General features: G+C 36.7%; 1 protein-coding gene across 2 annotated transcripts; it reads left to right on the top strand.

Annotated features, from left to right (window-relative positions):
• Positions 1–48,021: 48,021 nt before the first annotated feature.
• Positions 48,022–139,701, top strand: Su(dx) (WW domain containing E3 ubiquitin protein ligase suppressor of deltex). 2 transcript variants are annotated; one of them, XM_081740893.1, is made up of 15 exons: positions 48,022–48,176; positions 56,181–56,319; positions 60,468–60,606; positions 67,054–67,358; positions 91,588–91,740; positions 95,349–95,535; positions 102,264–102,528; positions 105,094–105,242; positions 108,615–108,764; positions 112,133–112,375; positions 117,063–117,222; positions 121,514–121,788; positions 127,742–127,967; positions 132,565–132,661; positions 138,016–139,701. In XM_081740893.1, exons 2-15 carry the CDS (start codon positions 56,274–56,276, stop codon positions 138,186–138,188), a joined length of 2,568 nt encoding a protein of 855 aa, XP_081597019.1. In that variant the 5' UTR covers positions 48,022–48,176; positions 56,181–56,273; the 3' UTR covers positions 138,189–139,701. The 2 variants fall into 2 exon arrangements, with proteins under 2 accessions (XP_081597019.1, XP_081597015.1); XM_081740889.1 differs by lacking the exon at positions 48,022–48,176 and adding an exon at positions 48,269–48,423.
• Positions 139,702–142,085: the final 2,384 nt, after the last annotated feature.

Here is a 142,085-nt window from a genome sequence, read left to right as displayed (position 1 = left end):
ATGTGAATATCTCATAGCAAGAATGCACCCTTTCTGACTTGGAAAGATATTCTTCAGAGAGGAATTGCATTAATTGTTAGATTCATTTCAGGAGAGTTGAGTATGAAATGGAACCAACTTATGATAACTGATATGCCTATTATCACTTATTAAAATGCAGATTTTGCTTTTTGTTGACGCCAAACTTAAGTGAATGGAGCCCCAGGATCAAAGGCGTATTTACGATTTTGTTTCGGGGAGGGCTTTGCCTGATGTGAAAATTCTGCAAGATATTTCATATACTTTACCGTAGTAAGATTTCGGGGGGGCTTAAGCCCGGAAGCCCCCTAAATACGCCACTGCCCAGGATATTCAAATAGCTAGAGCAGCGTTTCCCAACCGGTGTGCCGCGGCACACTGGTGTGCCGCGAATGGGCCGCTGGTGTGCCGCGAGGAAATCGAAACAAATTATTAATTTTATAGGAACCAAATTGCAAGACATAGGGAAAAATGTATATTTGTATTTCACATTACTATGAACCTCTACTATAAATCTACAATTTTAAGTTTCATACAGTGTTACTTTTCTGTACATTTTTAATGTTGAAAAACGTATTTATCATTGTCATCACCACTATTGCTTCTTTATTGTTGCAGACTATTTCGTAACTTGAAATTTTAACATATCATTCAATAAATTCAACAAAGTAAACATGCATACAAATTACCTACATTTGTGTTTTAAAAGTATATTTATTTATTTGTTCGTTATTTAGTGATCTTCCCTTTTAGTTAAAGGTTAGATACAGTTTTCGAAAGAGAAAGTGGATTTTTAAAAACCCGAGTCCTATATTTCATTGCAATTGTTTTCTATTTTAAAATTAGAATGAAAAATAAGCATAATGATTTACCACGGGGAAAAATCAGTGATCGAGCTTTCTTCTTTGTAAGAAGGATATCAGTAATCACATAAAAATACCACGATATTTTATATTTACAAATAATATATATATATATATATATATATATATATATATATATATATATATATATATATATATATATATATATATATATATATATATATATACAGTGGTGTATTTACGATTTTGTTTCGGAGGGGCTTTGCCTGGAAATGTGAAAATTCAGCAAGATATTTCATATACTTTACTATAGTAAGTAAGATTTCGGGGGGGTTACGTCCGGAAGCCCCCCCTAAATACGCCACATATATATATATATGGGTGTGCCGCGAGAATTCAAGTTACACCTTTAGTGTGCCGCAAGTTGAAAAAGGTTGGGAAACGCTGAGCTAGAGTATAGATAATTATGGATTATTAAAGGAAAATACAGTGAAACCTGTCTTTAGCGGAATCGACTGGGACTCGCAAAAATTTCCGTTGAAGTCAGGTTTCCGCTTAATGGAGGTAGACCTTGAAGTTAAAAAAAAAATTAATGCTTGTAACGCACATACTGAGAAAATATATTGCTGTGCGTACCTTGTTTTATTATATACTTCTTTCTTGTACGTGTTAATATATTTTTAAAAAATTAAAATGAATACAAAATATGCTATGCAACGTCTTTTCTATTTTTTCTAATAGTCAAGCAGGGTTTTCTGTATATATTGCTGCTTGGCTGCTCGCTTTCCGCTCACACTTTAGCCTGAGACACTACACCAAGTAAATCAGTCAGTTTTTCGTAAGGCAAATTATTGCAGTTTCTTTAAACTTCTGAGGGCATCTTAATACTTCTTTATTCTACACTATTTTTGGAACATGGTATCATACTCCCCTTCTTCCTCCACCTCGTCTTCTCCTTTGCGACTTTCCGTATGATTGTTGATGAAGATTGGGGGATTAAAGACAAATTGTGGGGGGTGAATATGAGTAGTGGTTGGGAAAGGTCAACACTGTCCAGGAAGATTTAACAAAATAACTAAGGGCCTTATGCAGAGTCGTTTTGAAGTCTGATTAACGCCATACTACGGGTTTGACTAACGGATGGTTATCAAAATTGTATCCAGAAACTCTGATTAGGAAGTAGTATTTGACCAAGTTAATCACATTTAACTAATTAATCTGGAGCAAAGGCTAATCTTTTACACATGGTTTAGCGTGCGACACAACATTTCGTATTTCGTATCTCATATATTTTCATTTGTACAGACTACGCATGCGCTGATCTACTTTTCTGTAGTTGCCACATCTACTTTTCTCACCCGATGCAACGGGGTTAAATTAGTTAATCATATCAAATCATAATTTTAGTTGCACTCAAAATTGACTCTGAATACCAATAAGTGCACCTTCCTTAGTAAAGGTTTAGTATGCTTACTAACTAGACTGTGACTAAACCTCGATTAACGAATTCTCTCTGAATACCGCCCTAAGACTTTATCGCAGACAGTGTAATGCATATGTTTACCCTCTCATAGAATATCTTAACATTTTCTAGTCCGGAACTCAAAATTTTCCGTTAAATGTTTATTTTGCTTTCCGTTGTCCGCTTAATGAAGGGATTTTTTACACGTTTTGTACTGCAAAATTCATGGAACCATGAAATATTTCCGTTTAAGACGGTTTTCCGTTTAACAAAGGGTCCGTTGAAGGCAGGTTTTACTGTACCATACAGTGAGAAAAAAAACACATGACAAAATGTGTGGAGAATATGAACATAATATTATTCCTATTAAAGAATCTTCTATATCAGTGGTCTTTTGAAAATTAATGTGTTGTTAAGGAACGAAGATCAACGCCTGTGTTGAAATTAGAACAAACAGAGGGCAAGAGAGTTCTGCATGCATTGGTGCAAAAAATATTTTGGGTTGTTGACATCGGAATAGCTTAAAGAACGCGAAGACCCTTCCCGGGGCTGATATTTTCTCTGATCATAATCTTGTGCTGGCCGAAATATATATTCAACTGAAAAATGTAGGCAGAAGAAAAGTAGGTAACAAAGTGTTGAATACTGAAAAGTTGAAAAACGAGGAAATAAGAAATCTTTTCGTTAAAAAATTCGAAGAAAAATGTTCAAACGAGGAAAGAATAGGTACAGGTAGTAACGCACGGTGGGAACATATTAAACGTTGCTTACAGCAAGCTGCAGAAGAAGCAGTAGGTTACCACGAACACAAAACTGCTAAGAAGCCATGGGTTACAGAGCAGATGTTACAGAAAATGAGGAAGAGGAAGATGTGGAAACAGGTTGGAACAGAAGAAAGCAGAAAGATGTACAGAAAGTTAAATAATGAATTACGAAGAGAAACAGACAGAGCGAGGGAAGAGTTTTACAAAAGAAAACGCGAGGACATAGAAGAATTAGAAAGAGTTGGGAAATATAAGGAAATGTATAAGGAGGTGAAATCTATGGAATTTCGGAGGAAACAAGGGGGTATCATGATGGCGATAGAAAATAAGAATGGGAAGGTATTCAGCGAGAGAAATGAGGTCATAGGAAGGTGGAAAGAATACGCTGAAGACTTATATGAGAGTAGGGATAGACCGTACAGCCTAAATGTTGAAGTAGAAAATGAAGAAGGCGAGAATGATAAAGGATTCAGTATTCTTCGGAATGAGTTTGAAAAGGCTATATCTGAGATTATAAATGGAAAGGCAATCGGAATAGATAACATACCAATCGAATTCATTAAAAATATAGGAGACAAGGGAAAGGAAGAATTGTTCCGACTATGCAATGAAATATATGAAACAGGAGAATGGCCAAAAGACTTTCTGAAAACGATCATGATACCGATGGCTAAGAAATCGAACCCAAAGAGATGTGAGGATTATAGAACTATTAGTCTCATATCTCATGCAGCTAAAATTCTGCTCCGAATACCGAACAGAAGGTTATATGAAAGAACAAATAAAGAAGTTGAGGAGGAGCAGTTCGGGTACAGAAGAGGCAAGAGCACAAGAGATGCAATTGGATTATTAAGGGCCATCGGTGAAAGATTTATAGAAAAAGGAAAAGAAGTGTATATTATACGTATTTATTGATCTACAAAAGGCTTTTGACCGCGTGAATTGGAAATTGTTGTTGGGAGTTCTAACGAAGATGGTTGGAATGGAAAGATAGAAGACTCATAAGAAACTTATACATGAACCAACAAGTAAGTGTTAGGATAGGGGAAGAACTGACGGAAGAGAGTGCAATTGGAAGGGGAGTTCGACAAGGATGCTGCCTCTCGCAAACACTATTTAATGTCTATCTAGAAGAGATAGTGAAAAAGAGTTTACATGGTGATGATGGCATTTCGGTAGGAGGTAGAATGATTAGATGCATAAGATTTGCAGACGACATGACGCTTGTTGCAGAATCTGAAAAAAAAAATCAATAAAATGTAAGAAAATATGAGAGAGGGCTTTGAAGAATATGGGATGAAAATAAATGTTAGAAAGACAAAAGCCATGGTGATTGGAACGAAGGGGTCGGTGTCAAATATAAAAGTTAGAGGGGAGAAAATAGAACAAGTGAATAGTTTTCGATATCTGGGTAGTACTCTTAGTAATAACATGAAGTGCGAACGTGAAATAAAAGCAAGGATAGAAATGGCGAAAGAAGCCTTTAGGAAGAAGAAAAGTCTGTTTTGTGGGACCTTGAATAAAGAGTTGAGAAAAAGACTCATAAAATGCTTCGTGTGGAGTGTTGTACTGTATGGGGCAGAAACGTGGACATTACGTAAAGTGACGAAAATCGACTGGAAGCCTTCGAAATGTGGGTGTGGAGAAGAATGGAAAGAATTAGTTGGGTCGAGCGGAAAACGAATGAGAGAGTGTTAGAAATGGTGGGTGAGAAAAGAACACTTTTAGATATTATTAGGAAGAGGAAGAGAAACTGGTTGGGACATTGCCTAAGAAGAGATTGTATCATGAGGGACGTCCTAGAGGGTATGGTGGCGGGAAAGAGAGGGGGAGGGCGAAGGAGACTATAATTAATGGATTATATAAAAACAGAAAGATCATACTCGAAGACGAAGAAGTTAGCGGAGAACCGTGGAGCATGGAAGCTTCTCAGCTGCGGCAAGTGACCGGCCAATAATGGCAAAGTACCTATGATGATGACATATAAATAGTAACTTATGAAAAATCGAATGTTTGAAAAATGTTTGACAAATCGAATCGAAATCGAAGGTCTCGAGAGCAACGCTTTATGTAGAAATGAAAGTCGATAAGCGCTGAGGACTGTCTCTTTCGCAGATTGTTACCGATACGTTCTCTCTCAGGATTTTCTGAGTAGCTTGGCAGTAATTCTACTGCCGCCTGAGACTGCTCGGAGAGCCTCACAGCAGTGATGTTAACCTCTATTTCTTTAACAATATTTTTTTCACAACTTACAAAACTATCAGACATTCTGTGCAAAGAAAATAAATTAATTATAAATTATAATTTCTGAAAGTAAATGGGTAGGGCGGGCCTCAGGGCTTCTTACGACCCTTCGCCACTGAATATATGTACCCACCTGTTCACAAAAAGCTGGAAACTCGTTCACAAACTAAATCCGAAAAAGTGAGCCTAGATCCGTCACAATTCCTGCAGTGATACTAACTGCAAACTGTACTGCCATCCGAGCGATGTGAAAATGTAAAAACAAAATCAAACTACTTATTTCTGAGATTAATATTGATTGCACACTTCATGCACAGTTTCAATATGTAAAAACAATCAATATCTTAGGTAGAAATTAATGAAAGAGACCAAAAATGACTATTTAGAACTTCAAGTGTCAACCTGCGCTTGGAGCGATACAATTATCAATATTATAACCCCTTTCCTTCAAAGTGTTTCCGTTGCCAAGCGGGTTTAGTAATGCTGATTAACATTTCTGAAGCGAAGGGCGCCGGTTCGAACCTCCGTGCGGAGAGTACGTTTTTATTTCTTCCTTTTTTTAAATATATGGGAACTGTGAAGTGCAGTCTGTACTCAGTATCTTTTTTATTTTAATATAAAAATTATCCTATTTGCATATCTGTATTTAAATTTGTATGTTTGTTTATTATGTAATCACAGAACAAGTTTAAGGTAATATGTTAATTTTTAATAAATTAAATGTAAAATATTATTCTTGGGAATTATTCCGAATGAAATTAAAGTTGAAACTTGAACGCGACTCCCTACGACAAGAGCGGTTAATCTCGCTATTTCTTCAAAATCTTTATATAGAGCCCATCATGCGAATTTGGCTGAAGGGGGAGCAGATTTTGGTGCAGAAGAAAATCATGTCCTTACCGCACATTGGAAAATTTTAATATTATTGTACAATAAATATTGATGTCAGGTAAATTATCTTATAGGGGCACCATACCTTATACCTAGTATATCATTCTATTTTTCATTTTTATGCTATGTGGTAGGTGTTCACTTTTTATTTAAAAAAACTTTCTTGGTTGAGAGGCGGTTCACTTCACCAGTTTTGAACTTTAAAAAAATAGGGTGAGATCTGGAGAAGGAGAGTCTTCGGAGATGAGAGGTGCTTGAGCCAGAGAATAGTTAACACGTAAAGTAAGATAATTCGTGTGAAAAAAATGTGTTCTGAAATATTAAATCGCCGATTCTGCAAGATAAGAACGATAAACATAAACTAAATACAGTGAACCAGTGCTATATTTTTCACAAGTTTAGTGTGTATTATTGGAGTATTATTGAAGAATTTTTCTTTTTTTCTTTTTTTTTAAAAAAAGTGCTCAACCTTGCGGGCAGTTGGAAGACTAACGCCTACCAGACATTGTCAGGGCAATGCAGCTCCCTTAGTTTTGGGGAGAATAATGTGTTGCTTCACATAACACATCTTTGGCAGATCTCACATAGTGTAAAAAAAATCGTTAACGTCAAGGAGAACGAAGCTGTTACTTGATCACAAACAATTAAAAGTTCTAAAAAAATCTTATATCAAATAGACAGTGTTTGCAGATGACTAAGAACGGACTATAATCCTGACTTTAAGAATATATGTGGTTTTTAGTGAACTTTGACTTATCCTTTTTAAAACAGTGAGATAAAAATATTAAGATTGTGTGCAAATCCTAGTTAATCGAACTCTGTACTAAAATCGCTTAACAAACTAATATCGACATCAACTAGATAAACATTTTATTAAGTAAAACTTCTCTACCTATATATATATGCATAGACATATACAAGGTCGGTAATTATCCCTGTGCACAGTGGAAAAGTGTAAAATGAAATATGTTCAAGTGATCCAGAAAGAATTATACCATTTTTTTTTAAATCTTCAATTATTGCTATTAAATCATATCAAAAAGCAAATGGCTGGTTCATATCTGAATTGTCCCAAGGTTCTGGAACTGGTGAGTACACTAATTTTTAGATGTACGATTTCCTGTTTTCTTTTTTTTTTAGCTGAAATTGTATGAAGGATTTCTTAGTGTTTCCCGTATGTATTGTCACTTCCTAACGGGGCACAGGAAGTAAAATTAGAACCCAAGTATTGACACAGGAGCTATATAGTAAGGGAGATATTAAAAAAAATAGAGAGATTGTGCACCACTTCGGTATCATTAGCAGTAAATTCTTTTATATATTTTTTTTAATTTTATGTGACCATTAACGCTACTCTCTTGGTTTTGATGATCGAATATCAGCTTCATAGCTCCTGCATTCTATCTTTCGATTGGATTCTAACAAGTCAGTACTCAGCCCTGTACTCAATGAAGAAAATATAAACAGTGTATTATTTAAATTGAGCATTGTGTAGTGGCGGCTCTGGAGTACATCCCACTAACACAATAAAGTAGTAGACTAGGTGTAATGCTCTACTCAAGTGAATCCTCTTTAGGGGCTCTTCACATACGGTTTGGCCCTTTACTGCCATAGGGTCATTCACAAAAATTTGGCGCCCAGTGTAAAAGCCAATTCAATAGTCACAAGCTTTTACTTGTTTGACTATTTGAAAATAAAGACAAAATACGGAAACACTTTTCGATTAGTAATTTACGGATTTTGTGCGGTTAAGTCCCAATTTGAAATATAATTCCCACAATAATATGAGTTTCATTGTGTTTGAAATTTGCATTGTATTTATGTGTTTTAGAATTTCAGGAAAATTAGTATATCAGGCATCTTAGTGTCTTAGTGTTTGGGGGGAAGAATACTTTCATTTTCAAGTAGCACTAAAGTAAATGGTCAGAACGCGACTGCAGATAAAGAAAATGGAACAAGAGTTAAGGTCACTTGAACTCGCACAGCGAGGTGATGAGTTATCTGAAGTTGAGACAGGAGATGATAGCCCTCCAGGCATCGATGAAACACCACTAGAGGTTACTCCAAATGCAGAAAACACACAAATTAACAGCACAGTTTTAGAAGTAGGAAATACAGGGAACTTGAATTTAACTATGCTTTTAGAACAAATCTTGAAAGGGCAAAAGCAGTTAGAAGAAAAGCTGGAATCAAGTGCTAAGAAGATGGAGTTAAGCGCTAGAAATTTAGAATCTGGACTCGAGCAGGTGCGAAGGGAGAATAGAGAATGTAACAAAAATTTAGAACAAAAGTTAGAAACCAGCACGAGTAATTTAGAACAAGGTTTAGCCCAGGTAAAAGAACTGCTAGGTCAGAGTGAACGACAACTAGTGGAAAGGATAGAGCAAAATACCAACGAGTTACGAAACAAACTAGAAAGTACCAGGGAAGAGGTGAGTTCTCAGATCAGTGACATTAACTATAAAATAGGACAGTTAGAAGACAATGCCGAAAAGGTTGCAAATACGGTAGATGAAAATTATGTAGAGTTATCAGAAGGTATGGAGCAGGTTTCAAGTCGGGTTGAACAGACTGTTGGTTGCGTCACTGAAAGAGTTATGAACGTTGAAAGTTCGGTGATAAGAGTTCATGAAAAAATGATGCTCGTAGAATTGAACTTTAATTCGGAGATAGCTCGGATCAGGGGTGAAATCCACCAAGACACACCTCTAGGAGAGATTCGCTCTGAGTGCAACAGCAGCATTCAGAGAATGCAAGAGACGGTAAATGGTGTGTACAAGAAACTGGAGGGAAAACTGGCCCAGTGGAAAGAGACAATGCAGCGTGAGACAGCTGAAATAGTGGACGGGAGAATCGCCTCTATGTCAGCTGGCTCACATAGAGCCGACTCGCCGTCCTCTGCACATCACCTCTCTTCTGGACACGATTTGGAGGGTTCTCAACCTGCAAACACCGGAAACTCCCAGAAAGCACTGCGACGCGAGCAACCGTCAACGTAACAGAATTGTCCTAATGATCACTCAAACCGTATGCAGTTGGCAACAGCACTAGGCTTTTTGCATCGGGATCTTACCCTACCCACGTACCACGGAAACGAGAGTGAGACGGTGACTCATAATTTCCTGATTGACTTGGAGAGGTACTTCGAATTAACTGGGGTGCCGAATGAGTTACGTCTCAATCTTGTATCTAAGTGTCTGAGAAATACTGCAGCCCAATGGTTTTCAGTGACAGCTGGGAAGATTCAAACATATGAAGAGTTCGTGAAACACTTCCGTGACTCGTACTTGAGTGAGGAGAGGTTAGCTAACCTCCGTGCCACCATATTAACTTCCCACTACGACCAGCGGATTCACAAACTTCCTTCTGATTATTTGCTGGAACTGCTGCATAAAAATAGCATACTTTCACCTCCTACGTCAGCTGAGACATTATTGAAGGTACTTCCTCGCCAGCTTGCAAACTGGCTTTTCAGATCAATCGTGTCCTCAAGGCCGAAAAGTATAACAGAGCTGTTGAATCTGGTTCAAGAACTTCAAACCTCCATAAAAGATAAAGACTATTATGGAAACAACAGGAAAGGTGTACACATGCTGGAAGTCGAAGTAGATAGCAGACCGGAAGTCTCCACTGGCAAGAGGGGTAGGAATTCTCCTCGACGGAATAACAGGAGATTCCGGAAGAGGGTTCCATACCAGAGACAAGACGATCATGAGAACGGAAGAAATAGTCCTCCTTGCCCTGACGACGCAAACGTGAGTGTACCTCCATCACGTGGTCGAGCAAATGGTTCCCGTAACGACACACCACGAAATAATAGAGGACGGAGAAATGGTACAAGGTCATTTCCCAATACTGCGAGATCAAAATATAGGGGGGAAGAGCAAGTACAAGTACTTGAGGCCTATGATGAGCGAAGAGCAACAGAAAGCAACAATGGAAATAATTTTTATGACACCACAAGTCATGGGAACCCTGCCTCAAGGCAATGATATGTTCCCGCATACGTTTGGGAAGACGGTAGGTGTGTGGAACTAACGAATACTCTGGCTGAAGCTGCGGATACAAAAAAAAACGGGTGTGTGCTTACTGAAGAAGGGGAATTAGACACTGATGATCGAGAAACCATACTTAAAGAAATTGTAATTACTTCAGAACAGGAATCTGGAAATTGTAGTACTTGTGAGAATATTGTTAAGCGGAAATATTTTGATGAAGAAAAGATGTAGAAATATCATTTAGAGATATTAGTGTGGAGACAGATAATTTAGTGTTGCGTACCTTCGAATGGGAATTGGACTGCGAGAATCTCTGGGTTCCTATAGGGGAGTATGAAAATGTATCAATGTCGGATAAAGGACGTAATGCCATGCCAATCTTAGTAGCCAACATGGATGAAAGTAAGACCGTGAGAAATACGGCATCTCCAAGGCTGAGGTTGGATGATGAAAAATACCCAACCACATTTGAGCTGGCAAATCAAATGTATCCCCTTCGGAAAGAGGTAAGAACCCAAGCAACAATTCCATAAATAAAAAAGAATGCAGATAGCAACACTGATCTCTCTCCCACCAACGAATTGAAATTTAAAAAAATCTTTAATAAAGCACCAGGCACTGTTCGATTTCAAGTCTGCTTGCAAAACATAATTTGCACAAAATAGTGATAACGGATGTTCATCCTATGAAAGCAATAAGGTATCTATCCGTTTTTTATATATTATAAAAATTAAGTTGCTAATAATATTAGCCTGTTGTTAGCATGACAAATTCTAACGAAGTAACTCATGTTTATTCAAAATCTCTTTGTGTTACCTCAAAGGCTAAAGAAGTGTTATCTTGCAAAAAGAAAAATACACATACTCGGAAACTAGTTGAAAAGTGATACATGTAATGGACTATACAAGACCGGAAAAGGTCCTAGAAAGGAATTCATTTCTAGACTATTGCCACTAATACTAACGCACCAGTCAGAAATATTCATAAGTTGCGTCCCACCTGCCGATCTACGTAAATAGCAGAAGAATGTATTGAAAAATAATAGATTTATACAAAGAGAAAAATTAGTGGAGTAGTCGTCAGTATGTTATTATATATAATTAGAAAAAACTTATGTAATGTATTTCACAACTAATATTGGAAATTCTTACTTTGAAAATATGAAATGTTGTAGTTACCACATTTCACATTTCCAAGGGGGGAATTGTGAAGTGTAGTCTGCACTCAGTAGCTTTTATATTTTAATATAAAAATTATCCTATTTGCATATCTGTATTTAAATTTGTATGTTTGTTTATTATGTAATCACAGAACAAGTTTAAGGTAATATGTTAATTTTTAATAAATTAAATATAAAATATTATTCTTGGGAATTATTCCGAATGAAATTAAAGTTGAAACTTGAACGCGACTCCCTACGACAAGAGCGGTTAATCTCGCTATTTCTTCAAAATCTTTATATAGAGCCCATCATGCGAATTCGGCTGAAGGGGGAGCAGATTTTGGTGCAGAAGAAAATCATGTCCTTACCGCACATTGGAAAATTTTAATATTATTGTACAATAAATATTGATGTCAGGTAAATTATCTTATAGGGGCACCATACCTTATACCTAGTATATCATTCTATTTTTCATTTTTATGCTATGTGGTAGGTGTTCACTTTTTATTTAAAAAAACTTTCTTGGTTGAGAGGCGGTTCACTTCGCCAGTTTTGAACTTTAAAAAAATAGGGTGAGATCTGGAGAAGGAGAGTCTTCGGAGATGAGAGGTGCTTGAGCCAGAGAATAGTTAACACGTAAAGTAAGATAATTCGTGTGAAAAAAATGTGTTCTGAAATATTAAATCGCCGATTCTGCAAGATAAGAACGATAAACATAAACTAAATACAGTGAACCAGTGCTATATTTTTCACAAGTTTAGTGTGTATTATTGGAGTATTATTGAAGAATTTTTCTTTTTTTCTTTTTTTTTAAAAAAAGTGCTCAACCTTGCGGGCAGTTGGAAGACTAACGCCTACCAGACATTGTCAGGGCAATGCAGCTCCCTTAGTTTTGGGGAGAATAATGTGTTGCTTCACATAACACATCTTTGGCAGATCTCACATAGTGTAAAAAAAATCGTTAACGTCAAGGAGAACGAAGCTGTTACTTGATCACAAACAATTAAATGTTCTAAAAAAATCTTATATCAAATAGACAGTGTTTGCAGATGACTAAGAACGGACTATAATCCTGACTTTAAGAATATATGTGGTTTTTAGTGAACTTTGACTTATCCTTTTTAAAACAGTGAGATAAAAATATTAAGATTGTGTGCAAATCCTAGTTAATCGAACTCTGTACTAAAATCGCTTAACAAACTAATATCGACATCAACTAGATAAACATTTTATTAAGTAAAACTTCTCTAGCTATATATATATGCATAGTTCGAATCCGTAACCCGTTTTTCTTCAGGACGTACCAGTTTTCAGGGTGGAGGGGTGTTTCAATATCCGCCCAAAGATGCTATTCCTCACCCATAATAATTTGCACTTTATAATTTAAATAATAATATAAATTATGAGGATAAAATTGCATAAAAAGTTAAGGTTTAACACTTACGTGTCATTTGGTTTCCCTACTGCTCTTGTAATTACTACATAGTGTCTCCCATGTCATATTCCAACAGAAGTCTACCAACATATTCACACTCCATTTACCACTGTAGCGCCTCTCCATGGTAGCTATTTGCTGGTGAAACCTTTCCTCGTGTTTGTCAGAGACCTCCCCCAAACTGGGAGGGAAGACGTCCAGGTGGCAATGCGGGAAGTGTAACGTTAGGGACATATTACATCCCATGTTACGAAATATCCTGCCCACAATGTCTTTGTAATCAGGTGACTTATGATATCCTAGAAAGTTACTGCACACTACTCGAAAGGCCTCCTAAGCCTCAGTTTCCACTTCATTAAGCTTAGAAGAAAATGTAGTATCCTTAAAAACGTCTTTGATTTGAGGTCCCGTAAAAACACCTTCTTTCACCTTGGCTTCGCTGAGTCTTGGGAATAGTTTTCTGAGATGATTCAATGCTTCACCATCCCGGTTCAGGACCTTGACGAAGACCTTCTTGAGCCCTAATTTGATATGAAGGGTGGTAAGAATATTTTCTTCGGATCCACAAGACGTTCTTTAGCCACTTTCATCTCACATGCGACCAGTTGCTTCTTTGGCGGCCATTTTGTGATGGTGTACTAATATTTGGCTCGAGTATCCCAATGACACAAGAAACAGCAGGGCTTTGTGTAACCTCCTTGTAAACCGGTGAGGATGGCAATAACCTTAAGGTCAGCGCATACAGACCACTGGAACTGTTCGTACTTTATTTTCTGCTATTGGTTTCGCATGTTCCTGTATGTTTCTTTCATATGTACAGCATGAGCAATAGGGATGGCTGGCTTTTCATTGCCATTGTGTAGTAACACTCCCTTGAGACTTATCCTAGAGGAATCTACGAATAGCCTCCAATCTTCAGTGTTGTAGTTCAACTTCAGTTGTCCCATAAGCGATGGAATGTCACTGCGATACACCGAATCACCATCCTTTGTAAAATTAGGAACTAGGCTCACCTCTCTTTTCCTATACATCGATATATTCACATCTTGGTTTAGTAGATTCCATTGTTGAAGTCGTGATGCAAGCAACAGGGCCTTAGACTGGGGAAGGTTTAAGTCTCTGATCAGATCATTCCCCTCTTCCTAACTTATCACATGTGGTTCATTAGTGTCAGGCACTGGAGTGTAATTGGGATCTGACTGTATACTCGAGGATTGTGCAACATCCTCACAAGCAGCAGATTCTTCATTGGATTAAACACTACACAGGGTGTATGAGTGTGGTGGTACGGGTACAGGCAGACAAACATCATGTTTCACAGGTCTCCTTGCGGAATCCAAGTTAGGATACTTTATTTTATGCTTCATGTTTTTTGAGAAACCTTTTATATTAGTCAGTCTGAAGTAACAGTCTGAAACATGATCACGGGGCTCGCGCCAAACCATAGGTACGGCGAACGGCATGGATTTATGTGTACCTTTCAACCATCCCGTGATAGTACGAGCACACGAGTTACAACTTTGTTTCGAAGCCGAAAAGTGATCCTGATCGCCGATTTTACCCCCGAAGAACAGATGGTAGGCTGTCTTCAGGAACGGTGACAATGGCCTACTTTGCCCCTTGAAAATCAATTCCCCACATATGTAGCAGAATGAATCTGTCGAATTGTTGCAAGTTCTCGGCATGTTCTTTTAACACATACGTCAATATTTCACGCAGAAATATTTTCACCTACGGTATATAAAGACACAACGTAATACCACCTTCTAACACGAAGACCAACTCGAAACTGAAATATTTGTTTCACGCGACAACGTGCTGTATGCCCTGGCTCCTTGTTTTCAAAAATTTGTCTGTCTAGACAAAAGGGAGCCGACGAATGATCGCAAGTTGATTACAAAACCTTTGTCCGTCAACAACGCCTAGGTTTTAGTGTATGCAGTGTGGAGCGACAATAAATCATGGCAACCCAAGATGAGGGGGACTTTCCGGGGGGTCGTGAGCTAGAGAAAAGAATGTTCCTGGGATATAGTCTAGTAACAGTTCATGGATTAAGATAAAAATTCACAAGTATGCACTCCAAACACGGAAAAAAATAAATACGAAAAATATGATTTTTCTGTCAATTATGGAAACAGCACCCCGCCAATAGAAAAAGCCTTACGTGCTGGAATTTTCTCGATGAGATATTGGTAATTAGCGTCTCGAAATATATCCGGTACACCCTGTGACCATCGTGGGAGGATTTTCATGCCGACCAGTGTAGTAAGACAGTAATAATGCTATTAATCTGTATCTATCTACATACGATATAAATGAAAGGGACGTCGTCTATCAGAACAAAAAATGGCTTAACCGTTTGAAATGCTTTTTCTTAGTTAACACTTTCACCTACCTCTGACTCATGGGCACCCGAAGAAGGCAAGGTGGGCCTCCCTCTGACTCACGGAATGTATACAAACAGAAATACCAAACATAATATATAGCAACCATGAAGATAGCCCCTCCTAGAACATTTTTGCGTGCCATGCGCGGACTGGCTTGTTGTCACGCCATTTTTATTAAGATAGGTATTCTAACAGAGGAGATGAGGTAAAATTTGTGCCAAAAATAGAATATCTCACATTTGTGAGATGAAATTTGACCCCATGCCGTTAACGTCGTCAATATCTAGTGGCCCACTTGCGGTAAATGTCGATAGTCAATATAGCGACGCATCGAAAGATTGCCGCTAGTGTGTCCCTGGCGGCAGGACTTCGTCGAGTCGAAACAGATATCTAGAGTACGGGTGTTGCAGTTACCACCAAGTAGCGGCGATGACTTCTCGGTCCGTCTTTCGATTCGTCGCGGAGAATCGGTGAAGGGACTGAAACGATTTATCGCCAGTCATGTGCATGCGTTTATTTTTATATATTAGTTTTTCCTGACAAATGTTCCTAAAGTGAGCTCCGGGGTCACGAATTACCCATTATTTTACATCACAAGGTTGCTGTTTCGCGCCATTCCGTGAGAATTTTATATATATATATTGTAAGTGCTTTTTAGACTCATCTCAATGTAAATGAATCATGCATATAGACTATTTAACATATCTTGGTGAAGTAATTTTGTAATTCACTGGCATTTCGTCGCATCTCTGCCATCGGTGGCCCACTGGTGGTATAATTTTTAAAACGGAACTGGGGCCACCGCGGATCGTTGCAGCGGGGCCATCAATTTTTGGCGAGAGGTCGCTAGTTACCTATCGATGGTCCACCGTCTCTTACGGCACGAGGTAACTCTAAATTTAATTAGGGAATCACTTTAGTTGCTATAAGAACTAGTTTTTGAACTTGGACTGTGTAATATTAGTCTTTTGAGGCAAACATTTCCTAAGTTTAACTTCGAGTATGTTCGGGAAACAGTAAACCAAAGATGATAGGTTCGAACCCACAATCCAACGTTCTCAATCGAAAACATTCTGTAAATCTGTATTTTCCTCTTTTAAGTGTAATAGATATGTTGAGCCATTATTAACTGTACTGCAGACACAATTCATCATTGTAATACTTAAGGATAAAGTATTGCGAAATTATGTATACATGGGAGCAGATAGTAGTTGCCTCAATCCAGCTATAATCAATTCCCTCAATTTCCTTCGTGCAGTTCAACCCGATTTTCCTGCAAGATGTTACACAATGGCAATTAGTCTACTTGTCTACGTGTCGAACTGCTGAGCCAAAGGACGAGAGATCGAATCTCGGAGATGGACATGTACCGCCATATGCAGAGTCGTTTCGTCGTTTGATTAGAATCATACTAAAACACTGACTACTACAGGAGACTTATGTTAGTCGAACTCTTTAGTATGGCACTAATCGCGCTTGAAAACGACTCTGCATAAGGCCTGTAAATTTTTAGTACTTGCAGAATTATACATTTCACCGTAATAAAATGAGCATTAAAACAGTTTGTGTTTCCGTGGAAAAGTAATAATTTATTTCAAGTTAAACTTGTGAGCAGTGAAGCAAAACGAATTGGGCTCATGGTTTTCGGAATACATGAGGATTTGAATAAATCATACGACACGCCTTTAGTATGGAGTTAAAGAGCTTTCTGATGCGTATAAAGAAATCTCACTGATCTAAAATCCATTACGGAATAGGACTACCAGAAGCTTCAACACCACGTCTGCGTCACTTCGGTGAACGCTGTATCGAAACTTCCTATATAAATTTCACTCACTTGACGTCTGTCAGTCGACCGTACTTGGTTTGTTAGCTAAATATATTGAAGGGGTATAGACGAACAATATGCAAAATCCATTGTTCAATTTTGTCAGGAAACGAAGAAAATGTGACGCCCTTATGTTTCAGAATTATTGAACTTTTTTGGGCGGGGGTAGATTTCACTCATCTGCTGTAAGTAGTGACTACTGGTGTTAACCATTGCTTTCTTTCATTTTTCATTTACACATCCTATCCTCTTTCAAGTTCGGTTCCACATGCCATTCCATTTAGTTTCATATATTCTGTTCGATTAAATACACATTCCTCAATCTCTTATAATGTGTCCAAATTAACAAAACGGTTCTCTTGCTTTTTTCTAATAATGATGATTTAGATTTGAAGAAAGTTAATTTTAAATAAATTTGCAACCAATTTGTTAATTGCTACGAGCATTGAGTTCTTCCTCATTTTGTGTTAATATATATTCTTCAGTGTTTACATTCTAATAATAATAAATATTTATACCACAATTAGATATAATTGCAGTATACAAAGGTTAAGTGGGTAATAAAGCAGTTCAAGCCAATATCTTACTTCAATCTGTATCATAGATTACAATTATCGTTTAAAGAAATTGAATATTCGCATCCAAAACTCGTTTTATCTAGATAGGATGGATAGGGATGCACACGAGACAAGATTTGAGACCATCTCGTCTCGACAATATGCTGTAAAAGTGATGTCTCGACTCGAAAAATGTATATTTTTCTATTGGAAGAGCTGTGTCTCGACTCGAATAGTGTCAGGAAAATTCTGTCTCGACTCGACGCTGCGGATCCCTAAGGATGGACAGTTTGAAGAGCCCAGTATTCCAAAGCTGGCGGGGTAACCATTTACACCATTACGCAACATCTATTTTAGATACAACCATTATTATACAATTCATTTTCACAAGCTTCTTCTTATAATAACTATATCGATTTCCTATTTAAATTCAATTATAGATAATTGTTTCTTATGTAGCAGCTAATATTCATGCTATACAGTATAAAACAAGTACACATTCAATGTAAATACAAATGTAAGATATTACAGATTACTGGCATTGCGATTTAATCCGATTTTAAGCAGTACGTATTTTCTCAATAATTGTTCAAATTTCTTTATAAGAATCCAGATTATGAGGTACCCTAAGTTTTTGTAATGCAAAAAAATACAAGCATATATATATATATATATATATATATATATATATATATATATATATATATATATATATATATATATATATATATATATATATATGTGTGTGTGTGTGTGTGTGTGTGTGTGTATTTTAAGGGATTTCCGGGCTTGATCTCCCCCGAAATTTTGTTTATTCAAATAAAATATTGTAAAGTGAATGAAATATCTTGTAAAATGCTCATATTTCCATGAATGAAGTTAGCAAAGCCTCCCGATATATATATAGCGTTTTCGTATATGAATTATGGACATGGCGGGCTAGTAAATGTGACAGAGATTTGAAAAGTCGGATAATGTATTTCCAATCACTTCACAGTAGAAATTGATATTTATATATAAAAAAAAAAGTTCTCATATATTTAAACTGAACGAAGAAACACTTCAACTTTCCGCACGGAGGCTCGAATCGTCGCCCTTCGTTTCAGAAATGTCAGTAGCAGTACTAAACCCGCTTGACCACAGACGCAACATATAAGAGATTGTGTTATAATATTGATAATAGAATCGCTCCAAGCACAGGTTCCTACTTGGAGGTTTAAATAGATATCCATTTTCTGTCGTTTTCAGCAATTGCTACTTAAGATAATGGTTGATTTTGCATGTTGGAACTGAGAATGAGGTGTGCAATCAATATTAAACTCAGAAATAAGTAGTTTGATTTTGTTTTTACATTTTCACATCGCTCGGATGACAGTACGGTTTGCAGCTGGTGTCTATATAGAGAACGGCGGGAACATGCAATTCCCTGTGTATAGATCCGCGGGAATTGTGACGGATCTAGGCTGACTTTTTCGGACTGTTTCTGAACGAGTTTCCAGCTTTTTGGGAACAGGTGTGTAGCATGGAATATTGTAGACATTTTTCATTTATTACTATAGGACAGCGATATTACATCTTATGATTATGAAATTAATTACGGTAAATATGACAGTTTTCAGTGGTGACGTTTATTATTTTCTTTAATTCAAATAAATTATATCTAGGATCAGTGGAGTATTTACGATTTTGTTTCGGGGGGGCTTTGCTAACTTTCGGGGGGCTTTGCCTGAAAATGTGAAAATTCTGCAAGTATTTCTAATACTTTACTATAGTAAGATTTCGGGGGGGCTTAAGCCCGAAAGCCCCCCTAAATACGTCACTGTCAAGGATCAATTATGAAAAAAGTGCTCCATAGTAAAACACTGTCCCCTACTGTTTTATCGTAAATTATTAATTATATATAAACTTTGTTATTTCTAAATAACTGAAGTGAGATAATCTTTATATTATCTCAATGTATGTTACACAGTCATCTTTCATATCGACTCACTCATCGTAACCGTAGTATACCACTTGTAAACATGAAATACTGCTTACCTGCATTTTACAAAAGTGCTCCACCAGTGGAAATCAATATCCTATTAGTCTTCTTTAATTTGTAGTCAACTAATTTTAACCATAAAATTGCCATTTTTATGACTGTCTATTGTAAACTTCCACTACGCAATATATTAAGAAATCAGTATATAAATGAAAAATATGTTTTTTTAAACAAAAATAATATCATAAACTAGCAGCGTTCACCCCGCTTCGCTGCGGTCACCCCGGAACGCAATAAACTTTGTTACTTAGATAATTTTTACTTTTTCGCTTTCAAATTGCAGTAAATGTTAAAATTATAGCGCCTGTCATTTATGTTAACCCGCCGAGTCACATGGTCATGCGGGTTGCATATAAATACGTTTATTTTTACCTATGATGAACTAATAACAAAGGATTTGTACGTATGGACACTTGAATGGTCAATTATCTCAAGACACTGGTAATTAAAAATTAAAGTGATATGATAAAAACCATCTAGGGTCCAAATCCTAATAACCCCCCAAAAATGAAAGAAATTGGTTCAGCCGTATTAGCGTGATGAGTTCACAAAGGATTTGTGCGTTCTCTTTTATATATATAGATAAAAAATAATAAAAGAGAACATAAAAGTTTTTTTACTAGTATAATCATTAATAAGTGGAAACCGTGCAGTCTCAGTTTAGGTACACATACTTAAAATCATAATCTATCAATTTCTTTCAATGTCATTTTTACTCTTGCAGAAGGGAGGGCTTGCATTACTGGATGCAAATTTAGTTTAAAAAGGCTTACCTGTTATCGGCACAAATATTCAGAGAGATTGATATTCAGAGAGATTGATTTAATCGTGGGTTGGTCTCTGTCTAGTTAATGGCATACTAGATCTTTACTAAGGAATTTGCACTTTTTTGGTATTCAGTGCCTACTTTGAGTACAACTAAAACGTTGATTTGAATATATTAACTTATACAACCACAATGCATTGGTGAAAAATAAATGTGACAACTACGGAAAACTTGATGAGTGCATGCGTAGTCTTTAAAAATGAAAATAGATGAATTACGAAATCCGAAATGTTGTGTCCCACGCTAAACCGTGGGTAAAAGATTAGCATCTGAACTAGATTAATTAGTCATTTGTGATTAACTTCGTCAAATACGACGTTCTAATCAGAGACTCTGAATACAATTTTCATAACCATACTTTAGTCAACGCCGTAGTATGGTTTTAATCAGACTTTAAAAAAACTCTGCATAAGGCCCAGCATGTTCTAGGTAGCTACTAAATGCGAGAATAGTAGAATTTAGGATTTAGATTTAGCTGAAAAAGATTTTTACACTTTTTCGACCGTGTGCCCCATCGGGAATCGAACCCCAGACCGCTCGCACCGAAGGCAAGGCGAGAATGGTATCTGAACCACACAGGATAAAAACGGCGAAACCTTTGCTTAGCACAAATATTAGCGTATTTTAACAGGTCATATCATAACACATACCATGTTACTAAAGGATGCAGGTGTTGTTTTGGCCATTTTAGAATATTTACATTAAGATTCAATACTTTGCATGAAAAATCATGTTTATAAGGAACAAATTTCTGCAAGCATCAGAATTAAATGCAAGTAATACACATGTATTTTAGGTTTACAAGTGTAGGGTTACTAGTGTAAAATTATTACAAGTTGTTTACAATGAATAAAATAAGTGAGTGCATATGAAAGACGGGTCTACTAGGTGCTATTTTCCACCGACGACATATTTCTGCACAGTGTATAGGACCTATATCTTATGTTTATAAGTGGAGCGTTACTAGTATTTAACCATTACAAGTGCTATTAAAACTCGTGTCATTGCCAAAATCAACTTATTTCCACTACCCTCGATTCCGCGCATACCTACCATCCCTGGAGCGCCTGCTCCCTTTGGTTACTGTTGCCTTGCGCTACCACCAACCTTGCCCTGCTCTGTCTCATTGGTAACATTGTTCTTGTCACCTAGCACAGGTTGGTTTCTGTTTTTCCATTGTAGCTTTTATTCTACATATCCGGAAGCCATATTTATTCGCAAATCGTAAAGTAATTGCAGTTTTTCAGCAATTAGTTGTGGCCTCTTTGAATTTTATCTAAGCCAAGTGAGATATTTTCATGTCGCCCAGTGGAAACCTTTTAGGTAGAGATGCAAGGGCTCGAAAAAACCGGCTTTTTTGAAAAACTCGTTTTTTTCTGCTTCGCTTTTTTGCTTGGGAATTTTTTTTTCAAAATTTTGCTTTAAATTGATAACGCATACTTTGTTTCGCATCTCTAGAGCACAAGAACTCATTTGATTAGTGGTTGATGTACTGCCGTGTCACGACAAAACGCTGTAACTTGAGTTACATTGTTTTGTCGCTATAAGCATTTTTGAATTTCCCGCCACCGATATTTATGTTCACCAGGGCCAGCATTGAGCTGGGTCAAATATTTTTGAAAATATAGCAAAGAAAATTTCGATGTAAGTAGGAAATTAGCCTGTCTGTAGCGACAAAACGATGCAAATCGAGTTACATTGTTTTGTCGCTACTGAACGACTGCGTAACTGAAATTACATTGTTCTGTCAATGTCATTGTAAGTAGCAAATGTGCATTTTGTAGCGACAAAACGATGTAACGCGAATTACATTGTTCTGTTGAAAAATGAATGTAGGATTTTCGGATGTTCTGTTTTTACGCGTGTCTGAGAGTGACGTCACCGTTGTATAACCCAATCAATGGTTGAATCTGAATCAAATTGGCGGGACCAGCGCCCCGAACCATGGAAACAAACCGGCCAAATAGGTTCGGGCGTAAGCCGTATTGCTGGTAATTGTTTGCTAGTAGCGGGCAATTGTTTAGTGGGAGAAAGCACCGCTGAGTCGACCTGACACCGGCTGATGTGTTTGTTTTGTTAGTACGACGGAGGGATGTGATTGATTCGAAGAAGATAACTTCAAGAGGGAAACATATAGTTGAACTGGCGCGGCTGCATTATAATTCCAGCCAAGGTAAGAATAAGATAGCAATACCATTGCAGCATAAATGCATGAATTATGTTAAGTAGTGTGAGAGTTGGTCAGAGATTTAAAGTTGAAACAGGCACGTATTTAAGTGGGAGTCCAGTTGGCTCGAACCCCCTAAAAATTCAGAATTTTCTGGAAAAATAGTATAACTTCAGACCAATTATTATAGACATGGGTTGATAATGCTTCCAATCCCCAGACAAGCCGCTGAGCAACGCATACGGTATAAATCGAGATAGATCCCTAAGTCCCTAATCATGTTGAGCAATGATATATATAAAACTTAAATATGCCTCAGAGTGAGAGTTGCTGCAGCGGGAATATACTCAGTAGGATTGAAGAAAGAGGTATGACTCAGATTGAACTGTGCACCAATGTTATGACTTTATAACCTACATGCAGGACAATTCATTATATTTCAGAACAAACCAAATCCACTCTATGTGAATCTTTGGGCTGGACGGTGGGAATCAACACTCAAAACCAGCCAGAACACGGGAGTTTCTGCAATGTTTCAGACGGCGTGGAAGGATGACGAGACACGGATTATGATGCAGACGCGATCATATTTAGAATATCTTGAAATTGATACTGGAGATGGGTGTGACAAATGAAAGTACAATTAAAATAGGGTAGCGTAAATCTGATTAGTTTGTTTGCCACGTAAATGAGTCGCTGTGATTAATGGTATTTATTCATTTGGATCACTGGATCATTCCGGATTTAGATCATTGTCACGCCAACGTGAACGTGGAGGATACAGAGAAGAACCGACCCGGAGAAAAGAAGAACGCAGTGAAAAATCAACAGGGATAGAATCGTTTGGAAGCTACGAGAGCGAGGCGATTGCAAGATCAGGAAAATAATTCAGTGGCAGATGAAGGGGAAGATCACGAGGGCGATCGAGGGAAAGGTTGAGAAGATAACACTCCGCCTCGAAAGAAGAAAAAGAAAGACGTGAAGTGTCGAGGAGAGAATTGCAAGAGACAGAAAGATCACTCAATCCAACCTGCCTGTAAATGCAAGAAGGGGTGCAGTGAGAAAATCCTGTAGGCAACCCGTGTACAGATCCATGAGGATTACTAGGGTATGGATATCCAAAGAAGACGAGATTACCTGGCAAGGAGTGTGACCAGACAGAAAACTGCAAGCAAGACCATGTTTCCAAAATCGCGCAGGGAATACACGCTGATATAGAGAATGGACAATCACATTGTATGCAAGCAGTTCTTTCTCAACACCCTCGGTTACACAAATGATCAAGGCGTGGTGTCAGCTTGCAAACCTGTAATTGCTGAGGCGGAGGATGGAGCTTCAGCCTCTACGTTACTTGTGAAGGCTGAACCAGACAGGCGTGGGAAGCACAAACCTGCGCATGCACTGTCTGACGGGTATAAGCAGCAGATCAGAGATTTCCTCGAGATGATGAACCCGCTGGTGTTACATTACAATTTAGAGCATGCCCCAAACAGGAGATATCTCCCCTGCGGCTACACTGCGTCGAAAGTGTACGAAAATTACCTCAAAGATCGCAAGGAAAAAGGAAGAAGGAAATGCAGCTGGCCAGGTTTTCCACGCGGCGATGAAAGATCTCCACATCTCCACTTCAAAACCAACCAGGATGCCTGTTCCAGATGCAAGGAGCATCATTTGGCCGTTCACAACGACAATGACGGGCCGCAGCAAGAGCACCCCTGCGAAGCCTGGGAACAGATCTCCCACCTAAAGAACCGTGGTCTGGCCCGGGGGTACATGCACGACTTTCAAAGCAATGAAGAAACTCGTGCGTCAGTCTACACTGTCGATATGCAAAAAGTACTCTCGATGCCAAAACTGTCTACCAAAGACAGCTTCTTCTTGCGAAAACCTGTACTGTTCAATAAGACGTTTCCTCAGGTTGGCCAAGGCGCGGAGGCAGTTTACGTGTTGTGGCACGAAGCGGAAGGCGGGCGAAGGGCAAGCAACATTGCGTCTGCCTACGTGGCTTTCATCCAAGGTCATGCCAGGGATTTGGAAATCATCTACCTGTTTGCAGACAACAGCAGCGCCCAAAATAAGAACCGAATCCTCTTCGGGGTGCTGTTACGAGTCGTCAAGGATTACACTGTATCCTGTTCCAGAATCCGACTGGAATATCTGGAGCCAGGTCACACCTACATAAGTGCGGACAGCGTCCATGCGTGCATCAGCAACAAAATTCGACTAAAAGACCTGTAAGACATGGATGACTTTGTGCCGACGATAGGGGCCAGTCGAAAGAACCTCAAGAGAATAACGCTGTCCCACAGAGAGATGATATTTTCCGGGATGAAACGAAAGCCAAACTCCCGAAAGGATGGTCCTACACCAACATAAAGATTGTGGGATTTCGCAGAGATAGTTTGGCAATCTACGTGAGAAAGGACTACGATGCAGAAGATTTTCATGAGATTTCAGTTCTTAAGAAAGCCACGGAAAGAGTCCTTGCTAAGGAGTTGGAGAAACAGAGCCCAGATCAGCTGTTAGCACTGCCGAGGCAGGGATCTCCAGGAGGTATCAGTGCGGAGAAGAAGGAACATCTCCTCAAGCTCTGCCAGAGTATGCCTCAAACCAGACAAGGGTTTTTTCAGAAGCTTCCTGTCACGAGCGGAGTTTTCGATCTCAACAGGGTCGTTGAAGTCGATTTTTGAAGTGACATTTGACGTTGATACATCAAAGAACTGTCTAGTGTGTAAGTTCTGGTAAATGCGTTTTTCAAAGTACAGACTAATTTGTGACAGATAATTTGGTCCCTTGTATGTCTTTTTCCCTTGATTTCTTTTTCGCTGTTATGAGAAGGAATAGTATGTGATCGATAAGTACATTTTTCAAATAACAGCTTCTGGTTTCGTTTTATATTATCCTTAAGGTTCTTCACTACATCGAAATTTAACTTCCACTAATTTCAGAGTTTTTTTTATAATATCTTCAAAACAAATAACAATACAAAAATGCATCCGCAGTTTGCTCGACAATGTTATTTTGCATGTGATGCCGTTGTCGCGACTTACCTCTCTGCTTCCGTTTTGTAGCTATTAATAGATTTGTCATTTAATTGCGATTTTCTGACTAGCTGCACAGCGAAAGCAGACAGGTGAGCCGCGACAACGATATGACCTGTAAAATAATATTGTCTAGTAAACTGCGGATCCATTTTCCTGTACTGCTATTTGTTATGAAGACATTACAAAAAAAAAATGTGAAATTAGCGGCAGTTAAATTTCGATGTAGCGAAGAATCTTAAATGTTTTCTTTAATAATGTTAAAGAAATGTAACGAAAATATGTTCATACCGGCCTAAATATTAGAAAGGGGTACAAAACTAAATGAACATGCACGGTTGTTCAAATTACGTACTAGCAAATATACCATACTCAATCCTTCAGCAATTTTTATTTTGTGTGTCTATTTGTGGGCTTTCTTTGGTTGTTATCAGTTTTCCCCACAGTTTTGCAATAAACATTCAATTACAATTTAACAGTGAACTTTGTGTATGCCATGAGCTGCCAATAAGTACGAAGGAAAACATATGTGATATTTATGGGTACCTTAAGTTGTTTATAGAAAGCCGCTTTTGTTATACTTGGTGGATGGAACATGACCAACCTATTGAACACAAAATATGTTGTATATATCATAGGCAAATTCGATTAGGCTTATTACAATAGACGAAACAAAGAATCTGTGTGAGCTCGCTATTATTTAACATAGGAATTGCCTCTATACCGAACGACTTTCCAGGCCTGGAAAAGTGGGGTTCTTAACATGTCCCTATGCCTAAATTACAATTACGTACTCCTAACGCCTGGGTATTTCAGTTATTTCATTTAATAAATAGTTACTAGGGAATTCAATTGCTATTAAAGGGAATTCAATTTAAAATAATGCTGCTAAATCGTGTACGCTGTAGCCACAAAATGATGTAACTGCAGATACATAGTAGATGCTGTAGCCACAGACTGATGTAAGTCAAAATACAAGCTCAGCGCTATAGCGACAAAACGATGTAACTAGGCAATAATGGTCAACCAATCAATTTTCACCAAATTTAATCACACAACATGCATTTACGTAACATTATATGTAACCACGTGTTTCCAAAGTCAAGATAAACTGGTTCTACACGATACAAATCACATTTTCGGATGAAAACTTTGCGGCTCTTTTTCTCAAAACTGCTCCGCCAAAGTTACAGCGTTTTGTCGCGACACGGCAGTGTAAATAATAATATAGAACCTCTAAAATAAACCATGAATTTCTAAAAGATTTTGTAAAATTCTTAACATATTTACATTATGAATTCCAAAGGATTAACCAGTATATATATAATAATTTTTTTAACTTCTTATACACAAAAATAAGTACTTTTTTAAAAAAAAAAAAAAAGATACACGAATAACTAGTAAAATTGTATGTGTTATTTTTACTTCAAAATATCACATACTCTCTTTTTGAAACAAAAAATAAAACATGAGAGAAATACATTTATATGATCATCTTAAAAGCTGCACATCAAGAGCTTGGTTTCGGGTGGTTCTGTACATTCTTGAAATTTTTAAGTTTTAACTTTCATATACATTGTATGGATATTTCGAACAAATTTTTCACTCATTGATCACATACGTAATAGTGTTACCACCTATCAGATGCTTGGAATCTGCAAAATCGGTAAAATTCCGAATTCTATAATGCATTGAGTCTTTCTTAATCTTGTTCAGAATCGGGAAAGTACCAAATTTTCTGTTAATGGATCATATGCGTAATAGACTGTTCATCTGATCGTGCGGTTTCCTAGACTTATAACGACCATCATGGTTTACCCAGTCCTGAAGGTTTCTGAATTTTTAACGACAGAAATTCAACATATCAATACGAATTTTTTTTTTTTAAAAAAAAAGAGAAAAACTATGGAATACATTTAAGAAGAGTAGAAGTAATGAATCACTGTTCCAATTCACAAGAAAGGCGACAAAAGTGAATGTAATAATTATCGAGTCATTTCTCTTAATATTCTATTAACAAGATTGATTCCATACAAAGATGAAATTATTGGAGATTATCAGTGTAGACTTAGGGACTGCTTTCTGCGAAAATAATATATAAAACGATAATCATGCCTGTTGTGTTTTATGGTTGTGCAGGGGTGTAGCCAGCAGGTTTATGTAGGAGGAGCCCGTCGTTTTTCAGGAGGGGCCAGCTACAATGCCAAATGAAATTATGTTGCAGCTAGTGTTTTTGAGGCCTGTAAAAAAAGGAAAATTTCGGTTTCCTTCTCGAAACTAAAGAACACTGGTTTCTAGCTTATTATTATTAATATTATTATTATTATTATTATTATTATTATTATTATTATTATTATTATTATTATTATTATTATTATTATTATTATTATTATTATTATTATTATTATTATTATTCGCTTTTTCTCCATAAATTATATTCCAGGTAGTTTTTATTATGTTTAACCAATAATTACTGTCCCGGACCAAACATACCTCTGTGCATAACTATTTTAGTTGAAGCCCTTGTACACAGACCCTCAATCTACATAAAGCTGATTTTCTTTGAAATTTCACCTATTTTCTTTAAGATTTGCTGACAAATATATTTATTTATTATTCGTGACTAAAAGAAGAAACATAATTATTTTATTAACATCTATGTCTCATTTCCTGTTCTAGGGGCCGTCCACATATTACGTAATGCAAGGCCGAACCCCACCCCTTTGTTACGTAACATTTCTTGATTTTTGTTTTTTCATTATTTCGATTATTTTAGGGGTTATTACAATAAAAAAACTATTTTTAATTGTAAAACTTTTTATTACAAAATGCTTATATTATTGTGAATATATTTGTAGCGTTTTTCACCAACAAATCAAAGTATTAGACAATGGTAGACTCGTAATAATATTTTACCCCCGAAAGGTTGTTTGTTGAATTAACGAATCCTAATGCTTCAATACTACTGTCGTTTCCCCAAGGAGATCGCACCTATCATTTTAGGTCACTGGTGATTGGCAAGGAGAAAGTACTACGGAAGATGCAGTTAAAACAGGATTTAAAGAAATAACATCAACCTCTTCTTCCGAGATTCAGGATGCTTCGTGCATTTGAAGTTCGCCAGTGTCAACGATGCAAAGTTCTGTTCCTCCTCGACCATAGATTCGAAGTGGCTGAACACGTGAAGGAGCAGGATATCTCGTTTGTGAACAAGCTTTCGAGCATCTTCTTTGGACTTCTGACTCCAGTTTATCACTTTACAAATTTTTTTTTCCTAAATCAGTCCGAGAATGCGAATAAAGTCGATTTCTTCAGAAATATTCAAATCCAAAAATAATAATAAAAAAGTAGTACGACATTAATATCCGACGAATCAGACTTTTAATATCCTCAGGTCTGCAAATCGTGCATTGTTTCGTCGCGGAAAATATTATTTCACGAAAAAATGTTTCTTCTATTTCATATGCGAAACTTCTTCGAAGAAAAGAGTGGGTAATGATTCGAATCAGAAGTTTTAAATAATATTCTCAGAAATAGCGATACAAGTGGTAAAACGAAGGAATTTTAAAGCGGTGGTGACGATCACTAACAACTAACTCCAGAAAAGCGTGTGGCGTGAATGCAATGCTGCGATAGCCACAAAACGGAGTTTTATTGTATTGTAATACACACAAGGTTCTTCACCAGTCATGCTAGTGTCTAGTGTGTCTTCGAATCCGTTCTGTATGATTCAATTTATATAGGCTATAGTTCGCAACTTTTCAAAATAATATATATATATATATATATATATATATATATATATATATATATATATATATATATATATATACACGATGAACGGTAACTACGTGGACGAACTTGGAAGGGTGATAATACATCTTAAAAAAACAAAAAAGTCCTAGTGAACATGGGGGAAATTCTGTTCCGTTTAGGAATGACAGAGTGTTGAAAGCGTGGGGACATGAACTTCAGAGGCCAACCGCTTAGAAACAACACATCGTAGAGAGTGCGGTTAAAAACGTCACTTAGAAAGTCGTACCTATTCTATTGAAAAATGCATATTTGAAAATTCAGCTACGTGTGTGCACGGGATTAACAACCTGTGACACGTCTTTCCTTCACAGCATGTCCGGGAATCTCTCCATTCCTTTGGGGAATCCCGTGCTCATGCATAGCTATTAGTACTATTGTTTTATGGTAGTATTTAGGCCTATAGTACCTTGTTGAAGCGTTTGTCTTCAAAGTTCAAATATGAATCGCAGTAAATTGTGTAATCTGCTGTAAAAAATAATAATAGTAATAAAATAAAATAAAAAACTAAACCATACTGTTTTCCGATTGGTATAAGGAGGATATACCATACTATTTTTCGATTTGTATGGTAAAATAGTATTTTTCCATGCTATTTTACCGTAAATTATTAATTATATGTAAACTGTTATTTTTAAGTGACTGAAGAGAGGTAATCTTACAATGATGTTTTAAAAGCTGGTCATTTGGGGAGGCCAGGAAATCATTTGGGGGGGCCTGGCCCGATGGGCCCCCGTGGCTATACCCCTGTGGTTGTGAAACATGGTCGCTTGAGGGAAGAACGCAGACTGAAAGTATTTGAAAATATAATCCTGAGACGAATATTCGGACCCATGAGGAACGGGAATGAGGGAAACTTCATAACGAAGAACTGCATAATTTATAATGTTTACCAAACATCGTTATGGCCATCAAGTCTATAAGGCTCAGGTGGGCAGGTAATGCAGCCAAAATGGAAGAAGGTAGGAACGCTTTCAAAGTTTTAACTGGAAATCCAATCGGAAAACGTCCATTAGGAAGATTCGGATTCCATAGGCCATAGAGAGAGAGAATATATTTAAGCACAACTACACAACAAGCATGAGTGCGTGGTTAGCTTTTGCGCTTCTATGGGGAAGTCCGGGATTCAATCCCTTATTCGACCATTTTGACAAAAGTTTTTCTTAATTGTATCTGTGAATGTAGAAATAATGCGTGTACTGTGAGTTTTGGCCGACTTCCTTTCTTATTGTTTTTAAATCGTTGTTATTACTAATTACCAACAATGACGGATTTGTGAAAGGGTTTAGGGTGGGGATGCTTTACGGGTGAAGCTTGTATCTCGAAATTACAGAATTTCTAAAACAAACGAAATATTTGTTATGCCTTTACCCATAAACGTCAAGCTCTTCTCAAATAAAAAATGATATTTTTAGAAAAACTAAACATTAAACAGAAAAACCTCTCCAAAAATACTTTTCTAAATCCGTCATTGATTATCAGTATAAAACGGTCTTCAAGGTTGTATTCGGAAGGTTATTGCTGAATATACAAAAAAACGAAATATTAGTTATGCTTGTACTCATAAACTCCCAAATAAAAATTAGGAAATTTTAGAAAAAACAAACATTAAGTAGAGAAACACCTCCCAAAATACTTTTCTGAATCCGCTACTGATTATTTGTATAAAATGGTATTCAAGTTTGTATCCTGAAGATTATTGCTAAATCATTGTACAGCTACAGTATAACAAGAATGTGGAAGTACGCTTTGACAGATATACTGAGAAACGTATGCACTAACGGATTTATTGAAAATCAAAAGTTTAGGCCTACTAATCTCTGGGATCAAACACGGATGACTAAAAAGAAATGATGTAGAAAAGAAAAAAATGTCTATAACTCAGAAGTTAAAATAAAGTTAAATATCTTATACAGTTGCCCTCAAATAGTACATACTTTATGTTTACTTTAATTCATAAAACATGTGTTCCATACACAATGATGGTGAATTCCAGAGCGAAATATAGCATTTTGGTCATGAAATCTTTTTTAACTGTACAGTATACTATAAGAAAGCTATTTAAATAGAAAAATCATGAAAATGAAAAAAGCCAAAATTTCCAAAATTTTCGTTTTTTCCCAAAGAAAGTCGGCTTTTTATGTGCAAAAAGTCATTGATTCAAAAAAGCCGGCTTTTTCATCTCTACTTTTAGGGGATAATAAGAAGAAAATTAATAAAAGAATTATAATTTTTCAACAATTCTTTCTAGTGGTGCGGCAAAAGCAAACCTGTACATACTAATGGAGATTGAATAATGTAGTGGAAAAGTGATAAACTTCATGTACCCAACCAACCTATCTTTGGTTGGGACATTTCTTCCACATCTGCACCCAAACTTTTCAAAGCATTTTGATATTTTTAATTTTATTCCGTAGATCCTCAGTTGTGATTTTTAAATTCATTTGATGAATAATAATTGCTTCTAGTGCTGTTCCTCTACCAGCAATATTTCTGTAAAGAGCTTTTTTTTTTTATAAGCATTCATTTTTCTCATATAATTATAAAAGTGATATAATCTCAGCTGTATCGAAACGGGCCATTTCCAAGACACCTTTCCTTTCCGCTAAAAACTTTCTGGAATCAGATGTTTACACTCGGCAATCTAGTCGTCTTCACTGGGCGATCTGATTCAATCGACCACAGAAAAACGTCTTTCAATTCAGTTGCCAGTCGATTAGTCGCTTTCGACCAGCAGGCAATTCAGTCGAAATCCTGTTTACACAGTCGACTAAGTCGAAAGTTACATCATTTCAACTGAATCGACCCCAAATCGAGTAAGTGTGTACGTCCCATAAGTTTTACACAAATTAACAGTTTCAAGGAGGAAGTCAAAAATCGAAATTGGAAAGTTCAATTCCAAAATCAACGTGTTAATCACTTGGCTAAGCTAATATTTATTTTCGAGATTAAGGTCACTGATTATTAAGACTATATGGAAGGCGTGCTTATATTCTAAAGAAGGTTTCAAACTTTCACAGTGTATTCAAAGTTGTTTCGAAGGAAAGCGAGCTAATGTGTCACTGACAAGCTTCAAGGTAATCTTATAAAATATGTTAGATTTGACTTCTCGTGCTGCTAGATCAGTTTTTGAATGTTTCATACTTTTATACCATGGACAATGAAGTGAAATAAGTAAAATTATGGGATTGACAGTTCGAAGTGCCCATTGTTCCAAGACTGGCGGGGCAAATAATTACACAATTACACAAAATCTATTTCAAATACTACCATTATTCCATACTTCATTTTCAAACACTTGTTCTTATGGCAACTATATCGACTTCCTAATTAAGTTCAATTTATAGATAATGGTGTCTTACGTAGCAGCTAAAAAGTAAGATATTACAGATTACTGGAATAGCGATTTAATTCGATTTTAAACAGTATATATTTTCTACATGATTGTTCAAATTTCTTTATAACAGTCGAGATTATGCATTGCACAAACTTTTTAAATGAAAAATACAAGCATATATATTTTCTCTCGATATATATTAATATATATATATATATATATATATACTTATGGGTAGACAAGCAAAAAAGTTTATATGACCATATGTCAGGAAATGCATCGTTACATAATTACAGCCATTAAGCCGTCTGATGCTGTGAAATAGCCACATTCTGGTCGCTCCTTAATGGGACTCAATTTAAACCTCAATAGCTCATCCCTGATTAATCTAGGAAGATAATTTTTGTATCAATGTGTTCCTAAAGGATGACACTTTCGACGGATATGTATTTAATGTATGTGGAGGATACCACAGTGGACGGGGGGTAATTACGTGATGCAAAAAAGAAAATAAAAAAAGTAGTTTGCCTCCCCGTCAGCCGTGCTACCCCACATTAATGAAATTCACATCGGCGGAAAGCTTCTTCCTTCAGAAACACATAGATACTAAAATTATCCTCCTAGCTCAATTAAGGGCTGAGCTATTAAGGTTTAAATTAAGTCATATTAAGGGGCGTCCACAATGTCACTATTTCAGAACATCAAACGGCTCAATAGCCGTAACTCTGTAACGATGCATTTTCTGACATATGGTCATATGAACGTTTTTGCTTGTCTACCCATAAGGAATCCATCCCTGAAAGTTTGCCATACCTTTTTGCTACACCCTGTATATTAGCAAAAGGTATCAAGAACATGAATAATTTTCATTTTGGACATGTGATTTCATGCACTCCACTCATAAATGTGTTCTCATTATAAATATTAACGTTCCTCTCATTTTAGCGTTTTCGTATATAAGCGATGGCGAATAAATGCGACTGAGCTTTGAAACATGATAGTTCACCTGGTTTTGTTATTTCAAGCGCTTCAAAGTAGCCATTTATATTTTTAAAAAACGTTTCTCTATATTAAAAGAAAAACTTGCCGTACTCAGGTTCGAATTGCTGCCCTTGGACTGCAGAACTTCAACAGCATTACTAAACCCCCCTTAACCATGGAAGAAACTTACGAGAGAAATGGAGTTTTACGTCCCTCGATTATGCCGGTTAAGCTAAAGGAGACGTTGATGATGAGAAATGAATGAAATGGTGGAATGAAGAAAGTGGAAGGAAACGGAAAAACTCCGAGAAAACCCACGGGCACGGTGTTTGTTCACCACAAAACTTACGAGAGAATGCGTTGTAATATTACATATAGAATCGCTCCAAGCGAAAGTTTACACTTGGACATTTAAATAATCATTTTCTGTCTTTTTCAGTAATTTCAACTGAAGATATAAGTTGACCTTGCATATTGGAAATGTGTATGAAGTGTGAATTGCATATTCAACGCAGAAATACATAGCTTTATCTTCTGAGCTTTACACTTCACATATGTCTCTTTGTGAGTGTTCCTAACACCTGTGCAGTGTGTCCAGTCATTTCCCCCCTTTCCTCCCCTGTAGAGTCATTTTCCCTGTAGTATTCTTCGCGTAATTATTTGGTTGACTAAGGTTTCATACCAATAAAGGTTTTTAGCTTATAATTTTCTTATTTTGCTTTATCTTTTCTGAAAAATCATAAATAATTATAATTATTCATTACTACACTTCTTTGTTAAAACAAGCACAAAGAAGTAATGATATATGGAGAAAACTAAGTCCTTAACGAAAATGTGTAAATTACAGTATATGCGATTTTTTTCTTTTTCTTTTTTTTCGGATGACGATACAAAATTTTAAGCTTCTGTCTTGAATAGTAAGAACGGGGAGAAAATATTTTTCAATGAGCCCCACAATTCTCCAGATTACTCCAAAGACCCGGATGTAAAACAAAAATTTCTTGAGACGTCCTTAATTATGGGGTCATGGTTCGCACATCATTCTCTTCAGAATAAAACAAGACTTTCTAACGGTACCATTCACATGTCTCCACTGTGTATCTGAGGCGGGAAAATCGTTATAGAAGAGCTTTTTGTTTTTAAAATAATCTTTGTTTTTACCTTTTTGTCTCTCTGGACCTCCCTGGTTTAATGCAGAGATCTGAAACAAATCTGGAAAATACCAAGGGGTGCACTGAATGTGTGTGCAAACTTTCAATCTTCTAGCTGCAAAAATAAGCCCGCCAAAAAATAATATCCCCACAAAATCCCAGATTCCCGTACAAAACAGGATCCCAGGTAAAATTTTCCTGAGATATCCCTATTTATCCTAGGATCATGGTTCATGCATCGTTCTCTTCAGAATAGAACCTTCCTTTCAAACGGTGGCATTCACATATCTCCATCATGTATCTGAGTCAGGAAAATCGCAACAAAATTTTTTTCTTAAAAAAGATTCCTTTTTGCCCCTTTTGACATCATGTTTCAACGCAGAGATCTGAAAATTACAGATTTACGCATGTTGTTTGCTTATATTTTGAAAATTTTCTATATATTAAATACTACAATAGCAATTAACAGCGATTTTTTTAAACAAGAGTTTCATTCCCATCCAATGGATGGGCGGGCCGTAGAAGGTAACACCTTCTCTGTGGCCAGAGATATTTTCAACTTTTTTTATTTATAGGACATGGAGAATGATTTCAGGCCATATAATAATGTGGATTGAAGTAAGGAACTAATAGCAAAATCAAGTTGACTAGGATGTGTCAGAGTTGGCCATTGTGTTAAAATGTATCTTGAGTACATGTACGGAGGTTATAGGCAATATATATGTGGATTGCGGTGGTAGATACGGCGGTCAGGATTATACTGATCTATGGCTTCGGTGCATTCGTATATTGGTAAGAGATGATCCAGTGGTGGGTAGGCATAGCGTGGTACAGCAGGAACTTCGTCTAACAGCTCATGTACGATTGGATGTGCCAATTGGATTCGTGTCGCTATGTAGCGTTGACGTAGATGGTAGAGGTGTGGCAAAATATTTGGAAATTGCGCACGACGATATATTTCAGCAGTGGGAGTATCGAAAGCGAGAGAATAGGCCAGACGTAAGGCATGTCTTTCGAGAACTTTCAGATGCTCATAGTAAGTTGGTGCTGCTGATAACCAGGCAAGATGCCCATACGTGAGTGCTGGGCGTACAAAGACTTTATGTGATAGCAGTAGAAGTTTTGTATTAAGACCCCACGTGGTACCTTTAAGGTTTCGTAAAAGGTTCAAACGGCGCCGGATATTAACTTCCAATTGTTTCAGATGAGGCTTCCAAGTAAGATGTTTGTCGAATATTACTCCCAGATATTTGAGACTGTTTTGAATTGGGATTGGAGAGTCAAAAAGGGTTAAATGTAGATGATCCGGATTGCGACTGTTACAGTATTTATTGCGTTTGAGCCCAAAGAGAGTCATTTGAGTCTTAGTTGAATTCATCTTGAGCTTCCATTTCAGGCACCATGTAACTAGTTTGTCCAAAGCTGGTTGTAGGAGTTGATTAATACGATCCACAGAAGATCCCAATGCGACATAAGCGGTATCATCAGCAAATTGTAAGGCATATAGTAGGGGCCGAGGTTGAGGCATGTCGGCTACATAAAAAATATATAATAGAGGAGATAAAACAGATCCTTCTGGCACACCGGCGCGGAGTTGAAAGATGTGGGACTTTGCTCTGTTGATCTGAACGAAAGCCTGGCGCTGATGTAGAAAATTGGCTGTTAATCGGACATAACTGTGAGGAAGCAGACGTTTGAGTTTGTAAATTAACCCCTCATGCCAAACAGTATCAAACGCTCTTTCAATATCAAAGGAGATCAAAACAGATGATAAACGCTTATTAAAATGGTTGACAAGTAGTGTAGAAAGTTTGAGTAATTGATCAGCAGTGCTATAGAGTGGGCGGAATCCAGCTTGAATAGTTGGTAGTTTGTTCGTGATTTGTAGATAGTGATGTAGCCGTTTTACCAGAAGGCGTTCTAGTGTCTTGCTAAACACGTTAGTAAGGCTAATGGGTCTGTAGGATGACACAGCAATTGGATCTTTGCGAGGTTTTAGAAAGGCCACAATTTTAGCAAGTTTCCATGTAGTTGGAAAATAGCCTGTAGATAAAATAGTTGCATACAAAGAAGCAAGTAAGACTAGAAATGCCACAGGTGCCTTAACCAGTTGACGATATGTAATTGTGTCTGCCCCGGAGCTGTGTTGCGACGGCATTTAAGAACAGCTGTAATATCATCTGATGTTATTGGAGCAGTGAGCTGATTTGTGGGATCAAGGTGGTAGTTGAAATCAGGTTGAAATGATGGCTGCACTAGAGAACCAGCGTGTGAGATATGGGTATCTGTAGGACAAGTGAACAAAGATGTAGTGTGTGGAGTGAAGACTCCCTCAAGATATGTAGTGAAAGCAGTTGCCTTTTCTGCATCCGTCGTTGGTACTTGGTCAGCACATATGATGAGGTATTGTGGGCCCTGTTTCTGAAATGTTAGACGTTTAAAGGTATTCCAGAATTTAGCAGGATTTGTTTCTTGGCGCAAAGCATTACAGGAGGCACGTCAGTCTAGTCGTTTGCCGGCTACTATGTAGCTCTGTACCGTTCGTTGGAATTGACGATGGAGAAGAAGAAATCGGCGGTCATGTGTGCGACGAAACTCTGATTAACAGCGTTTTTCCCTCTATGGGAAAGTAGATGTATGGGAACTTATAGGAAGAACAGTGGGAGTTGGTCTATGTGATATTGGAATACTGATATGTGGATGGTTAAGGATAAAGTGAAAGGAAATGGTGAAACAACGAAGGAAGGTTGTGAATTTCTATTTTATTTATTTAGTTATATATTGATTATTCTCACTTTTGGAAGGAACATTGTGATCTTTGGATCACAATCATGAAGTGATGATGAAGGTGATGAACATGATGTGATGAAGTGCGATACACAGCAAACAAAATACAGGGTTATGCTAGTGGACAGATGCATGTTATTCTTCTCGCTTGGGGGCTGCTCCAAGCATTGATGAATAGACAACGGGAGCCCAGATTAGTTACAAAGGAGTTACTGTGCGAATGATGGACATATGAAGGGTGGAATGACGTCGGACTTCAATTTTGCGGCTAAGAGGAGATAGTGGTGATTTGGAGGAAGAGTGTAGTGATAGAGTGTAAAAAGGAGCGCCAATGGTCTATGGAGAGTATGGGCACGAAGTGGAAAGTCGATGTGTGCTGTCTGAGTATCGATGAGGAGTGGGTGGTGATCCTCAAGACGAGTAGTGATGTAATTAAGACGGAGAAACTCAAGATGGAAAAGAATGTGTGGAAAGGTCATGCGTTGATAAAGTTCGTATGTCGGATTGGGTAGTTTGATTCTGTAAGCAATGCGGAGTGCATGTCGTTCCAATATCTTCAGTTTATTGTAAAATGAGAGGGGTGCGGCCATCCAGGCTAGATGAGCATATGTGATGACCGGACGTAGAAAGACTTTATAGGTATTGAGTACAGTAGTTGGACTGAGACCCCAAGTAGTGCCTGTAAGACGTTTAAGTAAATTAAGACGATTGTAAGCTTTGGTGGTGATGTGCTGCAAATGAGCCTTCCAGGTGAGATGTGTGTCTAAAACAAGTCCTAAATATGTTACTGTTTTGCTGAGTGGAAGACGAGTATCGCTGACTGTGAGATGAAGGAGTTTGGGATTCCTCTGTACTTTTGTGCGCTGTTTAGGGTGTAGGAAAACTATAGTTTGTGTTTTGAGAGCGTTGATCTTTAGGCGCCACACTCTACACCATCGGACAAATGAATCTATGGCGGATTGCATAGAAGTATTTAGTTGATGGATGGTTTTGCCCAGCGCTAAAAAAGCGGTGTCATCTGCGTATTGGAAAACTTGTATATTATCGGGCAGAGTTGGAAAGTCAGCTACATAGAGAAGATACAATAGTGGATAAAGAGACGATCCTTACAGTACACCAGAGTGAAGAAATATTGGATGAGAGAAGGTATGATTAACAGCACGGTCACGGTCACTGTCACGGTCACGGTAATGTTGTAGTTTTGTATAGAATATCGGGCCGGAGCCCCTGACTCCATGAGTAGGACTGTATAAAAAAATATATAAAGATGTGTTGATAGTTAGTTGGAAATTACTATTGTTTTGTGATGGATGGAAGTCTACATCTGCAACTGTCGCAGAGTAGCTGGGTTTCATTACGAGCTCTGGAAAGATATTAAAGACGTGGCATGCGATGGACGTTCCGGAGAGTGCATTCAGTGTCGATGTTACCTATGGCTGGATTAATATGTCTGGGTAAAGTACGCCAGAACTTACTGTGCAAATGCCGTAGAATTTCTCTAACAGTGGGTAGCTCTAAATCGTCCAGAATCTGACTGTTTCGTGTGTATCTGTCGTGACCAGTGATTATACGACCAGCTCGAGTTTGTACACTTTCGAGTGTTTGTATATGACTGGGTGAAACATGTTGCCAGGCAGGGCATGCATAAGAGATTGTAGACAGGACTATCATCTTGAAAATGTGAACTCGAACCTCATGGGAAAGTGAACTGCAGCGAAAGATGGGGTATAACGCTGAAATTTTTCGTAAGACCCAAATATTTGGCGTGCATAGCGTGAGGAATACGAGCGTTCTCATAGGTTAAATTTCGTGGAGCACGGATGCGTCTTTTACTGTGAATGACAGCACAGCTTTTGTCTGCATTGATTTTAATCCTCCAACGACTTGCCCATTCCTGAATTTTTTTGCTAGCCAGAGCTAGCTACCCGCTCGAGGGTTACGCCCTCTATAGGGAAGTGGGTAACATTATAATGGGAAGAAATAGGAGTTGTGGTGGTTGGTCTATGGGATGTTTGTCTTACTGAGTTAGAAGAGGGGTATAGGAATGAAGGAAGGTGTTATCGTTATTATACAGAGGATTTTATTTTATTTATTGATTTTTAGTATTGGTAGGTTGAACATTGTGATCTTTAGATCATAATCATGAGGTGAAGATGAGATGGCATGATGTGGTGAAGTGCGAATCACAAACACAATACTGGGTTATGTTAGAAATAAGATTTGAAGTACTGGGTTATGTTAGTTGACTGATGCTGGTTAATCTTCTCGCTTGGGGGCTGCTCCAAGCATTGATGAAAGACAAGGAAAAGCCCAGATTAGTAACAGAGGTATTACAGTGCGTATGATGGACAGATAAGAGGCTGTGGGTCGTCGGTCTTCAATTCTTCTGCTAAGTGGAGGTACCTGTGGTTTGGAGGTAGAGTGTAGTGGTAAATCGTGAAAAGAAGAGATAACGGAGTATGTATAATAGGAGTTGAAATAGGGAAGTCTATATAGGCGTTCATGGTGTCTATGAGAAGCGGGTGGCGTTCATGCAGATGTTTATCGATATATTTGAGACGGAGAGATTCGAGATGGAAGAGAATATGTGGAAAAGGGATTCTTTCGTACAATTCGCATGTTGGACTTGGTAATTTTATCGTATAAGCAATGCGGAGTGCATGGCGTTCTAAGATCTTTAATTTGTTATAGAAGGATGGTGGTGCAGCGTTCCAAGCTAGATCAGCATACGTCAGAACTGGACGCAAAAAGACCTTGTAAGTATTTAACACAGTTGTAGAACTGAGACCCCAGGTAGTGCCCGTGAGACGTTTTAATAAATTGAGCCGGTTTGAAGCTTTTGTAATCACGTCCTGTAAATGTGGTTTCCAAGTGAGATGTGTGTCTAAGGTGAGGCCGAGGTATTTGACAGATTTACTGAGTTGAATACGGGTATCATCAACTGTGAGATGAAGTAGGTTGGGGTTTCGGTGGACCTTTGTGCGTAATTTGGGCGGCAAGAAAACTATAGTCTGGATCTTCAGAGCTTTTATCTTGAGGCGCCACTTTTCACACCAGTTAATAAACGAATCTATGGCGGACTGCATTGAAATATTAAGTTGGTGAACAGTTTTACCAAGTGCTAGGAACGCTGTATCGTCTGCATATTGAAAAACATGAACGTTCGTAGGTAATGGTGGTAAGTCAGCCACATAAAGAAGATAAAGCAGAGGGGAGAGTGAAGATCCTTGGGGTACACCAGAGTAAAGGAATATAGAATGAGAGAATGTGTCGTTAATAGATACGTATGCCAAGCGACAATGCAAAAAGTTATAGATGAATCGAATATAAGCAAGAGGAAGCCAGAAGTTCAAAAGTTTGTACATAAGTCCTGCGTGCCATACTTTATCAAATGCTTTCTCCAAATCAAATAAGGTAAGGCAAGATGGTCGTGATGTATTATAATGGTTGGTGATGTGATTGAGAAGACGGAGTAATTGGTCGTTGATACTAAAATTAGGGCGAAATCCAGCTTGCGATCGTGATAAAAGATTATAATGAGTAAGATGGATATGCAGTCGTTGAAATAAGATATTTTCGAGAATTTTACTGAACACAGGCGTTAATTGAATAGGTCGATATGAAGAAATAGTGTCGGCTGGTTTATTAGGTATGAGAAACATCAGAATTTTAGACGTCTTCCATTGTGATGGTATGAATCCAGAACGTAAGATGAAAGTCTAGATTAGTGAGAGAAGGTAGAGAACTGCATATGAACATTCCTTAATACTGCGATAAGAGATTGAGTCTATACCTGGGGCTGTGTTACGTTTTCTTCTAATAGCTGAAGTAATATTATCAGGAGTGATGGCTGCTGTTAGTGTTTTATGAATATTCAGCTGGTGGCTACTGTTTGGCTGAAGATGAGCAGATGAAAAATCAAATTGATCTACCGGATGATTATGAACAGGACGGTCAGGAATAAGTGGTGTGAAGATATCCTGAAGATATGTGGCAAAGGCATTTGCTTTATCGAGATCAGAGTGAAGTGGTTTGTCGTTAAAAATGAGTGGATATGACGTTCTATTTGATTTGCCAGAAAGAGCGTTGAGACGTTTCCAGTAACGTGACGGGTGGGATGTCTCTGAAAGAGTGTTGCAGGTTTTTACCCACTGACGTAATTTATAGGCTTTAACGTAGTTTTGGACTGTACGTTGAAGAGCTCTGTGATGGCGAAGAGCCTCTCGACTTCCTGTATGAATGTAGTCCCGCAAAAAGTGTCGCGATCGCTGCACCATGGCAAGATATTGCCGCGGAAGTTTAGGCTTATATGGCTTATATTGTGATTGTGGTATATATTGTGCTGAAGCGTGATTGATATGGCGTGTAATAGTGTCCAATAGATGATATAGTTCGTCTTCGGTAGTAGGTGGATCAAGTCCTTCTAGGTGTGTTGAAAGATATAAACGATATTTCTCCCAATCTGCTTTATCATATCTTAAGATCATATGAGGTGGAGTTGCATCAAGAGGTTGAGGAGGAGTGCGATATTGAATGAATAACAGTCGGTACATGATCACTTCCTAATGGGTCTAAGACTTCAAGTGTTGTGCGCTGTGTTAAGGTAGCTGAAGTAATAGCTATGTCAGGGGTCGTATTTGATTCTGGGCGTGTCCGTTTTGGTAGTTGGTGATATGTGCCTGTTGTAGCAGTGGTGATGAAGTTCACAAAATTCGTTTTGTCTCTGATAGAACGACTATGAATATTGATGTGAGCTAAGATGATATAGCGCTGAAACGAGTTTGAAATATACTGAAAGAAGCCCAGAGGGGTTGGGTGGCCTGGTCATACATAGATTGTTGCTATGGTGATGTAATCTGATTTGTACTAAAGGGTGATTATGAGATGTTCTGGTAGATTCTGTGCTGGACATGTATGTATGCGATATGGGGTGAGAAGCCGATAGCAACGCCACCATTCGCACGTCGTGCTGGTAGAATGCTGTCTTTGCGGATTAATGTGTGGCCTGGAATTTTGCATTGCAATTTCGGAGTAAGATGAGTTTCGTTCAGTAGGAAAGCATTTGCTTTTTCTTCGAGAACGAGTTGTTCGAAAACTAGTTTGTGAGTTAAGATTGAACGAATATTTAAAAAGAGAAAGACTAAACCCATAATGCTCATGACAGGATGGAATTTAAAGGCTTTGCTGAGATGGAAAAGTATGAAAGTAGGCCGTAGGTCCATTGTAAGTTGCATGAAATTGAAGGTGAAAGACTGATTGTGCAGCGAATTGAACGTGTTGCGAAACTAGAGGACGTGCGAATGGATGTATGTTTTGAAGCGTGAGAGTGATGAAAGCTAGGAGTTGTTTGATTGTTATAGGTTGATCTGAGGTAGTATTAGTGTCAGAAGTTTGATTTTGTGCATCATGCATGCGGAGAGGAACAACTAATTCAGGCTGTGCTTCTTGAGGAACAGGTTTCGATTTGCATTTGTAACTATAAGCAGGATGACGTTCGTGACAGGTAGGACAGTCAGGTGGTTGTTGCATGTTTGGACAGGTTCGGGTGTGGTGGGGACCACCATAGTAGCCACATTTGAAGGTATTAGTGCATTTTGATGTTGGATGTGTATCTCCTGGCAGCGGTCGCAAAGTATTGGTAAAGGAACTGGAGTTTTGATGGTTCGACTCTGTGTCGTTTCTTGTAGATGTATACACCGTGTTCCAATAGATCATCAATAGTGTCTTGTGATTCTGTCAAAACCCGCACCATGTAAGTAGCTCCTTGGTTGTTACGGATGCGAAGACATTTCTTGAAAGCGTACCCTTCTTGGCGTAATTCCTCTTCAATTTCTTCATCGCTGTATGATGGATCCACTCCGCGAATGACCACAGATAGTGTAGGAGATCGTCTTGGTGGCTTCAGTAGTTTGGTACGTTGTCGTGGAGTTTCGTAAGTTTTGCTGTCTTGCCAAAGATTTCGAAACTGTGCTTGTCTCTTATTGTTGTAGCAAAATGCGGTAGAGGTGACTTTATGATGTAGCCGTTTTGTGTTTGAACAATTTGTAAAATTTCTGTGCGTGCTCGCTATTTAAGAATTTGCTGAAGTAACAGTTTGGTGTTGCGGAGTTTTGGATCAAAGTTTTGTAGAAGAAAGTTATGTACGTCCGGTTGAGGTTTGTGAGAGAGTTGCTGGATGCTGTCTACTATCATGAGTCGGGAGCTGTCGTCGGAACTAGCAATACTGATGTTATCGTCATGGTGCTTCTTGTGAGGTGGAGATGTAGATGTAGATGCTATGTTGCCGTTGTCCGTAGTCCTGGTGTTCTCATCTGGTCGTGGTGTCGCAAGTACTGGTGTTTCAAACGCATCCTTGTAGCTCTTTCGTTTCTTTACTTTATGAGCAGCTGTAGGAAGGCCTGATGGTGTAGGAGCTGCCGCAGGAAGACTCTGGTGTTGTCCGCTGGCCATGGTGGCCAATGAAGATGGTGGATGGAAAACCAATGATTGAAAATTGGTATGCTGAACGAAAGATGATGAAATGGATAATGAAGCTAAGCTTTCAAAAATATGCACACTAACGTGTACGATAGTGCAGTCTCCATTCAATCATGAAGCTTCAAAGTTAATAACTTTACTTCGCTATAAGTTATACTGAATAATGAAAACGTTCCTGAAAACCGAGGTCCAGCTTATAATATTAGCTTTCAAACCTTTAATTTACTGTTATTTGTGATTTCACGTTTATAACAAAGACAAATATTTTTAAAAAGGTGTACTTTAAATAAATTACTTTAAGAAATTTTGTCACAAAATTTACCATTTTAAATTAGTGTTCAAAGCCTCTGAATTTTAATGTCTTCTCGGAAGTAAATGCAAATGAATTGTGCTGCCATCTCTAGAGTTTTTTAAACTATACGTTTGTGGACATTTATGTTTGTGGCAAGTCTTTTCGACAGTGGGATCTCGGAAACTACAGGCTCTAGAAAGATGACGTTTTCACTGATAGATTGCAAATTTTGCGTAGATTGTCCAGTTCTAACTCAATATTTAAAAAAAAAACATGGCAATTATTTATTTATTACATTTTTACGAATACACTGGAAGTGTTGATATTAAAAAAAAACTAAAGCATTATATCCTACCTATTATACATTCCAACACCACATAATTGTATATAGAGGCTGCATATCTCTCAGGTGTTTTGTTTCATGGCCAAATTATAATGAAAAACGAAGGATAACCATTTCTCCAGTCTAACTTGAATCTTTATTGTTTGGAGTGTTTTGCCCAATGAACACCATATATCACTGACATTATAATTGATTGTATGTGTAATGTATTAGCGTATTTTTAAATGTATAAAACGATAATCATGCCTGTTGTTCTGTATGATTGCGAAATATGGTCTCTTACTCGGAACGAAGAACATAGATTGAAAGTATTTGTGAACAAGATCCTGAGACGAATATTCGGACGCAAGAAGAACGGGAATAAGGAAAGGCGGAATCTTCATAACGAGGAACTACATAATTTATACGGTTTACCCAACTTTGTTAGGGTCGTCAAGTCTAGAAGGCTTAGGTGGGCAGGTCATGTAGCTAGAATGGAAGAAAGTAGAAACGTTTTCAAAGTCTTGACTGGAAGACCAATCGGAAAACGACCATTAGGAAGACCTAGGCGCAGATGGGAGGACAATATCAAGATGGATCTCGCTGAGATAAGAATACAAAGTAGAAACTGGATCCAATTGGCTAAGGATAGAAGTCAGTGGAGAGTTTTTCTGAACGCGGCATTGAACCTCCGGGTTCCATAGGCCATAGAGTTACTTAGTTTATATATTTGCTTTTTACACACTACATGCAAGAAAAAAGAAAACACAAATCATAGGCCTACATGAATTAAAAACTCCAATCGGAAATAGGCTCAAATCTTGCAAACGGTACGAGATAGAATAGAATAGAATATTTTATTGTCATTGAGCTTTACAAGCAATAGACAACGTCCGAATGAGATATACATATAGATACAGATATATTAAAAATATCATTGCATACAGACAATCAATTATTGGTTAATTTTATAATGAACAACCTAATACTATTTGAAATAAAGTGCCACTGCAAATTAGAACACAATGTCTTGACATTCACCAAACTCTTGAATCGAGTAAAATGGATTCGTTACTAACCAATCATATAACTTTTTCTTATAGACCTTAAATGGCAGCTGTTGTATGGAGGATGTTAGTTTATTAAACAGCTTTGGTCCTATAACTAAATAACTCTTTTTGATCTTCGATAATCTAGTGAAGGGTATATCAATTTTCTTACACAATCTAGTATTATATGTATGTACTTGATCCCTGAGTGTCATATTTGCGAGGTTTTGCTTAGTGTAAAGTAGCACTTGATAAATATATACATTAACTACTGACATTGGTTTACAGTGTTCTTTATAATGTGTTCCAACAATAATCCTGATAGCTTTCTTTTGCAAAACTAGAACATCATGTGCTTGGCTACCGTTACCCCAAAGCAAAATCCCATATCCAATTATGCTGTGAGAAAATGCAAAATATGAATTCCTCAGATACTCATAGGGAACTGTATCTTTCAATTTTCTTAACAGAAAGAGCACTCGGGAGAGCTTTGTACATACATATTTGACATGTTGTTCCCAGGTTAGTTGGCTGTCTATACGTATACCAAGAAATTTAACCTCAGATACATCATAGTTTCCTTTATCATTGCAGTGATTGAGACTAAAGATTACTTTTTTTTTGTTTTATCTGATTTAGCACAAAACCATTTCTTTTAAACCAGGTCGCTGCCTCTCTTAATGCAGCTTGAGCTTCTATATACACTTCTTCAAAGATTGTATTTATGTTAAGTAGGGTAGTGTCATCCGCGTATAGAATTGATTTCGTATTAATATTTAGAGGCAAATCATTTATCATTATTAAAAATAGTACCGGACCCAGAACAGAACCCTGCGGTACCCCATATTTCACTTCTAAGATGTTTGAATGCATGTTATTAACACTGACTATCTGTTTACGTTCATTTAAATAGGATTTTACACAGTTTAAACTGCTACTATGTAATCCGTAATACGCTAACTTATCACATAGAATTTTATGATCTACATAATCAAATGCTTTACTTAAATCGCAGAATGTAGCTAGAGCAAACCCTTATTTTCAAAAATTTCATATATTTTTTCGTTAGTGATTCTACTGCATCAATTGTGGATTTCCCAGATCTGGATCCAAATTGAGCTTCTAGAATTATGTTTTGCTCAGTCATATATTTATATAGCTGATTTTTAACAATAGTTTTCATAATTAAAAAAAAAACTGGAATAAAGATATTGGACGGTACTTAGACGAACACGATCGATCTCCCGTTTTGTATATAGGAATAACTTTTGCTATTTTAAGCGATTTAGGAAAAATGCCTTGAGAGAAACATTTATTGAAGCATATTGCAAGGGGTTGCGCAACGTGATTAATGATAGCTTTTATAAGGTTGTTCGATATGTCAAATATATCCTTACTGTCAGAAGTTTTCATAAAATCTCTCCTTTACGGTATCTCTTGCCGATTTTTAGCAAGACTTCTTTCACTTGTGTCTGCAAAGGGACATGTACAGATGTGAGGAATAACAAGGAGATGCTCATATACGTATGAATGATGCGCTGTGTAAAGAGTGAAGGTTCAGCTAGTATAAAATTAAAAAAAAAGGAGATCCACAGAGAACTCTTCTATGTCTACACATATAATGATCATACTAAACTTTCAAGACACTTAGGGACTGTTAGCATGGGCGCCCAAAGAGGGACGCTCGCTTGGCTCACGAAAATGTATAACAACTTAAATTTCTAGGGCCTTAAGCAGAGTCGTTTTGACGAATGGTTAGCGTCATACTAAGAGCCTGACTACTGTAGGAAACGTCGAACTCTTTAGTATGGCACTAATCACGCGTCAGATCGACTCTGCCTCAGGCCCGTTAAGATTTTCTTGATACATTTTTTTAAATCCAAATGTAATATAGCAACTAGGGAGATGGTCCTCCTAGAAAATTTTCTTCGGGCGCCCATGACTGTTGGGAAATACACAATTCATTTCTATTGTTAGAAAGAAATATACACCTGTTCCATCCCCGATCTTCCTGATAGATTTTTTTTTCGATGTGGTAACCTCGAACTAGAATTCTTTAGGAAATTATTTTCTGCAATTGAGTAAGGGGAATATAGCTACATTACTTTCTTTTTCTTTCTTTTTTAAGAAGCTAGACATTATCTTGTATATTGTCTATGATGATTACGAATTGCTAAGTGCTGCTATTAGTATTGCTAATCAGTACGACCTTCCTCGTACTTATCGCTGCACTTTTCACTTGGTCATGTAGCTAATGTGGCTTCCGTTGTGTTCTTATCAAATACTCGTATTTATTATAGTATGATACATAGTAACATTCAGGTTTGTTTTATTTATTATTTTTAAGATCTGTAATGTATTAAATTGTATATTATGCCAATTTTTCTCGTATGATTAATAGTATTTTGATCATTCTTGTTATGACGTCACTCGTGCAATCCTTCTAGGAAGAGAAGTACAATGGTGGACTAGGAGTATGAGTGAAATAAAAATAATTATGTACGGATGTGAATTTACTGTTATGAGAATGTACATAGATTAATTGAAGTTAATATCGTCAGTGAGAAGTGTACGTAATATTAGTAAAGTTTGTTTGTTGTGTTGTATTGATGGTTGACAACTATTTTCGTCTGTTTCCGTGATGTAATAGAATTAGCAAGTTCGTTTAATTTTCCGTGTTGAAAGTTCATCATAGAAGAAATAGTGTTTTTATTCGTCTATATAGTTCGTTGCATTGAAGTTGAATATAACTTGTGGTTCATAATTTGACTGCTAGGTAGTGGCTATAAGAGTTTTTGTTATCTGTCTTTTAGTAGGTGCTTTTTATATTATGTAACGATGAAGACGTAAGTATGTAGTTATACTGAATCATTGGTAGTATATTTAGTCGATTATGTAGCAAGTATAAGTGTACATGGGAGAATACGTAATGATTGCAGATCCTTGTAAGTTTTCTAATCATCTTTGTCACTTCGTAGATCTACTTTTGATTGTCAACTTCGTAATTGATGCGGATTTTTGGATAACAATTAAAAAGTTTGGATTTTATCGGATAATACAAGGTTTTTGGAAGCAAAATTACGTAAATTCACAGGTTCAGGTTAAAAAATGGGGTAAACTTTACAACGCACGCTCCAGTTGCGCATCGATAAGTAGGGACGCTTTAAAAGGATATAGTAGAATAGGGTAAGGTTGAGTAGAGTAAGATAGGTATAAATAGGGAAGGGGGAGGAATGGGTAAGCTTAAGGCTAGGGAAGTTTTGATCCATTTTCACAAAATTAATAGTGTAATTTCTCGTTTCTGAGTATACCAGCTGGAGCGAGCATTGTAAAGTTAACCTATAGTATACATGAAGCTGCATCACTTCCCGAAGGAGCAGGACGCTCATACTTTTAGGGATTATTCATTGAGTATGTACGAACTTACAAAAGGGGTAACAAAGCGACTTTTATTTACTTATCGACTGATACGAAAATAAAAAAGAACGTACCTGTACTTTATATCTGCATGTGTAGTGCCCTTGTACTTTAACTATGACTATGTGTGTGGCGAATTTAACGCATATCGCATGTCTTGTGCACATGGATACTTCTTACTATTGCACTACTTAGAAAATTTATGGTATTTCATGTAGAAGTGGTAATAGAACACAGAAGAAACACAGATCAGGGGGTTCTCATGTATACTATTACCCTATCCAAAAAGAGGGCATTTAGCCTATTCTGTTAACCTCTGCCAACGTTTTCAATATGACAATAATGATTTATAAACAGGTTCGGTTGCGTTTGATTTCATTCACTTATCTTAGTACATTGTTTTGGTGCAGTAGAGCTTATCGGAACTTCACCTGAAAAGAGTAACCTCAAGTGCGAACATTTGATGTGTTCTAAAATATCAAAGAAATATATAAAGGTTGTGACATCCTCGTTTCCGCGTATGTTCACAGTCGCTGACGTGCTTGTTCCGTACGAATGCGCTATCGTACGATTCCACCTGGTTTGTTCCGGTGTTGACTGTTAGATGGTAGGCCTATTCGTGCTTGTAATGGCAACCTAGCACAGGTTGGTTTGTATTTTTTGCACTGCTGTTTTTTAGACATGTTTGGACGTTGTATTTACACCCAAAATAATTAAGGTCTCGTAAGGTCAATTTGCACGTAGAAACGTGTTGGTGCCTCCTAAAGTGAATGAGAACTCACAAATGCAACTACTCCCTAAGTGAACACTGTAATGTAGTAAGAGTTCATTTCCTAATTACAAGTGTATACATATTTCATGAATGCCACTATATTGCACTAAAATATAACTAAACGAAGGTGCTTTACTGCTTAATATACGTTATTTTGTCAATTATGTAGGATATTTGGAGCAAGTTGTGCTTTGAACGCATCCAAAATGCATGAACGGATGAGTGATCTGTTATTACCACCGAGCTACCAGATTTTATCCTTGTTAAATATTATACAGGGTGTCTATCGGTCACGAAAAAGTCACGAAATTAGAAAATGGTCACGAAAAAGTCACGAAATTTAGCTTTTGGGTCACGATTTTTTTTAACTGTTGAAATGTAACTACAGATTGGAAAATTTTGTTCTATAATACGTCAAAGTTCACCACCAAAAATGTCTATGGTCGGCTTTAGACGCTACCAAATCGCAAGCAAAGTATGTTTCTATCACATGGATGAAAATTCGGCCTAATTCGCACCCAAATTCGCTCTTGAAAATATTAGGAAATTTTATGATTTGGTAAAGAAAAAGTCACGAAATTTCATTTCGGAATTTTAATAGACACCCTGTTGTAGTTCGAGTATAGTTTCTTTGATGTGAGAAAGAAGGTAATTTGCTGTAAGATACCGAAAACAGCAGTCAGTTTGTTTCATATTCGTTTTGAAGTTATTGACAAATAGACATGTGTAATAGCATGTATATTTTTGATGGCGATTATGCCTTCGGTTGTATAGGTGAATTATAGTTCGGCCTGGCAGAAAGCGTTTGGCTTTTCATAAATTCAACAAATATTACGCTTAGTTAACTTAGCGACATACTGAGTGTTATTTATAAAGTGTCTACTTCCATACGTGGTTTCGTTGTGACATAAGCTTATTCATTAGATAACTGACATTCCATGACAGATACGATGTTTCATGGACATATGCTCCTGATTAACTTCCTTTGCGATGTTCATTCTTCATTAGATTTTTTTTTTTTTTCTCCTTTTTAAGGCTTGAAGGAAGGAACTAAAGTCGCGGTTATTGGCTAGCAAGTATGTGCATAGTTACGACGTCGCGTTGATCAGGACTGCATTTGTTTTTTCGCACTTGTCTATAAATACTGGATTCTTTCAGTGTCAAACTACGAACAAAGGAAGGCTTACTGACATAAGGTTCACAATTCATGACCATAGATGACAAAATGTCCCTTATCAGCTATCCCTTTTTTTCAACCCACTATTTACTCATAGTCAGAAAGTTTTTCCCTTCGCGGTGCAGTTTTCGGAGTTTAATTGTGTGAGAAAAGTGCGTGTTGTTTCCTGACGTTCTGCGACTTTGTTATTCTGTATTTTGTTCCAACAACAGATGTGTATAATTTGGGAACTGGAACAGGGGAAGTGATTGAAATTACGTTCGTTTGAGTATTTAATGTGCTGATGTATAAGAAGGTTTGGGGTGGTTGTTTTAGAAGGATTTGAATGCTTTTCCTTGGTTAGATAGTTACAGTAGCATCATCTCCTTGAAAGCAATTATGGTGTTTCTGCTCCAGTCTGCCTTGCCAGATGCTCTGGAAGGATCTGACACAAACGAGGAGAGCCAGAGAGTAACTTTGTTCTAATTCAAATACCGAAAGTATCGTTGGGGAGGATTGAGGAGTAAAGTAGGATGATGCCGGCGGTGAGGAAGATGAGTGTAATGATGATGAAATTGCGGAAGTACGTATGTCCGATCGAGAAATTGGAGGGAAGGGGTCTGCCACCCCGCTCAACCATTAACCGGTGCGCAATCCCCCGCCCCCTCTCTACACTGAAAATTTTGGATCTTCCACAGGATTGGGAAAATATTTTTTCTCTTGTAAGTATTCAAGAAATTGCAATACTATTTGGCATGAGCTACGAAAGGACAGGAGTCTATTTCAAGGTAGATTTTGTCTGGATACTTGCAGCTAGGCCCGGTTCAGAGGACGCCAAATTTCTCGAAAGGGATTTCTTGAAAGGAAATCTCCGGAATTACCTCAAATTTCCCTGTTAGTGTACATCATATACTGGCTCATTTTGTCCTAATTTGAAAGCTTGTTCTATTCTGAGAAGAATGACATGAACCATAACACGCAGATGAATAATGCCAAAGTAATAGCTGTTCTTTTGAAGAAGCCGGAATATCAAAGTGTTAGAGGAAAATACAACGGATTAATGTAGGTTTATGAGAAGTAATTATACCATCTGACCATAATATGTACTGGAAATATAGTCTTGATTTAAAATAAACCTATAGCATTAATGTAGGTTATTCTGGATCATTAATACATATCCTACGTACGAAAGTGTGATTTTGTTTTAACAATATTTATAAGAAGTAATTATACCATCTGACCAAAATGTGTATTGAGAATTTGCTGCTCATGATTTAAAACAAGCCTAGTTCAGATATATTCAGATTCTATAGCATTAATGTAGGTTATAGGCTATATCAGTTAATACGGATTCTGCGTACGAAAGTTCAATTCAGTTTTAACAGTATCTATAGATTTTAGAAGAAGTAATTATACTATCTGTCCATAATGTGTACTAGGAATGCAGTGTTCATGATTTAAAATAAGGCTAGTTCAGATGCTTAATCTATAACGTGATGGGAGCTCAGACATGAGAATATAGGATAAATTAACACGCGCTAGAACATATTTGAAACAGCTTGCGTCAAATGGGCTTCCAATTGGACAAATATTGTGTACGCTAATTTGCTCGTGAGATGCCAGCACGCGTTGAAAATATCTGTGGTGGACTAGGAAGGAGGTTTTTAACCTCAACTAGTTAATTTGGGCTGATCTCATTGCTTTCATTTTTTTCTTTTCTCATTTTACCTACTTCTTTCGTTCTTCATACAATTAATGGTGTTCCGACTTTGTAATGGAATGCTCCACAGCTTTTCTTTAAATAAGGAAGAGTTATGCTGGAAAATTGGGAGGAAATTGTAAATACCAGAATAGAGGCAAAATTATACTCTATACTTTCAATGAAACTGTTATTCTTTAACCTGCAAGAGAATGCAAATTTTGTTCATAATGCTAAAACCCCAATTTCGGAGATCTAATGTTTACTTACATTCTGTCATAATCACGAGTAACTTCGTATATGTATGCAAATGTTCATTTTGCATGAATTCGAATCCTGTCCATGAAAAATTTTCATTCCTAGTGAAGAATCTGCACTTTAATGACAAAAGAACTTGCGTATACGAATGTAAGAGAATTACAAAATATATTACGATTGTAATAAAATAGATTAGAATATTTACAGGTTCTTTCTAAAGATCGTTTACAAGATTGAGAATTTATTTTACTCATAGAAATAGGAAAAAGGTTTCAGTAAACACGATATCAGAATAGCTTTGTCTCAGAGATACAGGCTGCCGAAAGCGTTTACAGCTGTGTATTTAAAGAACTATGCGTGATAGAACTGTGCAGAAGCATATCGTCAAAGATTTGACACCAGCTGTGTCCAAATACACCTACTCCAGGAGGCGAAATCGCGATGAATTAGTGTTAGAGCGCTCACTTGTTGTACAGCGGGGGACACTTCTAAATGGTACACCTTAGCCGTAAATCTCCATATGGCTGTACCATTTAGAAGTGTCCCCCGCTGTACATGAGGTCGTGGTTCGATCGCAGCTGCCGCCAAGTGTGCTTTATGGTGAACAAATACCGTGTGTGTGATTCTCCCGTTTCTTCCCACTTTCTTTATTCATCCATTTCATTTTTCCGTTTCCCTTAGCTTCGTGGCATAATCGTGGAACGATAAGCTTGAGACCACTACTCCAGGAATATGCAATAAAACGCAATGTATTCCGGGATGGTTGGTTAGGAAAGGTGGGTTTCATTGATAGCGCATGAAACGACGTCTCAGTAGGGGACAAAAATTTCTTGGCAGGACGTTATCTCGAAGAGAATCAACATGACTAAAGGTTTTCTCACGTATTGTGGATGATTGCATAATTATAGCAGTGAGTAAGTGTAACAGACAATGTCCTTAGTTATGTTCTACATTATTCCCTGTGGGCTAAGGGAGACAGAGCCCATTGTGTTTGTGATTTTTACTTTTTCCGTGAGTGGAATTACCTACCGAGCCTTGTAAATGTTCCTTACACATTCCTTGTAGATTACTTCCTTTGTTGTAGATAAATATACTCTTTAACAGAAACCAATATGAAAAAACGTTTACCTGGCAGATTAGTATTTCAGAAAGACTGAACTGATGTATAGAGATTGGTGGTATCGAACTTTTCTTGGAGTTTCATCAGGAAGAAATGGAACTTCCACATCCGGAAACACGGAAATCGTTCCTTGTATATTTCCCTCGTTTTGTATCTAATCATCCCCCCCCTCCTAATCCTCCCAAAATCCTCTTTGCAATAACTTCTCAACCAATACAAGTAGTTCGTGTACTTCGAATAAAGGAAGAACCACATTGGAGTCCCGTAAGGGAATTCGGAATTACTCAGCTCATCGGGATAAAAAGTTTCGATTTATAGGAATAAATCTTTACTTAAAGGAATCAAATTGGAAAACTAAGCAACTAGGAATCATTTACTTCGTGGAACCAGAAGATTGGTATCTTTATTTGAAATGGATTGAAAGAAATAAGGTTCCGGGGAAAAAACTCAAACTGACCATCAAAGTATATTTTAGACACAATAATCAACGGTGAATGAACATCTAAATATACCGATACGATTATCTATAATCCATAGAATCGGCATGCAACATGTAAAACCTATATAATTTCGTACTTGTCGCTGTAGTAATATTGATAAAATAATATAGTAGTGAATTATTTTCTTACACAATGACTCTGGCTCGAAAGAGTTAGCTCGTTTCGATTTGGTAACTACTTTGAATCTATCCGTCTGAATACAACGCCACTAATATATCAGATGATGGTGCCTACCATATCATTAAGTTTCTCCCACCACATTCATTCACTTTCATTAAGCATCCGTGTCTTTTAGTCTACAAAACACAACTGTTAAAACGCAGAGTTCAAGTTTCAATTTCATTTTATACTCGTATAAGTGTATATAATAATATTATTCCTTCAAAGGTTAATCAAAAGATATGATGAAAAACTTGTAGTTCGTGTTATGCGTTATTAATGCTGTGATTATAATTATTAAAGTAGTAAAAGAACAAAGCTATTAGAGCTTAGATATCAGTGGTAAGACTTTCAATTCTAATGTGAATAGTCCCTGATGGGATTTCTGATCGTGCAGATTTGTAGGTCAAGGTTGCCTATCATTTCTTTTCTTTATTTACCAATGCTTATTGTAATCTTTTCTTTATTGTGAGACATTAAGATAAAAATTTTCTTTTTCTTCAAATTTGATCAAAAATATAACTCCACAATGTTACAAATTGTTTTAAGAACCCACCTTGCTCAATTTTTGTTTTTGCTCGTTTTTCAAACAACAAACTAATCGCCGAGCAAAGCTAGTTTCCATAAAACTAGCATATTGTAACAGTTTCGGCAACTAAACACTTGGCTTTATTAGACACCATGGCTTACATGAGAATTCTTACATGACTTCCATGAGATGACTTACATGAGACACCATGACTTACGGATGAAGCCAAGTGTATAGTTGGTGAATGTTACAAGATATTAGTTTTATAGCGAATAGTTTATTATTTATAGTATAAAATAGGCAAAGTGGAAAATATTACACTCTTCAAAATGTAAAGACATTGCCATAGTTTCGTTGCACAGCACGGGCATATTTACAAAATGTTATGAATTACAATGATCGGCAACTTAACCCTTAGGTATTGAGCATTCTTGATGATTAATAATGACTAATAGAGCGAATGTAATACATATTACAAGTAAAATTAGTACTAATTTTAACATATCACTTCATCATCTAAACATTTGAAGTCGCCTACTAATGTACTTTATAATATTACATAAGTACAAGCGAGCAAGGCGGTAAAATTGCGATAGTAAACTTATATTTTGAAACTTACAAAAAAAAAAAAAAAAAAAAAGGAAAAGGGAGGATTCATAATAATGTGTATTGCGTGTTAAATAGTGAATAAAAATACTTTTTTATATTTTTTAAAGGTTGACGCAACTGACGAACAGAAAATGACATGGTGGTATTACGTGCTGTTTGGTGCTTGAGGCTTGTAATATACATTTAAATTCATATTAAGAATGACAGAAGCAGCATCGCCTGGCTTTCATCAGCTCAATGTTACAAGTAAGTATTTTGAAACTTCAGTTTAGTATTTACTTGATCATGGAATTGCAAAAAATGCATTGACTGGTATTACATTAGAGTAATATGATAAAACAGTAAAACTTGTCTAAGCTGAACAGTGGCTATGACAGAAAATTGCCGAATGTGAAGAAATTCCTTAATTCCAGCCAAGAAAATATTTTATACAACGATATTTTTGCATAATGTAGAATCTATCCAACTCGGAAACAGAAAACAGTAATTCAAGAAATTACTAGAAACTACATGAATAATACAGAAATATTTTAAGAACAATACGTGATCGAGGTATTTATATTTAGTATACTACATTACTTTCACCGCTTTCTTGTTTGCCTGCTCTGCGCTGTTTACGTAACTTAATACACATCTTGTGAGAGGGTTCAAATGATGGTGCCTCGGAAGGTAATGAAAAAAATGCAAGAATATCCGAACAGTGTTCCTTTCTCCTTGAATAATGCTGAGTGCCTTGGCGTATAATATTCCAAACCAACTTAAATAGAAAGATAGATTCTCTGTATAGGAAATAATTATACAATTTAAAGTGCGGAAAGATCAAATTTATGTTACGCTAAATTGGAAAGATGAAGTAGAAACTGTCGAATAAAGAGGAAACTAAAGAAAAACAGCAACGAGGAAATTAGAGAAGTTATTTGGGAATGATTTACTAATACATAGTCAAAGAACATCACATATTTGGATCAGTATCTCAAAGTGAAGCTCTCGCTGTAGCCAAATCATTCAGAAATGATCTTCCTTATATTAGACCTTTGGAAAATTAGGCCTAGTGCTTAGTTTTCTATGGAATAAACCTAAAGATGTGGCGTAGCGTGATGCTGTGCAGTGAAGTAGAGTATGAAAGCTATCGTACAAGAGTAATAAATAATAATGTGATTGGTAAACATATTGTGGGATTTTACAACATGCATCAATATAAAAATGAAATCAGTCATAATCTACACTCTAAACAGTAGATATGCTTATAGATATGTACTTAAAATTAGTATAATTTATTCAGACTCACAGTAATATAACTATGCAATGTTGTGTAATGTGGAAACTTGTTCAGTTTGAAAACAATTCGGTCCCTTGCGATTCCGCTTTGAACAAGTCTTACTGTATTAATATTTAGTGTAATGGGTAAACCACAGGGGATCTGAAGCATTCATATTCACTTAAAGGTTAATTCACAATTACTTTACCATTTTCATCATCTTAAAATCAGAGTTCAAAGTCAAAGAGGTTATGTATACTGTTACGTGTATGCTAATTTCATGTATGTTCAGTTCAAAAAATAATATTTTGTGAAAACCAGGGAACGTCGTTACTATATGTATTAAAATAGAGTGGGAAAAATAATTGAAACACTCGAATTAATTATCTGTTAAAACTCGATTTGGATTCGATGCCCAGTGGGAGCTCATGAGGTTCAAGTGCCCCGTTGATCTGTAGGTTCACGTCTCATATAGCCTCGATGCTCAGTAAATGCAAATAAACTAACTTTCTATTTATAAATAATGCTACACAATAGCAAATTTTAATCAAGTCTGTGTCCCAATTGGATAGAAGATATATTGGGGGTGAGGGAAGTTGCGATAGTTTGACAGAGGAATCATCAACCATGGGCGAAGATAGTTATTTCCTGGTCGAAACAATTGCTAGCTCATAATTTGAAAGTCAGTATACTTCGTAAATAACTGCAAAACTATCGTCAGTCACAGTCAAAATTTGAATGAAAATTTCATCATCTATTGAATAATTGTTTGTTCTCTTGCCGAAACTTGAACTTATAATTTTGCACCTATTGTTGTTTGTATATCTTTTCATTGTATGCGTAACACCTCATTTTGCTTAAGTAATGTTCGGAGGCAACAATTCATAACTAGCTGAACCTGCGCTCTCTACACAGCGCATCATTTACATATGAGCATGAATCTCCTTGTCATTCCTCAAAACATCTGTACATGTCCCTTTACAGATACAAGTGAAACACATCTTGATAAAATTCGCAGGGGGTACAATAAAGGGGAGATTTTTTCAATATCTCGTACCGTTTGCAAGATTTGAGCCTCTTACGGTTGGTTTCTAACTCATGTGTGATCAGTGTTTTCTTTCTTCTTGCATTCAGTATGTAATAAACAAATACATTACATACACAATTTATAATGTCAATGATATTTGGTGCTCATTGGGCAAAATACTTCAAATAATAAAGATTCATCTTAGACTGGAGAAAGGGTTATCCTTTGTTTTTCGTTATCATTTGGTCATGAAACAAACGCCTGAGTGATATACAATCCTTGTATATAAATATGTGGTGTTGGAATGTATAACTCGTAAGATATGAAGCTTTACCTTTTTTAAAATTCCAACCCTTCCAGTGTACCTCTAAAAATGTAATAAAGAAATAACGGTCATTTTTTTAAATGTTCATTTAAAACGACAATCTACACAAGATTTGGAATCGACCAGTGAAAATGGCACGTTTCTAGCATTTGTGGTTTTTCGAGGTCTCGTTGTCAAAAGAATTGGAGACAAACATATACACTTCTCTTGACCACAAACATATAAACGTGGCATTTTAATATATAGATCGTACACAGTCTTCTTTTTGGTACCGTCAGCAAATGATAAAACGTTTCAAGTAAAGTAACTAGTTTTACTTCCGAACGAGGTTAACGCGCGAGAGCCATTCTCTGTATTGCTACTCTTAGAACTTGTAAAAGAAGAACACTACAATAATTTAATGAGTTGGGTACAGTCTGGTTAGAAAAATTTGAACACTTACCTAGCTATTAAAACTCTCCTCTCATACCCGTAAATAGTATGTTTTGATTAGTACTGTTAAAATTATTCGAATAATTTTTCTACTGTTATTCGAATATCCGAATATTAATGTTCAGTATTCGAATAATTATTTGTTATCGTTCGAACAGTTATTTCAATCACGCATTTTGTTCGAATCGAATAATGAATTGTTCGAATTTTAACGTCACTAATTTTGGCGCATGTACTTAACAATTGGATGGACTGAAAATTGGCTAAAGATAGATTTTCTGATTTGAAAGTAGTGCAAAATTTCAATATGAGTTTTAAAAATACAAACACACAAATAAGGCTATTAATTATGAAAGAATTCTGTACTGAGTCATACCTACAAATAATTATTCTAAAGTAAAAGCTTTAAAAAGGGAAAATATTGCTACTACACCGATTTCAGTATATAAAATTTGGACCTATTAAGGAAATGAAGACAATTGGGGGAAAAGAATCGGAAATATGGAAGATAAATTATACTGATACGTTTCGTGGACCCAATAGATACATAATAGAGCCATCATACAAAGAGATCGTACCAGCCATTAAAAAAAAAAAAAAAAAAAAAAAAAAAAAAAAAAAAAAAAAAGTGAAAGCAGATGCTAGAATAGCAGCGCTGGTGAAGACAGGAGGGACCACACTCTTTAATGAAAGAGGAAATGGGAATGAACAGAAAATTAGAATAATGCTGAAGGTGACAAAGAAGTTACCACCAAGTAACAAGTTCTGAATGAGTTACAAGAACTATTGGTACACCTTTCTGCCTGAACGGTACATAACAAAAAATGATGTTCAGTTGGTCGCCTTTAGTATTCTAATTCTTTGTTCATTTCCTCTTTCTCTATACGTCCACTGATAGTTCTTGTACTATGATTTTAACCGTGGGGTCCATACTTTCATTATCGGTGCTACTGCTGTTCTATCATCTCCACTTTTTTTCTGTCTTTCTTTGTGGCTGTTACTACCTCTGTACGTCTCTCTACTACGTCTATATCGGGTATACAAAATATACCAGAAAAATATATCTCATTTCCGTTTCTTTTTTTTCTAATTCTGTCTTCATTTCCTTAGTAGATTCTCAAAATATTTTTCCCGTCATTTTAGGGTTTACCCTATTTGTTTGTGTATTTAAGTTTAGAGTCCCTCTTCAGCACTGATGATATAGAAGACTATATTGGAAATGGAAAGGAATTTGCAGTTGTGATATTAGGTATATTTTTAAGAAATTCCTAAACATTTATTATTTTACTGTGATAGTACTGTATAAAATACTCGTCATTATTATTATTATTTTTTTCATTTTCCTTTTTCAGTTGAAAGTGCTCATCTTCGTGGAAGTAGCTTCTTGAAACCGAATCCGTATGTAGAATTATCTGTTGACGATAAAAGTCCAAGGAAGACTGAAGTAGTGAAGTGTACTTATCAGCCAAAATGGAACGAACCTTTCACTGTGTAAGTTAATAGCTTGGGTAGTGCTTATTGTAGTAATAGTATCACATCGTAAAATCAGGTTGAAGATATCACATAGTGAATATATGAAGCATTCGTATCAAATTGAACACAAATCAAATGATATCTGATATTTAATTCACATACTACATCTTTAGAGAACTAATATAATGTTCCCAAATTGTTACATATTTGTTATATAATTTCAGTAGTTTCAAATCCAAACGAAGGCAATCCAGGTGTAGCGATGAAGAAGACGTTATTGTGTTGGAAATAGAAACACAGTTTTGAATGTATATTAATATGTTTTTTAATAATAACATCATTTATCGCAAAATCTATTTATTTCACAAATTAGATTAATATTACTCAAAAATAGTTAAAACAGAACGAACTTAATTACTTTGAAGTATATATACAGAGTGGCGACCTGGGAAAGTCAGGGAATTCCGATTTGTTAAGAATGAGATTTCAAGAACATTTGAAATCGAGTGCATCAACTTCAAAATTGCAAACTTACTTGTGTTTTCCACTAACGATATGTAACAATCTTGCGTTCTGTAGTTGAGCGCATTATTTTTACTTTCATTTGCGAAGTGAAATATCATATTGTGAATCATCCACGAAATGATCTAATGGGAAATTAATTTTCGACGTTCGCATAATTCCAGCTTCATTTTCGTTCCTACTAGTTTTGATTTTATCTGAGTTTCCTATCCTGCATTAAATGACTGTGGAAATAACGAAGTTTCATTATGTGCATTTAATGTAGATATGTAGATATCTACATATCTCTTGTTTTAATGTAGATATCTTCATACCTTTACTGTAGGGAAAAAAAGAATCGTAAAGGGATCTTCATTATGTTCATATGTTGGTGTTCTATTTTTTGTTTTTCTCCAAAGTCCTTAGGTTTTGGACCTAGGGAAGCAAACAGGTTCCTTCTTAGTGACTGTTTATTGTTACGTGTTACATTAAATGAAATAAACTGATCCAAGCAATTAATTATAATTCAGACTGCGGGTTGGAAATATTCTGCATGTTGATACAAACTTACACACACGCACACACATATATTCAGTAGCGTAATCGGTAGAGCGTTCACTTCTGGGATGTTCAAATCATGAGTGTTTTGTGGTAAATAAATACCAAGTGAGCGTGTTTTCTCGAAGTTCTTCACATTCATTTTATACTTACATCGTTAACTCAGTGATTACTGTCTCTTTCTGGGACATTAAACTAATACTTTAATGTGAAGTATAAATGTTAAGAAATTAGTTTTCGTCTGTCATTAACCGTAAGACGCCTTCGGGAAAGTGAAACTAAGAATTTGCAGTGATTGACTTCTTTCACCCTTGTAAATAATGTTCCCTGCACGATTTTATTTTTTGAAAGAATAAGCTATTTCCTTATCGCTTCCTAGCGTGGGAATTTAGTTTACTATCACGATAGTATCCGGTGCTGAAAATAAGGGTTTTGTAAATACCCAAATATGTGAATTTTATAGTTAATACAAAGTATTGAAAACATTATTACAAGAAATTCTAAATAAATAAATAGCAATCTGAGAATGAGTGTATACGCTTTATTATTGTGTGTTAAGCGCGCGATCGTGTTTCTTTGTTTACGTGTCTTAGTTCAGCACTTCGATGTGACTTCCCTCTAGTTGACTTCTGGAGCGGTCACTGATGTTGTCCTAGATTTGCGTGAACGTATTTACGCTACCAAACATTCTATTGAAGACGTTAAAAGCCTGTGTAAGCTTTTCATATCGTTGTGTGGGCAAAGCTGTTCTTAGCATATAGAGCTAATTCATAGATGTGATTGTATAACGATTGTTTACATCGTGTTGGAACTTCCTTTTCATACAAATATTTATAAATGCATTCAGTTCCGTAGTTTCTGATCTTTCAACTTATATCACTAAAAAGAGAATTAAGGTCATTTCGAAATAAGAAATGATCTACCTCACCACATTTTCCACATAATTTTCTCAGCTATTCGTTCTTTTAGATTTCCTTTGTTTGGATGTGAGACTAAAATTTTGAAACAAAAATTTGTTATGATCTGACAACGTTAGAAGTTTCACAAGGATGTGTTGTATGTGAGTTATAACTAGCTGTGATTTTATTTGTGATATATATATATATATATATATATATATATATATATATATATATATATATATATATCCTACATTCAATATGTGAAGTACCTTATCTATTAAAAAAATTTAAAATAATTATTTGAATTGAGTTACGAAAGGACGATAGCGATATTAACGATTACCTATAGCGATATTATCTATTTTTCGACCAATTTTAGTTTGAAGTTGCGGTGACTCACTAAGGTCCATAATTTGCCTGTTCATTCGTTTTGTGTCAGCAGCCGGAATATTGGTGAAGATAATGGATACCGTAGTCTTCCTTTTTCCAAAAGTAGTAGTCAGTTGGTTTTAAATCATCATCATCATCATCATAGGTATTCTGCCTTTATTGGCAGGTCACTTGCCGCAGCTGAGAAGCTTCCATGGTCCACGGTCCTCCGCTAACCTTTTCGTCTTCGCGTATGATCTTTCTGTTTTAATATCATCCATTAATTGTAGTCTCCTTCGCCCCCTTCCTCTCTTTCCCGCCACCATACCCTCTAGGACGTCCCTCATGATACAATCTCTTCTTAGGCAATGTCCCAACCAGTTTCTCTTCCTCTTCCTAATAATATCTAAAAATGTTCTTTTCTCACCCACCATTTCTAACACTCTCTCATTCGTTTTCCGCTCGACCCAACTAATTCTTTCCATTCTTCTCCACACCCACATTTCGAAGGCTTCCAGTCGATTTTCATCACCTTTACGTAATGTCCACGTTTCCGCCCCATACAGTACAACACTCCACATGAAGCATTTTATGAGTCTTTTCTCAACTCTTTTTCTCAACTCTGAAGGTCCCACAAAACAGACTTTTCTTTCTTTTAAAGGCTTCTTTCGCCATTCCTATCCTTGCTTTTATTTCACGTTCGCATTTCATGTCATTACTAAGAATACTACCCAGGTATCGAAAACTATTCACTTGTTCTATTTTCTCCCCTCCTACTTTTATATTTGACACAGACCCCTTCGTTCCAATCACCATGGCTTTTGTCTTTCTAACATTTATTTTCATCCCATATTCTTCAAAGCCCTTTCTCATTTTTTCTAACATTTTATTGATTTTCTTTTCAGATTCTGCAACAAGCGCCATATCGTCTGCAAATCTTATGCATCTAATCATTCTACCTCCTACCGAAATGCCATCATCATCATGTAGGCTTTTTTTCACTATATCTTCTAGATAGACATTAAATAGTGTTGGCGAGGGGCAGCATCCTTGTCGAACTCCCCTTCCAATTGCACTCTCTTCCGCCAGTTCTTCCCCTATCCTAACACTTACTTGTTGGTTCATGTATAAGTTTCTTATGAGTCTTCTATCTTTCCATTCCAACCCTATCTTTGTTAGAACTCCCAATAACAATTCCCAATTCACGCGGTCAAAAGCCTTTTCTAGATCAATAAATACAACATACATCTCTTTCCCTTTTTCTATAAATCTTTCACCGATAATTGTGCCCTTGGTTTTAAAAAATTGTAATTATTCATACAACTTGAAACAATTCGATAACTGGTAAAAGTTTTATCATATTTATGACAACATGCTCATTGCATGCTTATGATTAATAATATAATTATATTAGCTTAATGCAAAACGACATAAAACTCTGTAGCCCAATTTGCCAGATTCGGCAAATAACAGTGCTAATCTTGGTTCTGGATCGGCACCATATGTTAATCCTCTGAAAATAGAGTTTAAACAACAGAAACAAATGATACGTTTAGTGTGTGCCCGTGTGTTCAAATGATTAGCGCGCATGCCGTTGGTGTACATGATCTTGAATTCGATTATGAATCTGGTATCAGCACTGTTTCTGATGTTACTCTGGTATCGCGAGGCAATTTGGAAAATATTGAATTGAGAATTAGTGGACTCTAGGATGAGAGCCGATGTGTTAATCGTACATTACCCAACACTAAAACTAGGGGCGCGGTGGCTCAGTGGTAGACCATTCACTTCTGGTGCGTGGGATCTCTGATTCGATCCCCGCTCGCGCCAAGTGAACTTTGTGGTGAATAAACACCGTGTGCGTGGAGTTTGTTTTGGAAGGGGGTTATCCCGTTTCCTCCCACTTCATTCATTTCTCATCATTGTCTCCTTTAGCCTAGCCGGCATAATTGTGGGATGTGAAACTGAAAGATTTCATTTCATTTCCAACACAGAAACTGTTATTGCTAAATTTTATTTATGGGCTGCAAATCCAAAGATGCTGAAAGTCCAGAAATCTAATTCGTATCTCTAATCCTATGACGTGCTTAATTTCCATAGATACAGGTAATACCCAGAAATATGTATTATAAATAAATAAATAAATAGATAAATAAATAAAATTTAAAAAGTGCTGGCGTATTAACATCGGCCTACGTACACAGGATGTCAGATACTTAGTTGAGAAATATTGTTATTATTGTTAATATCGGTATTATTATTATTAATAAAAAAATAATGTGTTGCGATACCGTGGTCGTTCAGCGAAGTGTGTCATCAGTCAAAAATGGTTGAGAATTACCGACTTAAGGTACCAGTAAGAAAGGATTTTTGGAAATTCGATATAAAAGAAATAAAGTGCAGGTTGCAATTATTACAATAATATGTCAATATCTTGGCTTCCTTCACTTTTTATTTTAAGTAATTAAATATGTGGTTTAGTGTTTTTTAAATACCTTGAAGGGAAGAAAAAGGGTTGGAGGTAGGTCACTAAGATGACCATATGGGCTGTTCGAGTGGAAAAGAATTATATATGCAAGATGCATAAAGTGGAACGGAAAATACTGCCTTCAGTAAATGTGGGGGTATTTGTTGTGTGCATAAAACACGGAAATGTCGCTCAGGGTACCGAGAACAGTATTTTGCATTATCTTTTTCTGCATATTCCGTATTGAAGTAAATGACAGATTGTGTTTTATGAAATTAAAAAGTCTTTGTGCATCAATTTTGTAATCTTAACGGTTAAGAAGAAATGTGTAATAATAGTTAAAATTCATCAATATTAAATCAGTAACAGCAATTCACTAATAATAAAATTTCCTGAGTTTGTCCCAGTGAATACTTTATTCGTACTCTTAATGTGTGAATCTAAAAACAAAAATATCTAACTTATTGAATTCATCCCTTTATTTAGGGATGTATTTCTAACATTTGTGGAAATTGAAATATCCACATTACGTACAGAAGCCCTTTTATATCAAATACCATGCCTTTCTTATCCAAAAGTTAAAAAGGAGTCCCTCAGTCTACCGTATTGGGTATGCTTCTCATTCATTCGGGTTGGAACTCTCAAATTTGAAATAAGGAATGCGATATTCGTACTCTTCTTGTTTGAATTTGGAAAAAAAAAAAAAAACTGTCCTATTAAATTCATCCTTCATCCCTTTAATGGGTGTATTTGCAACATTCATGGAAATTGAAATAATCGTATTACGTAATAAAGACCTTTTATAGCAGATGTCTTGCCTTTCTTATCCAACAATCAAAAACGAGTCCCTTAGTCTACCGTATTGGGTATACTTCTCATCATTCGGGTTGGAATTCTCAAATTTGAGAAAATGAATGCGATATTCATATTATGACAATAATCCAATATATACAAGATCTTTTATTTTTGTCGTACGCTTCATGAAGAAATAATTTTCTTTATCACCGATTGCGTCCGCCATATTAAATTCGATTCTTGCTTCTTAAGGGTGGAATTTCCTCGATTCGTGCGAGTGACTACATATCAAAATCTCGTACAATTATACTAAATTTCAAGTCATTACACCCAGTGGTTGAGGAAAACTTGTCCTCTATTTCCGTTTTCTTCGTGGAGGAATTTCTAAAATTTGTAAGTAAATGAAATGTTCTTTTATTACGTATCGTTAAATTCCCATATATTAAATTCCGTGCTTCTGCCAAAGTAACATGTAATAATCATAAACATTCACTTACCAAGTTTTCACGTAATTTGTTTCATTCTTCACGCTGTTGGTCGTTTCAGTGGAATCAAAGCATAATTATAGGTATCTCAACTGTTCGAAGGAATGTGCCTTTCAGTAGTGAAGAATTATCCAATTCCGTAGAGTAGCTACGAAGATTAGTTCCAGTTCAAACTTACAAACATCCTTTTCTTATACTTAATGTTAACTTAAATACTATATTTGTGTGGAAGTAGAGGTACTATTTGCTGTAGATTCTGCTCCTACTGTTTCAGGCAATTTCTTATGCGTAAAAAAAAAAAAAAGCAAGCAAGTTAAAAATACGTTTATTAAATATAATGTAACTCTAGTAACCTCAAATTTCAGAGGACATTTTTGTTTTATTTTAGGCTTGTAACACCCCATTCCCAGCTACATTATCGAGTGTTCGATCACAGCACTTTTCGAAAAGACAGTGTAATAGGTGAGAAAAGGCTGAATCTGTTCGATGTGTTAACGCATTACAATGGCAAGTGTGAAAATCTTGAATTGACAGTGGATTTAATGGGTGAATCGAAGCATGAAAGCCATCAAGTGAAGGTTGGAGAACTAATTACTCTTCTGGATGGGATGAAAATAGACATGAATAGTTACTCACAAGCTCACATGGGTGATGGATATTCAAGAGCAAATCATTCTTCACCGTCATTATTGCGTAAGTAGACATTTGGATTCTTCTGGTGGTTGTAATTTTTACACAGTAAAAGAAACTAATCACTCTTAAGTTCACTTGTACTTTAAATTTGGTCTTGGCTCTACAGTAGTTTCGTATAGCTGAAAACAACGTAAGTATTTGTAGCTTATTCTTGTTTGCAAATAAGTAACTCCTATAGAGATAAATCTTACTGCCGCTTACTGTATGTGGTGTATTAGTATAGTATTAGTAATAGTAGTCATTCAAGGAAAATAGTTTGAAACAGTCGAACTAGTTAAGAAAATGTAAGTCGCGTGAAGTGTGTAGTATGAACGGACAAAATACCTTTCCTTGCTCTTTGTAATTATGCTTAATATATGACTAGGAATACCATGAAGCAGGTGTCATCAATGAAATCTGAAGTGTCCGTCGTTAAAACAGAGGTTTGAGCGGTAGAAACTTGGTCAATACGTAATGTTAATTTCAGTTAAAATTAATGTCTGATACAAGTACTATATCCAGTAATATTGTATATGTAAAAGATAAAAGTACGAACTTGTGTACTGACGTTAATGTAATATTTCTGTCGTACTGGAAACAGTAGATACTAAAGTTAATAAAATTGCTTAAAAAGATTAGCCTTGAAATTGATCTCTAAAACTGGAAAAGTACAAGGATAAGTCATAAGTCGTGTAAAAATCTGGTGCACAGCATCATATATTTATTACAGTACATTATAAACAGGTTAATATTCAAATTATAGCCCCTTATGCTGGACGGTTTGGAGTTACCTTCTTGGCAATTCTTCGATCCCACGTGGATTCCATGTCCTCGTTTTTAGAGACAATGAAGTCAGTCACTGCTGTTTGTACCTCCTGCTGGTTGAAGCGTTCATAATTTCAGAAAGTGTGCCTTGGACAGAAACAAGTAGTAATCCGAAGGGACAAGGTCAGGACTGTATGCTGGGTGTGGCATCAGTTTGATGCCGTCAAGTTTCAGAAGTTTTTATTGCGTTTTTCGAGCTCAGTCAGATTTTGCGTTATCTTGTTTCAGCAGGGTGTGCTTTCGCTTCAGCAGTACAGGATATTTTGTGCGTAGTGCAGCATATATTCGCATGAACTGTTCGGCGCTGAGTCCAGCATTGAAAGTACGACCCATTAAGAACGAACTGAAGTGATATTATCCCCTCATAGTTCCACCACACACACAAAACATGTCGTTATGCTCGAAATGCCTCTATTTGACGACCGGTTCTGAAAGTTGGCCCTTGCTCAACCATTGTGTGTGTGCATATTCGGAATTCTGGAAACACACATTTCGCGGATTTTGCAACATTTGTATGCACACATCCACATTCTCCTGGGCCTGAGCTGGGGTCAACTCTTGTGGCACAATGTGGTAGCTCCTGATGGTTTTCCCTTGTTCATGAAGGTGAGCACTACAGTTGACTGGGACATGGCGAGTTGGTTTTACAATCGTCGTATGCTGGTGGATGGAGTTTCCTCACGGGCATGTCGTATGACCTCAGAAATTGTTACCCTTGGATGGCTGGATCTTGGCTGATCGACATTTTACAACCTGAAATTTTACATGAAATTTTTGATGCTACGTGTGCTTGGTCGAGTTGCTATGGTGTGGTTCATTCCACCTTCCCCTTTCGCTTAACAAATATTTTGGGTTGCTGTCGCGTAGCATTACACCAGAGTTGAAACTCGTACACTAACAGTTCATGCTTCAGACGTTGTTGAGCATTCATGGTCACTGCCACTAAAAACTGACTGAAGATACTAACGAAGTGGCGGCCTCCATGTTAACTAGTCCGCTTTCCACACTACCACTTGGGCCAGTTTGAGCTTGTGCTTACGGTCGATCACACCATATACGCCCATCTGCTGTTTGGGTTGTGGAAATATTAAAAGTCTTATTACTCACCTTTGTAATTTGGAAGAAGAGATTACAGTAAATAGGAATAATCTAAACTCGAATCTACAGAATTTGCAGGAACCGAAATTAGAATTGTTATAATTAGTGTTGCGGAATTAGATTGTAAAATATGTATGTTTCATAATAACTACAAAGAAAGCTTTTGTTGGATTTCGTGTAATATATCATAGATGATCATTCTATAGTGAATAAACGTTGTGTGCAAGAAGTTAAAGAAGTGCAAGATATTTGACTTCCTACCCCCAGGGAAGACAGATTCTTAAATTTAGGTTCTCTGAATTCGTTGTTAGATGTAACTTTAAAAATAAGAGATTTGTAATATCATCCCACGCGTAATATTGGGAATAATAGTAATACAGGGGCGAATTTCAGCCAAATTGTCGTGGTATTAGTCAAGTGAAGTTTGATAAAACTAAGTACCAAAATACAATCCTGTGCAAACTGATTATAATTATTACAACTAGCAGTTAATGTGATCGACTTTCTGCCGTAAATGAGCGAGAAATAATAATTTAACCCTTTCTGACTTGAATTATGTTTTGGAAATGAATATATATATATATATTTTTTTTTTATTTCAATGGATTATATGTTTAAGGAAGTAAGAAAATCCATTTTTTCCTCAAAATTGCCAGGGCGTTATAACTACAACGTATGAGACAACTTGGAATCATTCGGAACGATGTATGCGCTATGAAAGCCAAGGAAGCTTGTGATTCCAAATGGAATCACACGGTCAGAAAAGATTAATATATGGAAGGAGACCATGAATAAACAATCGGAATGCAGAGATATGTGAAAGGAATAATATAAATTGCCAAGCAATCAAGACTAATATTGTTTGAAATCCAAGAAATGAGTTCCTATGCCTGTGTGTAGCAATATTCTCCATACTCTGCTGCTGCCTTCTATATATTTGGAAAAATCGACATTAAGTCCTTTTCTATCGGCAGCAACATACATTGTCAATCCCAGGGATAACTACATTGACTTCGTTAAATCTGCGATATTCTTCAGCTGGAGCTGGTTCATGGGTAGCTAATTTCATGGATCAACTTGATACGACGAAATTAAGTTGGACGAATTAAACTTGTCGAGCAGTCGCGCTATGAAGAGGAGATATCAGTGTCTGCTTAAGTCTTTTCCACCTCATAACAAATTCACAATGAGATTATAAATAAAGATTTTCGTAAGAATTCTGTTTTTTTATTTTATTTTATTTTTATTTTATTTTATTTTTTTTTTTATGAGGTGCAAAGGTAGTGTGAATCAAGTTTTAGATACCGTTTGTATTGAAAGACAATCGTAATGATAATTATTGCTACGAGAAATTCGGGATGCATCATCACCCTTTATATTATGCAATATAGGAGGAATTCCAATCAGACGTATTTTAAACGAAGGAGCAGAATTACATCAGTTAGATTGTAGGATGTAGAAACAGTTGCAGGAAAATATTGCTTCGGCTGAATTAAAGTCAGTCTCTTATTTGAATTCAGGAGTATTAGCTGACAAGGATTCAAGCAAGCAAAGATTAATATTTAGGGAAATTTATTTGATGTGCCTGTATTTTAGTTAAGGATGTGAACTCAGACTTACTGTTTCAGGTTCGTCCTTCTTTGCAAAATTTGATGTCTATAAAGAATAATATTTTTAAATACAATCACATTAGATATCATGTATGTTAACTTTTGAGTGATTCCATTTCAAATCGTCCAGGGTGTTCTACACGACTGTCTCAGATTTAGCTTATTTTTTAAAATAAGAAACTACATACAAAATTATTAGACCCATATTTTTTCTTTTTGCTGAAAAAAAAAATTTTCTTCGATATACAGCCTTCCAAAATGGCCGCCCTCCTCTCGAATTGCTCGAAAAACAAAAAAACAAAAAAAAAAAAAAAAAAAACATGTCAAATTAAAAGTTCTGTTGTAGAGAAACGAATGTACTTAGTAACATAATCGCAATAGCAGGAAGAGTATAAAGTTGTATGTTTCGTTGTAGGGACAAAATTCGTCTATTGGTCCAATAGGAATCGCGCAATTCACTCGCAATGTTGCCAACTTTGGTGAAATTTTTGCTGACTTCAAACATATTTTTTTTTCTGTCCTCACGAGCAATATCAACCATCTGCTTCTAGCACCGAAATCTACTCCATAAAGTCTCTTGAAAATGTAGAGGACTTACGTTTCTGATTATTACATCCCATGTTACAGCATGATGAAAAGCTGAAAATTTCATTAAGACGCCATTTTCTCAAAAAAACCATCTTTTAAAAATCTGAATTTTTTACATGTATTGGAGAAGTACCTAAGTATTTAATATCCGTTAACCGTTCATGCGGCCCCTAACATTCGCAATTAATTGTTGAAATTTCGATTTTTGTACTTGAAATGTAAATATTTCCTATGGGCATTTAGGTCCTATACACAAGGCGATTTGAAAGGGAGAATGAATATTTTGAGAGATGAATCCTGACATCAAATCCAGTAGAAAAGTTCTATAAACATGAGTTCTATAAACAAAATTACCCTGAACTATAATATTAACCTAAGTAGATGCTACGATGGATATTATGAGGTTCAGGTTACATCTCGACTATTATGTTATTAATGGGCTTAAAATTGAGGCATGCGATATTTCACAATGTTGCGACTCCTGTTTTCTACTTTGAAGTAGAAATTCTGTGTAGTAATCAACATGATTTGCTTTGTCGTAGTAGATCTATTTTAGTCATTTGAAGAGAGTTTTCGAGCTAATTTTTCGTTGAATTTTAAATTTCGATTTCTTCGAAATTTTATTTTTGGGACACTCTGTAAATAGCCGAGAAATTAAATCAAATTAAAACATAATGAAGCAAATACTTTCCTTTCCCCGCTACTAAAAAGAAATTGAACTTCCCGCTTATATTTACAAATCGTCCCCGAATTGTGTAAATTCATATTCGCGTGGGAAGTTTATGATAGAATCAAAATTTAGGAATGATACTTATATCTGGTAACGATAAAATACATCTGGAATATTTACAGAAAAAAATTGAACCATCCAAACATGTTCTCAATCAATACGAAAACAGCAGTAAAGTTAATTTTTGGACGTTATTGTCCAATTTAAGAGTGAGCAAAAGTGAGGACAACTGCTAATATGTATTAACAACTTTGTTTTAACAGGATATGTGGACTTTGTGTCATATATCACGGATCTACGAAGTTCGTTTTGGAAAAAGTGACACATTAGCTCAATGGAAACATTTCTACTGTAAAATTAAATTTTACAATGGAGCAATGTCATCCTGCACTTTTTAGCATTATTGCTCAGATGAAAACTAGAGTTACACCCTTTAATTGAAAGTTAAAAATTATTCCCAACTTTTTGTGTGTCTATTTGTAAGTAATATAAAATGAAATACGAGGTGTGACTAGAAAAAAGAACGGACTGCTGCTACAAAATCTTTTAATGGACAATTTGCACAATGGGAACTCTTATCACCTTCAAAGTACTCCCCTTCACGATCCTTACATCGTTCCATACGATTCTTCCATTATTGGAAGCAGTGTTGCCAGTCATTTTTTGAAATCATGTTCATGACATCCGTCGCTTTTCTTTTCACAGCTTCTACTGTCTCAAATCTGGCTCCTTTCAGGGCTGATTTCACAGTGGGGAATAAAAAAAAAAAAGTCTCACGGAGCAAGATCCGACGAATATGGCGAGTAATCTAATACTGGAATGCCATGTTTAGCCAAAAATGTCTTAACTGATAGGGCCGACAGGAGAATTGTTTGGTCGTCTGTGATCGTTTCCCGGCCCTCTAAAACGTTTAAACCACTCAAACTCTTGTGTGCGTGATAAGCAATAATCTACGTACACTGATTTTCTGTTGCTTATTTTCCCAGCTTGCACAGAAACTTCACATTAGCACGCTGTTCCATTTTAACACTCAACATTTTTCCTACGGAGCACAGACGTACGTTCCGCTTTGTACAAAGACCACAGCAAAACTGATTGACCTGGATCCAGGGTAGTCTGTAGTTCAGTACGCAGGATATCGTGCTATAGAATCATGCATTGCTTTACCTTCATGTACACGTTGTTTGCCAGTAGCTAAATAAATCCGGTTTTTTTCTAGCCATACTTCGTATGAACTTCCCTAAAATTTTTTGAGATTGAATAAAAAGTGTGCAGTCCTTACAAATCACATGACCGTGAGTGAAAAACATGCACTGTAATCTTCTGTTTTTGCTTAGAGTGCTAGTATCGCGAATATGGTGATGAACCAGTTTGAAAACATTTTTACAAAGCGGGCAATATAAATGTATAAGACATTTCCGTTTCTTCAATGATACGTTGATAATTTATAAAAAAATGACGAGACTTGATTAATCCTGTAAAAGACTTAAACAGCATCCATCCAATTTTAAAGTTTACTTTTGGAACTTCAAAACCGAATTCACCATCTTTTTCTTGGCCTCCACATCTCCAGGGAAAACAACAAGTTCTTTTCCTCGTTATACAGCAAACCTAATGCATACGATAACTTCGTGTATTGGAAATCGACTCATTCTTATAAAAGCCAATGTTTTTTTTTTCTTTTCTTTCTTCTTTTTTCCGTAAGGACATGCAGAGTACGTAAGTAGTAACGCATTAACGGAACTAGGAAAAGCAATGCGAAATCATTATTTATTTGGGAAAGAAAATTTGATATAATTTAAATACCTTAGAAAAGTAGAAGAATCAAGCTTCATTCATCTATAATAGAAGATCTGCTAGAAAAAATGCTCTCCGTTACTCTCAAAACGTCGTTGTGATGGGTTTTGCTATAAACGGTGTAATGCCTATTCGTCTGTTTAAAAGAGAGAGAACATATTTTAGATAATAAGCAGCATTGATTTTGACATTATTTCAACCTTACAAATCTTAAGTTTCCCTCTAGAACAAAACCCAGTAACAACCATGAAACCTTTCAAGAAATCTTCTTTGCATTGACGCATAAGTTAAATTTATATTTTTCATGAAATTATCTGACGCGTTGGGTCCCTGATTCGATTCCAGTTCTTGGAAAGTAGATTTTGTGGTAGACAAACACCGTGTGTGCGGGTTTTCTCAGGGTTCTTCCGTTTCCTTCCAGTTTCTTCATTCAACTATTGGCACTATTTATTATCAACTTCATTATCACTATCTTCCTTAGCCTCAGAGCATAATTGTGAGACGTTAAGCCGTCCTACCACAAAGCAATTATTTCAACACCTCGGGAAATACTGAATTTTGAATGTGAAAGAGCAATTATGTACTCTTTTTCTAAAGCGTTTTTTCGGCTTCATTTTGCCTCGACAGTATCTTCACTCTGCTACATATCCAGAGGCTGATATATGTGTACGTACAGTATGCCTTTCAGGCAAAAGCAGACGGATGATTAATGAAAGTGAATAATTGTGAAATTGAATTTTTGTGCTCTCTCAGGAATCGAACCGATACTTATAACTCCAGGTTAAAGGTTTGTTTACAGGAAGGTTTAGCAAGAGTTACTCTTGTGTACTTCTGCTTTTAGCTCTTAAGGGAGAAGTTTATAGTCTACTAGCAGCTAGCTGTGCTACTAGAGATCAATTGGCTGAGTTTCGGAAATCCTCAGCTTATATATTGCTGAAGAGAGAGTACTGTAAACATGGAAAGTATTACGTTCCAAATCCCAAATCTTCGATGTTCGCAGAAAATTGACAGTTTGAGAGGGAAATACGTTCGTAGGCATTATGTAATAAAAAATTTTAACAGTTTCTTACAAATTGATGCGTATACAGTATTACTTGACGTAAATGTTATAAAATTGACATAATATAATTCACATTTGCTGACAGTGCTATTCTTTTCCACTTTGTCTGAAAGAGTAAAGTTTCTGATTAACCTTATAATCGTATTATCTTTGCTAACTGCGATGATGCTTCTACATCACTCTTTGAGTTTGCTTCATGGCGAGTTTTTACTGTATATATGGTAAGTAAACGAAATACTACTATATGTGAAAAGGAGCTACAGTTACTAAATATATAAAATTGAATACGTAAAGTAATATGTCCATTAAATAGATAATGTTAAGTCCAAAAATACATATAAAAGATAATAAAATTAAAATTGAATACAAGATATAAATTGTCTTTGAAATTAGCTTTAAAAAAAACTCAGCCTTCATGCATCTTAATTGTCCATGTGGTCAAAACTACTACAATGAAATTGCAATATATACTGGCTTGCTTCTTTCTCGAACCACTGAGAATAATATACTTGTATTTATTTTCAAATAATTATAAGTCTTTATTTGTGCACGAAGAGTGTCACCTTGACATTGAACTTGAGCTTTGCGATGTCAACAATAGTAAGACTTCTGGTAATATGACTTCCATGAAATGTTACACTCAATTCGTTGAATGAAGTGTTGACTATGTAATGTTCGAAGATTTAACCCCTGCATAGTTGCTGCCAGTGTTGTCAGCTTTCTGCAAAAGTTGTTTATTTAGAATGTTCACTATCTATGGGTCGTTATAACCTTATAAATCGGTAACAAACCAGTAAGAGAATAATGCACTTACTGTTTTATGATTTCTTAATATTCACTTTGACAAATATATCGTAATGAAACATTTTTATAAAAAACACTAAATTTACCAAGTTTTCTAAGAACTTGTTCTGGAAGTGAGGTTGGAAAACTGTTTCACTGAAAGAGCAGAGTTCGTCTAACAATACTCTGCTGTGCCACGTTGATATTCAGTATACAATATGGAATTTAAATGTCTGTGTCCGGAATGTTGTCCTGCGTTCAGTGAGAAAAGTTTCTCTATCTGCGTTTTTGCTTGTTTGTTTTGTTTAGTGATTATATGCCTGTGTCAGTGGCGTCGATATGTGTGTATATATTTGTGTATTTCGATGTCACTTTAAAAAGTGTTAAAAAATTTTGTGCTCTAGCTTCGTATGAACGTGAGTGTAACATGATTTAAGTATGTTAAAACAGAGCGATTTTAGCGTATCTACTCTGTAATGTCTAGAATTATTTTGAGTCTACAAATATTATAAACGAAAACAGCTATTCTAGATTTTAAGTTTATTCTTTTATTTACTTTTTAAAGAAGTATTTCATTAAAGAAGAAATATACAATAACCTATATTACTATACTGAACTTCCAATTGCATAAAATTCTTTTCAGCAACCAGTTGAAATCCCTAAGTACTGTAACACAACAAAATTTGATACATTAGTAAGTTATAATAAAATAACAGTCAAAAAGATACATTAGCAGGTTACAATAAAATAATAAACAAAAATATTTTTTAAAAAAATAAAGAAAGAAGCGAAAATATCCAGCAGAAATTGAATATCCAAATTTCCTATATTTTATATGTGATGATAAATATTTAAGGAGAAATCAGTAACCTCCAGATTTCTTACATTTTATTTATTGATTTTATAAAGAAAAATGGCTGATTCTAAATTCCCATATGTCATATTGACAGGTATTGAAAACAGAAAAAGTAAAGAATGGGAAATTAAGTTGTCCCAACGAACACTAGCTCACATTAAAGTACTAAGTATATGTATTTTGTAATGTTTTTCGTATTTTTATGTCAGTATCTCTACGTCTTAATTTTTCCCTTTTATAACTTATCTGTATGTATACCTTATTCAACATATTTATTCCAAAAGATTTTTCAAATGTCTTTTTTAAATAATGGAGTTAATTTTATATCTTCATATTTTTTGACATTCTATTGTAAGTTGACTGATATTGTTCTTACAACTGTGTGTACCAGAAGTTGTTGAATTAACATTCCTATTTCAATTTCATTCATTTTCTTCATATTATAACTAAGGACATCTTTCCTCTTTACTAGAAGCAAATTACTGCGTATATTATGTGTATATTATACACATACATACAAGATAAGGCACTTGTGTTACCTTTAAGTAATCATATGGCCAAAGGTCTAACCCTTTTCGTATGGGAACTTTTTAACATCTTTATAAATCCCCATCAAACTTCAACCGCAAACAAGAGAAATACGCACTCTTGTATGGGATTTACGCATCTGTACGACTCTTGTAACCCTCAAAATTATGGCTAGCCGTCTCCGGCCGAAGAAATAAAATGCAACACAAAAGTATATAATTATTAGTGATTGTAGGTGGTATCCGCACAATCGTGCGGGTACGTCGCGAAAGGACTAAAATAATTTAAAGTTTGCATTAACCTAAAAAATTACCGCAGTGTGTTCGATTTAAAATTTTCCGGAAAATAGTTATTACACGATGCTTCACAAAATTGAAACAACTTTGGACTATTTTTACCAATAAACAACGTGACGTTAGGAGAAAAAAAAATCAAAACCAGAGAATTTTCATAACTGATTTTGGTATTTGATAGTTGAGCTTCAACTCAAGTATCAACCAGAATTAGTAATTTTTTAAAATGTGGTTATTTGGGTATACTTACATATATTCTAGAAGCAGGTAAAGAAGTAACAAAACGTAGTTGAGTGCAGTTTAATATGTCTTACTAAAAGATGATGCACGTATTTATGAGACGTGAATCTATAGTTTTAAATATACTTTTTAAGAAAAGTAGAAAGCTGGTGATATAAAAAGGGGAAAATGTGGAAAGGTAACACTTTCAGTGCTTTTCAGCTACAGCAGAGCTTAAGCGATAAATAATAAAATCAGAACTATTTGATGTTACATCGTAACTTATAATTTGTGCTGAACAGTGTTTTTAGCATTCCTTGACCTCTTTAAAGAAAGAAAGAAAAAAATATATATTCGCTAGTCTGAATTGTGTACAATATAGTAGACAAGTTTGTTACGTACTTTTCTGTGCAAAAATATATAATAACACTTCTTTAAGTTATTTTGTTTAAAGTTTTTTTTTCCCTTCTTTGACATAAGGTTCTTCATTAATCAAAATGAATTGAGTGTAGGAAAGACTCAAAGAACGTGTACACTATATTGTATAAAACTCCAGCAATTGGTACGAAAGTTACTACTGAGCTTATATATATATATAAGGAAAATGATCGATTATAAAGATATGAAGGAAATTATTATTATTATATTGCGAGCGGCGATAATGATTAGAAATAATGTAAGTAAAGACTAATAGTCACCGCAAGAAACAAACCCCATCACTAGGAAGTACTTTCGAAGAACATAGTCTTCATCGTCAGCCGAGGCACACACACACACACACAAAAAAATAAAAATAAAAAATAAAAAAATAAAATAAACTATAAAAAGGATTTTTAAAAGTGTGCGAAGTAAAAATTTTCTTGTCACTAGAATTAGACATACGTTAATAGTAATTCATTTGTTAGTGTTCATTGTATTTTATTTTTTCATTATCTTCCAGACGGCGAAAATGAGTAGCAAAAACTGCTCCAAATGGCATTTTATGTCACCTTTATCTGAATTGAGTGCCGGTTTCTCCTTATGAATGTAATAAGCTTCTTTAATTTTCCGTTCAGTTGTTGTTTTTGTTTTTTCGATCAAACATGAATTAACAATGTTGTGGTTATTTTCTTTGAGATGTGATGCCAATTCAGATAACTGTTGTAAGCTACGAAATTTGGACGTGCGAAAGTGCTCATCGATTCTGGTATAAATATTCCTTTTTGTTTGACATAAATGAGTAGCAAAAACATTGAATAATACAAGAAAATATTATTTTATATTTTCTTGTATTATTCAAACAAGGAAACTTGGAGAAAGCTTGACTTAGAGGTCATGTTTCTTGTGATACTATGTACAAATATGTTATAAAATAGTCCCATTGGGTTTAGTGTCCTTAAATTAGTATAAAACTCGCAGTGAGAAATGTATCTAAGCATAAGAATTTTTATCATCGTCATAAGCGGTAGTTCAGAAAAGCTAACTTTGAGGTCATTTTTCCCGTTACTCCATTAACGGATAGGGGCCGCGGTGGCTCAGTGGTAGAGCGTTCACCTCTGGTGCTTGGGGTCCTTGGTTTGGTCCCAGCCCGCGCCAAATGAACTTTGTGGTGGACAGATACCGTGTGCGTGGGTTTTCTCGGAGTTCTCCAATTTCCTCCCACTTTCTTCATTCCACTATTTCCTTCATTTTCATCATAAGTCTTCTTTAGCCTAGCCGGCATAACCGCGGGACGTAAAACTGAAAGATTTCATTTCCATTAACGGATAAGTTTCAAAACATTGCATTGTATTTAGTGCCCCTAAACTACTATAAAGATCACAATTAGAAATTTATCCAAGTGAGAGGACTGTTTACCACTGGCATTAGCATTCGCTCTTTGGGAAAGTTAGCTCTGTTTACAAGGTAACCAAAAAGTTCTTTCCGTTCTAGACCACTGACGAACAAAGAGCAATACAGTGAACGGTACATACTTTCAGGTTTCGAAGTAATCTTCATCAGCATCCAAGAATTTTGTCAATGTTCCTGCAGCTGCACAATACCGCGGTGATAAAACTCACGGTCGCGGAAACAAAGAAGTCGATAAGTGCGTTCCGCAGGTTTCCTTCACTTGTGAAAAATCTCCCACGAAGGTGGTTTCGAGGGAATGAAGTAGGTGGTAGTCTGTTGCCGCAAGCTTCGATAAATATGGTGCATGGCACAGTCTCCCCCAGCGAGGTTGCTGAAGAGTCTCCCGGCTCCTCTTTGCCACATGTGGCTTGGCATTGTCGTGCACACCCTTGCGATTCACCAATGCCAGCTCCTTCTGCTGCAATGAATGGTGTATCCTTTGCAACTGCTGAGAGTAGAGGTCAGCAGGGATGGTCTATGTGAAAGGAGCTTGTAATACACCACTTGGCGATAATTCCACCATACACAGAGCATAATCTTTCGTGGGTGCAGAGGTGGTATTGCTGTATAAAGAATAGGGCCACGTGGCGACAACCAATGTCTAGTACGTTTGGCGGACCCACTTTTCGTCACCAGTGAGCATGCGATCAAAGATAAGTGTGTTCAGGTGTCGAGTGAGTAAGGACAGACTGTCAGTCGTTGTTCCTTGTTGGCTGCCGACAGTGTGTGGGGTACCCACTTGCTTGTATGACTTTCCTATCCTGTGCAGGTGCAGTCTGACTTACAGTGTGGAAACATTGAACCTTTGTGCCAGTTCATCACATCTTAACCCACTGTCCTCCTCGATAGCATCTTTCAGAGCCTCATCCACTGCGTTGTTCGTCATCTCCCGAACGGGATTTCTGGATCCAGTGCCTGTCGGTGCGTTTGTTCACGGCATTCTCTCTAAATTGCTGACATACGCGGCGACTTGATGCGGCAGCTGACAGGCCCACTTTAAAGTCATACAACAAACACACGCTAATACTTCTTCGGTACCTCCATTTCTCTTCGACACTGGACGACGTATGACTGTTGTATGTGCGCAACATGCCAACTTTACTGAAAGTCTATGATCAGACTAACTCCTGATGGCTTGGCAGGCACGTGCGTAATTTCGTTTCCTCTCTGAGAGCGAATAATTAATGGAACGTCAAAAACAGCAAGAACTTTCTTGGTTACCTTGTACTTTCTTTCACCAATTTCAATCACCTGAGATGTGGATACCCTAAAAAAAATTTACACTGTTTTATCCAAATTAAACGAGTTCTACAAAGTTTTTAGAGAAAAAAATTCGAGTATGCAATTGGCAAACATATAACATGTGGTGAATTCCCCCCCCCCCTTCTTGTTCTTGGTAAATTGCAATCCCACGCAAAAGACTGAAAGTTGGAGGAATACACACAAAGTTTGATTAAAATAGGATAAGTTCCATGGTACTTATCGTTGAACAGATAGGAATGCCGATTAAGTCGAATGTCGTGGTGTAAGAACGAATCTGCGTGTTGTCACTGATTAGTAACCACTGCAAACAAACATTTGGTCGCGTAGCTGTTGGATCTTATTGTTTTCTCGTCATCATAGGGATTGCCTTGGACATGAAAACGGCAAACATGACCTTGATTATGGACTTGACAATTGCCTTCTTGGACAGTGGTGTACTTTTTGCTGTCCAGACGGTTTCCCTGTTTTATCCGATTTGAAAAATCACACTTTATTACTTGAAATCAGCTTTGCCATATTTGAATGTGCGTCCCCATGTCTAGACGTAAGCTCGTGAGAAAATGTTCAAGTTGGGGACGAAGTTCCTTCTCCTCTGCCTTCAGAGCATGTGGCACCCAACACAACGTTTTCTGGTGTTATAGTTCTTTGGTGAATATTCACGTGGTATAGCTCTTTGGTAAATATTCTGTACAAGTTTGATTTCGAAAACTTGGCTCGAACAGCTAGCGTTTTCATAATGAAAGTTGGTTCTCCAGTCACAGTCCGCCAAATGGCGTCTGCATGCATTCACTGCCAAGGTTCGGGACCGAAATTCCCGTTCTTCATTGGTGGCTGGCTTAGAAACCGCAAACTATTTCTGTACAGTTCCTTAGAATAGTACTTCCTCACTCAGATATTCGGACAATTCGACGAAACTTTGGACAGCTAACACCTCAATAAAAACGTATTACAGCAAACACACTGTTCTGTTAGTCGGAAAAACTTACTTGGGGGCGTACGTTCTCCTTGTTCTGTTGATTCCTTGTCTGCATGATCACTTAGGAACCTGCAATTTGGAAGACTTATTAGTGATAATCCTACTATGGTTGTAACTCACATCCAAATGTTATCACTAGAAACGGATAAATACACAAACTTGTGGAACCCCTCTCTTACGGTGCAGGTTAATATTATTTTATGTTGCATTTTTATAATGTGTTTACAAAAGTACAGCGACAAGAATGAACATTTTAAACTTATTTTCAAAAAAAAAATCTTTCCAGGAATATGACGGAAAACCGTAAGTAATGCTTTTTTGATATATATATATATATATTTGGTCTAGGAATTAATTCGTGCGGTTGGTACGCACACATTGAAGCTGTAGTACAAACACAAAATACATAAATACCTTAAGAAAAATATTGTCCATCGCTAGCCACCACTTTCGCCCATCTGTCAGGCAATGTACGGATTCCGTGGCGAAAGAAGTCTTCATCCTTGGAAGCGATCCAGTCAGAGACCCATGTTTCGATATCTTCTGAAGAAGTAAACCGCTGTCCAATCAAATCGTTGTTCATGCAGTCGAACAAGTAGTAGTCCGAAGGAGCAACGTCTGGTGAATACATAAAACTTCCCATCCGACATTTTCTAAATAGGTTTTGACCGGTTTTGCGACATGTGGGCGAGCGTTATCATGTTGAACAATAAGTTTATCATGTCTGTTCTCCCATTCTGGTCGTGTTCTGGCCAGAGCTTGCTTCAAACGCATTAATTGTCGTCGATAACGTTCTCCATTCATAGTTTCACCCGGTTGCAGCAGCTCATAGTACACCACACCTTTCATATCCCACCATATGCACAGCATAACCTTTGCACAGTGAATATCTCGTTTTGGTTGTGATGGACCTGGTTCACCTGGTTTCACCCAGGCCTTTTTTCGTTTAGGGTTCTCGTAATGGATCCACTTCTCATCACCCGTAATAATTCGATGCAGAAACCCCTTTCTGCTCTGTCGTTGAAGCAGCAATTCGCAAATGGTTTTTCGTCTTTCAACGTCTCTGTCTTTCAATTCATGTGGAACCCAATGTGACATCTTTTGAATCATTCCCATGGCTTTCAAGCGTTTGGAGACTGTTGTTTGATCAACGCCTAATGCTGCTGCAAGTTGTTCCTGCGTTTGACACGAATCCTGCTCGAGCAATGCTGTCAATTCTTAGTCTTGAAATTTTTTTGGCTGTCCAGCTCGCTCTTGGTCTGTCAAGCAGAAATCACCACTTCTAAACCGTGCAAACCACTTCTGACACGTTCGCTCAGCTAGAGCATGGTCACCATACACTTCCACCAAAATACGATGACTTTCAGTCGCACTTTTCTGCATGTTAAAGTAATGCAGCCGGACACCCCGCAAAAACACTTTATCAGGCACAAATTGCGCCATGTTCACTTAACTACAAACTGGTGTTGTTGACGCTTTAATCCACTGCCCTATACTACGAACGATACGCGATGACAGGGGTTTGCAACACGTGTGTGGATACACGGAACTGTGGGACGCTCCGTTCGTTGCGCCATCTCTTGTCCACCCGCACGAATTAATTCCTAGACCAAATATATATATATATATACAGATGGTGATCAGAAAAATGGAAACATCTGAACGAAATTGCAACTTACCAGATTAATATGGTGTCGGGCCATCTTTCGCCTTCAGAACAGCCTTGATGCGACGTGGGATGGAGGCATAGACGTCGTGAATGGTAGCAAGTGGAATTTTACACCATTCTTCGTGCAGGGCATCGGCCAGTTCTGTGAGAGAGGATGGAGGTGGAAATCGTCGCCGGAGTCGTGTTTCCAAGACGGACCACAGATGTTCAATTATGTTGAGAGCTGGGGATTGGGCGGGCCAGGGGAGGTGTTGAACTTCATCCCGATGTTCCTCAGACCACGCTGCAACAACGCCAGCTGTGTAAATGGGTGCATTATCATCCTGGAAGATGGCATCATTGTCCGGGAACAACATCCGGACCATAGGATGCAAGCGGTCTCCTAAAATTGCGACATAATCGTTGGCAGTGATTCGTCCGCTAAGTGTGACCACAGGACCCAATGAAAACCATGATATGGCGGCCCACAGCATCATCGAGCCGCCGCCATGTTTCACAGTTGGGTGGAGACTGCAGATCATAAGCCTCTTTGGGCGTTCTCCACACATAAACACGGCCCGTGGTTGGGAATAGGGTGAAGTATAACTCATCCGACCATATCACATGTTTCCAGTCCTCAACGGTCCAAGTTGCATGGTCGCGGCACCATTTGCGGCGTGCGAGAGCGTTATGGTTCCTGATGAGCAGTTTGGCCCGTGCAACACGACCCCGTAAGTTCATGTCATGTAATTCGCGGCGGACTGTGATTGTCGAAACAGGGTGCTGATTGAGTTCCTCCGTCACTTGCTCCGCAGTGGCACGACGGTTCTGCGTGACAATGCGCTTCAATACCCGGCGTGACCTGTCACTCATGATTTTGTTCCCCCCACTGTTCCGCTTCCCTGATGTGGTTTTCCCGTGTGTTGTGTAGGCCGTCATCACCTTCGACACTGTCCCACGCGACACACCTAACACAGTAGCCACTGCCGTCACACTCACTCCACATAACCGCGCACCAACAATTTGCCCTCTGAAACTCTGAGAGGTCTCCCATTTTACACTACCTCCGTCTGCTGCAGCCACTGGACACTGCTGTTCCACTGCGCCTGACGTAGTATGGAGACCGATCTAACATACCACCACCAGCGGTTCGGCGCTGCGGGCGCCACGACACCACTACCAATCCATACATCTGACGTGTTGCCAACTACAGGTGTTTCCATTTTTCTGATCACCGTCTGTATATATATATATATATATATATATATATATATATATATATATATATTTAAGAAACGAACTTGAAACAAGCAAAATGAAGCATAAGCCAGCTATATTCTTTTATCTTAATTCTGACAGTAGTATCTTCGTGGAATAGGCTCTTAGCCCTACATTATAAATGATTTCCTAATACTAATTGATGCAGCAGGGTGTCTATCGGTCACAAAAGTCACGAAATCAGAATACGGTCATGAAAGTCAAGAAAAAGTCATGAGATTTAGCTTTTGGGTCACGAATATTTTTATCGGTACAAATATAAGCACAGACAGGAAAATTTTGATCTATAAAACGTCAAAATTCGCCACCAAAAATGTCTTTATCATGGGCTTTAGACGCTACTAAATCACAAGCAAAGCATTCTTGTATCGCATACATGAAAATTCGGCCTAATTTGCACCCAAATTCGCTCTTGTGAATGTTAGGAAATTTTATGGTTGGGTAAAGAAAAGGGCACGAAAAAGTCACGAAATTTCATTTTGGAATTTTAGTAGACACCCTGTGCAGGCACTAACGGTTTCCTATAAGATCACCCATACTTCTGTAAATTTTAGTAAATAACTTAGACAAAGAAAAACATAGAAAATTTAAAAATTCAATGAGATAATATCTCCAGAATCCTATTAAGTGAACTATTCGTTTTCCGCTCGACCCACCTAATTCTCTCCATTCTTCTCCATACCCACATTTCGAAAGCTTCTAGTAGTTTATCATCTTTGCGTAATGTCCATGTTTTTGACCCATACAGCACTATAATCTACATGAAGCATTTTACGAGTCTTGTTCTGAACTCTTTATTCAAGGTCCCACAAAATAGTATTTTCCTCCTAGAGTTATTTCGCCATTCTTATGCTTGCTTTCATATACAGAGTTTCCATTCGTATTTATTTATAACTTTTTCACGTTTATCTCGAAGAATACTGGACCCTTTATCATTCTTGCCTATTTCATTTTCTACTTCAACATGTAGGCCACATAGTCTATTTCATATAAATCCTCAACATTCTGTCCATTTTCCTAAGACCACTTCTCTCGCAGACTACCTTGCCATTCTTATTTTCTATTGCCATCGTGATATTCCCTTGTTCCCTCCGAAGTTCCATAGATTTCACCTCCTTGTACGTTTCCTCATATTAGCCAGGTGTCTTGACTGCCAGATAAATGATCAGAGATTGACTTCCAGGTAACTATTATGAGGCAGTTAAAATATTTCCACGTATCCCATCGACAATGATTTATTGAGTTACCAATGATTGTAGATATGGCTTCGCGGAGGTTAATTTTAGCCTTACCACAAGAACATCATTATCAATGGTGTGTTTCTTGGAGTAAATATTCTCTTTATGCCTTAGGGGGTCTTATCTGATAAGCGACCTTATATTTCTTTGCTTAAATTACTGTTGTGGTGCACAAGGAAGTAATTGTAAGTGCATTTGTCATGAGACGAAATAGAGTTCTTACAATATGCCTTAATACGTAGGTTGATTTATACTATGCAATATTTGGATTCTACAGCTGCAGTTAGCTTAGCTTTAAATGTAATAAAATACATAATAGAAATCTGACTTGTATAGTGGTTTTCTTCTGCATCCTTGAACTTATCCTGCACCTAAGCTAAACCAAGGAATATCATGTCGCTACTCGAATACGATATTTCAGGGCACTGACAACATATATTTGTTAAGATAATTATAGTAATTTTGTGTGCGCCTACACAAAGTAAATCTGTACGAACATAAATTGGAAGGAAATTGTCAGTGGAATTTTCTTTATTACATATTACTCATCCGTGAAAAATCACGAATTTTTGGCATGCCTTAAGGATACCTGCACCATTGAAACTTAATATATTCAAGTCCAGTTTCGTGCAGTGAAAGTACAATAAAAGAGTGGACTTAATTATATAAAATTTAATTCAGTAGTGTTTCATCTTGTTGGCTAAGAGTAATTTCATGACCAAACAGATGATAGAAGAAGAGGAAAACATTTATAATGCATATTACTTTTTACAAATGGCGCTCTTTATAATTTATTGTGAAGAGCGCCAAATCAGTAATAATCAAGTTTATTCTTTGTACGTGCGTGATATTTGTATACCGTGACTTTAAGTTTTTGAATATTGTTTTCGTATATTTATGAATATTTTTAAATTAATATTACAACATTGCCCTAAAATTAATAATTACCGTGAGATTATCTTATCTTTGTGGAAGAGAAATTTTGCTCAAAGTGATGAGTGACCGTCCTGAATCAGGTATATTGAATGTTAATAAAATTAATAAGTTTGTTTCGTCAAGATAAAAATAAATAAATAAATAAAAAAGTGTAAATTGAGAATAGTCCGGCATACATAATACGATTACAATTTTTTCCCTTCGAAATCGTCTAATCTTATTACAATAATATTTTGTCCGTGGGTAAAGCTGATTCCTAATACGTAATAATCGCTGCCCGCTGGGACAATCTAATACTGCTGTATGGTTCAGATTAAGAATATATGTACCAATACAAATTAATTAGATAGGTCCCACCTTTTGGATAAAATAGATTTAACATCTTCAAAAAAATGTTATACAACCAGATATTTGAATGGGCAAGATTAAGAATAGTTGCACCAATATTAAATAATCACATATATCCCTCATTTTGAACAAGATAGATTCTTGATATCTTCAAAATATTTTATAAGCAACATTGTTTTCCTCGGTACAGGTTTACTTTATGTGTCTCTTGATCTTTATAAATACAGCGTTTTCTAGGCTGGCAATATCCAACTCAAGCTGCCCATCCCAAGATCGAGCTAAAATCATTTTACTGCAAACTTTTCTCAGATAATGACGAGTGTCATACATACAGTGGTAGTGCAGTTTTAGCGCACCACATTTTGGAACATGTACAGATAAAATTAAATACCTTGGATGAAAAAATATGTTTATAAGGAACAGATTTCTGCAGGCGACAGAATTAAATGCAAAGTAATACAGCTGTAGTTTAAATTTACAAGTGTAGGATTACTAGTGTAAAATGATTACAAGTGCTTTACGACTGATAAAATAAGTGAGTGCATATAAAAGATGACTATTAGATGCTAGTTTCTATAGGCAGTATTTTTCTGCACATTGTATAGAAGCTGTATTTTATGTTTATACGTGGAGTGTTACTAGTATGAAACCATGACAAGTGCTATTGAAACCCGTATCATTGCTAAAACATACTTCTTTTCACTACCCTCGCTTACGCACATACCCACCATCGCTGACAAGCCTGCTCCCTGCGGGACACAACTGTTTCGCCCTGCCCTCACTCGGTTAGATAGCATTCATGATTTTTATTAGCCACCTAGCTAGGTTGGTTTGCGATTTTTCCACTTTAGTTTTTGTGCTAGATATCCGGTAGTCGTATTTATACGCAAATCATAAAAGAATTGCAAATTTTCAAAAACTACGTCTGGTGGCCCCTTCGAATTTTCTCTATGCCAAGTGAGATATTTTCATATCGCCCAGTGGAAACCTTTTAGGGGACAATAAGAAGGAAATTAGTGAAAGAATTACAATTTTTCAATAATTCTTTCTAATAGTGCACCAAAAGTAAACTAGTACGATACATACAGGGTGGCGCACGGAATGATCCACCATTTTGTTTGTTTGCTTTTATCGTTTCAAGGAAGCAAGAAATCGCAGTGTACACTTTTACAGCAGTAGCAGTACAGTTTGGAGAAACAGTTGAAGAAGAGATTGACACCTAACTGACCCTGCCGCCGCTAGAGGGCTAGTTTTCAAGATGGCTGACAAGAGCAGACTGACCACAGAGCAGCACTCAACAATCGTGCTTTTGTTCCATGAATCAAAAAGTGTTGTTGCTCAAAGACGGCTTCGAAAGAGGTTTAATACCCGATGGACTCCCTCCAACAAAACCGTCCACAGACTGTATGAAAATTTTCAGAAGGAAGGAACAATATTGGAGCCAAAGCGTCCTCGATAGAAGCCTGTGTGTTCGCCTCAGAATATTGAAGCTGTTAGAGTTGCAATGCAGAGGAGACCCGGTGAGTCGACAAGAAAGGCAGCAGTGCAACTTGGCATATCAAGACGTTCGGTTCAACGAATTCTGAAGAGTGACTTCCATTTTTATCCATACAAGATGACCGTTGTACAACGACTCACAAATGATCACGAGCAGCAGAGATTAGTGTTCGCGCAATGGGCAGAGGGTAAGCAACGAATCCTTCACAACGTTTGGTTTTCTGACGAGGCGCATTTCCATTTGGACGGAGTGGTCAACAAACAAAATGTGCATTTTTGGCCCAGTGAAAATCCAGGGTTAATTCATGAAAAACAACACGCTCCCAGGGTTACAATGTGGGTTGCAATTTCCAGTCATGGACTGATTGGGCTATTCTTCTTCGAAGAAACAGTAGACAGTGAGTGGTACTTGACTATTCTCCGGAATAACTTTGTTCCGCAGTTGCTTTCTACTGCTTTGCCCATCAACACGCAGTGGTTCATGCAAGATGGAGCCAAACCGCACACTGTGAATGTTGTCTTGGATTTCTTACACGAAATTTTTCACATGCGCGTTATTTCTGATCGGTTTCATGCTGGACAATCTTGGCCACCTCATACTCCTGATCTTAACCCATGTGATTACTTTCTGTGGGGGTATTCGAAGGAAAAGATTTTCCGAAACATCCGAACAATTTGGTAGAGCTCAGACGACTTCTTGTTCAGGCTTGCAGTGAAATTGATGAGAACATGTGTCGTCGAGTAGTGACTAACCTCAGTGTTCGATTAAATGCAGTTCAGATCAATAGTGACGGCCACATTGAACATGTTTTCAATTAGAACATTTCTTCATAGTACACTCTTTCTTGTGACGTGCATTCTTTCTGTTCTGATTGTGAATAAAATTTTTATTTAAAAAGAAAATAGCTGGTCATTTCGTGCACTACCTTGTACATATGGATGGATGGATGAATTTGTGTTAAATCTGGAACGCCTGTTCTGGAATTGCTGACTCACATTAAATTCCTACCTAGCCCACGTGTGACGTCAGCATTTGCGATTCATCAAAAACAAACGCCTATAGAAACTGAACGAGACGGCCTATCAAGATTTAAAAAAAAAAAAAAAAAAAAAAAAAAAAAAAAAAAAAACGTGTCATGTCTACCTCAAGCTGTTTTATCATACCACTTTAATTAAAGGGCATATTATAGGGATAGGATATTTCAAAAGTGGATTTTTATTATTATAGTTACGAAAAATAATGGAGCGCGACTGCAGCAGTTTTTTTTCTCTCTCTCTTCTCGCGGTACTCGCAGATAGTTGGGGCTTCACTTTGTGTGCTCATTAAAAATCTGATTATTGCCAATCATTCCTCTGTCCATAAATGAATTCACAAACAGTTAACACAATACAAATTCAAACTTATTTAAAAAGCAGTAATTAAAGTTAAAACATTATGTCTCCAATTTACTAGTTTAACCTTTGCTATCAAGAAATAGAATACGTACTTATTTACTAGCTTATAAACGTAGGAGTACATGCATATGTAGTTGTGGAATATACTTTTGTTAAAAATAACGTTGAAACTGGTCAATCAATTTTAATTTAATTTTAATCCTGAAATTTAATCAATTTGATTTGTTCATTCAGAAGATATTAACATTTTTCTGGTGTGTTTGCACTAAAGCCGTTAGTTTACCTCCGTGGAATACCTGTACGTACGAGTAATTTTCCAGTCAGGCAATTAATTTAAATTTAAACATGATGTTGCTTTCAGTCTAAATTTAAAATCGAATATTGGTCTTATATCTTGTATTGGAAAAAAAAAAAGTAATATTTCTGGTAGTCAGAACTACCTTCCTTAGAGAATAGAAAGATAGGTAGGTTAAAGATAATGATGTAAGTTTGAATTTAGTCTATTGATGTATAGTCATTGACAAAAGAAAGTAACAGGTATATATGGACCTCTTGGATGCCAAGTGGCCAAAGCCCCCAAAAAATGGAGAAACGGACTAATGACAACTCAGTTTTATACATAGATATCTTTCTAAAAAGATTTCTGTACAACAGTAAATCATTAGACTATAAACCACATCAAGGTTTCTCAACCTGCGGGTTGCGAAGGAAGGAAAAAAAAATAAAGGTAAGGTCTAGTGGCGGGAAAATACTTTTTAAAGATTATTTGAATTTCTTATTTTCATAGACAAATCTTCATATTGATGTTGCCAAATACGGCAATAAATATTAAATAAATAGACATTTTTTTTTTAAATAAAAGAAGATTGAAACTGGTGAGAAACTGGATATTTAAATACAATTCAAAATGAAGGCTAGCGTGGGGATCTTTTGTTACTTTTTGCAGAGTTGTATATGTATGTGTGTGTAAGGCTTACTTGTACAATTGTAAGTGATAAGCAGCAGTAATCAACAAGCTTATTACAAACCCGAAATTATCTAGGATCGCTGGCAAGAGGACGTGATAAAAAGGAAAGGAGGTCATGATGTGAAGCAGCTCAAGAAAGCCTGAGCTACGCAGTTGTGGTTTGAATTGCCAACATAACAAATATGGATATTCCATGAGGTTCTGAACTTCTAATTTCTCTCCTGGAACATTTCAGTTTTGGACTTAGGCTACTTGGTATCTAAGTTCCCCATATATAGATTACATGCGGAGTGTACTATTTGCTTTTGTCGACTTGCAACGATTTAACATTAAAAGTCATGTGATCCACATTATGGCATTTATTTCGTTATAAATCTGGTCAGCTTAGACGTAAAAATGTGTATGCATAAGTATTTTATAGTAATTTAATGTTTTCTTCTATTTTTAGCAGGAAGAGAGCCTTTAACAAATAGGAGTGTTTTGAACGGTGGTGTACGAGTACGGATAAGAAGTCCAAACAGCGAGAATGCTACAAATAGTTCTCAGAATCGTAATGGTGCAGCTGCCAATGCCTCGTCTGATGTTTCGGCTGTAGCTTCAGGTATTTGTCGACGGGAGAGTCTCCCACCGCTACAAGGGAAATCGTACATGACAAGCAGTGTATTGGCTCAGTCGTTTTCGTCTCCAAGTATTAATTACGATCCCTCTCAATTAGAGAAGCCAGTCGATCCTTATCTCATGTTGCCTCTCCTGCATGTTTCAGATACTGATCCCGTGTGTAGTTCTTTCAGGCGAGAGGAAAGGAATCTCAGCCTTCCTCAAATAGGTAGAGTAGATTTTATGTGCGTTGTCACTGGCACCTGCGTTGGAAGCAGTGCACCGTTTCCTGCACATTTTTTTTTTTTTTTTTTAATTTCCTTTTCGGAAGAGATCGGAATTATACGCGATTTTCCTTCCATTTACACATGCTTGATGGGTTGATGTAAATATGCTGTGTTTGCACTGAACAGTTTCGTAGGCATGGAAGAACAGAAAAGTAAAAGTGCCAAAAAGTAGTGAATTGTTCATGAGATTTTTTACATGTACAGTTTTATTTTCTGTTTTTTGTTATTTAGAAAATAAACTACATCATTCCTTTCTATCATCCTTTGATGCAGATATACTGGATTATGGTACAATTTAATGTGTAATTACTGCAGTCCATTTTTTTCGTTTGCTTTGTCCTAACCTATTTCATAATATTGATACGGAACCCGATGGATGATTTGTGTCATCCAGGTGATTTGTTTTTCTTTATTCTCCCCAGAAATACCAATTATTTCTCCATTTTTATACTTAAAAAACAAAACATTTTTTGGGGGAAGGGGAACTATAGTAGTTAATTCATCGTGTTAATTTGCTGACACTTTTCACTGCTGCTGTGTATAGGTTAGCGTTTATTACTGTGATTAACCACAGCATGAACATATTTTATTTGACTCTCCTTCAATATTTTTGCGAAAATACTTTATTTGACCCCCATTCAGTGTTTTTGCATGATTTCCAACAGCAAATACATATCAAGAGTTAGGAAGGACAATATTAATTCTTCTCAAATTAATAAATATTCTGCTTATTCATGTTAGGTTTAATAGTCTTATTACGAAAATGCAAAATGAAACAATAGAAAATAAAAATACGATAAAGTTATATTTGAGGCGTATAGTTTCTAAATCCGCCATCTCCTTCATAAAAGGTTTCGAGAAAAACAGGAAAAACTGATAACTCAGAGATTATGTGAGATAAAATTTTCTTTTTAGAAATACTTTTCTGCTTTCTGGACATTCATTATAACTACCAAATGACAAAAATCTCTCTCATCGTGTCGGGCATGGAAAGGAATACCAGTAAATCTACTTATCTATTTTTTTTTTTTTTTTTTTTTAATTGGAGATGGCGGATTTAGAAACTATACGCCTCATTTGTGAATAATGATTACACTAATATCTGAATGTTATGAATTATTGATAGGAACTGGAATTTTCCTAATCCATCAATTAAATACCTGTAGATAGTACATTTTATCTTTAAATATTAATTTTCCTAAAATTCAAGGAAGTGAAAGTACCAAAAATGAATAGATACTTGAAGGATAAAAGATATTAAAATAAATATACTTTAGATTAAACTTAGGAGCACACGATGACAACACGACGCAACTTTTAAATAAAAAGATATCCGAGGAACTCAGTGAGTTTCATCTTCATATCGTCCAAGGAGTTTCATTTTCACTATATTGTTTCTTTTCTTTCCACTTATTCCTACCTACGGAGTAGAGTGAACTGGCATAATTGTCCAACATGATACTTCCAGATGCACACTCCACCATTATACAAATATTAGTTCTTAATTTTACTAGCGCTGCTAAATTTTCTAGACGGGATGTGTTAATCTTAGCTACAACATACTTTTGCGAAAATAGGTGAAATATGAGTGCCTGTTCTGTCACCATTAAAGATCTCTAATACAACTTAGTCACTTTTAGCTGAGAAAAGGACGAAGAAGAAAACATATTTACTGGCTACAGCTACAGAAGTAAAGCCGTAAAACATACTTTGCAATTTTTATTTAATTATTTATGTAATGTAACTTCAACTTGGAATGGTTTTCCGGGTGTTATGTTTTAAATATTTGCATATTCTGGTATGGATGGATGGTAGTAAGATGACGTGCTTGTGAAATCTTTTATTTCTCTAGAATATTCACACACCAGAACAGAGCGTATCGAGGTACAAAGGAAAACTTTTCTTTTACACTATTTTAATAATGGAGAAGTGTTCAAAGATGTTCTTATTGCGATTGTGACTTATTATTTGTACATATTTATTAAATTACTAAGTTGTTTTTTGGTATTGATTCCTGTTAAATGATCATATGCTTTTTCAAATATAAGTTCACAAGCCCTTGCGTTTGTTTTTGATAGTCACAAGTCCTTGCGTTTGTTTTTGATAGTCTTGCATGCTCTTCACGTATGATAGTTTTAAAATTTAATGCACATCTATTTGTGAAAATTGATACACCAAGAAGGAATGAAGACGATCCATCAAAATTCACTGGATTTGTATGGAAGGACGTGACGTATGAATGGTTAAAATTTCAGCGGGATAGTACGAGCAGCATCTTGGGTACGGTACGATGCTCGAAGTGGGTTCAAACGGGCTCTCAGGGTCAGCCAACTGCTTCTTGTACTGTGAAATTGGTGAACGTCCAAGGCATCCTGCTACGAAAGTATTTTGTGTGTCTCTTCGGGATGGGGTTGGGGGTGGACGGACCTTGCAGTGTGACAACACTATGGAATGACATACATCTTGTCTGTGTTAGCTCGACGTGGAACATGCTAGTCGGTATGAACTTGTCTACATCCACGTATCAACAGCGTATGCAGAATGCTGGACTGGCATCACGCATGTCTTTGCGTCGGCTTCCATTTACACATAATCACAAACGCCTCAGGCTTCAATGGCCGCGTGAACATCATTGCTGGCTTGCTGAGTGGCAGACTGTCATATTCTAAAATGAGTCACACGTCAACCTGTCCTAAAGGGATGACCTCAAATGCAATAATGTCGTGGTAAGCGCAGTGTGCCAGCGTACATTGTGAAGCGTCATAATGGCCATATTGCAGTTTTTAATGATGTGAGGCGCCATTGACTACAAAATGTGATTTCAGCTACTACACATTAAAGATAACCTGAGCAATAGCTGTTGTATCAGGCATTTTATAGAGACAAGGTCATAACCTTCCTTCATACAACTTCATCAATACCGGGTCACATATTTCGGAATGTGCAAGCCGCCTTCGAGGACGGGTATCGCTACTGCCCCGGTCTGCACGTCACCCGTCGAACATATGTGTATATAATTAATAACGGTTACCAGTAATGCACATGTCTTGTGGGTTCACATAAAAGCAGCGTGACAGGAACTTACGAAACACCTGCTTGATTTGATGTCACGAAATGTAGTGGCTCTGCAGCAGGTGGAAGCTTTAAAAGGTTAGAAGTGTTGTACAGTTCTGGAATTGTAATCAGTTCTGTATATCCATGCAACAAATTTGTAGTATAAATTTCGTTCTACAGACCAGTGTCTTTCTTGGTGTTGGGATTTTTACAAACAATATTGTATAATAATTTAATAATGTATGCCCTTCATTATACAAACTGTTTTCAGAGCTTTCATCCACAACCTCTTCGGCTATTGCTTTACCGAACGCAACAAGCAACGGACCTAGCACGAGCAGTACACCGTTAGTTAATGGCTCCGTTACCTCGACTGCATCGGCTGTGACCAGTGGTTCCACCCCAGCAGAAACGACACCACGAAACCCACCTAGCACTGATGAACCTCTCCCACCAGGGTAAGATATAATTTTGATTTGTGTTTTCTGTGATTGATTGAGCAAATTACTTTTCTCATTCTTACTGCCACCTTCAAATGTCATAGTAAAAGAGCGCTACTATTGTATTTAACATGATCAGCTAATAATAAGGATAAGTTTGTGTATACTTGTAAGGATTCACTGAATATCGCAGTCACTAACTTCGGAAGATTGTTGTTTAGTCCCGGTTGTAGAAGCCATAAATATATCACATCTGCGTTGAAGCACTGATATAAGCATTATTAAAATATGAGTAATTGCAATCTTTAAGGTTCTTCCCTACCTCTAAGTAGTTTGAAGCTAAGCCATTAGATGGCGCAACCCTCGCCCAAGAGAAATATATTAGAAAAAAATTGGAACACGATAACTACTTTATTTAAAGCAATAATAAAACCAAACTTAGAACATCGCCGTACCTCAACATTATTTAGTGCATTGCCCATGCAAAATGTTGATTAAATCATTATTTCCATTGTTACAAGCATTCACTGTTGAAATTCACCAAGTCAGCAATTCACCAATGGATCCCAAATCACTCAGACATATGTACTAATACAACATCTAGTGCATTATCCATCCAAAATTTTGCTCTTCTTATTATTTCCATTGTTGTAAGCGTCCCATTGTTGAAAACTCTTTTCACGATATCTCATTCAGTAATTCACCAATGGATGTCAAATCACGCAGATGTATGTACTAGTACAATATCTAGTGTATTACCCATACGAAATTTTGATTTCCGCTTTATTTCCATTGCTGTTTTCATTTCATTGTTAAAAATAAGATCCACGATATTTCCGTTGTAAATTAATTAATTAGTATCAACTTACGCAGACTCGTGTACTAGTACAATATTTATTGCATGATATACGAAAAAATGTCTTTTCATAATTTTTTCCATTGTTGAGAGGATTCTATTTTTTGCATTGTTGTGAGGATTCCATTGTTAAAAGGCGGGCTGTGTTATAAAATGCTGCCACACTACACACGTCCATAGACTGCTATATCTAGTGCATGGTTGATACAAAATTACGATTACTTAATTATTACCATTGTTAGAAGCTTCTATCGTCGAAAAATAAACTATAATATTTTCGCTGACAATTTATCAAAAGTTACCGTATATATGCGCTTATCCTACTACAATATCTAGTGCATTATTGATGTGAAATTGTGAAGTTCATTTTTGTAGACACTTCATTGTTGAAAACGAAAACCGCGATATCTGCATCATAAATGTACCAAATGCTGCCAAATAACGCATGCGCGTTTATTACACTATTTGGTGCATGCAGTGGCGTAGGGAAATGAGGCTCAGCGGGGCCGCCCCCTCAAAGAGTTCCGACAATGTACTTTGATGTTTGTAATTGTTTATATATTTTTATGTTGGTAACTTTTGTGTAAATACGGTACTAAGGACCCTCCACCACACACACACACACAAACATCCTAGCTACGCTACTGAGTACACAATCCACATGGAATTTCGATTACCTCATTATGCGACATAGACACATTCAATATTATAAAAACAATATGAAAATCTAACAGGTTATATCGGAGTGTTCCCTCGCTCCTACCGTCAAATAAAATAAGATATGACGCTAGTGTGTGCAGACAGTTGTTTGACATGTTTTCGACAAATTGTCTTTTACTCAGGGGCGGATCCAGGACCGACTTCTGGGGGGGGGTTGTCATACTGCTACTTTGAGCTACTTTTAAGAGCTTCAAAATATGAGATGGGTTTTATTTATATATATAAAATAAGAAAGTTTCCTCTTCTGGGGGAGCGATCCCTCCCCCGGATCCGCCACTGCTTTTACTGTTATCAAGATGTTCTGTTCATGGCTTACAAACAGTGGGAGAAGTTCACAAGTCGTATGAACTATGTGAATGGAACATCCTTCTTTGTCGAGGGTTTCACAGCTGGTGGGCTGTTTTTAGGAGAAACAGGTCAAGACACTGCCTGCCATGTGTTTGCTCCAATCTGAATTTTTTTTTTTTTTAATCATCATTTGTTCATTCAACAGTCAAGGTAAATTGAGAAGAGTAGAAGACATACAGAAGTTTATCATCACTATTACTATTATTATTTTAAAAATCTGCTCACCTTTGAAATAATAGCGTTACGGAAGCCTTGTTTGAATTATTTATGCCCCCTCCCACAAATGACTTCGAAGCCACACTCAACTCAGAACCGAAGATACGGGTTAGACTTCCGAGTTATGCTATGCGTAAGTATGGAACTTGTTGTAGAATGACTATCCGCCCATCAGTCAACAGGTATCAGAGCAAGAACCATAGGTTTCAACTTCTTTGTTCATCCTCTATTCAAACCGGAAGTGGCAGAAATTAACAATTTCCAATTTCAAATGTGATCGCCATAGAACATAAATGTTGACCTATAGCAAGAAGCGGTTTTGTGGAATCGATTCGTCGTCTCAAGAGAAGATAAAATTTCACTCGCATCTCAATACTAAAACCAGAAATACTAAAATATTACCAATTTCTTCCGTTTTCATTATTGTCCAAAGAGCAATACTTGTTACGAGACAACAACAAGCAGTTTGTTTTTGTCTTTGATTCAGTATCCCAGCAGTAGGTATCATCTTCTCCATTAACCCTCTGGTCAGATTAGAAATGGAAAAAATTAACCTTTTCCGGCTTCAATATTGGTTGCCATAAAGCGAAAACGGAAAGAGAAGGCGGGAAGCAGATTTTTGGAATGTACTCACTGTCGCAATAATAGGTTCCATCTCCGTTAAACTCTATTCAACCAGAAGTTGAAGAAATTGTAATTTACGGTTCCACATTTAATCGCCATAGAACAGAAACGGTTAAGTAGTTAAAAGCATTGTTTGGAAACCAATTCCACATCGCAATAGTTTATTCTACTTTCACACATATTCTTTTACTGAAACCGGAAGTGTAAGATAGCGGGTATATAATTGCAATTTGATATGGATACAACGTCGAAGGAACAGGTTCTATCTCTGATCTTACCAGTCTGGTTACTTCCTGTTTGGCAGAATGTGTTATCAGTGTACAGCGTTGCCAAGTTTACCCATTCCCGTACAGCTAAATGTCGACGAGTAATTCACCCCCATTTCCTCCTCTTTCGCAGAACCGTATGAAGAGTTTTGGTAGCACCTCAATATTAGAAATATCTGGTGAAAGAAAAACAAATCGAATATAAATCTAAGAAAGAGGTGCAGGTCATAGAGTTTGTCCCTCATGATGATGGTTCCCATGGAATCAATTTCCCAACGTGTACTACAAGTATCGGCGTTTCTCAGCGTATAATTAAAATATCAGAGTACTTCAGGTGCAGTACAGATTTTCCGAAAACCTACAACTCTCATTCTGCGAAACGGGAATGTACACTTATTGCGTATTTTCTGTTCTTCGAAACATGACAACACTGGGCGTGAAAAACCAGTTAGAATCCCCATCAGCGAATCAGAATCCTGCCAAACGGGAACACACGATCACTAATGGAAACAAAAGCTAGATATACTATTATTATTATTATTATTATTAGTATTAGTATTAGTATTATACTGAGAAAAATTCGTTTTCGGGTCAGCGGTATATTTTACAAATATACGGAATCCTCTTCCTCACTACAGAAATCAGTACAGGACATACGTTATCCGTATGCTACATAGCATTGCCCTTAGATGTGACATCATGCCGTTGCAGGATGTCTGATATCTAACAGTCTTCCTTATATTACATACATATATGTATGTTACCTTCGTCAGCTATATGTTATATACGTCCATTTGTATGTGAGATTCTGACCGCCTATATTGTTCCATACGGAAAGTACATATAGATGGAATACTTATACAGAAAGTATCATAAAACACGCGTTTTCAGTTATACGTTTGCTGTACGTTAAGTCCAAAAACTACAGGATTTACAAATGTGACATACGATTTTACGTGTGCCACATACAATTTTTTTCTCAGTGTAGGGTCTACATGTATATCGCCAAACTTCATCTTTCCCGCCTCCTCTCTTCCTCTCTTGATCGTGTACGTATCTTACTGTTGTGTAGTTTTTAATATCTTAATAATAATACTTCTGTAAAACTCAGTGAAGTTGTTTATTTCCGTCTGAAGGAACTACGAAATTATCTTTATTTCAAAATTTCACACCTAAATGAATGATACCTATTGCTTACCTCTTTGATCAAGTCCATGTACCTCACTTTGAGAAGTACTGAAGTAATCAATACTAGATATTACTACACAAACCTCAAATCCATTATAATGTCGATTGACATCTAGCCTTCGTCAAAATTGTAATGCACATACACTAATTTCGTATAACATTTTCTTTTTAAAATGTTAATGTAGATTGCACTCACCTGTGAGTATTGTACATGGCTTCTTTTGTCATGGCTTTGCGTTTCTTCTCGCTTTACTCACTCACGATGGGAGCTTGGAGCGATAATTTTCTAGGAATTAGATTTCCCCTTTTGCATTATAGGACTTTTACTCTAATCATCTTTTCATTCTCGAGCCGTGGAATAATAATTGCTCTCTGTGATTTCCTATTCGAATTTTTGTTTTGCTCTTTTGTCTTTAACCATTTTCATTCTATGGGCACTGGACGTTTTATCTCATACAGGTACCATGTCTTGGTGGTCATTTTGAAAACGAAAGAAAATAAAAAATATTTTGCCACAACGCTCTTTAGTTTGTAAAGACCTATCGAACGAAGTATCACTCGCTCCATGTTTCTATTTAAAATTTTAAAGTTGGGCCCTGGCCGCCCTGAAAGGCAGCCCTGGGTGCACGGCAACAACACCGTTCAATGTGCTCGATGGCATTTTCTATTCGAATTTTTGTTCGGTTCATTTATATTCAACCGTTTTCGAGATATTTCTGTGGAAAGATTAAAAATGAGCCACCAGGTTTTAGTAAAATTTGTAATACAGTGTTTGACTTATATCCACCATTTTGAACGTGAGACAAAACAGGTTTGAAAGCAATAAATAAATAAATAAATAAAAACAGGCCTCATCTTCATTCCCGAAATATTCATGTGAGATTATTGGGGATAAGGCGACAGTCTGTGTTTTATGGAATTCTGAGGCATTCTTATGATAGACTCTCTAGCAAACAGTGATATGTGACTGAAGTATACTATTGACAACTATTAAGGGATTTAAGTGGAAAAAAAAAAGCGCCATGAAAATCTTGTCCAAAATTGTTCGGATGCAGCAAGACAACGTAAAGTTCATAGGTGTAACAGCGAACCGCGAAGAAATAAAATGTCTCGCCAGATTTATTAAACGCAGATCTTTTGTTTGTTCCATATTTGGGGCCGTGGTGGCTCAGTGGTAAAGCGTTCACCTCCTTGATTCGATTCCAGCTCGCGCCAAGTGAATTTTGTGGTGGATAAACACCGTGTGCATGGGTTTTCTGGGGGTTCTCCCGTTTTTTCCCACTTTTTTCGTTCCGCCATTTTCACCTTCTCCTTTAGCCTACCCGGCATAACCGTGGGACTTAAAACTTAATTCCATTTCATTTAATTTGTTCCCTACTTTTAGTAGTAGTTTGATTTGATTTTAAGTTTAGCGTCCCTTTCAACAGAGAGTATATGAGATGTGGACCTACAGGTTCACATGGGCACTGAACAACATGAGCTCCCGCTGGAAATCGAACCCGGGTCTCCCAGTATAATAATAATAATAATAATAATAATAATAATAATAATAATAATAATAATAATAATAATAATAATAATAATAATAATAATAATAACAATAATAATAATATGAACTACGTTCTAGTAGTGATGAAGGTATTATTGAGGCTGATAGTGATTTCCTGAACACTAGAACTTCGGATTTGTTTCCAGGTTTGCTAAATTATTATGTATCGATGTAATAAGTGATTTGCACTGAGGAGGAATTATATTGGGAAATATAGAAAAGGTTTTACGCCTGTGCGACTTCTTATTTTTGGATAGGTTAGAAAGTTATTAATCCCCGCCGTAAGTGTACTACAAGAACAACCGAAAAGTTACAAAATGAAAGTAAATAAAATCACCCAGTGGGATTCGAACCAGGTTCAAAAACATTGAATCCCCACAAAAGAAAGTAAAACGTACGGCTAACATCGAAAAACAAACGTCGAAACAACCGCGAAGTTTTTCTCCAGTTGTATATATAGATAACGAATTTCTTAACTCGTCTTGTTTCTTAAATTTTGTGATCGAGAACGTGTGCGTTATATCTGCAACCAAGTTATCAGCATTTGCTAAGATACTATTTTGTTTTAAAAAAGTATCATTGTATTTAGTAACAAACGAGAAGCAGCAAATTGTGAGGTGTGTTCGGGTCTTTTTTTTTTTTTCCTGCTATTGTTGTCAAACGTACAATTTTAAGGGACTTCGAAAAATTCAGGCACGCAATTATATTGTGGGGAAGTGTACATGCTGTGGATGGAGAAAGGAAGTTTGAAGTTAAGTTAACCAGAATTAATTGATTTTAAACAGTGGCTATTTGTAATTTTTGTTAAATGTTTTTAACATGATCAGAAACTTCTACTAATTCAGGGCTTATCATTTCATGTACCTAGGTAGAATTCCATCTAGTTTCCCACAGTGTACATGGCTGTGGTATAGTGATGATAGTATATAAGTAGTAAAATAATGTTCTGATGGTTGATAAGGCACATTATTGTTTTCAGGTGGGAAATGCGTTATGATGTATACGGCCGAAGATATTACGTAGACCACAATACACGTAGCACGTCGTGGGAGCGACCTCAACCCCTCCCAGCAGGCTGGGAAATCCGTCGTGATCCTCGAGGACGTATCTATTATGTGGATCACAATACTAGAACAACAACGTGGCAAAGGCCAAATAGTGAACGCCTGCAACATTATCAACAATGGCAGGGTGAAAGAGCTCATGTGGTCCAGCAAGGGAATCAACGATTTCTGTATCCCCAGGTATTGTAAATTTTTCAGTTGAAACCGCTATAAATATTTTCTTTTTGCAGTAAGCTAAGGAAAAAGTGTGGTGGTTTCGCCTTCCTAGTATCCCATCGTTAAAGGCATTCTGACCAGGGCCGCCCACAGGGGAGATGTATGGCGCAAGCTGCGCCATTGAGAAAAATTTTGGGGGGGATTTTACTCTACTTTCGAACTAGCAATTTTACTGTCGGAATAGCATTAAAACACGATTTTGAGAAGCTAATTTTCAAAAAAATTCCGGGGTGAACCCCCGTACCTCCTGCTTCGATACAAGATGAATGAAGTACCGCGCAAGTAGCGCGCAAGTAGATTTCAGTTCTTTTTAAGGCCACTCGTACTTGGCATTTTCTTTTGGTATCAAACATTTTCTTTTGGTATCAAACTCAATAACTTGTAACTTGCGTCTTACTTTTCATGTATAAGGGAATTATATCAATATTTTGTAAAGAAAAAATAATACTACTAATTGTAAAAAAAAGAATACCTGTGCCATACATAGTGTGTAGAAGTTTTTATACCCTTCAATATCCATATAGAACATATTTAGTATTTTACACTACCAAGACTACTAATAAAAGTAATGCCATTTTTATAATTACTACTGCCCCTACTACTACTACAAGCATTCTATAATACTACTACAGGAAATAAAAACAACAACAAAAATAACAATTACTAGTACTATAAAAACTACTGCTTCACTGGGCAATTGTTTTTAGAGGACTTAAGTTTTGGGGACGGAAGAGATTATTAGTTTTGGGGGGGAGTGCGCCATCAGCTTTGGGGGGGATGGGCACCCCTGATTCTGACCATATGCCCACTTACGATTTCATTTGTTATCCATATAGTGTTTGAACATACTGTAAATAATCAGAAGTTATTAGTTATTTTTCCACGTTCACTTATTGTGCTGTGTTTAAATATTTAAGTATTAGAATTACTTTTTAAGCGTATCGAACACAAGCACCACTAGTCATAGTTTTTAAGATTGACTAAGCAGTGATAATTAGATACGTACGAGGGGCTGCTAAAATGTTTATAGCCCTATCCAGAAGGACTGCAAGTAGAATGATGAAATTATACAGTTTTAAAGACCTTAAGTTCTCGGCAAAATGGGTTACCAAAAGTCTGTCAGCAGATCAAAAGCATGAAAGAATGAGGGCATAAGGTAAGTAGTCTCCTATTTTAACCACAATGCCGACTAATTTCCGTTACGAATAGTAACAATGGAAGAAACATGGTTGTACCACTAAGATCCTGAAACAAAACAACAGTCAGTGGAGTCGCGGCACTCAGGTTTCCCTCACCCCAAGAAGTTCAAGAGACAGAAGTCGAAAGTAAAGTGTTGCAACATTTTTCAGAGGTCATGAAGGAGTCACACTCAAACTACCTGCCGAAGGATCAGACATTTAATGCAGAATATTACACTCCATTACCCACAAAAGTGAAAGACAAATTGAAAGTGCAACGTCGCGGAAAATTGAAAACAGGATTCTGTTCCGTCAGGACAAAACCTTTGTCTATCGAACGCTGCAAACTAACTGGAATTGTATGATCTAGAGTTTCAGTATCTAGATCATCCTTATTCCCCAGACCTAGCTCAGTCACACTAGCCTTTTTTTTTCAAACACAAACAGTACTTGAATGGACGCCATTTTGGATCTGGTAAGATAATGATTAGTGCTACGGAACAGTTTTGCGAGAAAGTTTTCAATAAATAAATAAATAAATAAATAATAATAAATTTATTATTATTATTATTATTATTATTATTATTATTATTATTATTATTATTATCTTCAAAAATTGGAGCAATGTGCAAGGAAGTGTATTAAACTTCGGGGGAAGTATGTAGAATAACTAAAATTTCATCATTCCACGTGCATTCCTTCTGGGTTGGACTACGAACTTTTGAGCAGCCTCTCTTAACATTTAAACGAGAAATGGCGATTGCATTTCTAGAAATATATTTTCTCCTTTTGAGAGTGTGTTTTCATGGTGACAGGAAATCTACCTGGTATTTCATGTTAACCAATTCCTGGCATTCGGCCCTCTGTACAGTACAGGTTAAAACCAGGCTAAATTAAGACCTCTGTCCTAGAAATAAACTGCAAAGCATGTTCACGTTTCATTATCAATTTTCAAATAACTAAATTGAAGCAATACAGCTCAAATTGCAAAATAAATCATCATAATATATTACTATAGAAATATACAAATATTAATTCTCAAATTTAAATACGTTTACGGCCCTAGCCCTAGTTTAAAATAATACAGTTTTTAAGTTGCAATTAAATCATCAATGTAGTGTTAAATCTGCAGATTCACGGTAGCTACACCTATTGGCATCAGGCAGGCATGTAGTAACACCTATTAGCTTGTGTCTGTGTGCTATTAGGAGTTAGCGTTACATAAAGATTAGCTTTTTTTTTTTTTTTTTTTTTGTATTATAAATAGGATAAGTTTTAATGTTTGTGCAGCTTGGTGGTTCCAGAAAGTCTGCTTTGTATTTTATATTAATAAATTTTAATGTCTGTATAGCACACAGGAAGTAGTCCAGCTCCAGAAGACGATGATGCTCTAGGTCCTTTGCCTGCTGGTTGGGAGAAGAGAGTGCAACCTGATGGCCGTGTTTATTTTGTAAATCACAAAAATAGAACAACACAGTGGGAAGATCCTCGAACACAAGGGTGAGTTTAAAATAAAAGTATTGTTCTAACAATAGGAAGTTGTAACTGTGGATGTAGAGGTCGAAGTACACTAGGTGACGGACAGTAGTAAAGCAGTGGGTGTTTTTTTTTGTCCGCAACACTTCATTAAGTTTGACAGTTTAATATAAAATGATCGCTTCTAGTCACAGGTACTTCGACCTTAGTCTATAAATAGATAGAAGTACATATCGTGAAATGACAAATTTTGCCAATATTATACATTCCAAAACTGAAAAAACATATGTTAATTATCCTTGAGGATAACATTCCTATTGTGGAGAGACATTGCGGTTGAAAGAAGAAAGTAAGAAACCAGTTTTATATAGGCCTGTGTGTAATAGGGTGGATAGTCAAAAACGACATTTTGAATTTGAAATCTATCCTATGTAGGAAAGTTGCCTTTTGGTCTCAAATTAAAAATCCCAAAATATTTATTTTTTCTTTCAGTATTTAGAGGTGCCCCGAGGCGAATGAATTTTGCCAAAAACGCTGAAATTTTGCTTATATATAATAATTGGATCGTCAAAAACGAAAATTTGAATTTAAAATCTACTCTTTCTGGAAAAGTTACCTTTTGGTCTCAAATAAAAAAGCCCAATATATTTCTTTTCTCTTCCAATATTTAGAGGTGCCCCAAGGTGGATGAATTTTGCCAAAAATGATGAAATTTGTCATATTTTTCAGTTTTATCATATTTTTTTTCAATTCTGTGTAGAATATTATTAATCGCTTGTTGTCTGAAGGTAGCTAAATATTATGCCCTGATGACATAAAAAAAAGTAACCAGTGTCATTTCTTCAGGTCCCAGCCAAATTTGAAATGAAAATACTGAGAAAAAAAAAAAGAAAGAAAGAAGTGAGGAAAATGGCAAAATTGGTAGGAAATTAATTGTTTACTAAAGCACTTGTAATTTACAAAACTGAAACGTGAAGATTACCCCTTTTACAATTTTGGTAACTTTTGTTACCATGGCGTAGTATCGTCTTTGACCGAATATTTAGGTTCTATAACAGGTATTTAAGCCGGGTTTTTATTGATCAAGTCAAGAATGGACCAAAGAACATCCCAGATACGTTTTGGAACCGGATGATCCAGCGCCAAGTGGGAGCGGAGGGGCGTGACTTTTATAATTTTTTTTCTTTAGGCAAATTTCCAAAATTTTCCACGCCTTAGTTTTCAAGATACCAGATTGAAACTTTGGACACAGATTGTTTTTATCTTTTTTGAGATCCCTACGTGAAACTGGGGCTCGGCCCAAGAGGGTGATTTTTTCAGGAAACTTTCCGGCTTTTCCCAATTTTTTCGGTTCAGGTGTATGATACGGACATGTGAGTGGTACCATTGGAAAGAGCTCGTTATACTTAAGAAAATGACGTTTGAACCATGACTCAAGGCCAAATAGTAATGACGCAGATTTTTTTGAGATCCCTACGTGAAACCGGGGCTCGGCCCAAGAGGGTGATTTTTTTAGAAAAATTTCCCGATTTTTCTGGTTCAGGTGTATGATACGGACATGTGAATGGTACCGTTGGAAAGGGTTCGTTATACCAAAGAAAATGATGTTTGAATCATGACTCAAGGCCAAATAGTAATTACGCAGTAAATACACACACACACATATATATATAATATAAAATATGAAAAAATGGGTCACCTTCAGACTTTCAAAAATTTCTCACGACCTCAGTTTTCAAGGTACAAGATTGCAATATTGGACACGTATTATGTACAAACAACGCTTTTTTTTTTTTTTTTTAATTCAGATCCCTACGTAAACTCAGGTCCAGGCCAAAGGGGCACAAAAATTCGATTTTTTTTTTTCGAAAAATCTCCTGGTTTTCTCCGATTTTCCTGTTTCTGGTGTATAATACGGACAAGCGAGTAAGTACCCTTGAAAAGTATGCTCTATCCTGCTGAAAAAAAGAGGTATGAGCCATGATCCTTTGATAAATAGTAAGGAAGCAGTAGCTGTTCGAATGAAAGTCTAAAATTTACCTCCAAAAGCGGAAATCCTAAAAGGGTTACATTCAAATTGTAAATTATGGCCATTCCGTTACATGATTTTAAAGGAGCAGCTCGAATTGATTTTTCGTTTCAAAAGTTTTCATTTCTTGCGCGAAGCAGTTCCAGATAATATGTAGCCATCCCTCAACTCTTGTGTAATAACTGTCTGAGATGCCTCTGTAACTAACTTTACGCAACGTTCTGTTCCTTGGGTGTGACACGAAGGACGTAGGAATTCGCAGAAGTGTTGCGAAAGTTTTTGAAATCATTCGCTGACATCTTACACGTTAGTGGTGGTTCTGTTCTTGGTTCTTCTTGCCAGTTCATCAACTCCGTGTATTCAGATACTGTGAAGTTGATTGTGGGCACTCGAAACTGTCGAACTGCATTGCTGTCGGGCAACTACAATTCTTCTGCTGCAGCTGTGTGAAAGCTCAGCTGACGCATGGATCTAAATAACCGAGAGCGATCACCAGTGTCTGGCCGTTTTGAGCTCTGGCAATGGAACAACTTCAAATGGGACATCGGGGTTTACATATTCGAAAACTAGCGTGTCCGCACTTCTCTCCATACCCACAATGCTCGAGGGCCCCTTCGGTCACCGTAGATACGCACCCCGCACAGGTAAACAATCCGTGCTTCTGAGCCGGTTCTCGTCACTTCTTGTGAGGATTCTACTGGATAATGGGGCTGGTTTCATCAATAATATGTGGCATAGTATTACGCAGCAGAGTCAGGAGATTAGGACAGACCCAAAGATTTCCACAGGAATTCTCTCCAGTGGCGAACAGTGATCCGAGAAGTGACTACACTGTCGGGACCGCCGATCGGTTTTTCGACTCCTTTTCGAACACACCTCTCTTTGTGACATCGACACCAACGTATTCGTGATCTACGGAGCCTACCGGTTCCCTACATACCCATATCGACCCTGGTACTCACCGGTCAAGAATGTAATGAGTCACTGGAGATGTCCTTTTCTGTAATACTTTTTTGTTTCCAAAACTGCTTACAATTTGGTCAACGAAAACACTTGGGGGTGAGTGACTTTATGCTTTTTCAATGTTAATAAGAGTAGCATTTAAGATATTATTTCTTGTCATTATTGACTAATTCACGACGTCAACATACAATAAAGGTAAAGCAAGCAGAAATAAATTGAGTAGAGTTGCTATGAGGAGATAACCATGAAGATTTTCATGTAAACGGTTAAAAGAGGATTACATTGTTAATGCATTGAAACAGAGTTAAAATTCAGGAATAATTGGAAGTATGGATATCAATATTATTGAAAATAAAAAATGTGCAGCTTTATTTTGGTGAGTAAATTTCGTTTATATTTTTCAGCCAAGAACAACCTGTTGCGTTAGGTGCTGATGAACCACCTCTTCCGCCTGGTTGGGAGATCAGGTTGACTGAGGATGGCGTTCGGTACTTTGTAGACCATAATACACGAACCACAACTTTCCAGGATCCTCGGCCGGGTGCTCCTAAGGGGTAAGTGAAATCCACAGTTGATGATCATGTGATTTAAGAATACAGTATCAGTATCAATAGGAGGTTTTTCTGAGGAAACAAAATTAATACTGATCCTTCGTACATTATTTTTCCTCTTTTTAAAAAATCTCTTTGCAACAAACTGTCGTGACTAAAACTGCAAATCAAGAGGAGGTTTTCCTATTTCGTGCATTGGCATTGTACTGTAGGCCCTATATTCGTTGGTAGCAATATTGCTGTCTTGTCCAGCATCTTAATAAAGAATGTGTGTGTGTAGGTTGTGTTGCTTAATTGGGGAACAAGATACGGATAGCAATAAAATATCCAAGCATTGCCCTCAGTTCGTATGGTAGAAATGGAATGATCTGTTAAAAGCTGCTATACACCTCCATGCAAGAAAATATAATACTTATTTCTTGTGGATTGCGTAAGAAAATTATTTGAAATAAATGCACATTAAAGTAAGTAGTAACAAATTTCAAGAATTTGAATGATAGTTGATATTGTGAAACTGCGGAAGTTACGTAATATTTACTGAGTGCTAATTAACCTTGTTGAAATTGGCTATTTAAATGTAAATATGTAGTAACAAGAAGCTACATTTATCGAATTAAATTTCATAAAGATTCTAAGATTGAAATACCTTTCATACTGAGTCAAAATTGCTGTACAACACAGGCCAAAGTGGCACAATGCATGTTACAGTAAGTTAAATCCTGTGTTACATCTGAACTAATTAACCAAACTTAACAAAAATAAAAGGACTTAAACAAGTACTAATAATTGTGGTGCTTCAAATAGAACAATAACTTGGCTTCCAAGTAATATTAATACCAATAATGCAAATTTTAATTGCATATCCAATGAGAAGCAACTAACAAGTGTACTTACATATATACGGCTGCAGTACTTCAATAATGTTCAATATTAATCATGTTTTAATTTTAAATACACTCCAAGTGTAATAGATACAATTCCATACTAACACATTATTCAGTTACCAAAGTACAATATTACCGTATATTTCTCCCGTATATTTTTAGGTTCGATATCCAGTAGTACAGTGCAGTGTTATTCAGTAATTTCCTTGCAGAAATTCGACTACCTTTGCTAAGATTTAGAGCTTTCATTTACAGATGTATGGTGGGAAATAATTCCAGTTATCGGCTCGCCAGATGACTAGAAGGATGTTGTAATTTACATCAGCAGTATCTCTGCTATTAGTCGTTATATTTTACTTGTGGTGTGTATTAATCATGTAAGATATTTTGGAGTGGCAATAGATAACACCCATACTAATATATTTCCTGAATTTGAGGTAGTTTCTTTCGTGTTTTTTGGTGTGAAGCTAAAAACTTTCCCTGCAGAAGTATACAGTTGTTTACACTTTCATAAACCAGTGAAGCTGTAGTTTTTAGTATAAACTATATTTGATCCAAGCCTAGGCCTGTTGCATGGCGTGTTAGAGACGAGATGGTATAGTAGGGAAGGTCCTATTTTGTGTAAGTTGATCTTGCTTGGTAATCTGTATATCGCCAGTTGCACTAGATTCAAATCACATCATGATTCAGAGCCCACATAAACAGTAGCTTGTGTCCTTTGGTGTGAGTAAAGAAGTAAAACAAAATGGAACCTACTTGATCAGTTTTAACATATCGAATAAAACAAGCAGTTGTACCACTTTACTTGTGTGCGGAACTTGGCTGTGTTAAACGTATAGACCACACTCGTGTATGTTATTTTATAACTGGCACTAAGGAAAGATACCAAGTGCGCCTGCATATTTATATTTTTTGAACAGGGAGTATTAAGTATTTTTTTTCTCTCTCAGATAAATTTTGTAATGCAATACTAATAGCCAATTAAACTGTGAAAACGTGTATTTTATCTGTGCCAGATAATGTATATAGTAATGAGTGTGCAGATTCAAAAATGTTCTCGAGATACCTTCTATGATTCTGATCGTGTACTTACTCTTAATAAAAACTGCATTACAAATTAACAATGGTGCGTTAGTTTGATGAAACTATTCTGTAAAATGTTTGCTGCGGTTTGGGTACAAAACCTTGCGGCCGAAACCTCGCAGACTACAATCTTATCTGGCCAGAAATTCGCGGAACGAAATTTCGGTTAGAACAAAACTTCACTTTCCAAAATCTCGCTATAGCAATTGCTTCAGTTTAGAATGTGTAATATTGCTGTCTATACGTAGATTTCTAAAATAACACATTGACTAAAACCTCCCTTAACAAACATCTCTCAATAACTGATTCATCCACAATACAAATTATCTTTTCGGTATATATATATATATATATATATATATATATATATATATATATATATATATATATATATAAACGTATTATTACGGGACAGAACCCTTTATTGTACGGACACTCTTAGGTTTACAGACATTCTTCTTTTCCTACAAATATTTAGTATCCTTTTCATAACGGTCAGCAACTATTCTCAATTCAAACGTATTTAGTGCAGAAAACGCATTTCGAAGATAAATTCAAAATAAATTTGAGTACAGTTCAATAGACAGAAAACTCTTCCCAACAAAATGTCTTTGTCATAAGTCAATAAATTTTGAGTATTAATAATGCTTATTATTATTGGGTTAACCTTAGTGCAGTCAGTATTTAAATTAAGTAATTTTTACAGGAGATAACATGAACTTGAGAGCAAATTTTCTTCCGGAAGAGTTGGTCCGAGAAGTAAATCATATTGTAAGAGGCTGCATTGGGCCATTATTTTGATATATACTAGAATACCTTGGATACAATGAGGATTTTCACTAACACGGTTCCATTTTTTATTTTTAATTTACGAATTGACAACAGGTTTGCCAATTCAGTTTTTAAATTTTTGTGATGAATAAACTCAATTTAAACCCATCGTAAATAGAGGGTCGAACAACGCGATCTTGCATAGCACGGAACCAGTCAACTGCGTTATGCAAAGTATTCGTGACTATCCTTTTTTGCCATCGTATTTCCTAGGATTTGATGTACACGGGCTACTTCTACGTGTGTCACTCTGTGCTTCTTGTGTATACTGCATGCAGTTACCGCGTGAGTTGTAAGTAATCTAAATTGTGTAACGTCTCTGTAACGGACACCACTTATTTATGGACATACTATCATGTCTTATTGGTGTCCGTTATTTATAAGTATGTTGCACAGGGCCTAAAAGAATGTTTAGCAAATCATTCAGTCGATTTCGTACTTTTTTAATGTATTTTCTCAGCGTACTGAAATAGTTCTATGAATGTGAGTTGTTCTTTTGTGAACAACATTTAGATGTTTAATGTGTTTAATAAAATGATACATAATTGTTACATGCCTTTTTTTCTTTTTTAGGCCAAAGGGAGTATATGGTGTTCCTCGTGCATACGAACGGTCTTTCCGGTGGAAGCTTAGTCAGTTTAGGTATTTGTGTCAGAGCAATGCATTGCCAAGTCACATAAAAATAACAGTTTCCAGACAAACGTTATTCGAAGATTCGTATCACCAAATAATGCGACTTCCAGCCTACGAACTAAGAAGACGGTTGTACATAATATTTCGTGGTGAAGAAGGTCTAGACTATGGAGGTGTGTCAAGGTAAGATAATGTTTTATTTAACATTGAAGTTTCAAATATTACAGAAATAATTCGAAAATAGAGCGAGAGAGAGAGAGAGAGAGAGAAAACACCTGCATTTGATTACGCATTATTCGATAATTATGCTATGTACAATTATATTAAAAAAATAAATACAAAAAAGACAATCCTGAACAATCTGAAGAGCTTTCAACCCTCATTTGGAAACTGAGTAGAACGTAAAGGTTTTTATCGTTTGTAACTTACATTAAAAGTCAGAACATTAAGAAATGTGTAATTGAAGCTCTGTATAACTCGATGAATCATTCCTAATGGTATGGCTATGGTTCTTTTAGACGAACTTTTCATGGATCTGAATGTACGAGCGACGTTCCGAAAGTAAATTTCGTCAACTTTTTTCACACAGAAGCTTTATTGCCAAACACGAATACACTATGGCATCATAAACTATACTTCTTGCACTATATTTGACATAGTCGCCACCGACATTGAGACATTTGTCAAAGCGTGCAATCAGTTTGAAGAAATTACTGTGGTAAAACTCAGTGCCCTGCGATGCAAGGAATTGTCACACAGCCTGCTTCACCTCAGCATTTTGGAAGTGACGTACCCGAGAGTGCGGCTTTCAATGCAGGGAACAGACGAAAATCCGATGGAGCAAGATCAGAGCTGTAGGCAGGGTGATGCAATATCTCCCATCCGAAGCGACGAATTTGAACTTGTGTGAGCCTTGCTGTGTGTGGTTTTGCGTTGTCGTCTTAGAACACAACATCTTCACTCAAGTCCGTCTCTTTCGTCGAATGGCGGACTTGAATTTGATGAGGGTGTCGCAGTAGCGTTCTGCATTGATGATCCCTTCATGGGGGAAATCAAGGAAATCACACCTTTCGCGTCCCGAAACACTGGCCATAATTTTTCTTGCGAATGGTGACACTTCAAATTTTTCCTCACTGGTGAACTGCGATGCTTCCACGTCATTGTGGCGGCCATGGTTTCTGGAGTAAAGTGGTACACCGATGTCTCATCGCCTGTGATAATTCTGAACAGGAACTCATTTCCCTCTCGCTCGTGCCGCAGCAAATGATCGAGCTTGATTTCCATTTTTGCACTCTTGTGATCCGGGGTCTCATTTCTCGGCACCCATTTTGCAGACACTTTCAGGTAAATCGAACACATCATGAAACACGACCGATACTCGGTGTGGACGCCACGTCTGATCCTTTATGGGGGCCTTCCTTTACTGAGCATGCAACACCACTGACTAACCATTTGAAGAGACATGACCTCATCACCATACACGATCTGTAGGCGTTCATGGATGACGGACACACTAGTCCCACGTGCCCATTCATACCGGATAACAGCACGCACTACCATTGGCGACCACGTTGTGAACACACGTCCATCTGCGGTCGTGATTTGTACTCGAATAACCTCGGGCACACCGGTCTGCTGCTACTCTCTCTTTTTCAGCACTCTGCGCAAGCATCATTCCACCTCAACTGACGCTCCTTCCGTCGTTGAACCAGCAAGGTTGTGGTTTCTTATGGTGATTGTTTCACCTGGTTTACCATCTTATCGTTCAAAACAAATGGCGAAACTTACTTTCGGAACGTCCCTTGTAAATATTCACATTTGAGATACCCCCAAGGGAAAAGTCACGAACGGATATCCCCGCTATATGTGATGGTGCCCCGTCTTATTGGAATCACTTTACAACGTTACTGATTTCGAGTGACAGGAAGTTGCGTGATATCGGAACAGCGATCTGGATTCACTGTTATAAAGACGTATTTCTTAAAATTGAATCCGAATTCACACTCAACGTACTCCGATATTCATAGTAATGAAGTTGTCCACTAACTGTCATGGATTAATTGCAGACGGATAAAGTAAACTTGTTCACACAACCAGATGGATGGATAGTGGAACCAATTTCAATAAAAATTCATGTCATGTTCGTCATTATACATCAACTAATGTTCAGTCATTATCTTGTTCGGGTGAAGGTGCACCTTAGCGATCGATCAGGAAAACTGACAGAAGGTGCATTGACCGTCCGCTGACCGATTAGGGCTTTGCTCAAAAGCAGGCTTCATAACTTTCAGTATTCTCTGGTGATAGAGCGCTTCTTGGTCTTCCTATCGATTTCCGTTTTAGTAATCATGAAAATCGGAAGATTTTTACACACTACAGTATTATCTTAGCTGCGATAAATACCAATATTGTAATTTTCCGTACTTCATGATGAAAATTGGGGGAAGGGGGGGGGGACATAATGATGATTCTCACGATCCAGTTGAGGGTATAACTATTGCTGAAGGATGTCCAAATATGCAATATCAGAGATAGTGTAAAATACCCATACATGTTCTTGTTTGTTCTTTGGATATTGCACAAAAGACATTCACTTTTGGCTAATCCTTCATGAGCTGCACTGTTTTGTGTGAATTTTCAGAACCTGAAATACGTACACATATGTCCAAAATTATTGTCGCATGTCTATAAATATGTTGTTGTAGGAATATAATTTGATAACGAATTCGTTCTGTATTTCTTATAATGTTAGTATGTGTATAATCGGCAAAGGCATGTATGTGGCAAATTTCATGTCAAAAGAGCAGTAAATAAGAACAATAAAACGAAAATAAAACTTTCGTGTCCATTCAGCAACATTTTGTTTTACTCGTCCTAATTTTCGTATTTATAATTCTTTTCCTATGAGGGGCCGCGGTGGCTCAGTGGTAGAGCGTTCACATCTGGTGTTTGGGGTCCCGGGTTCGATCCCAGCCCCCGCCAAGTGAACTTTGTGGTGGACAAACATCGTGTGCGTGGGTTTTCTCGGGGTTCTCCCGTTTCCTCCCACTTTCTTCATTCCACCATTTCATTCATCACTCATCATCACCGTCTCCTTTAGCCTAACCGGCATAAGCGTGGGACGTAAAACTCAAAGATTTCATTTTTTTCTTTTCCTATGAAATTTACCACAAATATACATTTCCCGTTTATACACATAGTATCAGTATCAAAAGTATCCTGCAAAATCATTATCAAATTATATTCTTACCAGAAGACAGTTATAGATATGCGACAATCATTTTGGACATGAGTGTACACATTGTGTGTTACTACTCCAGTAAGGTGAAATGAGGCTTCCTCACTAAAGCTCAAACGATAAAGAAAATCATCTTCCATGTCCAGCACTATTTCGCAGAAGGTGGCACAGGTTACATTATCTTCAGGATTTAGGGCTTGTAACAGTTGCAAACAGTACGGTATCAATTGGAGTCTCCTTCGTAACACCCTCCAAACAGTCCTGGCCGGCATTGCTAGCTTGACTCGCTCACCTTACAGATTTCCTGGGACTCAGAACGAAACTTGCTCTGACTTGTTCCGCTTGTTCATCTGATAACACTGTCTTCAGGAGTTCTTTCTCTTGCATAGATATCTCATATTCTTAAATTCTTGTAACTCTGTGGAATGATGTTATACGGTGAGGGATTACACCATACAAATTGCAAGAATCAGAAGGCTTTACGATCAGGAGTCATTGCCATCTTTACAGCTAGCGCCGTGCTACGGTGGAGTTACGAAACACTTCTACAAAGTAGGAAAGAAACTGAGTTGCCCTTCCTTTTAACTTGTTTTATTGTATGTTTTATTTCTGTATTGTATATGAGAGAGATGGTACACTATAGACTTAATTTAATCCCTGATAATCATTTAGAAACACCCTATACATCAACGTAGTTTAGAAATGTAGGCAATTCAAATTTTTCAGCACCTGATTTTTAGTATAGGAGATAATAGAGTACAGAGTGAAAATGTAGAGACGTGCATCAATATGAGTTGTTCGTGCATAACAGATGTTTTACAGTTTACATGATCTGTGATGTAAAGCACCACCTTGAGAGTAAAATCTGTGACTAGTCTGGGGAGGACTGGAAGCACAGCTTAATGCGCCTGCTGGGTTTGATCTCGCCACACACATTCAGTCTGCAATTCATAATTATACGTTCACTATATGCTTCAGAAACGATATTAATTCGTATCACTCGTGAATACTATATGACAAATTGAGGAAAGAACTTAACATTTTGTGATATCGTATACGTATAGGTGAGGGTTAAATGACAAACAGAATGAAAAGTGTACGACTAAACAGTGACTTGTCAGATCGAAAATTCGTGGCTTGTCAGAAAGCGGATTATGTATCAACATAATTATTGTAAGCCGGAGTCAAGATTTCGATTTCCTGAGGGAATCACTCCCCTCGTGTTACTCAGAGTGAAAGGTTGCGAGTCATTATTCGACCGTTTCCACGTAAGAAATATGGCGTAATAACTGTAGTTTGAAACAGGAAGCGTATTCTCTTCAGGACTTTAAAATAAAATATACACGTAAGCGTATGACTATTTTTGTGTATAGTATATTTTTTGTGTATATTTGGAGTATAGTATTAGCAGCGTTTTATATTTTTCTCGCTTCCCTTTTAGTGTATATGTAATAAAAAATTTATTTTGATGTAGTTTGGCTAATGATTCCACTGACTAATAGAATCTATTTTATCGGTTATTGTAACTTGTTTTCTGGTACTGCTCATCATTTCTAGATTGTCCCTGTAGAGCTAGAATTATTGATATTATTATTCAGTTTCCTTGTAATGATTTTCTGCTATCTTTTCCAGGGAGTGGTTTTTCCTGCTTTCACATGAAGTGCTCAATCCCATGTATTGTCTTTTCGAGTATGCTAATAAATACAACTATAGCTTACAGATCAATCCTGCTTCGTACGTTAATCCAGATCATTTACTATATTTCAAGTTTATCGGCAGATTTATTGCTATGGTAAGTAATATATTATTTTAGAGATTTTTAGAATCATTAATAAATAAGCATAGGTATGTACATTAGTCTGCAGAACTTCATTACGAGATAGATAAAGTAACATAAAATATCGTGTACCCGATAGAAATGAATAAAAGCCCGGCAGCCTTTTCGCAAATATCTACCACACGAGCACAGGAAGCAAGATGTAAAGCGTGATGTGTGGCCATAGGGCCGAATGGGTCTGCTTCTCCAACACGAAGCAATTTGATGAAACGAATGAGACAATGTGTGTCAGTCAGAGGGCTGTTAAAATGCACATAGTGGTGTTACTCACAACAGCATAGTTCGAAGACAACATTTGGATGACTTCACACGGGGAAAAATCAGGAAACTGGAAGAAGGATGAAGTGTGACAAGTATTTCGCAGGAGTTTGATATTGCCCACTGCACGAGTAGTAGTATTTTTTTTACATGATTTTATCAAAAAGATAGACGATTTTTTACATCTTTCATAAATAAATGTTCATTAATAACTGAACAATAGGGCATACCTCATTTGCCCCTGAAAATATCTGAGAGGTAGTTTACTCTTGAGTGACTTTTTTTTTTTTCGGACAATTTTCTCAAAAACGATTCAGGCAATTTCGTTCATATTTCATTAATATCCTGATATTATAGCATAAATCATTTGTCCTTGAAAAATCTTCGAGGGGTAGTTTACTCTTCGGGGGTGATTTTTTTTTTTTTTTCGGACTATTTTCTCAAAAACAACTCAGGTGATTTTGTTTATATAAATATTTCATTAGTAACCTGAGAATATGAGAACTTACTTGTCCTGAAAAAAGTCCACGAGTGCTTGTTTACTCTTGAGCAAGAGTTCTTTTTGAACGATTTTCTCAAAAACGACTTACGCGATTGTTTGTATTTCATAAATAAGTATTTTATTATAACAATGATGTTGCATAGATTACTTCTTACGAAAACATTCACAAGGGGTATTTTTCTCCTGAGGGTGAGTTTCTTTTCAGAATATTTTCGCAAAAATGACTCAGGCGAGTTGTTCTTATTCCATAAATAAATATTTTGCTAATATTCCTATAATGAGACTTAAATCACTTCCATAAGAATATCCACATGGGATAATTTATTCTTGAGGGTGATTTTGAGAGAGTTTTGTAGAATACGACTCATGCGATTTTGTTATTTTATGAACAAATATTTCATTAATAATCCAAACGTGTGCCAGAAGACACTTCTTATGGAAAATCTACGAATTACTTCCCTTTGGGGGATGAGTTGTTTTTGAGTTCCGAAACACACTATAATTTTGATCATATTTCAGAAAAAAATGTTTGACTAATAACTGGAGCACAACATGACTTAGTTTAAGAAATTGGATCGAGAAAATTCAGTGTGGTTGGCCTTACATTTTATTATATATAAGAGTATAATGGTGTATGCTGTTTCTATTCAGAAATAATTCAGTCTATATCTTTGAAGCGATTGATTCTACAAAAGAAAATCTGAAGGACTTTTCCTGTGTAGCTATAACTTCTACAATTTTTCTCATACCTATTTTCCTCGAAAAGTGGATAATTTTTTTTAGAGAATTGCAAAAAAAAGAAAAAAAGTGCTTTTGAGAATATGCTGAAGACATGAAAATAAAGATTTCCACAAAAATTCAGTTTGTTCGGAATTTTTTCGAAGTTTTAATTTTACACGTATTGCACTAATATTGTTTCATCGAAAAGCATTCTAGTCTCGGATATATTGCTTTGTTATCTGCTAGATGGAAACATGTGTGATGCACAGTAGTATATTTTTACTATTGCTCAGGGCTCGTAGCGAGTCACTTTTTTTTTTTTCAACTAGAAGTTACTTTTTTTTCAAGTTGGTCACTAAAAGTTACTTTTTTGAGAGGTAAAGTGACTTTTTCGTGTGATTTATGTTTTGCATTGGCAGTTTTCTAATATATATATATATATATTGGTCTAGGAATTAATTCGTGCGGTTGGTACGCACACATTGAAGCTGTAGTACAAACACAAAATACATAAATACCTTAAGAAAAATATTGTCCATCGCTAGCCACCACTTTCGCCCATCTGTCAGGCAATGTACGGATTCCGTGGCGAAAGAAGTCCTCATCCTTGGAAGCGATCCAGTCAGAGACCCATGTTTCGATATCTTCTGAAGAAGTAAACCGCTGTCCAATCAAATCGTTGTTCATGCAATCGAACAAGTAGTAGTCCGAAGGAGCAACGTCTGGTGAATACGGCGGGTGGGGTAAAACTTCCCATCCGACATTTTCTAAATAGGTTTTGACCGGTTTTGCGACATGTGGGCGAGCGTTATCATGTTGAACAATAAGTTTATCATGTCTGTTCTCCCATTCTGGTCGTGTTCTGGCCAGAGCTTGCTTCAAACGCATTAATTGTCGTCGATAACGTTCTCCATTCATAGTTTCACCCGGTTGCAGCAGCTCATAGTACACCACACCTTTCATATCCCACCATATGCACAGCATAACCTTTGCACAGTGAATATCTCGTTTTGGTTGTGATGGACCTGGTTCACCTGGTTTCACCCAGGCCTTTTTTCGTTTAGGGTTCTCGTAATGGATCCACTTCTCATCACCCGTAATAATTCGATGCAGAAACCCCTTTCTGCTCTGTCGTTGAAGCAGCAATTCGCAAATGGTTTTTCGTCTTTCAACGTCTCTGTCTTTCAATTCATGTGGAACCCAATGTGACATCTTTTGAATCATTCCCATGGCTTTCAAGCGTTTGGAGACTGTTGTTTGATCAACGCCTAATGCTGCTGCAAGTTGTTCCAGCGTTTGACACGAATCCTGCTCGAGCAATGCTGTCAATTCTTCGTCTTGAAATTTTTTTGGCTGTCCAGCTCGCTCTTGGTCTGCCAAGCCGAAATCACCACTTCTAAACCGTGCAAACCACTTCTGACACGTTCGCTCAGCTAGAGCATGGTCACCATACATTTCCACCAAAATACGATGACTTTCAGTCGCACTTTTCTGCATGTTAAACTAATGCAGCAGGACACCCCGCAAAAACACTTTATCAGGCACAAATTGCGCCATGTTCACTTAACTACAAACTGGTGCTGTTGACGCTTTAATCCACTGCCCTATACTACGAACGATACGCGATGACAGGGGTTTGCAACACATGTGTGGATACACGGAACTGTGGGACGCTCCGTTCGTTGCGCCATCTCTTGTCCACCCGCACGAATTAATTCCTAGACCAAATATATATATATATATAAATGGAAAAAGGCAGAAACTTGTTACTCATTACTCTTCTGAAAGCTTCAGTACTTGCTGTCAAATGTGAAATATTCAGCTTTTATACTCACTTCAGCTTTTATTCTTTCTAAAGCACAGTGGATGGTTGGTGGATGCTTAAGCTCTCAAAGTGGGGTTGAGAACCCTTCTGTGTCTATTCTTTCTTCTATCATAATAGTGTTTTAGTTTTCTCTCGTAATAGTTAACACTCCACTCAACGTTGTGTGTATGTATGTGTGTGTGGGTGGGTGTGGGGGTTCATCATGTTCATCTTGTGTAATGTTTCTTGTATGTTCTTCTTAAGAGTAGGTGATGAATTTGAATATTTCATGGCTTTGAGAACTCTCAATGCTAAATTAAATATAATGTCCGGGATTAAGAAATTCGGAAATAGACCAGAACTGGTTCCACTTACTCAGAAGCTTCTTACATCTCCTAAGTCTGCTTACTGTAACTACAAAGCATACTTAGAAAATCTTGGAAAGGGGGGAAACTCAAAAAGAAGTAAAGAAGAAAAAGATGAAACAAAACAACAAACAAAGAGAGAAGTGATGGAGAAATTGACAAAGGAAAAGAGGGGCATGATGAGAATATGGTCACTTTTTGGTAACTTTTTTTGTGTGCTTTTGGTCACTTTTCAACTGTTTACAAGAGACCAGACCACTATGAGCCCTGTATTGCTTCAAAATCTGAAATTATCAGCTTGTACAGTATTTAATTATTTATTTATTTCAAGTCTGAAGAAATTTTCCTCTTCTTCAGTAGAAAATGTATGAAAGTAATCTTAAAGTCAAATCATCAGGGATAGTGGCTTGTCGGTTAGTTCTATGTTTCTTTCAGCACTGTGGCTGTGGATCTTGGGATCCGAGCAACATGAGTGCCCATTAGAAATCGTATCATGGTAAGTTGGGTTCTTTGTATAGTTTAGTGGCAAATAGTGTTGATTCTTGTATAGTGTGGTAACAGTATTAGTAATAGATTTTTTTCCTTCTCTGTTTACAGGCATTATATCATGGACGGTTCATTTATTCAGGGTTCACAATGCCTTTCTACAAAAGAATGCTGAATAAGAAATTGACTATGAAGGATATTGAATCCATAGATCCAGAATTCTATAATTCTATCATATGGATAAAAGAAAATAATGTGGATGAGTGTAGTTTAGAACTGTATTTCAGTGTAGATTTCGAAATTTTGGGACAAGTGATTCATCACGAACTGAAAGAAGGTGGTGATAAGATTCGAGTCACGGAGGAAAACAAAGACGAATATATGAGGTATTGTTCACGTTAAATTGCATATTCTTTAATGTGTAAATAAAGTGGAAAGTGGAAGTGTTAATTACGTAGCTATTAAGTCGGCTGAATGATCATGTTTAATGCTCTAGAATGATAATCTTCGGATAAATGAAAAATACAAATAAAGATGATAAAATATTTATTAGAACTAAGCTGCATGAAAAGCAGTCTTAAAAATAAACTCAAAATAATATTCACTTACTCGTCTGTGTTGTGTGGTAAAATTGAAATTAGCATGGATGTTTTTATTGTGTTACAGTCATTCAACGTAGCTTTTGAGTTTATTGATAAAAAAAAGGTTGGTGCTGAGACAAAAGAATAGAAATATTAGTAAATAACTAGAGAAAGCGTTAGAGTGATGATACATTACCAGACATATATTAAGTATTTTGGAATTAAACTTGCAACTTATACGGTAGAAGAGAACTTCTGTGTGCAAGCCGTTTTCTTCGTTAAAAAAAAAGTTTTAATATATAAATTGAACATGTTAATGTTGGAAAGGTTAAAAAATTCCTCTAGATTGGTAAGAAATCAGATTTGCTTGATTTACATTCAACTTCTTGCATTGATTTTTTGTGATTCAATTAACCAGCAACTTCTAGCAATAGTGTGCGAACTAAATTGTGTTTTTCAACGCCATTCCAGTCCTGCTGATAACCTATGAAAACAAATATAATTGAAATTTAAAGATATTGTAAGTTTAAACAGAAATAAGTAATCCTGGCTGAATATCCACAAAGTAGAACTCTTACAGTATTACGAGGGTAGAACTGAAAGTTTCTGGAAAATGGTACTACGCAGGAACATCAAAGTACAGCTTTTTTTTTTTTTTTTTTTTTTTTTTTATTGCTTTTCAAAGTACGTGGTGTGATTGGAAAGTTTTAAGACAGTTGGCAACACTGGGCAAGGAGTATAATCGCCCGTTAGCATGGAACCGGTAGCTTGGTGTGTCCTTGAGACATGTTGAAACTTGCACCGAGATATCTTTACGACGCGACGTAGCAACCAGTTGAGTACGGGCGTGTGTGTGTCTCGGCGGATTTTTAAGTGTGCAAAATGGATGAAAAATGGGAACAGCGCGTTTGTGTGAAATTTTGTTTTAAAACTGGGAAATCTGCTTCGGAGACTTACGAACTCTACAGCTTTGGGAGACAAATGTCTGAGCCAGCCAAACGTGTTTATCTGGTTTCACAAATTCGAAGATGGCCGCGAGTCAGTGGAGGATGACCTCCGGTCTGGCCGGCCTTCAACATCAAAAACTAACGAAAACATTGCGAAAGTTGGCGATTTAGTGCGCTCGAACCGTAGACTTACAATTAGGGAGATGGCTGAAGATCTGAATTTCAGTTTCTATGCGGTCCAGTCACTTTTAATTGATGATTTGAACATGCGTCGAGTGTCCGCGAAATTCATTCCAAAAGTGTTGTCACACGAGCAGAAACACACAGACTTGAAGTGTCCCAAGAACTGTTTAATGAAGACGAAATTGACTCAGATTTCTTGAATAGGGGTAATAACAGGTGATGAATCATGGGTTTATGGTTATGACCCAGGAACAAAGGCCCAATCTTCTCAGTGGAAGAGCCCAGATTTACCAAGACCAAAGAAAGCGCGACAAAGTCGGTCGAATGTGAAGACAATGTTGGTGGGTTTTTTTTTTCGATTCTAAGGCTGTCGTGCATCATGAAATTGCCCGTAGGGGACAGGCAGTCAACCACGAATACTGCAAAAGTGTCCTTCAGCGTCTGCACAAAAATATGCAGCGGAAAAGGCCTGCCCTCTGGAAAGAAAAGAATTGGATTCTCCACCATGACAATGCACCAGCGCATTGTGCGTTCTCGAGCCAGGAATTTTTGGCCAAATTCAACATTCCTGTGCTTCCGCAACCCCGATATTTCCCAGATTTGCCCCCCGCCGACTTTTACCTCTTTCCTAAATTAAAATTGTCATTGAAAGGGAAAAGATTTGTCTCAATTGAGAACATTCAAGCAAATACGGAGAGAGAGCTTCACACCATCACGGAAAACAACTTTCAGGAATGCTTTCAGAAGTGGAAACACCGTTGGAATCGGTGTGTTCATTCAGCAGGGGACTACTTTGAAGGACATCCATCACAATAGCCTGTAAGTACTGCCATTTTTAAATTACAAGCCCAGTCTTAAAACTTTCAAATCACACCTCGTACTCCCCCTCTCCAGCAATGCATTGTTTCATGCGGTAGAACCACATCTTGAAACAGTTATGCTACTCCAAAGTTGGTACCTGTGAAACATGCAATGTCTATGCCTCGATGGCTGCTGGAATGCGAAAGCGCTTTCCACGTAACATGTTCTTGGTTGTTGAAAAAAATCACTGGGGCTAAATCAGGAGAATAAGTCGAATGTGTCATTACTTCAGTCGAGAAAATCACTTGTGGCAGCTGCAGTGTGCGAACTGGCATCATCGTGAAGCAGAATGATTCGACGGTTGTGGTGAACTGTCTGCTCACATTCAATACTTCTGATAGACATATGGTTGTGCACCATTCTGCATTGACCGTTCTGCAGTTCTCCCATGGGACAACTTTAATATGAGTGGGAGATCGGGTTCGATTTCCGGCGGAGTTCATGTGATTCGTATTCCACATTAATCAGTAGGTCATGTCTCATATAGGCTCGCTGCTGAAAGGGATGTTAAATTTAAAATCAACTCAACTCAACTTAGTTGCTGTATGACCTTATTTATCAAAAAGTAATGCAATCATTTGTTTGGAAGTACTGCTTGCACGAACAACTTGGTTGGTTTATGTTCATCGCGGAACACCCACACAGCAGATTGTCGCTTAGTTTCCGGTTCGTATACATAATCCACGTTTCATCACCTGTTACGAAGTTAAACACCAAATTAGATGATCCATACTTGAACCGTTTCGTCATAGCTTTGCACCACTTCACACTGGCGTCTTTTTGTGCTTGAGTTAAATTGTGTAGGATCCAACGAGTGCAAATGATCATGCAATATTGTTTGTATTTGGCTCATGCAAATGCCTAATCCCCCTGCCTAAGTCCCCTGAATTTCGCGATAAGTCACATGTCGATCAGTGTTAATTAATTAACGAACAGCTTCAATGTTTTTGGGCACAAGGGCTGTGGATGGACGACCTGCACGATCTTCATCACTCAGGCTGACCCGACCACATCTGAATTCCTGAAACCACCTGTAAATTTTCATCTGGGATGGGGCTTCATAAGCAAAAGTAGCCGTCATCCGACAAACAAACTCTTGCTGATTTAACCCTTGGCAAAAATCGCAATAAGTCATGGCACGGAAGTGCTCTCTCGTTAGGTCCAGTTTTGATCACAATCACTTCACTTCAAACTAATGCCCTGCAACGACAAAGATTCCGAGTTACGTACGGTTGTGCATTTAGAGTGAACGAAGATAACAGTCCATAACTGCAACAGAATCTAACAGATTACACTGTTCCCAGTATGTGATTCCCGAAACTTTAAGTGCAATTCTCGTATTATATATGACCTGAAATGCCCGCTTCGCCCGGGGAAAATAGGTTTTCAGAAAGTATGTCAACCCTCTTTCCCCACTTAGGATACTCATTTCAATGAAAGCGTAATGATAAAAATCCGTAATGTCATCCCTCCACACTTCTCTCATCTCTTGTCCCTAGGTCGATGGGGGCTAAACTTGGATTTATTTGGAGTGTCACTATTCGTCTGAGCGACTCAGAAAAGATGTATTGAACACTAATGTTGGTCGATTGATGTATTGAACACAAATATTGGTCGATTGATGTATTGAACACAAATATTGCTCGATTTCGATTATTTTTACTTGGTCAACAACTTCCTACTCCTACGCATTACTCACATGCCAAAGGGGATGAATTTGGATTTAATCGTTACCGGGAAGATCACCATTCATCTCAGCAACCCCGAAAACTGTAGATTCGACACTAGTATTGATCGTTTGCGACAACTTTTGCATGTCAACCTTTCCCCGTCCTAGGGATGATGGGAGTGTCTTACCAGCACAGTACGGCACCGGGGGTGCCACTCTTCGTCTCCGTGACAGCGATAACTATGGGTTCAACACTAATATCGGTCGTATTTGATTAATTTTACATGTATCCCTCTTCATACTCCCCCCTTCCCGGGTGTCTTACCCCATAGTATTTGTTTCTAGATTGTAAATCATGAGTGTACCAAGTTTGAGGAATTCTCCATGCGTTCCAGAGTTAATGTGGAATATATATACACATATATAGTTCATAATATAGATATAAAATGCCCCTTTATTCCCCTTAAAATAAATATTTTTAAAAGCTCTGGGACACGTTTCTGTTTATTTTAATAAGGAGCTTATATACCGAGTTTCATATTTCTAGTTTAAGGAGTTCGTGAGATACTAAATTTTTCGAATAAATTATGATCTCCGCTTCCCATCTGGTAATATATATTTTAGTTATCCAAAAATTCATTTCAGTCGGTTCAGCCGATTTCACATGATTTGATGACAAACAAGATCCTTTTCATTTTTATGTAATAGATTATGATATAGAAAAAATATTTTGATCAAATGTCTAGAAATTCTTTAGACCTATCTATTCTGTAATCTTCCTTTTGGGTGGTGGATGCTCGGTTTTAATGTCGATGTAGCGTATAAAACTGGTAAACCGTTGTTATATGAATAATATCCCGTTTATCACATATAACATATTCTATCAAATTTGTTTGTTAAGTTAGTCAATTAAGTAAAAAGTAATAAATTTTGTTTCAAACACACACGCAGGAGAGCATTACTAAAGTTAATCTTGTTCGTGCTTAATTTCTCCAAAGATAAAATAAATTGGTAAGTGGAAAAATATTAACTGATAATTTTTATTATGTTGTAAAGGGAATTTCTGTAATTAATTGCATTCATATAATTCCTTGTATATCATATATTTCTCGTTAATTATTTTAGTTTCATACCATTGTATACAAAAACAAGTTTACTTTTCATATATTATTGTTAAACGTGCGAAGAATCTAAAGGCTGATCAATAAAGAATGATCACAAATGAATAAAACAGTTTTTGCCAGTCATCAAAGATATATTGGAAGCCATTTTTGGACATTCAAAATCGCCGCCGCAGCTATCACCACTGTTCCTGAAGATGCGAAACGCCGTCTCCGGAGGTGTTTCTTCAAAGTTGGAAAAATAAAAACTCAAGGGGCTAAATCAGGGCTATATGGAGGGTGGGATACACGTGGAACGTTCTGCAAGATAGTCAACAGAATTTCTGTACTGTTCTTCGTGTGTCATTTCCATGTTGCCTCATACGAAACTGAAACTGCATGTGCTTGAACGGCTGCCAAAGTCACGTTCCTGACGTCATGGCTTTCAAACTTGCTCGATCTATTCGTCACTTCTCCCACTATACAGACATTTCGTTTTCTGTGCCTTGCTGTTGTATTCACTTCATAAACACTGATGACCAGTCTTTATTGATCATCGTACTTAATTTAGAATAATTTTGAAGAAAGAACAGCAGTAATATAGTTACGCAGATTGTAGTTGAAAGGAAGTAGTGTGAATTCTAAACACCTACCTAATAAACAGAAGTAAAATAGAGATATTTCCCTACAGACTTTGGGTCACGACAAGTTGTTGCACAATCTATGGAGTGTGAATGGCCGTGCATATATGTCAAGAACGAGAATGTATGGCTAATTCGAGGATGGATTGGGTAACGTATTGATAAGCTTACTGGTACGGGAAACTGCAGACCCGGGTTCACATCCCGAATTAGTCGCATTTTTCATTCTGAGTTGTATATTATGTCTTACTCTGATGATTTCTTGTAGCTATATATTAATTACTCTGTTGGCTTATATTATCTTTGATTGTCGTATTAGTGTGATGTTGAATACAAAAGTATTGTTTTCGTGTATAGATTGATGACTGAGTGGCGCATGACGAGGGGTATTGAGGACCAGACGAAAGCCTTCTTGGATGGCTTCAACGAAGTTGTACCCCTTGAATGGCTCAAGTACTTCGATGAAAGAGAACTGGAGCTAATGTTGTGTGGCATGCAGGACATCGATGTAGAAGACTGGCAGCGAAATACCATATACAGACATTATACACGAAACAGTAAACAAGTCATTTGGTTCTGGCAGGTGAGCTCTCGTTTGAAGATATGCTACGAGGCGGATCTGAAAAGTAAGGTTACAATGGCTAATATTAATTCAAAAAATGACAAAATTTATACTACAACGTATTTAGTTTTTAAACGTAACTTTCACCATTATCCAAACACTTGTTGTTAAGTCGAGGTAATAGCTTTTGTATTCTAGTCATAGAATTCTGGCGCCTGCTACTAAAACCGCATTTCAGCTTCGTTCTTGATCTCTTCATCGTCGTGGAAGTGTTGTCCAGTTAGGTGTTTCTTCAAGTGTGTCCATAAACGGGAACAAGTGCTTTGTGAATATCCGCTGGGTGCTCACCTTGTGCTTGGCGAATACGTATGAGAACACGCACTTCACACATGGCGGAACTTTGATTCTGCGCAGCTATTATAAATGTGTTACTCGCATTAGTTTGCACGTAGCAATGAGGAATAGCAGTTAGAGAGAAGCGGAAGGCTGGCAGCGAAAGCCAGTATAGCCACGTTACGCACGAAAATATTTGTCCGTCTAACTTACTTGTTGTAACCTTACTTTACGGATACGCTTCATATTTACAACTTGAGATAACGAAAACAATGAAAATTGAGTTTTAGATAAGTACTTTCATGGAATAATTATTTTACGTACGTAGAGTGATTGAATTTATCTGTTAAAAGAGTAGTATTGTTTTCTGTAAGCATTATAAATCTATTAATATCCAACAGGCGGTACGTTTTAAACTCATCCATGGAGCTCTTTTACAACCTATCAAACAACCCCACCTCACAGTAGTTAACAAGGTGGTGGTGTTGATAGGGTACCAAATCATTAAACTAATTGTTTGAGGACGAGTAGTAGTGTTTTTATTTATCTATGAATCTAATTTTGCTAATGGTTCCATAGTTATTTTTAAGAGAAATGAACTTTCGCGTTTAATTATTTCTTTTATGGAAGGTAGAATTGTGTGAAATTAAATTCTTAATTATTTTTCTGTATATGTATACAGAAAATACAGGGTGTCCGGAATGGGACTGACGGTTTTTAAAAGTGTATAGTTTTAATATGGTCAGAGATGCAGATGAAAAAAATGCATTTTAAAGGAGAACTCAAAAAGTTTATTTGATCTTACTTACAAGTCATTCTAACTCAGTGTAACTCCACGTGAGCTCCATTTGTAACTCCTACAATATCTAGCCTGAACTCAATTTCTCTCCACGTATTCTGTAACATCTGAGGTGTTGCTGAAGCAATCGCGTTCCTAATACGGTTCTTCAGTTCATCAAGATTACGCATCTTTTCACCAGAATACACAAGATCTTTCACGTAGCCTCACAGGAAGAAGTCCAGGGGGGTAACATCAGGAGAGCGTGGAGGCCACCGAATTCGCCCCCCACGAGCGTGGAGGCCTATCCAACGGCCAGGAAATTCAGTATCACTTGTAGGCTCCAATGTGACGGGGCACCATCCAGTTGTAATATCACTTGAGGTTGTAACTGGGGAACAGCAAAGTGTTGAAGCATGTCTAAGAACACATTTCCTGTTATGGTTTGCTCTATGAAAAAGAAGGAGCCTATAACTGCATTATGTGTTAAAACACACCAAACATTCAATTTGGGACTGTCTCTAGAATGTTCTATGTACGTATGCGGATCCTCAGATCCCCATATCCTAACATTGTGCCTGTTAACATAGCCAGACAAGTAAAAAGTTGCCTCATCAGAGAAAACAACGTTCAATAGGAAATTATGGTCATAATCAATCCTGTCCAGAATTTCAGTAGCCAATGCTGCTCTCTGTGGCTTATCGTTGGGCTTAATTTCTTGCAACAAATGCACCTTATACGCGCGCATACGTAATCGTTTGTGTAACACATCGTGCACTGTTGACTTTGGAATTGCCAGTTGCCTGCTCGCTGCGCGAATTGACTTCCTCGGCCTATGTAAGAAACACTCTCTTATTGCTTCCACATTTTCTTCTGACACACGCGATTTACCACCGCTGTGTTGTTTTACTACACTCCCCATTGATAAAAATTGATCCTTCACACCTGGATACTGTTGCGTGATGGGAGGGTCCTTGTGGTAAACACGTCGAAAGTTATGTTGAACTTGAACAACACTTTTTGTCTGCAAACCACCACACGCATTGCGCCTTTTCGACCGACGACGCCATTTCTGTTTATCGATATCGACGATACTAGCACCGTCACCGGTAGTTGTTCAAGTATGAAAATTTGCTGAACAAAACTTTTCCTTCAATATGAATGTTTTTCTTCTTCTGTATCTCTGACCATATTAAAACTATACACTTTTAAAAACCATCAGTCCCATTCCGGACATCCTGTATATTAATTGTAATAGTAAGTGCAAAATTTTAGAAGAAATTTACTTCTTGCTTTGTATAGCACAATACGTAATTGTTTTGATGTAAAGAAGTTTTTTATTATTATTCCTTGTTTAATGTAACTTGTTTTGTTCCTATACTGAAACAATTCATTTTGAAATGAAATTATTGGTAAGGAGCGTGGAATGCCACTGAAACTCTCATGATGGTTGATTAAATAATTTCATAGCAGATATATATATTTTAACAATAAGTTTTAATTTGGATCGTTAGATTTTTTTTAACAAGGTGTTATCTTATCTAAGGTGTAAATATTTCTGTTTTAAATGGTAATTTACCAAGCTGAAACCGTAATTTTTAAGTATTTATTTTTAGGTGTAACATAACAAATAATAATTAAGTAATTACAGTATGTGCCATTAATTTCGAACTTTGAAGTGTCTCCGTAACTAAGCGGTCAGCGTACGCACCTTTGGCTGGGAGACCCGGGTTCGATTGCCGGCGGGAGCTCATGTTCGGATTCCACGTTAATAAGTAGATCTACATCTCATATAGCCTCGCTGCTGAAGGGAATATTAAGCTCAAAATCAACTCAACTAATTTCGAACTTCATATCGGATAATTAACTTGACTATATATTATACAGAGGAACTCAAAAGTTTATCTTCTAATAGGCCATTACACATTTCTCAAATACTACTTAGTAGTACGAGACCTCTTACCATCTGCAGTACTCTTACGCTGCTTGGGAACTTTCTTACCCACAAAACTTCCACATTGATTGGTATCTAGCCTGGACCCACTTACTTCAATCGTGCTGTGGCAAGTACTTTCTTGCAACTCGGTGTTCTGTTCCCCATATTATCTCCCTTTTTTCACCATTTTGCATATTCTGCCCACCGTCAGTTCCACTAGTATCTCCTTCAGTTGATGTAAATATAGACGTATCTTCCTCAAATAAGCGCTTCACCTTCAATATGTCTTCTTCATTCTCCTCCCGTTAATTCCTCAAAATCTTGTAAAACAAACATTCCTATTGACGAGCAGCAGATCTTCGTGTTCTTCCACTGTAGTTTCGCTGTTACTATTTGTCTTCGCATTGTAAACCTCGGAACCCTGTGAACTCGTATGCTGACCAGTTTCCTAAGCTACCTTCTACAACAGCATTTGCCTGCTGTTTCTGAGATGTCTGCCCTTCCTCATTATCGGCTACAGGCTGTATTCGTGCCTTTCTGGAACACACCGTAGAAAATTATCTGCCTTATGGCAGCGGAAGCAGTATGTTCCCCTAACTGGAAAATTTCCAGGCTAATGCACCGTAGCACATCTTCCGCTTCCGTGCGCTACTTCACTTTTTTCTGTCCCTTAACGTTTTAAATTGTGTTCCAAAATACGTTATTTCTGAAGATTTTGCTTCACCTAGTATGCTCTGTTTGCGCTGTCGAATTAACTATGTATACGCTCCCCTGTAACATTAAAATCTTAGTTGTTAGCCAGCATCTGTCTCCTGATCTTGCCACTGTTTATGCTCAACACAGTTTGATTCATCAACATATGGTCCATTGTATTTGATCTATCACATTCCATATAAAATCTCTTTGCTTCCTCAGCTCTACAGCGTCACATTGCCAAAAACTGAATAATCTGCGTGCCATCCAACGGATGCTCTGGAATTTTTTTGATCCACAACAATACCTGCCCATACACAGTTGCTTGTACTGTTGAGACAATTCAAAGATTCCGAGGGAACTATTCAGTCATCCCCCTTACAGCATATTGCCCTCAGCAATTTCTTATCACCTGAAAAAAGTTGCTTCCATCGAAGTGTTTCAATGACAGTGAAGTGCTCAAGACAGTTCTGGACGGGCTGCACTCTCAGGTGGTAGATTTTTACACAGTGGATATACGGAAGCTTGTGCCAGGTCAGAAATGCCTGGAAATTCATAGTGACATCGTCGAAAAATAGCCAAAATATGCACTTGTATATTAATCGCAATAAATTTCTTATATCATTTCCTTGTTTTTATTTTTTTATTTATTTATTTTTTATTTTTATTCATTCATTTAATTATTTTATGTATTTATTTATTTTGACATGCACCTCGTAATAGGTAAATGTTTTCTACAGGTATTTTATACGATTAACTGACATCAGCATTTACTTTAGGGTTATACATTTATTTCTAATAATTTCAGATCAATCATAACGTTTAATATGTTTTGAGTAAAGTATCTGATTTCGTGATTTTTCTTTTAAACTTTCTAGTTTGTTCGACAGACAGACAATGAAAAACGAGCAAGACTATTGCAGTTTGTTACTGGTACTTGTCGTGTTCCCGTTGGAGGATTTGCGGAACTTATGGGTATGTAAAAGGATTATTTAGTTTTTGTCTTAAAAAATAGTTTCTTTCGTACTACTTAATGACAAATTTAACATTAATTTCAGGTACAAATAATACTAACTTGTGAAATAAGTGTGAAATCTAGAACTAATGGGAATTACGTCTCGAACGATTTTTTCCGTATACCTCATAAAACCTGCCAGTTTTGAACAGATTTTGGAGAGTTTGATAAAGTTCATATCTTTTTATTCGTCTCAGTATTTGAATGAAGATTGTTGTTCTCAATAAATAGACCATTCTTCATGACCAAGTTATGGGTTCTAAGTAATCAATGCATGATATAAAGTTAGGTACCGATGGAGCTATTCCTGTTCTGTAGGTATCGTCACCCCCGATAGAAAATATTGAGAAAAAAAAACTTCGCATCATTGCCTAACATTGTGTAAGTTTGTATCTTCTACTTTATATTTAACTTCATACGTGATGCCAAAGTCGGAGAATTAGTTGTCTAAATAGCCTGCTGATATATGGTGTTAGCTTGTTTGTAATCTCCATTCATGAAGATTTTTACTGATCCATGGTCAGAAAGGAACAGTTTGCTATTTTCGTTATCTAGTTAACGTTGTCTAGTTTTTAGGAAAATAGACAATAAATAAATAAATACAACTAAAACTGAGCTTTGAGAGAAGCTCTCCCTGAAGTAAACTGGCAACGCACTCAACCGAGATATTTTAAACTTTGTAAAATACGCCCATGTTCATTATCACTATCATCGCAGGTAAGAACTTTTAGCGTAGCAGATAATTATATGAGGCTCTGTGCTCGAACTGATGAATTCTGTAAGAATGTAAAATTTAGTTTCAGTTATTAAATTATTTAAGGATTCTTAAATACGCTCTCACGTACTCACTTTACTTTTCTCTGTCCTGTTATGGATTGTTTCAAAATATCTTTAATCGTCGAATTTTCGTGGGCTGCCGCCAGGATTATCAAGAGATAGGATAAAAAGGGTATTTAGTATGGACAGAATGGATGGAAGTTAACTATAGTACGTTGTCAAGGCTTTAGACAAAACTAGAAAAATTAATAAAATATTTTTTTGGAGGAAATTGCTTCGAAGGAATCTCGGGTGCACAACGAGCGATCGGCATACTGGTAACTTGAAATGAAATGAAATTTGTGTTTTACGTCCCACGTTATGCCGGTTAGGCTAAAGGAGACGGTGATGATGAGTAATGAATGAAATGGTGGAATGAAGAAAGTGGGAGGAAACGGGAGAACCCCGAGAAAACCCACGCACACGGTGTTTGTCCAGCACAAAGTTCACTTGGCGGGGGCTGGGATCGAACCCGGGACCCCAAGCACCAGAGGTGAACGCTCTACCACTGAGCTACCGCGGCCCTTACTGGTAACTTGTTAACTATAGTCAACTATAACCATAGTGATGTGAATCTAGAATTTCTAGTGGGTATACACTAGACAGTTTCAAAAATATAGCTTATACCACTCCTATGTACGTTCGTTCCTTCTTAAATTCGACGTGAGTATATGCTGAACTATAAAAATATTAAGTTGGTATATGCCCCACTATATCCCTGTTAACCGTGAACAATATTTTGACACAAATGTGTTTTATTGTCTGGAAAGGTTCGTACAAGTATACCTTTTGCATTATAGGTGCGAATAGGTTGGTTTGAGTCAGTGCTTACAGCAGTACATATGGCATTAGCACAGCCTGTAAATATGGTCATAGCACCTGACTTATATAGTCATATAGTACATATATATAGTGAAGTGGTTGATAAGTTCGTAGCCTAAGGAATTAAACGAAAAGTTGCAATTTAAAAAAAAAGAAAAAATAATCTCAATATAATCTCCTTCGGGTGAACTGCATTTCTCACATTGGGGATACAATTCTTTAATAATGAAAAAAAAAAAAAAAAACTCCCACCTTGTTTTCAGAATTGCTTTCTACAATCGTCTTGATTTCGTTCTCATCTCAAATATCTAGCTTCGTAACTCGTTTTTCAGATTGGAAAAAAAAATCGCAAGGGGCATAGAGTGGATAGTCTTTCTCTGTAAAACCTGTATCTTTTCAGGTCTGCCTCGAAACTTGCGCCATGGGAACTGACACGTTGTTCTCCTAAAGCAGCATTGCGCCGCTGAGTTTCCCACGTCGACTCTGTAAGACTGCCTGACGAACCTGGGGCAATATGTTTCCATAATAGTTGGCCATTCATCGTACTGCCCTTTGGCCGATAATCGATCAGCAAAATACCTTCGCTCCAGTTAACGATTCGGACGCAAATTTCAAAAAATTGTTACAACTCTCCACTCGTCGTTGCACCTATTCTTTACCAATCTGCAACATTTCCGTTGTGTGCCATTATTCGGTCAGAACTATTTTTTTGACTTTTGCGATGTTTTCTTCAGCGACCATCCCGCAGGACGCCCTGGTCAGGTGTCAGCTTTTAGGAGTTTCTCGCCCTTGTTGAAATAGGCGAGCTTTTTTCTTTTTCTGGCTGCCGTATAAGAAGGTCCAGAATCCTTTAGGGTTGACATTATGTCTTCAAAAATTTCTTTGGGCGATTTACCTTTTCTCACGAGATATTTTATCACGACGCGATGCACAAAATTGGAAGAATTTTCGAATTCGGCTGACAGGCGTTGTTCGTCCTTCCACAGATAATAGCGTAATGAGATTACTATTGAAACGAGATGATATCTAATCATTACTAAGTATCTCAGGCCGCGAATGTATCAGCCGCTTCTCGTATATACGTGTATATACAGACGTGTTCAAATTAGTAGACTCAACATTCAGTTTCTGAATATTTTACTGTTCTTACAATATTACGTGAGAAAATACGTTCAAACTTAGTCTAAATTACTACTTTGTAACTCTGTTCTAATTTCTAGTGGGTGTGGCATATGCTTTTCAATATCAATAAAACAAATGCGTACGTAACATTCAAATATAATTACTATAAAATATCTATATCCAAATTGGAAACAAAAAATGAAAGGGAATACTTACAAGAAAATTACCTTTTTAATTTTCTGATACCTCTTAGCGATAGCGATAACACACACTTCCCAACCCTATTTTGGCTCTTGTTCATTTCAACAGAGATTCTGCTCACAGAATTTTGTTCTATCCCAACTCTACTAGCAATGTATTGCCGTGTATATCTTATTTCCACCAGAAGTATTTTGTTAATTTCCATTTTATGCGGAGAAAGGTCTTCTGCTTTTTTCCCATTATGCTGCAATTACAGGACTACACAGAATAAAAGATTGATACACCGAAACACATCACGATCATTTTAAACTGGCGCATTCAAACTGTTGAACACTTTGAATGTCATTAACTTCTTACGACAGCAATCACAACACTTCAGACTGTGACATGTTGATAGGAACCACAATAGCTATCTACAACTGAAACACCACTTTCAAAATCCCCCCCCCCCCACCGCTCACTAGTACCAACTGCTGTTCAACGGTGATATCACCACTTCAACTGTACACTAAACAAATAAAGGATACTATATTGTGGTTTAACCATTAACCTTTAAACTACGGAGGTAAATTACCTTTAACCTTTAAACTACATTTAAAGCGTTTTCGTAAGGGTTTACAAAAAAGTCCATTTCTTCACTCCTATTTATGGAAGACACATGAAACAAAACGTGTTACAAAAGTGATTGTAGTACCATTTCGAAATCGAAATATCCGTAGTTAAGACAAGAAACAGGGTATTTTGAAAACGAAATATCCCGTAGTTTATAGGTTAAATTAAATGTTCTAGAACTCTGAAATTAGGACTCCTACATCAATTTTGCATTTTTCGAGCGTGAGTCTAATAATTTGAACACTTCTGTATATGTATATATACAGGGTGTTCCACTCATAAGGGGTCCCGGAAATAGTGTTATAAAAATCTAAACAAAAGACCTGAAACCAAATTTGTACATGACACACCTTTATGGTTGAGAAATGAAGATACATTACAAGAGGTGCTGGAAGTGACCCTCTCCCCTTCTATATACACAGTTCAACACGGCGCTGCATGTTCATGAATGTTGTTGTCAGAGTATTGGGCATGACTGCCTGGATTTCATGATGGATGTTCTCTGTCCTGAATTCCTACCGCTCTACTTGCTCCGTTAGCGTTAATTTCTTACTAAACTTTGATAATGCTATAATGCGACCCTATATTTCAACATGGTGCCCACCTGAATGCTGCCAGCACCACATGGACACCATATTATGTTCATAGAATATTTTTTTCTTTCTTTTGTTTTCTTCGTACTTCGCTTCCCTGTTCGAAGAATTGATATAGCATAATCGGTTATAAGGTGCGCTTTTAGTTTGTGTTAACTATATTTTCACTTTTCTGGTTAGTAATTCATTTTCTGTTTCCCTTCGGGATTCTTTTGTTCCAGCTATATAAAATTTTAAAAAAGAAGAAAAAACATGCAGGCAGTAACGTTTTATTGTACCGTTTATTTCCATCCTTTGAGAAAGAAGATTTTTTTGTTTGGTTTAAGAGAAAAATAAGGTTAGAATGAAGATGATGAATACATTACTTATAAGCAATATAGAATAGAGTTCAAGATTCAAACGCAACTCTTTTTGCCTGAGTAGAAACAGAAAATACCTATAGAGTGACTTTAAAAGACAAATGTAAAACGTAAATTTTGTATGATACCTGAAATCGACGGATAGAGTTTCAAAATGTTACATTTGTCATGGAGAGAAGCAGCTTCACCATTAGTTCTTGGCAGTATCGAAGATAAGGAAGTCTTTGTTTCAAAATGTTAATGTTATTCATCATGCTTGTTATAACATTTCTACAGATCTCAAGGAAACAGTACGGGGTGGTGTCCAATCAAAATTACTTTACTTTCGCATTCGCATTCTATTGAATAAAATATATGAAATGAAGTTCTATCAACAAAATATAAACTAATAGTACATAGCTATTGTGTAAATGAATGACGTAACTCAAAAGTGTTTGACATTAGTTATAAGTCAATAGGTAAGTGAGATTAGTAGTATACATTGTGAAATTAAACAAGATAAAAACACCATTGCCGTTGAAAGATACTAAATAAGACTCAGGGGCTTGCTAGACAAGTCATGTGTAATTCAGCCATTGTAAAAGGCTATAATTCGTAATATGAATGTTATACCAGCCGTTCCGCTGATGGCTTTTTTCATAAAGCTACGTTTGGATCACATATGATGGGTGTTACTTTCAGTAGATTGATTAAAATAAGTTACAAATAGGTTTTTTTACTAAGAAAAAATACTAGTGTTCATTTCTGAAGAATGAGCAATTTCTAATTGAATTTTATATCTGTTCACAGGAAGCAATGGCCCTCAGCGCTTTTGCATTGAGAAGGTTGGAAAGGATACTTGGCTCCCTAGGTCTCATACATGTTTTAATAGGCTAGATTTACCACCTTATAAAAGCTATGACCAATTGGTTGAGAAACTAAACTATGCAATCGAAGAAACAGAAGGATTTGGCCAAGAATAAGGAACAAGATCCATTGTAGGGTATTCTGTGGTGTTATTTCGTCAAGGTTGCCTTCAGGGATGCATTGAACATGTTGCACTTGTAGTTACGCGTGACTGCTTCGTTAGCCAGAGCGTTCAAAGTTTCTGAATCTTGTTGGGACACGTTTTCCCCAGCTAAAGTGGTACCTGTGCTGTGAGGCTTGAGCAAAATGACAAACATTATATATAATGTATAGTGTATTTTATTATAGTGTGGACTTATTTCTTTATTGCAAGACAAAAGTTTTGATTTTTTTTTCCACAGTGATGTTTATTGTTACACGTTTTTCAGGGTAATTATTTTGAAGAAAAAAATATCAGGGTGCAGTAAGCGGATGCTGCAGTTATTTTAGAGGGAATTTACTTCGATATTTGAATGATATAAGAAAACAATTGTAATAAGTTAGGTATTAATTAACGGAATGCAAATTTAACGATTTACGTATGTTCTTATGAGTTCCTGTCCAGTGTTAAACAACACTCAGCTTAAACCAAGATATAAATACATAATATATATATGTAAAGGGATTTATTATTTATATAAAAAAAATGAAATGCAGTCGTATTGACCTAAAGTATATTTAAAAGGGGATTATTTCCAAAGACTGTTGTATCGATTTCAGTTTCTCATGTTTTTTCATTGTTCTTCTGGAGGATTTTCTTCCATTGTGATTATTATTGTGAGAATTAAATGTGTACGTATATTTATTGTAAATAATTGCTATCCAAAGAACTGTACATATATATATATATAAATATATGACACTGAAAATTAATGAAAAAAATTTCGATTATTTTTTTCATGACTTGATTCATATCACGGAAACCGGTGGTAATTCCTGTAATAAGAAAATCTGGTCAACTTAATATTTGTAATCATATGCCCATCGTTGGAAGTATGTTTCTATTAGTTTATAGGCATATTGCTTGAATTGATTCCATAATGAGATAAAACTGGCCGTGACTATATTATGTAGATTGTAAAGTCAAGCATTGTACAAATACGTTAACCCTTATTTTTTAAATAAAAAAAGCAAATTTAAGTAAATTTATTTTTTTATTGTGAAATAAAAAAAAATATTAAAATTAGAATTAAAATTGCCTTGCTCGTGTATTCAGCTATTAAGTAGTAAAATAGAGGATAATTTTATTTGTGCCTAACCAATAAGGACTTTGTTTCAGTCTTATAATATTTTAAAGACAAATTAATAGAATTAGTACGTTACAAGAGTAGCTTTGGATTCAGTGTGGTATTTTGCATAATAAGCATACCTTTATAAATGCATAAAAGACATAATATGAGTTAAACATCAATTAAGAATGATTTTGTTTTACTTCCACAAACTGGGCGCACAGCAAAACAATATTAGAGTTCAAATATGTATATATATATAGAAGGGGACCTTTAAAGAAAGGGGTCAGTTTTGTGAACATGTAAATAATTGATATGTAAGTATAGATTATGTAATAAATTTGTAGTCATATAAAACTAATTCCCTTTATTTACTTTTCTTACAAAAAAACACGTGTACCTTCTACTCCAGTGATCAGATGCGTGGCGTTAGTGTTCGACGTTCGGTGGGAGAACATTGAACACACTACAGTGGTTCAGTTCCAACTTTAAATTAGATTTTGGCCTATCTTCGCTGCTGACAAAGGACGCAAATATGAATCTATTAAAACCATTTGATTATTAGTATTAGATATATATCAGCCAAACTACATTTTTAACAAATTAAAAAATTCGTCCATGTGTGTCTGTTATTTGTGAATTTTTCAATTTAAGCCCTCCATTTACTAGAGCATCAAAAACCATCTTGAAAGAAGTGATGGAATTTTTCGCGTCACTCGTGCAGTTCCCGAGATATTGGCCAAAAAATTTCCAATTTCGGGAGATTTAAGGAGCCATATCTCGGGAACCGTAAGTCATGGAGAGATGACATTGATGTTGATCAATACCTAAGAGGATGGTGAACTTTTTCTGCGACTCTTGCTGCGAAATGTTTTTTTTCCACCTGTATGTAAAAAAAATATATTTAAAAAACGGCATCTGTCGCTAAATGCCAAAGGAGATAAATGGTTTTACCACCTGTATGACTGTTTTTTTTTTTTTTTAAGTGTTTAAGAACACGAAATGGTTTCTCCTCCTGCGTCTCTGAGTTTTTTTTTAGCAGCGTGTCTCTAAAGAGACGAAAAATGGTTTCTCCTCCTGTGTGTGTGTAAATATGTCTCCTTAAATGTCCAATGCAACTTAAACCCACTTAGATTAAGCATCAGGGCTTGAAATGAAAATATGAAGTCCCATTTAAATTATAATTTATTATAACTGAATTATGACAATAAATCTTGAAAACTGAAAGTACAGTGGGTCGCTTGTCACAGGAGACTTATACCCACAATGATGAATGACTTTTTTTCAGGCATGCCAGATAGCAAAGTTTTGCTGAAGCTCCTCCCCAAAGTTGGAGAAGGTATACTATAGGAAAAGAGGGGGTACTTACACGGCAAGCGTTCCAAACTCCATTGCGGTTACTGGTGATACGATCCAGAGCGTATGATTTGATGATGTGAATTGTCATGCTTCATGTGTCTTGCCCGTGCTTTTTATATTCTTCAATTCCGTGACGTATCACGCAGAAAAATCCAAAAAATTGTTTTTCAATAAGTGTGCTGCTATTTTATTTTCTGGGAAGTCCATACGTTTGTTATCAGATGTGTTTATGTTTTGAAAAAAGCAACGGGCCGAGAAGCTTACAAAGAGGTCAACTGGCTGTTGTTGCTTTTGATGGGAAAGTTTGTTTTCCTATTTATATAACTAACCTTGACCATATGTTGTCACTTTCTATTACAATTCTTACCTTCCGTGTACGAGAATATCCACTAAAAATAAGTTCTCAATAATTTTAGTTTTATATTTAAAAAAAAAACTTGTGCATTATTATGTGCATATTTATTATATGACAATTGGTCTTACAGAAAAATACTCTTGTCGTATCATCTTGTTGAAAAAAATTTATTTTCCCTTGAGAGGGACATGACCTCTTATGGGTCAACCGCTGAGCCACGGATGGTTTACGAAATGCATTCAAGTTATAACACCTCCATTTTTTTTTTTTTTTCATCATGATTATTAACATAGAAACGTGCTGTTTGTTTTAAAATACGTAAGCACTCGTTGTCAATGCGTGACAGAGATGACAACACCGTACGACATACAAAACTCTAGCGGCAGCGGTGAGAGTGATTACTATTTTTGATACTTACGATACTCGTAAAATGGCGAGATTTTCATTGTAAGAACAGCATGTAATCATTCGTTTTCTCCATTTGCGTGATATGACCCCCGCTTGAAATTCATCACCAGTTAAATGAGTCATGTGATGATGGTGTCTAATGTGCGTTCGTGGGTGCAACAGTTCAAAAAAGGCAGAACGTCGTGTGACAACAAACCAAAACAATCTCGGCCTCGCACAAACCGGTCTGACGACAGTGTGCACCAGATCTCACGGAAATGCCAACTTTGGAGACGATATGTTCCACACTCATTCGGCGATCCTCCAAAACAACTTTACCTACTCGTTCGATCATGTCGTCACACCAGTGCTTTCCTGCAACGTGATTATTTTTATACAATTTTCTATTGACACAAATTGCAGCAGTAGACTATACTCTTCCTCCTGGCATCACTTATCTTAGTTACTGCTCTCTGGATTTGCAATATAGCCAGAAGCAACAACGTTAATAACCAAGGAAAATTATTTTCTGTCGTATAACAGATTCATTTACCATCCATTCGAATAGGCTTTGTTTGGACCACATTTTTTCCATTGGGATACAGTATTTGTTAATGCTCATCATATGGAAAATTCCTCCCTCA

The sequence above is a fragment of the Thermobia domestica genome, chromosome 2 (assembly GCF_964235325.1).
Source record: "Thermobia domestica chromosome 2, izTheDome1.hap1.1, whole genome shotgun sequence".
Taxonomy (NCBI): Eukaryota; Metazoa; Arthropoda; class Insecta; order Zygentoma; family Lepismatidae; genus Thermobia; species Thermobia domestica.
The sequence above is the reverse complement of the archived record's forward strand: the minus strand, read 5'-3'. Positions and strand labels throughout refer to the sequence as shown.